A 121,833-nucleotide genomic window follows, 5' to 3' on the forward strand; every position below is an offset into this window, starting at 1 on the left:
ATTTGTACTTGAGTTACATTAGGCTAGACATAGTAATTGCTTTAAAAAAATACTTAAGTATTCCTAAGTACATGCTTTAAGAAAAAAGTATTGAAAAGTACAAATTACAAATGTCATAGAGCAGCCTCTTGGAGAATAACTTTCCCCATCATTATGTTTAACTTGTTCAGCTGTACACATTCATATTGAAATGTATTGTTATGCTTGTAACATGTAGATTCCCGGTCACACAGAAGGTACACATTCTGGTTTGACTGGAATCTGTGTAATATCTTTTTGTTTGTGTCACTCAGCACAGGAAGATGCCGTTATGGGGGAGCGGCCTGTTTAAGTAGTTGGGTAGTTGTGTGATTGGTGCCTGAAGATTGAGGGGTGCGGTGCCTGTTAATCCTGTTAGCTGATTGTTTAGAACACATGGAGCATCAGGTGGTTTGCTAGAATACTGTAGTTGGTTGATTGGTAATGGAAGGGTGGAGTTTTCACAGTATGTAAGGGAAACGACTGAGAAAGACTGTATAAGCTGCTATGGGGATAGGTTGACCTCCCCCCTTCATTTAAAATCTTCATATTTTTTCCTGAAAGCTTGGCTCCTTCCTCGTCCATTTGTGAAGTTTTTCACTGTTTTACTGACTTTGTGCCATTTCACACCCCGACTAATCCTTTTGCTATATTTAAATGTAGACATTTCCCCCCCACAATTAAAACATTCTAATCATTCAATCATTGTGACAATAGCAGGTCTACAAGCCCACAACGTATCATATTACGAAGCATTGTGGGTTTGTAGATCTGCTATTTTTTCCATATTTGAAATAGGGCTCGAGTGGTTCATTCATACCGTACTTTTTCCCTTCCTGGAAATGTAGAAGTCCAATATTTGTCTTTAAAGTGTAGTATCCAAACATACAAATACTCAAGCAAAGTAAAGCGTTTAAGTAGGCCTACAGTACTCAAGTAAACAGCTACTGTCCATCACTGAGTGTGTCCCAGCAGCTGTGGTGCCATGGCTGGGAGGATGACTTGGGATGGGAACAGTATCGATCCCTGGAAGCCCGGGTATTGACGAGGGGATGGATATCAGGAAGTGACCTTGGTAGAACCCAGACAGACGAGCACATGACCAGAGGCAGAGCTTTGTTTTCCTCTCATCAAGCACCTCCTGGCACCAAGCCTCCCTTCTGACATCAGACTCTGTGAACCACCGTTTCCCAAACAGTGGGTCACGGACCCATCTTTGGGACGCGGACCCATTTTTTATGGTTCGCGAGTAAATATCTCCTTTTTTCCCGTTTCTTACATTTAAAAAGGATATATATTTCAAAAAGATTTTTAAAAGTTTAACCCCCAAAGAAATCACAGCTTTTCATCAATTAAAAACAATTCCAACATTTTCCAAAAGTATTTCATAAATATAATGAAACAATACTGTACTTAAGTACTGTACTTAAGTACCAGTATTTTTTACTTTACTGGAGTATTTCCAATTTTCAATTATTTTACTTCTATTCCACTCCAATACAAGTATTTGAAAACTTTAGTTACTTTGTGGATTTAGATTATTGCTACACAACATACATTAACCACTTCAGCCCTATTTAAACTTGGGCTCTTTTCTAAAGATTTGTATACATTTTATACATTTGAAAACATGTGAAATGGGACATTATGAACTTTTACTTTTGGTACTTTAAGTATATTTTGATTCCAATACTTTTATACTTTTACTCAAGTAAATTGAACACTGAACTTTTACTTGTAACAAAGTATTTCTACATTGTGGTGTTGATACTGTTACTTAAGTAAAGAAAATGAGTAGGCTACTTCTTCCACCACTGGTGTGTACGCCCTAAAACAATGAGTGACAAACCTTTCACAACAAGCAATTCAAATATAATGTGTTGTTCCCTACAAAATATTGTCACCTGTCACTTGTGTATTGCGTTTCAGATGAGTATGAAAATAAGCTCTGTAGCAACAGATGCTTATGATATTAACACGTTTTGTTCAACAAGATAATCCTCACAAATCAACACTTTACGATTTTTGAACTACACAGGGAAATAACACATATAGCCTACAGCAGGGGTCTTCAAGGTTTTTCAGGTTTTGTTTGCTGTGAGAGATGAATCAGGGACCCCCATTATATATTGTATAAAATAAAATAAAAAATCATAGATTTCATAGATAACTTCATAGACTTGTTTGACAGCACTGTCATCAGTGTATGTTATAGATTCATGTTAATGTGGATTTTCAGACATTTAACCACTTAAACCGTCAACACTAAATAAAATTGACCTTTCACTCTGTACTTGGTCTGCTTTTCCCCCCTCTACACCTATACCTCTTTGCCAAAAATAGCCTATCTTTGTGAGTTTGTAGATCTGCTATTTTTGGCTAAAGTTCTCCTCAGAAAAGGGATGCTATAGGGTTCAAGTGTTTTTTTAAAAAGTCGTATCACACAAAGATTTGGCAGCCCCCCTGTAGTAACTCTGAGGACCCCCTGTTGAAGACTCCTGGCCTACAGTATTTTAAAAGCACTATAGCCCCCTCATTCATGGGTCACTAAACTAACATCCCACAGTGCCCTCCAGTGGCACTACATGATATTACATCGGTGGCAAGCAATGCGTTCAGTCAGCTTCCCTCATGCGTTGAGCCTTATTTTTAACTATGGTTGTAGCCTACTGCTTGCTGGGGGTTCGCCGCCATCCTTGGGGGGAAAACCCCAACATATAGCTAATGTTGACTCCTGTTGATAGGGCTTATATATATATATATCTGCAATTATTATTTATAGATCACTTTGGGTTTCAGACAGAAGCGGAAAGAGAGAGTTTGGGGTCAGGAAGTAGAATAGAGAGGAAAGGAAAGTCTATTTCATATTCAACTGTCACTATTAATTAAAAAGAAACTGGTTGAATAGAGATTATCTCCTGAAATAACTGGTAGGGAAGGGCTTTATTAACCTACAGTTACTGCTGTTAAAGCCAATTAGAAATCAATTGAACCAATTAATTTGGGTACAGCTGAGCAGTATCTAAATTAATTGGTTTATAGGGTGGGGATTAATTAATGGGGATGTCATCTGGCTGCTAATCACATAGGCAACATTTGTTCTCAATCAATTACTTGAATTAGCCTTTGATTATGTTCTTAATGAATTAGAATCAAATTGGCCCGAGGCCAGACTTACTTGCAAACCCCTGGTTTAAACGGCCTAGCTCCTAAATACATCTTTGGCCTGTTTACAAAGAACTCTCAGACCATCAGGCATTGGTCTCCTCACTATAGATAGGGTAACGTCTGAATCTGGTGCAGGTGCATAGATAAAGTATCAAAGTATGAGGTCAGAAGATCCTAAATTAATTTTCCATTCCGAAATCCTATTGATTTGTTTAAATCAATTTAGTAATGTAAATGTGTAAAAAAGAAATATATTTTTAGGTGTGCTTGTATTTCTTCCTCTTTGAATGAATTAGTACTTTTCCGGCATCAGTTTATGCTTGGTAACAATGTGAGTAAATGCCCAGAAAATTTGGGAACACATATTTGTTTCATTAAAATGGAATTTTTGGGAACATTTCTTCAACCAGGGGCATGGCTTTGACGTCAAAACTTCCTACTCTCTGGAACAGCCTTCCTGATGCCCTGCTGCAACTGTGTTATCTTTTAAAAGCAGGCAAGAGCCTGCCTGCTTGCCTGCCTGCATTTTTATTGTCAATGGGGTGGGTGTATATCTGTTAGTATAATGTTTGCATATTTCCATAGTTTTTTTTTACTGGACACAGGCACAGTAAAACATTGTGTTCATGGTATAGTTTACTGACATTAAGGAAACATTTAGTGTTATCTTTTAAAAGCAGGCAAGAGCCTGCCTGCTTGCCTGCCTGCATCTTTATTGTCAATGGGGTGGGTGTATATCAGTTAGTATAATGTTTGCATATTTCCGTTTATTTTTTTTACTGGACACAGGCACAGTAAAACATTGTGTTCATGGTATAGTTTACTGACATGAAGGAAACATTTACTATCAAACAGAATGACTAACACATCACTGTACAAATCATTTACTCATGACAAGACTGTCAGTGGTGGACAGTAACAAAGTACATTTACCTGTGCACTGTAATTAAGGAATGTCTACATTTAAATACAATAATGCATTGATATTAAAAAGAAAATCTACATGTAATTTGTACTTTTGAATTCTTAAATATGCAGACAGACTGCAATTTTCACATTTGACCAGGAGTATCTATACTTTGACTCAAGTACTGGGGTTGAGTACATTGTCCACCACTGGCTTGTGTGTGCGTGTGAGCATGTGTGTGTGAGTGTGTGTGCGCATTAGGCTGCTCTGGGGCTATAGTAAGGCAGCGCTCTGATGAAAGCATCTAGTCTGGAAGTAAACAGGTCACTCTGCAGAGGCTGTCCCAACACACACAGAGGATTCTTCACGATGTACTCGACATAGAGCTGAGAGAGACAGAGAGAGAGAGACCATTAACCAATGCTTTACTGTATGTACTCTACATAGATCGGTTCTATCCCCGCTCGGGTAGCAGATTGATCTCGGTGGCGTTTATATTTGAAGCGCTGTGTGTACTCACCCAATAATTAATTCCTGCGACTTAGAGTCACATATTGTCTTCTAGTTTCATATACATTAGAACGTTCTGGCAGAAAACGTGTGTTTAGTAAAATATCTCCACTTTTCTACGAGTTGCACACGGATAGCATTCAGGGCCCCTGATGGGGCCCGCAATTGTGTGCCCCATACGTTTGTGCTTAGACTGTTTCCAAAGGAAGTTTTCATGTTCAGTCCAGCAGTCATTTTGGGTCCGGGCAGAGAATGATGTCTGTGTGCAACACGTGGAAAAGTGGAGATATTTTTCTAAGCACATGTTTTCTGCCAGAACTTTCAAATGGATATGAAACTAGAGGACACTATCTGACTCCAGGACGCAACAATTAATTATTGGGCGAGTACACACGCAGTGGGATTTAAACCCCGCCGAGATCAGTCTGCTACCCGGGCGGGGATAGATAGGACCGGTCTATGGCTGTGTATTTGGAATACATGAGATGTATGTAATATCACAGACATTCTAGGGCTAGTACTCTACATAGGAGCAGAGAGAGACAGACAGAGAAAAATGATTAAGCAATGCATTGTAGTGTCTACATAGAGCTGAGAGACAGACAGACAGACAATCATTAACCAATGCTTTACTGTATGTGTAGTCTATATAGAGCTGAGAGAGACACAGAAAGACCTTTAACCAATACTTTACTGGCAAAACTATTCTATAAACTTTAGTTTAATTTAGGGGAACTCTGATAAAATACTTTGTGAATATGACCCCAGAAGTACATGCAGTACAATATCAAAAACACACACACACACACACACACACACACACACACACACACACACACACACACACAGACACACACACACACACACAGTGTTACCGTGCTGTATATGTGGTGTAGAGTCTCTCTGGCGTTGGGGACCGACAGGTCGGTGTTCATGATGAACTTCAGTCCTGTTGGAGTTTCATAATAATGAAGTTTATATCTACTGGTCTGAAACGACAAGAATCCATCCTTCCTACAAACAGACGGAGAGAGTTAAGGATAACACTGGAGTAAGACACAGAAAAACAGAGCTGTGTGTGTGCATGCGTGCGTGTGCGGGCGTGTGTGTGTGTGTTTGTGTTTTAACCACATTTTCAGACATTTCTTCCAGTGCAAATGTTAAAGGGCGATGTTGGTGAAACCTGTCATTCTATTGTGAAGAGGACAGGGGGAAATCTGATAGCACTTACAAGCACTGGAAGGTCTTTGAGAGAGAGCTCTACACACACATAACACTTTGAAAAGTGTTATTTCACATCTTAGCGCCTTCGAAACAAAAGATAGACAGGAGTTCAGTTTGGGCATTATTATTAAGTCGTGTGAAGGATACATATCCAGAGGAGACATCTTGTTGACGAAGGAGCGAATGGAAAACAGCATCCCATACATTAACTTAAACTCCTGATAGAGAAATAACATGAGAAAGTAGATATATTTTACCAACATTATCATTATGATACACACATTATCACTGTTATAATTATTATCATCATCATTCATATCATAACCATTAACATAATTATCATTTTGATCATGTAAGTGACCTCATCTTTTGAGATTCCTGCTTGTTTCTTGCGGTTCCATTCACTGTAGTAGAGACAGATCCCATTGCCATCAAATATATACAGGTTATGAACCGTCATCTAGAGTCAGACAGAAAGACACCAATAATAAATATATACAAAAACACAATTAATTCGTTAATCGCAATTAACTGAGTGACAATTAATCGTCATGTAAACATAAAATGGTGACAGAGCCCTGCGTCTTGTGATCCTAGGCTAGATTTACAATGGATCGCTGCGGCTGCTGCTGTTTGATCCTTTAACGTTGTCAGTCACTAATCATGTTTACAGTATTAAAAACATACATTTGTAAATGTATAATAAAAATAGGTAATTACAAAATACACGTGTATAATAACCTTTAAAAGCTTTATAACATGATTAGAATGCAAAACATCAATGTTTACCTTCCTCCACTTCCTGGTAACTTCAGGACCAAACGAGTGTCCAGTCACATGCCTGACAAGAAGGGGAAAAAAGGTAATATAGATAGGAGTCCAATGAGATGCCTGTAAACTTTCAGCTCGGTTTGGTTTGCTATGACTCACTGTAGTTTGTCAAAGCTGTTATGATTACGGTCCATGTTGATTTGGATGAATTGTTGTCCAATCACTCAGTGTACCACATAAATAAAGCATAGCGTAAAGTCAACGCATCTTCAGAGCTACGCCACTGTGCATGGTGATTTTCTGAGAAACACCACTAGATGGCGCTGCGGTAGCGCTGCTGCCACTTTGTAACGAAAACGCCAAAGGAATCCTCGAACAGAAAGACAGCATGTTAAACCCAGTGGTTCTCGACCTGTGGGTCGGGATCTCCAGGGGGGATGTAGATCAGCTATTTTCAAATGGACGAAATTGTTATAGGGTTGAAGTAATTCATGTCTGTTTTGTAATAATAATCCAAATCTACAAAGTAACTAGTAACTAACGTTTTCAAATGAGTGTAGTGGAGTAAAAGTAGCCTACAAGTAGCCTACAATATTTGAGATGTAGTGGAGTAGAAGTAAAAGTACTGAAAATTGGAAATAGGCCTACTCCAGTAAAGTAAAAAATACCTCAAAGTTTTACTGAAGTTCAGTACTACTTGAGTAAATGTACTTAATTACTTTACACCATAGACAACAAGACTAGTAGAAGGGTATAGTATAATATATACACACTGACACACCGTGTATATATATGCCTCAAGTCCACCATCATATATTAGTCTATAAACTTCTAAACATCTAAAGGAACTATTAAAGCATCCTCTGGGATAGTCAGCTGACTAGAAACCTTATTAATGAAGTCTGTAAATCTTTAATGTACGACAGTAGAGATTGTGCGAATGGTTTAATATAAACCTAAGCATCTCTCTGATAAGGGAGACATAAGGACTTAGTGCTGTACTTAGACAGTCTTGTGATTGCAAACACTTGTTATTTTTTAAATTGGAGTGCATAATATGCATAATATGATACGGATGGGTGTGCAGTGGTGTAAAGTAACTAGACAGACTGTCTAGTTACATAAATGTAATAGCATGTAATAAATGTATAAATGTAATAAAATGTAGACAGACTGTCCATGTCCAGACAGAAAGGTCCATTAACTCCATCAGGTGAACTCACCAACTAAGCTACAGTGGCTCCTCCGGAAACTAGTCCACATATTAGAATCACAATGTTAGATCAGTGGTTCTCAAACCTTTTCATGCTAAGGGCCGTGGACCCCCATCTGAAAATGTTTTGTACCAGGGACCTCCAGAAGAGAAGATTTTGTCTTAAACAAATGCAAAATTATTCAAACACAAAAATGTTCAAAAACGCGCTGTGAGCTTGTAGATCTACTATTTATGAATAGCCAACGTATAAAATATGGATAAAGGGGTTTTGCTTGGGACCCCATGGAACCCCCTCGAAGACCCCCTGGGGGTCTCCGGACCCCACTTTGAGAACCACTGTGTTAGATGACTAGGCTCTCACAGTAGGTATAAGCACTTTGCTCAGCTAAGCCAGCTCACATCTCAGATCAACTCCCATTTATCTGTTGTGACAGCTCTGAACTTATCATGGCCATTAAGGCAGTCAAAGTGCTTTGAAGGGAAAATGTCACAAAAAACTTGTGGTGTTTTTGTTGTTGTGTGATTTTAATGTGCTGTCCCATTTAAATGGAAAAACAAGTCATTAAATGCAAGACTAAATTCACTTTCATTTGTTGCAGGAAAATGCTAGTTTTGTGTTTTAATTCGGTGTTCAGAGTGTGTGGGAGCAGTAGACAAGTCTGACTTAACTACATTTTAACATTGAAATTACAGCCTTTCAAACATGTTAAATTTGATATATAAACAAGAGGATTGTTGACTTTGTGCACGTGTGTGTATGTGTGCACGTGTGTGTATGTGTGTGTGCGCGTGTTTGTGTGTGTGTGTGTGTGTGTGTGTGTGTGTGTGTGTGTGTGTGTGTGTGTGTGTGTGTGTGTGTGTGTGTGTGTGTGTGTGTGTGTGAGTGTGCATCTGTGCATCTGTTTACGTAGTTGCTCATTTAAATTTAGTGTGACTGCATTTGTTCATTCTGGGTTTTTATTTGAGAGAAAGTTATAAATAATATAGTGTGATGTTTTTGACACACAAAAATGCGGCAAGGAAGGGAATCAAGGATGTATATAGGGCAATGGTTCTCAAAGTGGGGTCCGGGGACCCCCAGGGGTCCTTGAGGGGATTCCAGAGGGTCCCCAGAAATATGAGTTAATATAACGTCAAATCAGTTTGACCACTGTAACCCTATTTTGTGCTTCAACTGTTCAGAAATAGCCAGTCTACAAGTTCACTATACGCCACAATGTGACGTGTTACAAACTGCTATTTTTGAAAAATGTGAGAACATATTGAAGATATAGGGGATGTACAAAGTCTGATACTGAATGGGAAAGGCCCTCTACACTGGGGCTCACTAAAAAACAAACAGCTCACAGTGCCCTCCAGTGACACTGCATGACATTACATCAGTGGCTAGCTTCCTCCTGGCAATCATATTTTGTAACTCCGCCTCCTATAGAACCGATTGGTGGTCACCAGGGTACTGGAGTGTCAAGGAGCCAATCATATGGTTCTGCCTCCTGTTAACAGGGCTTCTATTCTCAATGCCCTCTCTCACTTGCCTATTTGCAATTGTTATTTATAGTATCATGAGGTTGCAGACGGGAGCAAGAAAGAGGGGATGACAGAGACAGGAAGTAGAGGAGAGAATAGAAGAATAAGAGTAAAGAAAATTCTTAATTGCATTTGTCTATTCATACCTGTATCTGTCCCACGTTTCATGCCTACTGCGGTGCTGCTGCTATGACACCCAACGTTGATCCCCAACGGAGATAAATAGATATCTATATTAATAAGTGATGATTCAGGCATAGGGTGATAGAGGAGAGGGGTCAGTGAGTCATAGTATGTGCAGGGCAGAGAACATATTGATTCTCCAATTGCAAATTGAAGCTGTCAGACTGATGATTTTCTCATGAAAAAAATAAACTTGTTGGAGATTATAGGTTCAGAAAGGCCTGGGAGGGAAGGGCTATTATAGAAGTACCCAATTTAATTGGTTTATAGGGGGGGGGGGGGGGGTCATGCTAGGGACAAGAATCAAGATGATATTTAACAAAACTAAATGAACATTTTCTAAAAGAAAACATTATCCCAAAACAGGGAAACCCAGTGGGCAAGCAAGGTTTCTCTTGTGGTCACTGAATCACCACTTGTAATTTCTGAGTAGTCGGTAGATGATAGCTTGCATCACAGTCATGAATGACCCAACAACATTTAGCTGCTTGTACTTGTATAAGTTAGTGACACATAAAACCTTCTTGATTCCCTGATAAAGACTGAGGCCTATGTCTTCCCAATTGGTACTTTGGCTGGAGGAAATTCAGTTCAGACCACCCTAATCAAATCTGTGTCGACTTGCTACCCTAACCCCTGTGAATGCCACTGAATTCCAGTATTGTTAATTACTAACCTGACACTGAAGAACAGACACAGACATAACCAAAATGAAAGGTTCTACAATATCGGTTTCTCTGGCTGAGGTAATAGTCTAACCACTTAAGCTCTATTGAAAAATTGTAAAAAAATAGCTGGTTTGCAACGTGGCACAAAGCAACACATTCTGAGCTTGTTGATCAGACAGGTGTAATACACAATAAATCTTTTCAAGATTCATTACATTTTACAAACACCATTGGTTGACTTGATGGTTATTCTTTGTTATAGAGGGCAATTCTAATGTATTCAGGCTTATTAGCCAGGGATTCTTTTAAATTGCACAAATAAATGTATAGATAGATATACTACGCAAATATGTAGATACATTCTTGTCTTTTTGTTGATCTCTCTCTTCCCCTTGCCCCCTTCTTCTTCTTCCCTTTCTCTTTTATGGAAATAACAAAAACGATGGAGCTTGCATAAAAACAAATTTCACTACTGTTTTACACCTTTAAACCCGTGATGTGACAAAGTTGATTCTGATTCTGATGTATCCACTCGTGTTTTCATAAACAGGCTCTCCAAACTGTATTTTCTTTTTTTTAGGAATAATGTGAATGATGTAATACTGTATGTAGTATAGTATAGTATAGTATAGTATAGTATAGTATAGTATAGTATAGTATAGTATAGTATAGTATAGTATAGTATAGTATATGGTGCTCAGGTGGCGCAGTGGTAAAGTCCCTGCCCATCACCACGGAGATTGTGGGTTTGAATCCACCGTGGTGCATCCGGCTTTGTCGGGCGTCTTTGCAAACACAATTGGCCCATTCGGGAGAGGGATGCTGGTGATATTGGTCATTGCATGTACTCCTACGGGCTGGGGCAGCACCTGTCAGTGGGGAGTGTTGGGCGGGAGGAGTAGAACGAAGGCTCTACGTCCTCCCGGTGGGGGCTCCTCACTGGCAGGTGAATCAGTAGGATGTAAACAGCAGTGACAACACAGAAATGTGTGTGGGGAGGAATCAATTGGCACCACAACTAAATTGGGGAGAAAAATGGGCTAAAAAATAATTGGCTACTCTAAATTAAAAAATGTTTTTTTCAAATAAAGTATAGTATAATATTGTATAGTAGATATATATGTAGAACTTGATTGATCCCGCAAGGGAAATGGATACAGTGGATAAATGAGGAATTTACTGTAGGCTAGTATCCAGTACGTACAACAGTATGACTAATAAGATGTGGGGCTGATGTAGCCTATATATAGCCTCTCTCTGTCTGTCTCTCTCTCTCTCTGTGTCAGCCAGCTACACAATGGGCAGGGGCGGACTTAGGGATCTGGAGGCCCTAGGCGAACCCTAGTATGAGGCCCCTGGCTGTGCCTCAGACAGGCAACCACAGACCAATTTTTATCGCGAGTAATTACCCCTTTATTTATTGTTTCCTACATTTTGTTTTTAATTATTTCAAAAGATTTTCAAAAAAATCCCCAAAAATGCAAACATTTTCATGAGTTTCAAACAAACTCAAACGAAAGAATTCCATTAAAAGAAAAGTAGTGAAAATATCAGATTGTAGTGTCACAACACGTCACATCGCGATGTGTTGTGTAGATCGGCTATTTTCACTAGTTTGGGTCCTGGGGAGAGATACAATTTCTCTTTTCGGTCTCGAACTAAATAGTTTGGGAACCACTGTTCTGCCAGCATGGATACAAAGTTTTACCTTGGTTCTGTGACAGAAATAGCTGATGCTGACTGACTGCACTAGATTACTGTTGCAAGTGGTCTAACAACAGTATGCAACTGCTAGTGATGTACTAAAGTGGAAAAAGAACAATACAGGTCAATAATGGAAGCAAGCAAAAAAAAACTAAATACACAATTGATTGATTCATTGAATCCTTTATTACCATAGTCAGAAATGTAAACAGTAGGAGGTACAGTCAGACATTTAGGCTAAAAGGATAACATAAGAAAATACTGGGGACTTGTTTCCATTGTGGTCCTATCTACTGTATTGTATATAGATCTATTGTTTCTGTCTCCCTCCCTCTCTTGAATGGCTGTCTGGACTGCCTTGTATTCTAAAAAGGGAGAAAATAATAATGGTCAAAGAGGTCAATAATGGAAACACAATGGCATGACAAACTAAATCTATTGTAAAACATATATATCTTTTTTTTTAATACTTTTTCTTTCTCTCTCACCCTCTCTCTTGAATGGCTGTGAACTTGTTGTGTTTTTTTTTTTTTTTTTTTTTGTGTGCTTTTTGTCCTTTTTTGTTTTAAGTCTTAGGTGATTTGTGTGCTTGCCTGGGAGACATACTAAAATTTGATCTTGCGTGCTTTGGCCTCTGATATTGTGTACACACTCTCCATATCCAATGACGTTATGATGTCATGCTCAATGGAGAGAACACCGAGGGCAGACAACCTGTCCTGTGACATGGTTGATCTATTAAAGGTAAGTTTTAATGAGCTTCAAGGATGAAAAACTTCTCTCACCTGAAGCCACTGTCACAGGGAGAGTGAGAAGCAGCCTGGGGGAATGGATAAATATAGACAGTGAATCTAAAATATAATGAGTATAATGAGGAATATAAAATCTATCCACAGCAGAAAATATTTCCAGCAGTTTACCTTATCTTTAACATCACATGTTTACGGTGTAAAAGAGTGGGTGAAATATTTCTTGTATAGCCTACAAGCTACCCCACGAATTGCAGTGTTACATAAACTAGAGCACTACATGTTGTATACAATTGTGTTGCAGATTAAACTTTTTCATAGATTTCATGTTTGACAACATTATCATTGTGTAGTGTTGTGTTGGATTAATGTTAATGTGTATTTTCAGATAGTTAACCCCCCAAAAAAACATTTTAGCTGAAAATAGCCAATCCACAAGCTCACAACGACTAATGTTCCCCTCAGAATAGGGATGCTAGGGTTCAAGTGGTTAATGTAAAAAATAATCCTATGATATATCACACAAAAGATTGGCGGCCCCCCCATAGTAACTCTGAGGACCCCCAGGCCCCTAGGCCCGGTCCCGGACCCCCTGTTGAAGACCCCTGCACTATAGAGGTTAATCGTGTACTTGCGCATAGCCTACTGTCTCTCCACCGTACTGCGACCACCAGTCTATGACGTCAGTCACCTATGACGTATATCCATGATGATAGCAGGATAGATAGGTGAGCACAAAAGGAAGAGTGGGCAACTCAGTGTTATAAATTGGCTATTTTTTTCCCAAAATGTAAAAAAATACAATGACCATCTATGATGTATGAGTAGTATTTGGATAACGTTTCAGCCCGAGACCCCCCCCTCCTATATATAAACATGACATCCACATGCACCTTCCTTCCACCGAGTGGCTGATCTTCCACTGTATCACTAAGTGTTGCCAAGTTTTGCGAGAGAAACAAGCAACCACGTCTAGGAAAACAAGGCCAAAAGAAGCAACATGACATGAGCACTTTAAACCTATACATCCGTCGGCTACTTGAAAATAGTAGATCTACAAGCTTGTAGATCTGCTATTGCAATACATTCTTGCAATAAAATGTGGAGTATTTGGAATATTTTTTAAACATTCTAACTGTTAGAATGTTTAAATAATATTCCACATGTTTAAACATTCTAACTGTTAGAATGTTAAAAAAATATTCCAAATATTCCACATGTTGTTAGAAACACAAATGCTCCCTTGCACAAAACACCTTCATGAAAATATTTGAGAACCACTGGTTTAAAAAATAATTAAAACATTTGGAAGCAAGCCTAAGTAAGCAAGTACGTACACGTTAAAAACCAGGCAAAAAAAAAACCCTAACAATTTTTACAAGCATCTTAAAGTTGCTTGTAAGAATTGGTAGTTGCCAACTTTACAGAAAAAGAAGCCCAACGTTGCTTATAATAAGCCGACGTGGCAACGCTGCTCATTACCACTGTGTGACACGCGCTTTACGCACGAGAGAGAGAGAGGGGGTCGTCTCTCTGTGTTTACTTCCGGACTTGCATCCAGATCTCGTTCAGAGAGCAGCAGCAGCAGCAGCTCTAGTGGTGGGAGCAGCAGAGCAGCAGCTTATAGCCGGGACACGGATCCATGACAGAGGGCACCGAGGAGCCTGTCCAGCAGCCGCCGCATCCCGGGAGCAGTGAGCTCCAGTCGGCTTCCAACCACACTAGCAGCAGCAGCTCCGGACCGGTCCGGAGCGCCTCGCCGCAGAACAGGACGCCGCTGCTGAACGCTTCTTCCCCTTCAGGCTCAAAGTCACTCTGCTGGGGCTACTAGCTAACTGAACCCATCATCCATCCCCAGTGTGTGTGTGTGTGTGTGTGTGTGTGTGTGGTTGGTTGATCCGACACGGGCTAAAGGATCAAAACAAGGACACTTGACATTTTGATTTGACCACAGAGATCCCGTCAGAGAAGAGGGGAGAGACCCGGGGACCCACCGGCGGGAGGGAAGGAAGGAGGGGGGACAGGATCTGGGGATCAGGCGGGGAAGAAGCGAGGGTGGTGGCTGTGGATCGAGTCAGTGCATAGGGGTCGGGTCGCCTCCTCCACAGTTCCTCTTGGTGGATTCATCCCCTGCCAGCTACCGTTAGCTCCCAGCCAGCTTCAGACATCACCATGGATTGGCTAATGGGGTGAGTACTGCTGATGGACGGATGCTTGTGTCTGTCTGTCACCACCGGCCGCCGGTCGCCGTTCCGTTCTACTTCCCTGCATATTAGCTGCTGGTGTAGCCCGTTAGCGTAGCCTAGCTCTGTCTAGAACAAAGAGGACAAGGATGGGTCAGTGACGTCACCAACAACCGGGAAGCCTGTAGTTTCTCGCGTCCCTTGGCTGGCGAACGTTAACCGCATATTGGTAAGCGGAGTCCCTCAGGGCTCAATGCTAGTATATTTTCAGTTTTCGTTTTCCGTTATTGTGGGCAAAGTTTTCGCTCACAACGCGACGCAGCTTGTCTTGATGTGAGCTTGTCGAGCTGCTATTTTCGGCAAAAGCTTTCCCCACAATACCGATGCTGGGATTTAAGTGGTTAAGTAACAAATACAATATATTACAGAATATATATTTTATAAATATAATATAATAAATACAATCTAAAAGTAGTGCGTCTCCAAGCTTCAAACATATTTGTATTGCTTTTGGTTTTCAGTGGGCTCCCAATGAATCTTTGAAGCACTTCCGCTATACACGACGTCACAGATGCATCCTTTTGATTAGTTTATTCCTAGGTGTTTAGCTCTGCCGAGCTAGCTTAGCGGCAGCATAGCCTGGTGGTAACACAACAACGTTCTCGTTTTGCAACGGTATTGTAACTCAAGAAGTAACCCCACGTTAAACCGGCATGCATGGGTACATCTTTGGCCTGTTTGCTAACCGCACAGCGATGTCAGTCAGCGCCCAGATTAGATGAGGAATATTTATTTCAGTTTGTATTAGAATAGAAGCCACAACAACACAGCTCTGGGTAGTTTATTTATAGGAGTGCATTTACGCAGCAGAGTTGGCTAATGGTAGCTGCTGCTGGTTAATTTCCTTTGCAAGGTGCAGCACCTACCATTAAGCAACCATTCTAACCTTTCTCATCTGCTAGCCCGGCCAGCTGTCATGTCTGACACAGAGCAGAATACACACAGTGGTGGGGAAAGTACTTGCATGTTTTACTTAAGTAAAAGTACCTGCAATGTCCCATTTCACAAGTTTTCACATGCATACAATCATTTACAATGTATACCAATCTTTTGAAAATAGCAGATCTTACAAGCTCGAGCTTGTAGATCTGAGTAAATGTACTTAGTTACTTTACACCACTGAATACACAGTAGCTTTGCTTACTTAACGTCTGTTGTTGGTGTTACCAGCTGACATCGTATATTAGCCATTAGTTCCACACACACACAGTAGAATCCTAACTGAGAGACTTTACAAATGTAACCATTTGGGTCCATTTTGGTTACACTCTCAGAGTTCCAGATGGATATGTGAACACTGAGGATTTTAACTGTGCATGGCTGCCCTAGCAGAGGTGACGAGCTACTAAATTAAACATGATCACAGTCACACCGCATGTTTGGTGATTGCAGAGCCATTTTTTGCTAGCTATGGAAAGGGACGTTATCGCTTTGAATTGATGTGCCCTCTGGGAAGTCCTGCTAAAATGTGTGTGTACTGTAATGGTGGAATATTGTGCGAGGTGACAGTGACACCTCCCTGGAGATGGTGACACTGATCTGCTTTATGTGTGACTGCTCTTTTTAAATAGAAGAGAGAGAGGATCCTCCTCACTCCTCAGTGTACTGAATTGGGGTTTCTCAGGATGACAGCTTGAATATATATTCGAAACCTGCTTCTCTACACATCCCATTTTATTTCCCATTTTTACAAGGCTTAATTTGCAATGTAAATGTTATATGTATCCCAATCTCTACCGGTAGTTCTCTTGTCTGAGTTTAAGTTTGTTTTCTTTCGATACTGTTTACAATGCAAGTGAATGTGATTAATTGGTCAAAGTGTGGAGTCATATATTGAAGTTTTAAGCAACGGATATGCACATGTTTCTATGTGTGACCTGGTTTTCAAACGCAGCATCACCTCAGTCTGTTTTGACTTAACTCGGTGCAGCACCGCCACACAGGCCCAGATATCATTTCAGGGACTTTTAGTAGACGAGCAGAGCATTTTGTTATGTGGAGCGTCACAAAAGGATTTGAGTCACGTTTTGTAAGGTGTGCCGTTGTCAGGCCATTCACTCGGCTGAATGGTTATCTGGCGTTCTGTTGTGTGAGTGGAGCCCGGGCAGAGCCAAGGAAGGGTGGAGGCCTGTGTTTTGGGTGATTCTGTACAGTGTGACATTTTAGGCTGAGAGATAACAGTACAGGCCCTTTATAAACCACAGCCTAAACACCAGCCGGCAGGCCGGCGGCCACCAGCTTTGACTAATAGTTTTCCTTTTTGTTTGTTTGTTTTTCATCGCGTGTGGTTGTTGTTTTCCCTCCTCCTGACATTCCTCAGTGCCGTCACTTTGCTAATGAGTAGTTGCATTGACAGGTCTCATGTTCTTCCAGTTGTAAGTGTGATCTATGGGCCTGATAGTAACCTTCTCCTCTCTGTCTTTGTCTCTCAGCACAAATATCTTTTAAAATTATTATTATTTCTTTTTACCAGTTTTTAACAGTTGGTGCCGTCAGACGTAAACTGGTTTGGTCGGTGTGATATGATTATGACACAGGAATTTTAAGTGTAAGAGCAACAATCCGTTTGATGTTGTTGAGCTCAGAGAGTCAGTGGGAAGGAAGATTGAAAGAAGTGCTCATGATCACCTGTTCAACCTGGCATCTCTATTCTGGGCATGTCATTGTAGGCAAAATATATAAAAAAAATTGCAAAACATTTCTGGATTTTCAGAAATGGCAAAAAAAAAAAACAGATCTACAAGCTCACAACGTGGTGCGATACAACACATTGTGAGCTTGTAGATCAGATATTTTCAACATTGCACGACAAAGTATATGGGGCTTAACCACTTCCTTTTTCACTCAACACCAAATATCTCAGCCGAAAATAGTCCATTTACAAGCTCACACACATTGTGAGCTTAATGTCTGTTTTTGTGGATTCATTTCCTGGTTTTGTGGATTAATTACTATCACATACACACCGGTCACCGCACCCACTGCTGCTCCTGGCAGTCATTCCATGTTTATAGAAAGACAAAGGTCAAAGAGCAGAGTTAAACCCAGGCCATCCTATACCAATGTGCTGGTTGATTTTACTACTGTAGATGTAGTTACTATTAGACACAGACAGGTAGCCTACTATCCATCGGCTGAAGTGTCAACTTGTGGTTATGACTTAAAACCATCTTTTTAAATTTAAAATATAGTACTGATCGGTCACCAATCACTGATGTGTCTATTGTCTCCATTCAACTGTCAGGCCTTAAGAGAAATGACGTTTGTGTGTTCCTATTTTCTTTCACATTAAAGATGCACATTTGTGTGTGTGTGGGACGGTGTGTGTGTGTGTGTGTGTGTGTGTGTGTGTGTGCGCACGTGTGCCCTGAATGAATGCAAAGTGAGCAGGCGTGCGTCCAGCATGCGTCACTGATAGAGTGGTGCCCATGAATGCGTTAACCAAGCGTGTAATTACTCTGAACACAGACCCTGGGTGAAGGACGACACAGCCAGGGCTTGTGATGGAGAGAACAAGAGGTGGTGGCGGGATGGAAGGAGGGAGCGAGGGAGGTTGGAGGAAGACGAGATGACTGGAGGAAACCTGTCATCGGGGCCGGAGGGGGGTGCTGAAGGTGTGGGGGGCACGGCCGAGGAGTGGAGAGAAGGCAGGGAGCGGGGTCCCTCTCTAAAGGGACACGTAGTGCACAGGTGGTGACCATCCTCCTGAGAGCTGCGAGAAAACGGAAGGATGGAGAGAGAAGCTGGAACAGAGATTGGCTGATAATTATAAAGGGTCCTACAGGGAATCCAGTGGAAGGCCAGAGCTAAAGAGCAGCCCATGATGAGCACTATTCAAAGAAGCAAATGAGGGAGGTTTATGCAGCCTGAGACTCTGCTTGTTGTGGACGATGACATGCAGCTAGGGCAAAGCAGAACGTGCACTCTGTCTTCTGGGCTGCTCAGCTGACAAAAGTGCAGAGCTACTTGGATGTGATAGGGTCGTGTGTGTGTGTGTGTGTCATTAATAAGTAAATTAAGTCATCATGGTTAGTCGTGGTTGTGATACCTGCTCAGCGGCCTTGTGGTTAGAGTGTCCGCCCTGAGATTGGGAGGTCGGGGTTCAATCCCGGGCCGGGGTCATACCAAAGACTATAAAAGTGGGACCCAATGCCTCTCTGCTTGGCACCCAGCATCAAGGGTTGGATTGGGGTTAAGTCCCTGCGACATATTAGCATCATGTCCAGGGGATTTACTTGTACAGCATGGCTGGGGGGTGTACTTGCACATCAAGCCGCCTCACGCTACAGAAACAAGAGATAGGCTCCTGCTCCTGCCCTATGTGTGTGTCAAGTCATGATTAAATCCTGTTTTTCTGCACATCATATTTGTTACTTGTCTTAAGCCAGTGTGTGTTATTGTGAGGAGGATGAAGCCCATCAGTGTGCTTTTGTTCCCCCCCCCCCCCCCCCCCATCGAGCAGAAAGAATGTGTCCTTTCGCATCACAATGACCTCATCTGTCCGGTTCCGGAGTCAGACAGGACGTTACATCACAGGGGAGACGTGCAACGCCTAAATGTGTCTTTCCCTGCTGGGGAGGATGAGGGGGAAATGGGCAGGCTTGACAGATGTTTAATCCCCTCGCTTTGGACTGATTAATGCTGAGAGGAGAGATGGAGAGAGAGAATGAGAACTAGTAAGAGCAAAGTGGAGCAAGCTTCAGGCGGCCTGACCTGAGCACGCAGTTGTCAAATGTACAGTAATGTGCACTACGTCTGTCCTGCATCAGCCAGGATTTAATGGCAGATTATGGACAGAGTGTTATCGTGGCTGCGCTGCACTGGAGGAATGTAGGGTCGAATCGAAGGTCCCACTGGTGTATTAGATCAGTGGTTCTCAACCTGTGAGTCAGGGGGGGTCCCCACATGATTTGGGGGAGGGGTCCCTAGATGACAGTGAAGTGACAATTTAAGGACCTTTTTTAAGACCTTTTTAATACCATTAAAAAGGACTTTTTTTTATTACTGCATCAAAAGTCATCAACAAACTATACTATAAAAACTGGTCAAACATTGGCCAAATTGTCAAATAATATAACTTATATAAGAGAGTGGCCAAAATGTAGACAATAGTTGCGAGGCGTTGTGAGCTTGTAGAGCTGCTATTTTCACAATATTTATCTGTGGAACCGAGTCAAAATAAATTCCATGCCCCAACTCCTACAATTCCAAGGGCTTATCAGGGTAGTTTTATGATTATTTTGGGGGGGGGTCACCGCCTGAAAAGGTTGAGAGCCACTGTATTAGATGATGATTAGCTGCAGGTTGTTATCTCCTCTCCTTCGCGTTTGTAGAGGAGCTTTTTTTTTTGTTTTAAACGTTTCCTCTAATTGTATGGGTTCCCCTTCCTTCCTGTTTTGGTATGTGTAAATATGTGTGTGGAGAGAGAAGATGCCTTTCTCTTGGACCTCCTGTATGTTGTTCTGTTAGGGCTGGGTGATATGGACACAATCTGAAACCTAAAGTGTGTGCTTATAGATCTGCTATTGTCGCAATTGAACAATTTGAAAAGATTTTTAAAGTATCACCAGGAAAATGCCATATCAAGACATTACGAAATCCAAAATCCCAGACTAAATATAGTAGTCTCATATAACTATATCGATATAATATTGATGAATGCCCAGCCCTGGCTTAGATTGAGTAATATCTCTTATGGTTTTGACTCATGTCGTGGTTCCAAATGGGGATTTTGCACTTGGCAACCAAGTCCTCGTTCAAACCCTAGTGCATTATTTTCCATCTCCACCGCAGACACCAGGCAGCCACACACACACACACACACACACACACACACACACACACACACACACACACACACACACACACACACACACACACACACACACACACACACACACACACACACACACACACACACACACACACACACACACACACACACACGGTGTCAGCCCAGGTGACTGTTTCTGCTGCTCACGTCACAGATACAGCGCTGATAATAGACGGTGACAGACGGGCCGACATGTCGCAGCATTCACCTGCTCTAGAACAGAAACTGACTTGTCAGAACATCAGAGCCTGGTCTAGGGCGGTGTTTTGCTTCCTAGTCTGGTCTAATTCTAGATTTACCATCATTCGCACAGGCAGACAACACAGAGAGCGTTGTCCTACTGTAGACTTCACTTTAAGGTTATTAGGATTGATCTGAAGAGGCAGTAACTCTAGCCAGTTACCATAAGGTCCCTCTGTAAGTCTGTCTAAAGGACTCATTAACCAGCCTGCTACTGCAGCAGTGAAGAGCACTTCTGTTGGCTTATCCTCTATCAGATCTCACTGTAAGAACCACACTCTATTAAGAATCAATTTATTGTGTCTGGCGCTAAAGTTATTTTATGACTACACACCCAAAGGCGGGCCGAGCCAAGCTTGTAAGAGCATGCAAACCAGCCAAGCCTTTTAAGATGGGAACATTGTGTGGTTATCCAAAATGACCCTGTGCTGTGAATGGCACCTAGCCCAGTATCCAGGCGTGAGTTGATTCACCACAACACCTTGGACACATGCAAAAATGATTCCCTGGTCCATGTCAAATTGCTGTACAATGGTCGACTCACAATAGTGAAGATACCCCGTAGGCAGTGTGAGATATACAACTTGTGACACTCGGTAATAAGACCCTATCATTCGGTGAAGAAGGCACTTGTGTTTTTGGATACCGGGCTAAACAGCTGTTTATCAAACCATACACGCCAACGTTCAGTAAATCTGCGGCGACTGTCTGTCTTCTTTGGAATCTCTACTGTAGAGGCTCTGGGCCAGGTTTCCCTAAAGGATTAGGCTCGATGAGCATATTTGTGCATCAGTTTACAATGGCGCTACATGAACTCTGTGCCCTGATGCTGCAGGGAGACCAGGCCCTGGCTTGGGGGCTGCTGACGTCAGACCGTTGCCTCCCCCACCTCCCCACACATTGCTGTGTGAAGTCATGGTCTTGAACCGCTTCCAGAGCGGCGAGCAGTCTAGTTACTACTAGTTTACCAAGGATACACGGGGCATTTTCTCATTTCACTTGAACCTCTTGACCTCACTGTCTCTTGCTATGCTTTGCTCTTTCTGCACGCATCTTTGCATGTCGCCCCCTCTGTTTGTCTCTCCCGCCCTCTCGGAGGATGCTAATGTGTCGAGACGTTTGCACGCTTGGCTGCTGTCGGAGCCCGTCTGCTCGACCTTGTGGTGTGGACTGTTAATTTAACTCGTTTAGAGTATAGAAATGTACCCCTAAGAGTTAAATGAACACTCGGGATTTGACCGTGTTGGATTTTGCTGTCCGTTCTTATGCTCTTGATTAAAGCACTTAGGTCCTACAGAATATACTTCGATATATGACAAATAGTGAAAAAAGCAGACATACAAGCTCAAAACACAACACCCAAGATTTTGCTGTGCAGGGTCGAACAGCTCCAGTGATTATTTTTTTGTGAACGGAGTGTTGCATCATCTCTACATTGACCTACTGCTATTCTGTTTCTGTCCGCTGCTCCCATCAGCCGTTCGGTAGCGAACAGGAAGTGAAAATGAAGGTCAGGAAGTCTAGGGGACTGAGGAGGAAGAAGGGTTGTCAAGGAGGAGGGCCGGGGTTAGTCTAATTTTGGGAAGCGTTCGCAAATAAACAGCTTGTCAGACAGCCACCCACTCTGAGATTAGTCCCCTTCATTTAGCTGCTTGTTGTGGCTTTAGCTGTGAACAACATGACTATTCATCAGTGCCCATCAGTGTTCTTATTTTAGGATGAGAAGAAAATGAACATTGGTTTCTCAAGGCAGGCGTTACCATCACCTCGGAAGATCCTGGCAGACGGGCTAGAAGACGGTAACACAGCGTGCTGGAGAACAGAACGACATGGTCCCTAGCAGCATCACAAGCACAGTGTGACACTTTGAGAGATAATACCACTACAGCCAGTGTTGGACAGGAACAAAGTACATTTACTTGAGTACCAGTACAAGTTTTTAGTGCCTAAAACACTAGGAGAGATATAAAGCCTCCATTGAATGCCTCTTGAGGAGGTTGCCTAAATAGCCAGAAATACACACATCCATTACCCACACACTTATGTCATATCTGCCCTGTTTGTTTAGGCCAAACTGAAATGTCATTTGTATTCATATGTTCAATGCTAAAAAACACACAATTAAGGCGTGAATCGCAATTATTTGTGTGACAATTAACTAAATGTCATGATCATGGCAGACAGACAGTTCTTCTGCTGACACTCCTGAGTCCTGACTGAACACTGTTGTGAGCTTTGTGCCGTCTCTTGACATCTCGCTTTCTCGCACTCCCTGTCTTACTGAACTCCATAGCACTCTCCCTCCCTCTCTCTCTCTCTTATCTCTCTCTCTCTCTCTCTCTCTCTGTCTCTCTCTCTACGTTCTTGTCTTCCTCTTCTTTCAGGGCCAGGGAGAGGCCCAGAGATGAACGAACGTGATACCAGAATGACTCTGCAGTTTGCCTTTCACAGCATAATGCATTAGCGCAAAATTGGAGAATGAAAGTATAGGAAATGCCTGTGTGTTCAGTTTTTGCTGCCCATTTAAGGTAGAAAGAAAAAAAAATAAAGTTCTCTAACGATGTCTCTGCAACCTTTAGGACGCACAGAGTGATGATCCAGCACATACTGTGAGCGCGGTGCAACCAAACACTACTAGATCAGCCGAGTGTCAAACCCTCTCCTCCCAGTTAATTATTGAGCTTTAGCAAACTAGGCCCCTATACCATCCTGTAATGACACAGATATGCGTACAGTACTTGTAATAAATGTATGTGCTGCTAACCACTTTAAACCTGGTGTGTTCGTATTTTGGGCATGTTATTATAGGCAAATATCTTCAAAATTTTGTACAGTTTTACCCATTAAGACCGGGAATGCCTATACGTTGTCATACCTTTTAAAACCTGGAAAGCATCTGTGTCATTTTAATGTTGCTTTGTATGTATATAGCAACAAATTTTTTTTTATTGAAAAAAACTTAGGTTAGGATTTAGAAGGCGTTTTTAAAATCGGCCTCAGGGCTGAATGGGTTAAATACACATTTTCTAAAATAGCACACAATGTGTCATATCTTGATGTGTTGTGAGCTTGTAGATCATATTGTTTTGCAGATTTGCGATTTCCAATCCACTATTTAAGCTCTCAACCGTGTTACATTGCGATATGCTGTGAGAGTGTAGATCAGCTATTTATGCTATTTTCTTAATGTTGCCATTTTCGCTCACATCATGAGACGTGTCGTGAGCTTGTAAATCGGCTGCTTCCGCTTGACACGTCATACAAGCAAGTATGAAACTGGGCTGAAGTGGTTAAAGGCTGAGAAAAATATGCTGTTGGTTGAGTCTACTTTTTAGGATGTTTTGCTTGTTTGAACTGAAACATTGAGGTCAACTTGTGGCATGGCCTTGGGCCTCTGTACTGTGTGTGTGTTCCCCGTGTCTTTACTTGGCAGGGGGAGTGGAACTATGCTATGACTTGTGTTTACTCTTTTCGTAACGCTCTGGACAGCCCTGCCCACGAGGGCCCATGGCTGGCACTGCCAATGATGGAATGAGAAGGGAGGACTGACTGACTGAAACAGGGTGCCAACTGTGCCAACAAGTATTGCCAGATTTTGTGAGAGAAATAAGCAACCAGGTCTAGGGAAAACAAGCCCAAAATAAGCGACTAGGCCACACTGTAAACTGTATACATCGGCTATTTGAAAATAGCCGATCTACAAGCTCACAACGCTTCACAACATGTTGTCAGCTTGTAGATCTGCTATTTTCAAAGAATCTTGAAATAAAATGTTGAATATTTGGAAGATTTTTGAAACATTCTAACGACACAAATCTGGTACGGGGCTCTCTGGCGCAAAACATTTTCAGATGGGGGTTAGGGACAAATGCATATTAATTTGGGGGTCCATGACCACCGAGCAACTTTACAGAAGAAGAAGCCCAAAGTCGCTTATAATAAGCAGACATGGCAGCACTGGTGCCAACAGTCATATGACTGATCACTCTCATACTAACGCATGAATAAACATAAAACTGTGTATTCATGTCGCCTGTTTCAAAAAACGAGGACATTTTCTTAATTTCCCACACGGATTCTGTTTTAATTCATTGGGTCCTCCATAGACTTATCATCAGTCACAGGCCTGGAGGCAGCTACCGAGTTGTCAGAGATGATCATGTTCATGAGGTGCTGCTGGCTAAAGCTGACTGGAGATCAGCAAAAAAAGAAAAGAAAAAGAAGCTCAGCCCCCTGCAGCAAAACCGAGGTTGTTTTTTCCCCACCTATACACGCAGGGTCAAGTGATCTCTCATCTGTATGCACTATGCACTCATTTTATGGTTCATTGGCACACTGCTGAACCGTTCCAAACTTGTAGGCAACATTAAAGGAGTAGTTCATTCAAAAATGTCTTCTTTTCTATCAATTACACACCCCATGAAGCCTTGAATTCATGGCGATCTTTTTGATCTTTGATCTCCTAAGCCAATAATTTGATGACTCATTGAGTCTCCTATTGACCAGCCGTCCCGTAATCAAATTATTGGCTCTGGAATGCAGCAAAAACAAAAAAAATGTCCATGAATTCAAGGCTTCATGGGGTGTGTAATTGATAGAAAACAAGTTTTGTTTTGGGGGTGTACTACTCTAAGACTTTGTATTGTGTAGTGGGGGGTATTCAGCACCACCTTTCTTGGGAAAGAATAGCAAAGCATTTTGGTTCGGATGCACGGATGCCATTATTCATTCTAAAAAGTGTGAAATGCTCAGTGGCAGCGCCTAGTTGATTAAATGAACAAAAAAGCCCTTGGCTAGAAGAAACCATGCCTTTCCGTGATGATGTGACCATGACTTGTGACGTGTTTACTTTCAAAATGCCCTCCTATAAGCTTTGACGCTGACAATTTTATGTCAATGAAACGACAAGATTATTTTCACTGTCCAGAACTTGTCTGCAGCCTCATTGTCTGCAGTATACAGTCATGTACCATGGTATATATTTGTGTCCGTGTGTCCATGGTATATATTTGTGTCCGTGTGTCATTAATGTGCGGTGAGCTGGCCTGATGATGACGACTTGTGGTTGCATGTGAGCAAAGTGAATAGTGACATGTGCTTCCTGTTTTGCCTTCCTACGGGTTTCTCTGGATGTGGACAGCTGGACACACACACACACACACACACACACACACACACACACACACACACACACACACACACACACACACACACACACACACACAGTGCTATGTGATATGGTACATTGTCACTATTCGTTTATGTTGGTATTACGTCACAGGCGCTTGGCGTGTAAGCACGCATTTGTGTGTTGGGGGGGGGCTACTTGCTTGCACGTGTGCATGTCAAAGACTGCGGGTCAAACGTGTTCTTCTGCATCATCTCTGCGTGTTAATGTCTGCTTTGCGGGTTTCTTTTTTTTTTACCTCTTTGACCTTCAGAGATGGACTCGCTCATGGCGAAAGAAGGGGGAGAAGGAGAGAGAGAAACAGGATAGAGCTCCGGTGAAAAAGATGTAGAAATGGATATTGTTTAAAACCTTGGTTCTCAAAAAGTGCGGTCCGGGGACCCCCAGGGGTCCTTGGGGAGGGGGGGGGGGGGGTACCAGGGGGTCCACAGCAAAATGAGTTAAAAAAGCGTCACAATAATTTTTAACCATATTTCATACTTTGGCTATTCAAAAATAGCACATCTACAAACTCATGGCGTGTCACGATCTGCTATTTTTGAAAAATCTTTGAATATACCGTATATATTTTTTAAAAACATTTTTAACTCAAATCTTTGCTTCTGGTCGTCCCCCCTGGCACAAAAATATTTTCAGATGGGGGGTCCGCAGCCAAAATACATATAATTTTGATATGAACATGTTTGAGAACCACTGGTTTAAAAAAAGAAAATGCAGTATATGTGGAGGTGGTACAGCTGCACATTCTAAACAACCACAGAGAGAGATGGAAGAAGTGCAGAGCAGATAAAGTACCGTGGTGGAGCAACGGGAGAGCATAAAGCCTGGTGATGGAGAGGTGAAGAGTGGGGGAACGGAGGGAAGTGATCGTAGCACAGTGGAGATGGAGGGGGGAGAGAGAGAGAGAGAGAGAGAGAGAGAGAGAGAGTGAGATGAATGGGGTAGCGCCTGCGCGGGGTCAGAGAGCTAGATTGGAAACAGCAGAGGTCTGCTATATAGAGGACAGAGAGGGAGAGTTAACAGCAGGGGCATGGTGGCTGCCCGGCGACAGAGAGAGAAATGGAATCGCAGGGGAGACAGAACTGGGCTAAAGAATGATCGCAAATAATATCGTCGCTGTCGGGTGGAAACCTCGTATGTCCAATCCAGGGTTAATGAAAAGAAAAAAATAACTTGTGTTCCAATGGATCAATGTACTTGTTATTCAGTCGCAAGCTCTTGTTAGTACTTTTCCTTGGTTCAATATTTATAAACCCTTTTCAAAAAAACCTTTTTTTTCAAAAATAGCTGATCTACAAGCTCACAACAATTCGCATTGCGACATGTTGTGAGCTTGTAGATCGGATATTTTTGCTACTTTTGTGTATCTGAAAAAAAAACATTAAATACAGTATGAAGATACAAGTTTTCTGCCTGACAGCAATGATATAAAACAGCCTATGGACCCCTTCTCTGAGGTGCTGCCGTTTGCTACCTTAGCTTGCTGGCCACGCTTACACCATTAAATCAATTCTTGTCCAGTAGAGCAGAAGCCTGAACTAACTAATAACATCTAATAATTCAGTATTATTCTTTTTTTAAGAAGGCCGGGCAATATTGTTTCACTGTATTTGGTCAGGAACGATAGCATAACATTTGCTTGGGTTTTGGGTTGTGAACAGCTAAACCGGTGCAACGGTGGGGAGCTGCTAGCTTTGGTGTAGCTTGCTAGGTTTGTCCTTGATGGCTGAGTCTGTGTCGGTCTGAACTGTAATTGGATTAGAGCGCAGTGCATCGTAGCAGGCTGGGTACCACCAGGCAACGCACGCACGCACGCACGCACGCACGCACGCACACACACACACACACACACTGTTGGAAGCCAAGTTCAGTTCGTTACTGGAGGCAGTCAGAAACATGTCATCCCTGGTTCAAACTCCCCCTCTTACACTTTATTTACTTTTTTCCCCTCTCTGTTTTCCTCCCTGTATCCTTTCATTTTCACGGCTGTAGCCCGAGACTGCTTGAAGCCAGTTGTGTGTGTGTGTAGTTACGTGTATTACTGTACTTGTGAAGGCCAAAGGTCCACACAAGTATAGTTGAATTTGAGAAACGGACATTGTGAGGACAGGTTTCCTGGTCTACAGCTATTGGGCTCTAGTCTAGTGCATGGACGGACATTGAGTTTCCCTTTGACCTTCTCAAGCTGTGAACTTCCTGTTTAGCAGACGAGGACAGGAAGTCGATAACACAGTTCTGGATGTCATGCGTGTGTACAAACCAGGCGCCAAGCAACTTTGTACATTGAAACCATATAGGAAGTGACAGTTCATATGAATGGCTGCTAGTTTTGCTATTTCCCCCCTGCTGGCTGAAGAAGCAACTCTATTGAAGCGAATGGGTTTTTGGTCGGACTTTACGCTTGATTTTATTACTTTAATAAACATCGTCATAAATACTTTATGCTTTCAGACGCTAGATTAAGTCTTCTTTCAATTTCTATGATATGCGATAATTTGTTATAATTAATGATAAAAGTAGAGTATGTTGCTGTGGCTTCTACTGGTTCTACCGAGTGAAGACCCGCCCTTGCTGCGGTTGCAGCCAATAGCATTCGTTTCCGGTTTCCTTTAGGGACCGGAAGTTCAAAGATGGCGAATTTGAATATTCACTGAAAAAGTGGCTTCAAAAACGGTCTGCATAAACCAATGGGGCTCCTGTTTAGAGCCATATGAAATCCGTGTTAACGGAATCGCGGACGGAATCGCGGAAATGACCAATAAAAATGGAATTGGAATAAAACACGGAATATTGCAGAATTTGGAAAATTAAAAAAAATCGCGGTAAAATAATTTTTTTTACCGCAAATTTTTACAAATCCACGGGACACCACCATTTTGCATGGCCACATCCTACTTTATAAACAGTAAAATCCACGTAGAAATAGTCTTAGAAAGACGATAGAAACAATAATACATGGGCGACGCCATTTTGCGCATGCTCAGACCGAATTAGACGGAATTATTTTGGGAACATTTTTGCGTATAACACAACAAGGGCCATGTATGGACTGTTATATCTTGAACATTTATTCATTTCCACTTACCAGACACTTTTTTTATGGTAAAAATGAGCATAAAAAGCAAAATACAGAATTCAGAAATATTAAAATGGAAAAAACAGAATTTGGGAAAAAATAAAACGGAATTGGGAAAAAAATAAAACGGATTTCATATGGCTCTACTCCTGTTGTCCATATCGTTTTTCATGTTTTTTCTATGGTGGTGCAAACGGTAAAATACGCAGTGTTATTTCATCCATTTGTAAACTACTGAGAGTGTACAGATGTAGCCAAAGTAACATGTCAGATTTTACTGTGTACAGTATGTGTGTACAGTCAGGTCTATTTCTGAATGGATTCTTTCAACACAGCCATGACAACAATGGAGATCATTTACTTTTTTTCAAAAAAAGAAATAAATAATAGAAAAATGTTTCTAATTCAATTTGAAAAAATATTTGAGTCTGTCTGTCTCTGGGATTAATTGGTTGTCGAGTTGTGCCGTTACTGATGCTTTTACTGAAAGTCAGACTGGTCTGTTATCTTCCCATTGCTGTGAGTGACATTCTTTACCGCCGTCTGTCTATATCTTTACATCATCTGTCTGTCTCCCTGTCTAGCCTACTAACTAGCATCGAATGAACAGAATGCAGGAACAGAAAACTCTGTTGCTTGTCGTTGGGGATCGTTGGAGAGGTTCAACTTCAAACCAAGTTGAAATGAAAAGACGTGAAGGGAATTTTGATTCTGATCCGTAGACCTTTATTAATCCCGTGGGGGAAATTCAGTTTTCAGTTTCACCCAGTTGACGGCTGCTGCTCAGAAGGGGTGGGGCGCAATAAGTGTCTTGCTCAGGGACACTTGGACACATTGACATGAGTGGGCCGGCGGGCAAAGCGCTGACCTTCTGATTACCAGACGTCCTCTCTTCCCACTATAAGCTACAGCCTCCCCTAAGGGAAGAAGCACTGATGAGAAGTCCTAGAATAGTAGAAGGGAAGTGCAAAACGAAAGAGACCAGTTTAAAAAAAACGAGGGCAACCGAACTGATCGAAGATGAGAGTTTCCTCCCCGCTACTTTCAGTGGTTTTGGGTGTGTGTGTGTGTGTGTGTGTGTGTGTGTGTGTGTGTGTGTGTGTGTGTGTGTGTGTGTGTGTGTGTGTGTGTGTGTGTGTGTGTGTGTGTGTGTGTGTGTGTGTGTGTGTGTGTGTGTGTGTGTGTGTGTGTGTGTGTGTGTGTGTGTGTGTGTGTGTGTTTTGCACAGCGTACGTACGCGTTGCCCACAGACATCTGCATGCGGTCAGTGTAAGATGCTCGAGACCGGAGAGCATCAGAAAGATTAGAGAAAGAGGGAGAGAGACCGAGAGTGAAAGAACGAGGCCAGGCCTTAATAACTGACAGGCTGGGCGGCACCAGAAGCCATATGTTTCCATGCGTCTCCTCCCGTATGGCTCTGATCCGCCCATATGGCCTGTGCATCTCCTCAGCTTCCTGCCACCCTGTTAGCCAAGCCTACGGTGGGATGTAGACGGCATGTGTAGAGGGAGGGACGGAGGGAGGAAGAAGTCATGAAACAGGGGGGAAAAAACCCCCAAACATAACATGTGCCATCCATACATTCTGTCACAGCTCCATGAGGGTTTATTGTATTGATTGAATCGGTATCATAACATTGTCACATGACACGATTACAGGTGTAAAAGTATCGGTGACATTCTTTTCTGTGTGTGTGTGACTGTGTGTGTGTGCGCAAACTCTTAGCATTGCAGTTAAAGGAAGAGTTAGAAGAGACGAGAGAATAAAGAAGAAAGGAACACAGAAGAGGTCAAATAACAGGAATGCACAGTCAAATCAAATATACAGAGTCCATACATATGGGGCATGATTAAAACATTTTGATCAATAGATAGATGGCACTATGGAAGGCAGAAATGCTTCTTGTGCAAGTGACATATAAACATATCCAGCATATACAATTAGCAGCAGGTATATATGCATGGTTAAAGACTATGCACATGGTTAGATCTTTCTTTACACCAACATTTTGAACAAACATGGGAAAAGTCTCATTCTACTACTCTGCCACCAAAATGTGGAATGCCCTGACACCATCCATTAAAGGATGTGTAACACTGGTTTCTTTCAAAATTGGCCTGAAAAAACATCTATCAGGAGACCACAAGAGTAGAAGTAAATAAGGAGGTGTCATTCACTGCCGCCGTGTTTCCTTTTTCTACCTAGCACATAGAGTGTATTATCGTGCACATTTTTTATGCCATGTTGATGAATTGAATACATAGGACCACAATGGAAACGAGTCCCTAGGACTTTTCTGTGTAATCCTTTTAGCCTTAATGTCTGACTGTACCACGTGCTGTTTATATTTCTGACTAATAAAGTATTCAATCAATCAAGCATAAACATAGGGAAGTAGGGAGAGGGTGTTTTTGGGTGGTGGGGGGGCTTGTCAAGGTCGGACAGTTCTCAGAAGGAGTGAAGACCCTGAGGTGAAGTGAATGTACGTCGGGGGCAGGGCGGGTGGGAGGATCCGGGTCGTCGGATTTCCGCCGCCGTAGCAAGGGGTCACTGTGAGGAGCTGCTGACTACACCTTCTAAGGAGAGGGAGAGATGCAAGCTGAAGGCCAGGCTACAGTACACACACACACACACACACACACACACACACACACACACACACACACACACACACACACACACACACACACACACACACACACACACACACACACATTATGTGACCCCTATAAGGCCTCCCGAGGAAGTATGTGTATAAACACAGATAAGCTTGACTAACTAAGGACTTAAAGAGTATAGCTCACTCACTGCGGAGAGTGCTCTGTCATTGTGTTCCGCCTTTTACACACACACACACACACACACACACACACACACACACACACACACACACACACACACACACACACACACACACACACACGTGCGTCACACACGCACGCATGGCACGTCTGGCATGGTGTCTGTCATAACGCTGGCCTTTTTCAGATATGATGATGCCTCTCGCAGCACATTGCTGGATTGCTCTCAGCTCTCAGGGACCTGTTACGCACGGCCTTTAGAAAATCACTGGTGTTTTTTTCCGAGCTGGGCGACAGATGGCATGTTGCGATAAACGTTTAACCGCTTCTTCCACGGGAGTCAGTCAGGCACTCCGGGCAGGGCCTCGGCTAATAGTCTGGTGTCGGGAGGGGAGCTGTAGGTTAAAAGCAGGCTACGCACCGTAATGCCTGCCTGTTTATTGATGGGCATTAGACCTGCAATGGGAGCCACAGAGGTATACAGTGAAATCCTGTTAATGTATCCATTTGTTACCCTTGAGGGAGTACAAAATGTAACGAAATGGACCGTTACGGCATTGGTTCTCAAAGTGGGGTCCGTGGACCCCCAGGGGTCCTTTGGGGGTGGGGGGGTCTCCAGCAAAATGAGCTAATATAGCGTTGCAATCATTTTAACCATATTTTACAATTTGGCTTTTTAAAAATGACAGATATACTGTATAAGCTCATAGCACGGCACAAAGTGACACGCTAGAGAGCTTGTAGATCTGCTTATTTTTGAGAAATCATGAACATTTTTGCAAGTCTTTGAAACAAATTTTTTTTTTACTCAAATCTTTGCTTCTGGGCGTCCCTGGAACAAAATATTTTTGAGATGGGGTTCCGCAGCCAAATACATATCAATTTGGGGGTCCTTGACACGAAAAAGGTTTGAGAACCACTCCCTTACGGGTTCATTTGGTTAACATTTTGTACTCCCTCAGACTTAAATGAACCCCCGAGGGTTTCCCTGTAGCCGGCAGCCTCGTGCCGCCGGGAGCTCGATCACCGGGTGCGGTGGCAGGAGTCATATATCAGGACCGGAGGGGAGTGAAGCGAAGCCTGGGCCCGCTGTAGATTACAGTTTGAGAGGAGAGTGTGGGGCTGATTTATCACCGGCTGTTAGCTGGTTAAATGAGGCTAGGTGAGCAAGCCAGCTCGGGGAGGAGAGATGGAAGAGATTAGCCTACATAAAGAGCAGTATAGAGGGGAAGATCTATGCGGTGTGAGGGTGTCCAAAGCACAGCCAGCTCCTGACCTGTTGCCGTTCACTCACTGTCTGTTGCTTGTTGCTGCCTCTTCCTCTCCTGGCCTTGGCTTCTCTCAGCTCTACCGGTTGGGCATTTCTGTTGGAAAATGTGTTATTATTATTTATTATGTGTACTATTAAATCGGTGTCCCACCACAGGGAACCTCATATGTTTTAACAAGTACATTTTTCAGATGTATTTAACCCATTCAATCCGGGAACGCGTGTCATTTTGAGATTTCTTTGGCAATATTGAAAAATCGTGAACGTTTGTGCAAATCTTTACAAATGTTTTCTAAATCCTAGCAGTTTTCTGAAAAACTTGTGTTGCTATAATAACAAAAAAAAGATTTGCACAAATGTTCAACATTTTTCAAAAATAGCATTCTACTATTTTTGAACCATGCAATGCAGCATGTAATAATTTGTTGTCAAATTGAAACTGTGGGCCATTGACACATAAGGATTAGCCCAGAGTCACATGTAGAAATAGTCTCTGGACTTTGCTATATTATGCATGAAGGTATGAGCTCTGAGATTGTGATGCATGGATATTATCCGTTCCAGTAAGCTGCCTTCTTCCTCAATCAGAGAACTATATTGTTAGCCTGGGACCAGACGAATCTGCAAGTGCAAAAAAAAAATGCACTCTGCGATTTGGGTCTGGCACCGCTCCATAGAGAATCCATTTCCTCTCCCAGAAGACGTGGGGCACCAATCAGGGCCCAGTATTCGAATATGGGCGACTGTAATTGGTAGTTGGTTGTAGGTCTAACCAATTGCGTCGAGGGCTATTGTTTTGATCCCGCCCCTTGGGAAACAAAACGTCCTCATGGAAGCACCAGACTCATATCCACGCAGTGATATAGTCTAGCTACGCCAGGCTACTATATCGTCTGTCGGGTAAAACCTTTTTTTGGTGTCCACAAAACTGGTACTTATCAAATCAAATTTGATAAGTTCAAATACAATTCAAATGGATTCAAATAAAAAAATAGCAAAAGTAGCAGATTGACAAGCTCGATTGTAGATCTGCTACTTTTGATGCTTTTGTGTGAGGCTGTAGTAGTATGATCAAGTAGGGCATTAATTTACGAAAAAACACAAAGTTCAAATATTGAGATAAGAGGTTTCTGCCCTACAGCGGCGATTTGTTAATTTAGTTTCTATGGTGTGCGTGTGTGTGTGTGAGAGAGAGAGCGAGAGACAGGGAGATGATTCCCCACATCCGTTTCCTCCGATAGCGTGAGGAAACGATAGGTGAGGAGGCCTGGTGATCTCATGAGTTTCTCAGGAACAGAGTAGAGAGACGATTTACAGTCTAGACCACTCATCTCATGATGAGTGGGGATTTAATGTATGGCAGGAAATGACTCATTCATCATGGTAAAAAAAAAGACATTAACATCACATTAATTAATAGTCTATGAAGTGGGCAGCCCTTAAATCAAATTAGCCTGACGAGGTCCTGTCTGCTCATCACCACCTATTTAGTTTTATTGACGTAACACAGTGTTCTCTCAGTCTCAGGTCACAGTTAGGCCTGTCACAATTATTACACGATCGTCTAATCGCAATTATTTGAAATAATCGTCAGAAAAATGGGCATACATTTAAAAAAAATGCGTAAATTTGCTAATTCCACTATTTCTTTTAAAAACATTTTTGAAAGTATACAATTATTAATAAAGTCTATTTTGGTCATAATACATGATTTATTTTGATTATTGATCCTGGTCATTGTCAGTCATTTATTTGTAGATTTAAATTATTTGTCATACCTGCCCTGTGTAATTCTCGTTTACAAAGCCTAAAAGCCAAACAGAAATGTAATTTAGATGTATATGTTCCCGGTGTTCAACGCCAAAAACGATTAAACCCGTTATTTGCATGACAATTTATTGTCAACTGAAATGTAGTGATTGTGACAGCCCTAGTCACAGCCGGGTCCTAGATGTCCACTCTGCAGGTCATATTAGCCAGGTCCTCCTAGAAGCACCGACAGCTATCGGTTTTATACAATATGTAGTTGTGGGTCCCTGCTTCATCTCTCTCTCCGCTAAGGGGTCCTTGGCCTGAAAGAAAGTTGAAGATCCCTGACATTCGCCATTCACTCCCTTCCTACTGACTCGTCTGTCAGCTTAATTTTAGAAACGTGATGATAGTCGTGCACGTAACACAGTCTAAATGTAGTTATGGCTGTTCATGATTAGGTGGGTCTGTCTCACTCTCTACACAGTGGGGTCATGGCAGGTTGTAGACTAGCCTGCCCAGGCTGAGTGTATTACTATACTTGTGAGGACCAAATGTCCCCACAAGTATAGTACAATATGAGAAATAGACATTGTGTGGACCACTTTCCTGGACCTCACAATAAAAATGGTTGGTAAAAAAACGGTTTATAAAAAAAATGTTTTAGAAAAAGATTCAGTTTAGGATTGGGATTAAGACATTTTAGACGTTTAGGAGTTGGAATAGAGTTAAACAGGATTCAAACTTAGTTGTGTGCCAGTGTCGTGCACCAAAGAATAGCAGATCTACAAGCTCCCAACGCGCCGCAGCGCAATGTGTTGGGAGCTTGTAGATCTGCTATTTTTCGGCGTTAGACTTGTGGTAAAAAATGTTCAAAAAACATACATACAAAATTGCGTTAATAGAATCACTGTCTTGAAAATGTCATGTCCACACAAGTATAGTAATACAAACCTCTGTGTGTGTGTGTGTGTGTGTGTGTGTGTGTGTGTATGTGTGTGTGTGTGTGTGTGTGTGTGTGTTTGGCATATGAACCTGTGCTTGTCTGCATGTGCGTGCGCCCCGCCCTGTACAGTAACCCGCTCTGCTTTCCTCCTCATTGTGTTCTCATTGTTTTGCATCTGAAGGCTCGGACAGCAGAGTCTAGAGCATGGGTCTTCAATGTTTTTCAGGCCAAGAACCCCCTAGCTGAGAGAGAGAGAGATGAAGCAGGGACCCCCTCTATATTGTATAAAATTGTGTTTCAGATTAAACTTTTTTTTGTACTTGGTCTGCACTTTTTTTTCCCTCTACAACTCTTTGCCAAAAATAGCCGATCTTCAAGCTCACAACGCCTCGCAGTGCGAGGCGTTGTGAGCTTGTAGATCTGCAATTTTTGGCTGAAGTTCTCTTCAGAAAAGGGATGCTAGGGTTCAGGTGGTTCATGATAAAAAAAAAACATCCTATCACACAAAGATTTGGCGGCCCCCTTGTAGTAACTCTGAGGACCCCCTGTTGAAGACCCCCTGATCTAGAGCATAGAGAGCAATGGCAGGAAGTCTCACAGACCGAAAAGGAACACACACACACACACACACACACACACACACACACACACACACACACACACACACACACACAGGAAGTGCTTGTGCTTCTGCTCACGTTACAGAATGCACGTCTGTCACTGCGCTGTGCTTAATCATCGTGTCAATGGTGTACGCTCGGCTCTTAACCGTCTCGCCCCGTCTGTCACTCGGTCCTGCCTCGCTGTGTCACTCTCCTTTTTGGTATCTGTGAACTGCAGCTTTCTCTCTCGAACCGATGCCCCCCGGCGTCACAAATGTGACGTGATGTGAAGCTTGAAGGCTCAAAAACGTGTGTCAGTCGCCCTGAGAGGAAGGGGCCGCGCTGACGGCCGTGAGCAACGACCTGCATGTATGGACGGTTATGAACTCTTGAGATTGTGATGCATGGATATCCGTTCAGTAAGCTGCCCTACTTCCTCAGAGAAGTGGAAATCTCATATGTCCGAAACTGTTACTTTTCAGGATGAAAATTTCAAAAACGGCAAAAGTAGCAGATCTACAAGCTCGAAACACGTCGCTTCGCGCCGCGTTTCGAGCTTGTAGATCTGCTACTTTTGTCGTTTTATTGTGTGAAGCTGTAGTATGATCAAGTAGGGCGTTAATTTATGAAAAAACACAAAAAGTTAAAAAAAGAATATGGAGATTTCTGCCCCGACAGCAACGCACAGAATTTCACTCCAACTATCTCTGTCTCTTGTGCACGGAATGCATGCGTTGCACTTATGCCTGCATCATGCACACATAGTATTGGCGTAGTGGACTAATTGGAGCTGGACAGAGACCCGCAGCTGTACGACCGACCGTCCTGTACACTGCCATACTTTACAGTTGTTAATTAGACACGGCGGCTGCGAGGGAAAATCAATGTTTCTCACTGTCCAGCGCCGTGCACACACACACACACACACACACACACACACACACACACACACACTCACACCATTAGGCTTGACTTGCACCGTTAGCCAACAAATATAAATTATTCATTTTGTGTTGAGGCTCGGTGCAGAAACGTAAGGCTTCTTCCAGCCGGCCTCTGAGCTACAGTAGAATGAGAACGCTTGTTCTTCATGCAGTTCTCTCATGAGCTTCTTTTTATCCCAGAGCCTCTTAATGACACATTAGTTTCTCCATTAATGTCCTCCTCTCTCTGACTCGATCTGAGCTGCTGGCCTTGCCACTCAGTGCTCTGGCTAGCCTGCAACTATCTCAGTATCATCATGTCTTTTATAGCAGTGGTTTCTCAAACTTTTTCATGTCAAGGACCCCCAAAATTGATATGTATTTGGCCGCGGACCCCCATCTGAAAATGTTTTGTGACAGGGAAGAGAAAATAGTATTCATGTTAAAACAATTAAAAATTATTCAAAATTGTAAAAAAAACAAAAAACGATGTGCCGCGTTTCGAGTTTGTAGATCTGCTACTTTTGATGCTTTCGTATGACGCTGTAGTACGATCGAGTAGGGCATTAATTTACTGAAAAGCTCAAATATGGAGATAAGAGGTTTCCCGCCCGACAGCGACGATTTAATACTTACGGACAGGCCTAGTCTTCCATTGCAGTGGGGCTTGTTACTGAAGCCAGTGTGTTGGAGCCATCCAGCCAGCCAGTTTAGGAAGTATCTGTAAGGTGAACAGCTGTGAGCAGAAAGGTGGTAAGGAGGTCAGTGGAGCGTACAGCTCAGGCCTCTGCAGTCAGTATACAGAGGCCAACGTGCACTCACACACACACACACACACACACACACACACACACACACACACACACACACACACACACACACACACACACACACACACACACACACACACACACACACACATGACGTGCAAGGGTGCACAGCAGCACAGCAGCTTTTACATAATCCTGCGGGCGAGCAGGCAGCTGTGGCGGCCTGTCCACAACTCTGCTTTGTGTCGGCGTGTGCGTGAGTGACAGCGTCTGGCTGAAGGGCAGGGTACTGTTACCAGGCAGACAGTGCAGGGATTAGCCATACCTGGCCGACCGTGGCCTTCTTTAGCACGGCATGGCTCAGCTCAGCTCAGCTCAGGGCAGTGAGGAAGAATTGTACATTATACTATATTGTTATTATGGTTGTTTATATCTAACCTTTTGTATTTTACCATCACTTATATAATACATTATGATCTGACGTCATGATATTTGGTAGCCTGTAGGAGCCAAGATGTCTCTGCTATGCCTGATAGCTACTGTTTTGGTTACAGCCTGTCTTGTTATGGTTCAGCTTGTCCTTGTAGCACCTAGTATAACTATGGTCTGATCCCTGTGCTCGTTGGCAGTGTTATTGTACTTCTCCCCATGATATCATGTACAGTAAAGCATAACGACTCCTATCGCCTCATCATCAATTACTGATTTATCCAGTAATTCAAAAATAGCAGTTAGTCGGACCATGCGGGCCATGCTCTAGGGCTGCAACTATTGAATATTTTCCTAGCCATTATTGTATATTTTGATTAATCTGATGATTGAAAAATGCTTTTTATTTACATTTTTTTAATACATAAACGATTCAATGCAAAACATTCTAATAAAAATGTCTAATAGACTAAATTGATCAGTGAGTGTGATTAACCACTTAAGCCCTATTCTATATTTTTATATTAAAGGAGGAGTTCACCCAAAAAATGACTTATTTTCTATCAATTGCACACCCCATGAAGCCTTGAATTCATGGATTTATTTTTGTTTTTGTGGCATTCCTAAGCCAAAAATTTGATGACCGTGTGTGTATCCGGTAGGAGACACAAACAATCTACTGTGTCTCCTACCGGATACATTAGCCGGTAGGAGACGGGAATCAAATTATTGGCTTACGAATGCCACAAAAACAAAAATAAATCCATGGATTCAAGGCTTCATGGGGTGTGCAATTGATAGAAAATAAGTCATTTTATGGGTGAACTACTCCTTTAAAACATTTAGGAAATAGGCAAAATCTCCAAGCTCTAACCGTTAACCACTCACATGCATTGCGTGAGCTTGCAGATCTGCTATCTTTTGCTATTTTCCCTAATGTATAAAAAAAATAATGAAAATCGATACTTTTATTAAAATTGATTAGTTTGAATAAACATGTTGTGCCCCTACAGCTCAGATCAGAGCGGGCGGCATATTCGGGCCACATGTCATGGTGCCACCGCTCCATGCCTGCCTTTGCCTCCCTCCTGTGATGTTGTCACACACAAGCCCTTGTTGGGGGAGATTTGAATACATTAAAAAGGAATTCGTCACACTGCGTGCTACATTTTCATATCTTCTGGATTTAAGTCATACGCGGCGTGCCGCTGTCACGCTACAGCCCCGGTTTTAGATAATAGTATGGCCTGGTCCAGGCCACACAGAGGATGTGTCCTGTACTGTACTAAGCTGTTTGGTTGGGTTGGGGGGGCTTTGCATGAGCATTTGTTTATCTGCATCTTTGCATTTAAGTGGTGGGTATCATCGCAGAACTCCCAGCATGCTTAGGGTCACAGTATGGTGTGGATATTATGCAATTCCTAACAGAAATATTCCAATTTGTTACGAGATACTGAAATTCAGTCGATCAAACTTCATTGCCACATCACTTATATTGATAGAGCACACCTCTCTGCCAGTGTTGCCAAGTCTACTTATTATAAGCGACTTTGGGCTTGTTTTCATAGATCTGGTTGCTCTCATGAAAATCTGGCAAGACTGCTCTCTGCCTGTCCTTGGTCATTCCGGTTGAACCAGCCCGCCGGGCCCTGGTGTGTGTGTGTCCTCTCTGTTCTCTGTCTGCGTGTGTGTGTGTGTGTGTGTGTGTGTGTGTGTGTGTGTGTGTGTGTGTGTGCCGCCGTCTTTCACATCACACTGAACAGCCCACGGCTACAGAACCTCTGCTGTTAACCACCATGCATATTATTAAGCTAGCATTACTGTTCCTTTTATTATTTTTGTTATTTTTTTAAGTTGCACAGTTGATAGTAAATTAACGAGGCTGAGGTTTAGTTTTGAGAAGTTTAGAGGGAACAAATGCCGTACACCCGGCTGGGTCATCATCAGACTGGTTTGGGGTTAATGGTGTTGAAGAGGAGGGCATGTGTATATCGCTGCTTTGGGGCGGAAACCTCTTATCTCCATATTTTTGCTTTTTTCCTCCAGTAAATTAACACCCTACTTTACTACAGTGTCAACCAAAAGCATCAAAAGTAGCAGATCCACAAGCTCGAAACACGGCGCGAAGCGACGTGTTTCGAGCTTGTGGATCTGCTACTTTTGATGCTTTTGCTATTGTAGACATTTCTACAATTGCTATTGTAGAATTTGAATCCTGAAACAGTTTGGACATAATGAGGTTTCCACCCGACAGACAAGAGGAAGAGTTGATGACACACCGATGACACAGCTTTGTACACAACTTGGATGTAGTGTCTGTTGATGCCACAAGAGGGCAGCAGAGATGTTTAGTTAGCCTCTTGGCTGTCCTGTCCAGCATGCAGAAAACTGCTGCACACACATGCAGGGGAGGTGGGAAGAAATGCTTCACTTGTTAGTTGTTGGGTGACTTTGGTGAAACCTATTGATTTCTCCTCTTATAAAGGTCATATGTCAACAATATAATTTCAAGAGAGCGGGTGATCATGTGTACTAAGTCATTGTGTGTGTGTGTGTGTGTGTGTGTGTGTGTGTGTGTGTGTGTGTGTGTGTGTGTGAGAGTCCTACAGACAGAGGGAGAGAACAAGGTGAGAGAGAAGGGGAGAGCGAGAGAGGGGGAGAGAGAAATCCATTGAGCGTGAAATCAGAACTCACCATTGCATAATCATGGCTCGCAGGGCCTTCCCATGGTGCACTGGGCTCTGTGGGCCCTTTCCAGCCCGGTGTCATATGACCAGCTCAAGCGGCTGCAGCATCGAATCGGTCATTAAACCAGTCATTAAACCAGGAGTGCCATTCCACTACCAGTCATTAGACCAGAAGTTCCAGTTCACTACCACCAGTCATCATGGATTAAAGTTCTCATTCGCCTGTAATTTTCTTTTAAATAATCAGAGTCAAGGCACGGCAGTTTTATTTGTATGGCACATTTCAACACCAAGGCAATTCAAAGTGCTTTATGCAGAACATCAAGCATCAAGGAAGCACAATTATACAATAAAAATAACAGATGCAGTTACAGTGCAGAAGAGAAAGAAAAAAAATAAAGAAAAGTACCTCAAAGGCAGCGGCAGTCTTTAGTTGCGTTTTAATCAAGACTTTGATAAAGCCTCTCTAGGTTTATTGTTGTTTGAAATTGAAATTATTTTTTTTCGTGCGTGCTCCATCATTTTGTAGTTTTCCGTGAGAAGGTAGAGGATGAAGATAAAGTAAGAGCAGCAGATATAAGGAAAAACAAAAAAACACAGGATAGAGACAGGTTAAATTATCAAGATGTCTACATAATACTGAGTATATTGTCTCTGTTTGGTGGAAACCTCATATGTCCAAAACTGTTTCATAAAAAAATAGCAGATGTATCAGATCTACAAGCTCAAAACGCATCGCTTTGCGCCGTGTTTCGAGCTTTTGGATCTGATACTTTTGTGTGACGCTGTAGTATGATCAAGTAGGGCGTTAATTTACGAAAAAACACAAAGTTAAAACATGGAGATAAGAGGTTCCTGCCCCTACGAGCTGTAGTAGCAGGTACATGTATGTACAGCGTGTTTAGAACATTGGCATCATATTCAGGTGTGTACATGTCCTTTGAAACATGAAGCATCAGTGTGAACATAATACATAACATGAGGCGAGGTTAAAAGGACCCATAACAAAGGAAAACCCCAGATGTGCTGAGGACCATGTGTGTTTTTGTCTACATTAATGCATGCTTTCAGCACTCACACACACACACACACACACACACACACACACACACACACACACACACACACACAGTATTTTGTAAGCAGACTAGCTCATCGGTGCAACCAATAAAGAATAATACAATCAAATATTTTTATAAACGTTCACATGCTTTTATCTAACATGGAGATAGAGCCTGTAGCAGGATTTTTTGGGCACGCTCTGCTATGAGCAAACTTCAACTTGCTATGGTAAAAAGCAATGTGCGTTAAGACCCGTTTATCGGTTAAAGGTTCAAATCATGTCCGCACCTGTCTGAACTGTCAGCTGTCACCTTGCACGCATTCACAGTAAATGGAGTGTATGCACTGTAAAATCCTGTTAATTTAACTATGTGTGTGTGTGTGTGTGCACGTGCGTGTGTGCGCATGCTCATAGACTCATACCACCAATACCAGACATTTCTGAGACATCAACATAGCTCTCCTCTTCTACTTTTTGTTTTTCTTCGTTCTTTCCTCTCTCCGCATCCTTTCATTATTACGGGGCGCAGCCCTCCGTCCACATGCCAGTAATACCAGAGCACATACCAGTCGACAGGACATCAAGTGGCTGTCCGTGGCTCGACCCGCAGGGCCCCAGGTCCCTGCTGCGCTCTCCCTCCCTCCATCCCTCCTTAACCTGCTGGTTCTCCTTAATCAGTTGTCTTCTTCACCTCCAGCACTCAGAGGGCCCTATCTTGCCTTATCCCTTATCTTATTAGGCATTTTTTATTATTTTGAAGCATTTTAAAATAGTGAAAATATCTGCTCTACTAGATCACAATGTGTCAATGTAGATTTTTGTAGCTATTTTTGCTATTTTAAAATGTTTTCAAAATAATAATTATAAGATTAGGCATAAAGGATAAGACAAGATGGGGGCCAGAGAGAAGAGAGAGAAGGGGGGGGGGGGGATCTTACATTGCTTTGTTGATTGTGGTACTTTATCTTTGGTGAACAGTAGGGGGCCCCACAGAATAGTTTTCTGCTAAGCCATACTGTCCCCAGCAGTCTTTTGGCTCTGGCTTTACTGTGGTACACTGTAGAATCTCTGATTGTGTATTTGTGTGCGTCCAGACCGATCTTACACTTGAGTTAACTTTCCTTTTTCTTTTCTTTGGTACTTTTTAGAGGCCCGTGAAAGACACAGAACAATTTCATCTGCTTGACCAAATTACCAGTATTATTTTCGTTCTTGTTTGTCCAAATTCCTGGCCTCCGTGCGGAACATTCTAGGAACGGCGTGTGTGTGAGGCATGATCGCCTTTGCTGCAGTGGCTTGGGTTCCATTTCATTTCCTTCACGTCTCGCCTGGAGTTTTTCAAATCAAACTGGGAAGAAGCTGTGGGAGGAAGATGATAATGCTTTTTTTATATGATATTGCAATCATACCCAGGCATAACATTGTCATACGGGACCGCCGCCGCGAGCGCTTGAGAAAATATTAACTTTGGTTGAAAAACCGGCCCATTATTCCACAGGCATTCCCGTGGGTTCATATGCAATGAAAAGTCAGAGAATGAAGTGGCAGACGGTTATTGCAGTGGGAATCTGTCGTGGCGCTGTCCCACTTTCGTCTGGATGATGAATGGCGTAACTTACAGTGCACACACACAGTGCACACACACACCTAGGGACATTTTACATGACGATTAATTGTCACTCAAATAATTGCGATGAACGATTTTTTGTTGAACATTGTAACATAATATGAATACAAATGACGTTGTTTTTGAACACTGTAACATAATATGAATACAAATTACATTTCTGTTTGGCTTTTTGGGTCTGAAGTTGCACAGGGCAGATATGGCAAATAACCTAAATATACAAAGAAATGTCTGACATATTTAATAACTTTACACTTTCAAAAGATCTACTAGCTCACAGCACGTCGCGGTGCGTTGTGAGCTTGTAGATCATCTATTTCCACTATTTTAGCAAATGTTTCAACAAAAGAAATCTTCATGGAAACTATTATGACGATTATGAAAATAATTGCGATTATGTAATAATTGTGACAGGTCTACACTCACCAGGACCAGAAACGGAGACCGAAAGACAGGCCCTGACTGACTGACTGGCAAGCAGGTGGGGGAAGAGGATTGGCAACCATTTAATTTAAACACCAAAAGACACATGCAGAGACACAGATCCACGCAGGGCAGCTATTAAAGACACATGCAGAGACACAGATCCACACAGGGCAGATATTAAAGACACATGCAGAGACAGAGATCCACACAGGGCAGATATTAAAGGCACATGCAGAGACAGAGATCCACACGGGGCAGATATTAAAGGTGAGCTATGTCTTGCTGTCTTGACTGTATAGACCAGGCTGTATGTTACAGACAGACAAGCCGACAGCTGGCGTCTGCCTGCCTGGCTGTTCTATAGGCCCTTTCATACTGCACCCCCCCCTGGTCAGGCCCCAGCTCACATACACTGCTTTAACTGTGTTTAGAGTGTGTGTGTGTGTGTGTGTGTGTGTGTTGACTGTGTATGAGTGTGTGTGAGAGAGAAACTCAAGGTTCATACTGTGCTTGGGTCTGCAGCCAGTGGGTTGTTTCATAATAGATGGCTCTTATTTTTGGCTGTGTGTGTGTGTGTGTGACGTGTGTGTGTGTGTGGTTTGTGTGTGCGCCCACTGTCATCATCTCCCCTGTGCTGCTGAACATGACCTGGCGCAGTGATATGGTCTCTCCTCCTACTAATGCTGCCCCCTTTCCCGCTCACAGTCACACTGTGTGTGTGTGTGTGTGTGTGTGTGTGTGTGTGTGTGTGTGTGTGTGTGTGCGCGCGCGCATTCATCTGCGTGCATGTTAAACGCTCGCACGTGTGTGATCTGTGTGCACCGCAGGCGGTCAAACTTAACTTGGCTCTTTGTAGCGTATTCCTGGAAAGCCTGTGCTGGACAGGAGGGGCCATAGTTTTACCCCACAACACTGCAGTCAACCAGAGCTGTTTTCTGGGAAGCCTCTTTCTCTCCATCTCTCTCTCTCTCTCTCCATCTTTGTTTGTTTGTCTGTTTCTTTGTTTGTTTCTTTCTGTCTTTCGCTCTTTCTCTAGCTCTCTCCCCCATAAGGCTCCCCCAGCTTCAGTATGGGGAAGAAGGAGGGATAACGGGCTTATTCGGTAAAGGAAAAGAAGAGAATAGCTCTGCAAAGGATTTTTTCAACGTCCAAATTGTAGCAGTGGATGAGGAGTTGGAGGGGGGGGGGGGGGGGGGGGGGGTGAGCAGGACTATACAGATTAAGATAAAGTACTTTTTTACTGAGGACTGTATGCCATAAGTGCCCCCCTTCCACACACACACACACACACACACACACACACACACACACACACACACACACACACACACACACACACACACACACACACACACACACACACGTTAAATTCACTACCATTCTTACACAACATAAAAAGCAGAGTCCAGAGTGTTAATTTAAGAGAAAGGCATAATTTTTTTACTCTGAGTTAAATCGACACTCCGGTCTTTGCAGTGTACACCAGGAAGGAGGTAAAGAGAGAGGGAGAGAGAGAGAGAGGGGAAGAGAGAACCAGATGGACATATCAAGGGGACAAATGATGCAACCCTGGTAACGCCTGGAAAGACATGAATGGGAAACGAGGGCTTGCGCAAGCAAGGAACAGAGCTTGAATTAAGCCTCATTCATACACCGTACAACGGCAGGGTGTCGCCTCGTTAGCTTGAAAGTCAGTTCTTGTCGGCAAGCGACAACCGGTCCAGTATGAATGATGCTTTTGCCTGACAACGGCAGGCAAAAGGACTAATGACCGTCACCGTAAAGAGCAATGACAACAACGAGCAGGGCCGCTGGAGGGTGGAGAAGGTGATGAATACATGCAAGGAGGAGAAATGCTTTGTAACTTCGAAGAGGTAGGGAGGGCAGGGGTTAGGAGGGAGGAGGAGGAGGGAGGGGTTGTTTTCAACTGCAGCGCAATAAAGCATCAGCTAATTGTCCCTGTGGTTTGCAGCGCTCCTTTACCCTCCCCTCCCTGCCTGCCTTTCGCTCGCCCAAGGGTGTTTCTTCATTTCCTGCCGTGGCGTATCCGTATACTGTATAATATCTCCCTGCCGTTTTTCTTGTATTTTTCTTGTCTCACTGCGACCCGCCCGACGCCATCCCCGGGCCGTCACAACCCCCTGGACTGTACTGTACCTCCCCTTTGTATCCCCCTCCTCTCTCCTCCTCCTCCCTTCCTCCTCCTCTTCTTCCAGCGGTCGTTGCGTAACTATGCAGTGAGTTGTCTGCCAGCAAGCAGCAGCAGAGCGATTGATTGATCAGCAGTTTTGTTTGCCAGTCTGCTCTTTACGGTATAATAAATGACCCTCACTCCGAAGAGTGCAGGTCCATTTGGTTCCATTCGTACACTCTTTCGGAGTTAAAATAACACCATGGGTTTTACTGTGCACTGAAACTGAGTGCTTCTGTTGGGAAAGAGAGACACACACACACACACACACACACACACACACACACACACACACACACACACACACACACACACACACACACACACACACACACACACACACACACACACACACACACACACACACACACACACACACAGAGAGAGAGAGAAATGCACTAATGTAACTGCAAGCACACATTGCAGTCCATGATGTAATGCTAACCCGCAGAGCCCTTTACTTGTCTTCATTCATCATTTTATGGTCTTCACATCAGCACACAGATCCCCCCTCAATGCACCAGCTTATGGCTGATTGATTTATAGTGCCTCACGACACTACCGAGGAACATGCTGTACCCATACAGATTGGTCACTTACTGAACATTAGCTGATATTTCAAATGGAAATTGGTTGTTTACGGGAAGTGACGCACGGTCTTACTATCAGGAATCAAGGCTTATTTGTCACCACTCAGACAGGTACAAGAAGCCAAATGCTATTTTGTGAGGTCCTCAAAGTACTATGCTACAACCACATACAATGACAATATTCATAATAATAAAAAGAAAATCTAAAAAAGCTCATAAGAAGAAGCCTTTCAGCAGTATCCAAAATGATAATCTCTCTCTCTCTACTCTCTCTACTCTCTCTCTGTCTGTCTGTCTCTGTGTGTCCTGGCCTGTTGCTTGACGAAATCTCTCTCCCTCCCCTCCCTCAGGTGATGTCTAATATGACGAGACCGTTTAGCCTGCAAGCCAAATGTATTGACAAAAAACGTGACCTTTGACTAACCCCACCCTTGTTCGGCCTTAATAGTCCGTAGTCACTGTACACACACACACACACACACACACACACACACACACACACACACACACACACACACACACACACACACACACACACACACACACACACACACTCTGGTAAGGGAAAGGAAAGGAGAGATCCCCAGCCGGCAGGTGATACAAGCTGCCTTCCCTAAAGGGACACAATGCACATCTAGACACTAACCGGGGCGATAAAGATCTCTATCTGTCATTGTAAAGTCATTCCAGTGTCACTTCAGTGTCAGCTCCGAGTCACCTCAAGTTAGTCTGGCTGGCTGACTGTCTGCCTTCCATGCATTTTAACATTCCCATAATAAGCTGCTGCTATGTTCACAGAGGACGGTTGAAATGTCACATAGCATGTGTAGCTGTTGCCAAAGATTCCTTTGTGAAATGCATTTAAAAAATAATTTCACCTACTCTTTTTGTTTTTATACCTGGTGTAAACTTATCGTTAGCTGCAGTTTATTAGATCAGTGGTGACTTAATATAGCATAAAAATGTCAGTTTAACCACTTTAACTCTGTATACATCGGTTATTTGAAAAAAGCAGATCAACAAGCTCACTCCAATCTATTTAAAATATATTTATATATATATCATGACCATTTTTGAATATGTTATAAGCATTTCAACAGCGCCAGTCTTGGTATGTATGGGGGTCCACTCCCTGCCACAATGCATTTTCAGATGGAGGTCCGTGGCCAAATACACATCGGCTCTGTCAGGTGGAAACTACTTTTCAGGATTCAAATTCAAAAACGTCAAAAGTAGCAGATCTACAAGCTCAAAACAAGCTTGTAGATCTGCTACTTTTGATGCTTTTGTGTGACGCTGTTACATGATCAAGTAGGGCATTATTAATGAATTCACAATAAAACACAAAAAGTTAGAACATGGAGATAAGAGGTTTTTGCCCGACAGCAACGATATTCAATTTTGGGGTCCTTAACAAAGTTTGAGAACCAGTAGATACATAAACACAGACATGCAATACTACTTGGAAATACCGCTCTGGATTTAAATGGCTGTTATGGATCCTATTCTTGGCTTTCAAATCCGTTTCACCCTTCATGCTGTGACAAGTGTTGGGGTAATGGCGTCTGTTCTGGTTCTCTGTTTACATCCTACGGAGGGAATATAGCCCCGCAGATAGAAAAACGCTCTTGAAACACAAGAGCCATGATTGGTCCCTCTGGGTCCAGGCTGTGGAAAAAGACCAGGCGGTCAGGATTCCATATGAATAATATTTCATAAATGTACTGCCTGGCGGCTGATGATCTATATTCTATAGCCTATAGTTTGCTTTCATCAATTTGTCAAGCTCTTGGGTTGCTGTTCCTGGAACTTGTACAGTTGTAGCTAATGTTACTTATGACATATTTCAGTTTTTATTGGTGTGGACTGGAGTGAACTTCAGTTCAGTGGTGCACAGTAAAAGATCCTCATGTTACTTTATCCATTTGTTGAGTTAAGTTAAAGCTACGTTCCGTAATGTTGTTATGTTTCATGTCCTACGTGTGATTTGAACCCCAGTTCCCTGCACGGTAGACCAAATTTCTACCACACTCCCAGAGACCCAGACACAATCCCTGCTTGGTTAGGTGAGGTATTACACTTATTTAGGAGCTTCGGGCAGCAGTACTTGTCAACCGGTATGTTGTGTCTGTTGGGTGGAAACCTCATATGTCCAAAACTGTTACTTTTCAGCATTCAGATTAAAAAATATCCAAAATAGCAGATCGACAAGCTCAAAACGCATCGCTTCGCACCGCGTTTTGAGCTTGTAGATCTGCTATTTTGGATATTTTTATGATCAAATAGGTCGTTAATTTACAAAAAATAATAATATATATATATATTATTTGGTTAAAATATGGTGATTCTGCCCGACAGCAACAATGTGTTCCTTCAGTCCTACCTGACACCAGGCCAGGCTCTATAGTTTCCCTCCAACCACTGCAGATGTTATTATAGTTATTATATTGCATTACATACTCTACCATACAGATGGGTTAAAATAACGTTTTATTAATCGAATGTGGAATATTGGAAAAGCTTTAACAATGTGTGTGTGTGTGTGTGTGTGTGTGTGTGTGTGTGTGTGTGCGCGTGTGTGTGTCTGTCAGTCAGACAGTGTCACAAAGAGAGAGACAGACGCTTCTGTTGCATTGTCTGGAAGTTCCGTCACCACTGTACTGTAAAACGTACAGCGATCGCTTAATTAATTTAATTAACTTTGTCGCTTGGAAACGTTTTTTTTTTTTTTTTTTTTTTGCATCATCGAGTCGGAAACAACCCGAATGACTCTCACTCACTATAGTGATGTGAAAAGAACAACCCTCCCTGCCCCACGGAAGCTGTAGAACCGGAGAGAGGAGGGAAGAGGGGGGGCGGAGGTCTGGAAAACACAGCGATAGAGAGAGAGAGAAGAAAGCATAAAAGAGAAGAAAAGCTCTGCAAGTCAAGGCTGCTCTAGACTAGTCCAGTGTTCGGGTTATATTATTGTTCATCGTGTGACTCTGCAGTAGCAGCAGCCAGCCAGCCGGTCTACTCCATTAGCATACACACACACACGCTGCTTTTCTGCTGTCTTCTGGGTCGTTACACGAACCTGCGGAAAACAAATCAATTCTGGATTTCTTTATCCGTTTACTGTCGTCCGCGATGAGGTTCAAACGGAACGGCTCCTATACGTTAAATAGGTAAGAGAACAAGAAAGGTGCTTCTATTAAAGCGAACCACGCGGTAACTTCACGCATAATCTCTGCAGGGAACGTTTAGTAGGCTATGTCAACACCTTTTGTTTTATGTTAAAACAACTCGTGACCGAGTGACGCTTTGCAATGATGATGATGCCCGAGTATCGATGTGATTTTAGTTTTGTTTCTACATTCATGTGGCGCTGCTTTTCAATCAGAAATCAGTAGAATTTGAAATATTTTTATTTAGAAAAAAAAACTCCTGCTGTGGTATAATGCGGCTGTTGTTGTGAAGAAGTGACACTCGTGGTTGAACAGATGAGCTACTGTCACGGTTGCTTCATTCATGGTGATTCCACCATTGTAGTGTCCACGTGTAGGTCAGGGTAAACCTGTCCATCTTGCTATGGGAGGGAGGGGGGGGGCTCTCTTTTGTTTTCTCTCTTCAGTGTTTGCTGTCTTCCATTGACAGGAGAAAGAAAACTAGCTCTCCATCCCTCAGGATCCATTGCAAGAGCCCCCCCCCCCTCACATCACCGCCACAGAAAAAGGATCCATCCCCCCTAGTAACTTCTGCTGTGTGTGTGTGTGTGTGTGTGTGTGTGTGAGTGTGTGTGAGAGAGAGACAGAGAGCGAGGTTATAAGTTTGTTCCCCCTAGCCCACTTTGTGATGACATGACCTCAACAGGCTGTATTCACCTCCCAGGCATTTATAGAGCGGATCACGAGTGTTTCCCACTGATTCCACTGTTTGTGTCATTATGCCATCTCTCTCTCTCTCTCTGAGTCACAAGTTTAATGAAAAGGGCTTTCTTTGTCTCCCTCTTCCTCCCCTTATATTATCAAACCCCAGCTGCACCACAAGTTTGAATGCTTCTGCCATCCAGCTCAGCTCAGAGAGAGTGCGACTGTTAAGCACCGGATTTCTTTTGTAATTATTCATCTGGATATTTTTGATGAAGTGTCTTTTGTTCTAGTGGGCACATGTGCATACTTGATCATTTGATGAAAGTGACTGTTGATGTAACTGCAGTTTCCCTTCCTTCTTTTCTCCTCTGGCTTGGCGCTTTCTCCCTCAGAATTGTTATCAGGCACAGGCCCCCTTCCGCTGTGTGTGTGTGTGTGTGTGTGTGTGCGTGCGTGCGCACGCACACACACACACACACACACACACACACACACACACACACACACACACACACACACACACACACACACACACACACACACACACACACACACACACACACACACACACACACACACACACACAGAGCACATCCTGACTCTTGTGCTGAAACACAAAGGGACCCAATGAATGAATGCTGATTGCACACCCACTCCATCACACAGGCACAAACATGAGAGCATTGTTATGACTATGCACTCCCTCTTGTGTATATTCAATTAAGACGTGTGTGTGTGTGTGTGTGTGTGTGGCTATGCGTGTGCAAAACGGAAGCACAGGAGCTTCCGATTAAGTCTTCTTTGTTTCTCAGTTTTGCATGAGCGCTGCTGACCTCGCGTTCCGTTGACGCTCCTCTGCCAGTGAGCAGAGGAGCTCACTGGCAGACCCCCCCCCCCATCATCTAGGTATAGGAGTAGGGACAATGAAAAGTGAAGGTGGAGCCTCGGTGGTGACAGACAGGAGGAAGGTGGCGCTTAAGAGAAAGGGGAGAAGAAAGGATGATGTCATTGTTAGCTAAAATAAACTGCTGTGCTGCTGCTGCAAGCTCCCCCCGTCCCGTCTCATCTTTCAGAAACGGGGAAGTGATCCAGTACTGCACTGTACTGTACAGTCATCATGTCCCCCTGTGGTGATGCCTGAGGCAGTTATAGATTCTAGAACGGTTAGTTCTCAAACCTTTTTGCGCCAAGGACCACCCAAATTGATATGTATTTGGCCGTGGACCCCCTATCTGAAAATGTTTTGTGCCAGGGACCCCCAGAAGAGAAGATGTATCTAAAAAGAAAAGTTTTCAACATTTTTGATATTTTTCAAAAATAGCAGATGTACAGTGCTGTGAACTTGTATATCTGCTACTTTTGAATATCCAATGGATAAAGTGGTTAAAATGATTGTGATACATTGACTACTTTTTGCTGGGGACCCCCTGGAACCCCCTCAGTCTCTCCAGACCCCCCCTGGTACTGCTGGTTTTCCATTCTAGGATGTGGAAATGTAGCACTACAGGGGTCCTAGAGGACTGGGGGTTGTTGTAAACCACTGGTATAGAGTCAGCTTATAGGTCACATCTGTCTTAAGGTCATATCTGGGGCGGCAGCTGCTTGGGAAATGGAAGGTTCCCAGTTTGATTCCAGGCTCCCCGAGAGTTGGTGCCGAAGTTTCCTTTAGGCAAGACACTAGATTGGTAAGACACTGATTGCACCCGATGAGCTGGTGGGTGCCTTGCATGGTTTTCTCTGCCGTGTGTGTGTGTGTGTGTGTGTGTGTGTGTGTGTGTGTGTGTGTGTGTGTGTGTGTGTGTGTGTGTGTGTGTGTGTGTGTGTGTGTGTGTGTGTGTGTGTGTGTGTGTGTGTGTGTGTGTGTGTGTGTGTGTGTGTGTGTGTGTGTGTGTGAATAGGTGAATGTAATGCACATTATAAAGCGCTTTGGATATAGGCGCTATATAAATGCACAATTTCTCTTGTGCTCTGACATCTAACCCTCATTGTCAAAGACGCTTCGCTTAGATATGTTGGCAACAGAATATAAGGAACCAATCCACTGCCCCTGTCATGATGACATAATACCAGATGTTTTTCTATCCAAAATGTGGACACTGTTTTAACAGTGGTTTTCAAATGTGTTGTACAGAAATGGGCAAAACAAAATATCAAGGCACACCTGTGTTTATAGCAAAAATAGCAGATATACATGTATTAAAATAAAACAATACTAATTAAAATCTTTATAATGGCATGCCCAAAATAGGGACGCCAGGTTGAAAATGGTTAATATATATATCATTTTAGAATTTGGCTTTGTACAGTGGAGAATAAATGTGCACAAATGACTGATATAGTGAATTAAATATATATTACAGTAATAATGTGTGGTTGTCACAAAAATGTCCCCAAATTGTTTAGGCCCACTAGCGGCAGGGCTCTTAGAGTGGTAAGGTCGGTCCATCAACTTCAAAGACTACTGGCAGGATTGTGATGGAATTTGGATGGAATTTGCAGCATGACCTGTAGGTGTAGCTATTTTCTCCTCAACTCTTTGACTCAATTTTAGATGCCACAGCTTTGTCTTGCTGTGAGAGTGGAGTTTGTGTGCGTGTGTGTGTGTGTGTGTGTGTGTGCGCAGCTGAAGTGGCTGTCTTCTCACGGTCAGTTAATCGTGAGTTGTTGTCTAGTGGAACACTCAGCTGTCTGTAGCCTTGGAACACACACACACACACACACACACACACACACACACACACACACACACACACACACACACACACACACACACACACACACACACACACACACACACACACACACACACACACACACACACACACAGAGAGAGGCACCTGACATCTTTGCTTGCAGGAATCATTGGAAAGAGGATGCGCACGGCCACCGCATGATCAGAGAACATTTGAGAGCAAACAAAAAGGGTTTCATTTCATCTCGCTAGATGTTGAGACAGTGGGTGGCTACTAGCGAGCGGAAGGAAGGATACAGGGAGGTCATACGTGATGAGGTCTATAATTCACTGTGTGCCCTTCACCTTGTTAGCACGCGCAGCAACCAAACGCGCTCTGCAGCGATTGGCACGCATCCTGGGGGTGTGTTGCAGCGCTAGCCAGTAGCCACTCCCATACCTCTGCGTCATTTGTGTGAATGAATAATAGTCAAATGGCTGCGTGTGTGTGTGTATGTGTGTGTCTAAGAGTGTTTTTGTTGTCAGCGTGTATGCTTTTGGTACCACCTAAGTTAACGATGAGCCAGTGTGTTTAACAGCTCACCTAGTGCCTCTCTATCTTGTACTGAGCAAAGGCATTTTTGCAGCCCACGAATAGAGGCTGCCAGGCTACTGCATTGAGTAACTTTTTGCTAAAGATTACACAGGCGTGTGTGTGTTCCCGTGTTTGTGCATTACAGACTACAGAGGACAGATGGGTGGGGACGATGTTTAAACCTTGTTTGGGATGTATACAGATGGCAGAGATTTCTACCACCAGGGAATGTTTCCTCTCACTCTCTCTCTCTCCCCCTCGCTCTCATTCTCTCTATCTCTACCCATCTCTCTGTCCCCTGCAATCCTGCCCGTACCTCCCAGCAGTCAGCACTTTGTTTATGGGAGTCTGTTTGCCAAGCTAATCTTCCCGCCTTTCAAGTGGAAGCCAGCGAGGGAGCGAGGGCAGGCGCAGAGAGAGAGAGAGAGAGAGAGCGAGCTAGAGGGAGAGAAGAGAAGCGAGGCAGGCAGTCGCAGTAGTTAGAAGAGGAGAGGAGAGCACGCACTCAGAACGGACTCTTGTTTTGTGAATGATCTTTTTCTCTTTTTCTGCTCACTCTGGAAGACTGTTTCCCTGTGTGGGAGAGTGTGTTTACTGCACAGCACTGTGAGCACGTGCACGGTTTTCCACGTGACCCACGATAAGTCAAAGGGACGCCAGCCACTGGTGTGCGGCCGGGCAAACGCTCCACACGTGCGCATCTGATTGCAGAAGGTGTTATGCTGGGGCTGGAAGCAGCAGCAGCAGCAGCAGCTCTATTACACCTGTAGGCGAGTGTGTGTGACAGAGAGAGCAGAAGGGAGCTGGGCCCTGACCCATCAGTACCCCGGCTCTGTCTCTACAGTCAGCTGGATGGGGGTTCTGGTGTGCTGTGATTGCTTCTTTTACAGGTACAGTGACGCATATATACATCACTCTCTCTCACACTCTCTTTCCCCTATTATGTTTATCTCCGTTCTTCTGTTGTTGTTTATTGCCATTGTTGCCATCGTTGTTGACTCGCGATTTTCCACCACCTCCTCCATCCCAACAATCTCATCCCATGTTGTCGCACACTTAAAGTTCTGGGTCTTTCTTTCTCTACTTCCATCCCTCTCCTCCCACCTTCCCCTCCCCTCCATCCTCATTTGAGCCAATTTCGTAGTTCTCGCTTCTGTTATTGTGCTGAGATATTTAAGGACAGTGCTGCATTAGAAGGCAGAGATTTTGCTGTAGTCAGATGCACAGGGTTGTGTATACAGGTTTTTTTTGCACGAGGGGGGGGGGGCAAGGCAAGCTTAGGGCAGAGGGATGGAAATGGCACGCAGCCATCCCCTCTACGTCAGAGCAAAGAGGAGGATTCATGAGTTGCTGTGTTACAGGGTTTAGCCGGTCGTAGGTTGCAGGAGAACGTTGATTTGAGCCTAAAATCCGAGCAGAACCTTTCCTCTGTTGCCCCGTGCCCCCAAGCTCTGCGTCTGTGTTTGTTTGGACACAGTGTTCCTTCCCAAGGGGGGAGGAGGGGGTTTGCGGATGGACTTTGCACTTTCGTCTAGTTACAATGACCCCTCTAGGATAAGTACAGGAACAGTCAAATTTGTGGACATTTTTATATATTTGGCACCAAACCATTTTGGCAGAGAAAAACCTACACTTGCCTTTGGGCAACTGTTGACGGACTTGGCACCATCTATTGGTCATTACTGCCATTGATGAAGTATTTAACTTTGTAATAGTTCACTGCAGTTAAACCAGATGAGAGCCTGGGTTGGGTTGGTTGGGATAGGTTATTGATTCCTGCCCTGTTCTTATAGCTGGCTGTTGTGCTTAGGATGGGTGGATGACTTGAGTTAGCCTTGCCCCTGGCAGTCTGGACTGGAAGGGATCTGGTTCCCCTCTCTTGTGGTTTGGGGTTAGCCAGCACGGGTCTGCCTTCACTGCAGTATAAAGTCTATATATAACCTTGTAGGTCCCAGAGGAGCGTTTTGATGGTGAGGGCTAAATTCAAGCTATAATAGAGGCATACAAGCACGCACGCACCCACACACGCACATCTGCATTGGATTAGGCCATCAGATGTCGCAGTGATTCGGGACTTTGTTTACGCATCCTTGCTCTTCTGAACATGGATAACAGTGTGCATCTTGTGTCTGTGTGTGTGTTTGCTGTGCACATGTGCCATACTGTTAAGTCTGTGCACACATGTCTGTGTGTGTGTGTGTGTGTGTGTGTGTGTGTGTGTGTGTGTGTGTGTGTGTGTGTGTGTGTGTGTGTGTGTGTGTGTGTGTGTGTGTGTGTGTGTGTGTGTGTGTGTGTGTGTGTGTGTGTGTGTGTGTGTGTGTGTGTAGGCCACATGCAGAAGTCTTGTGAAGTCAGGCTAGTGCCAGGAGCAGTTCTGTTTTTTCCAAGCTCCACTCGAGCAATTATCACCAGGCCAGGGGTGGGACTTGGCGGGCAGCGCTGACGTGTCATTGGGCCATTGAGAGAAAACAGCCTATCGGTTCTATTTTTGGCACTTCCTCTCGCTCCACTTTTCCCGCAGCCAGTAACGCGGCCCAGAGGCAACGTCGTCCACCTTTTTTGATTGATGTGTGGTTTGCGTGAGTCGCACGCACACTGCCTAGACAGGTCCTCATTGATCTTATATACAAGTTCCACCAGGCCTGAGTAGTCGCCTGTAGCTCCCTGGGTGTTTCAACAGTACCTATTGTGCAGTTACTGACTGCCTGTGGAGGTTTAGTCAGACCATGTCAGCTCCGACCCTGATCACATCGCTCAGAGGGGAGTGATCGAAGTCTTTTCAACATTGTGACATGAAGTGGGACGAGTTGAAATGGGCCTCGGTACATTAGGCACTGGCCCTGTATTATGTATGGAGCTTCATGACACGCTTGGATTAGGAGGTGGTGGATTAGCAGGAGGAGGTGGTGTTGGGAGTCAAAATGAGGATTAGGTGGAGGTGGTGTCAGAGTCAAACTGAGGCTCATTTGGATTAGGAGGAGGCGGTGTTGTTGGATTAGGAGGAGGTGGTCACTTGTTCAAGTATCAAGTGTTGATATTGTAGCCGGGTGACGCCACTCTAAGTGATGTCAACATTTGGTCCACAAACATGCTATTTGATGTCTTCTTCCTCTGGCCTTCTTTAATTACACATACAGTCAACAGAACACTTTAAATATCTTCACATCTCATTCCATATTCCAATCATATTGGAGAATTAAAAATATTGCCCAGCCCTAGCCGATATCGTATCATGTGTCATCATATAATATGATATAAGAAATGACACCGTGGGGTGTAATATGCCCCTCCTCTCTGGCTCACTGTCTTATCGGCCCACAAATTAACCACTTTAACCTGGCCTCCTTAACTTTGGACATAGGTGAACATTTTCGTAAGTTTCGCGATGCAATGTATTGTGAGGTTGTAGATCTGCAATTTTTGAAAATGTTTTGACCTGCCAGCTGAGGTTCCCATCCATTGTGCATTTTTCCTCTACAAAGAGGTCAAAAGTACAATCTGTGGCCATTTCTTCTCTCCCAAGTTCCTCTCCAGAAACAATTGCTGTGTACAAGACAAAAAAACAAAAACAATTTTCCTATTGTTTGTTGGTTCCGGAACTACATGCCGCTGCTGCTGTTGTTGACTTCCTTGCGGAAAGACAAATATGAATATATTTATGTGTTTTTGTCTACAGTTGGTTACATGGGGAAGTTTCTTGCATGCTGTGCAACAATAGCTCTTCCGAGTACATCGTTGCATTACAAAAGTGTGTGTGTGTGTGTAACAGAAGAGTTAGTGCTGGCCATACCTCAGTTTGCCATGTGTCTCTCGTTAGGCTATCTTTGGCAGACCTGATGTGTTCCACAAAGTTCAGACCAACGGCTCAACAAGGACACCATTCTGCTCCCAAGTCCCACAACCACTCGTAGCCCGGTATTCCATACCTAGTTCTCCTGTCAGCCTGTCACTCATATTGGCCTGAATTGGATCGAGCTAAAATGCCTGTGGCTTTTCTTCGAGGAACGTCTTTAACTACGCGGTTTGTACTCTAGCCAAGGGGATGACTCGCGAATAAAGAGAACTTATTTCTGGTTTATATAGTTTCTATTAAAAAGCTCACTGGATAAATTAGTCAGATGGGACTCTGTTCCATGTTGCCACTGCTCTGTGCCATATAGCTGTACTGTATTATAATGGCAGAGGGAAGCACGCACTGCAAACTCTCTAACTGCACAATCAGACCTTAACCAGATCAGTCCTTTAATTCTTAACTGGAGATTTGATGGTCTGTTGAAATCGTTTTTGGTTAAACTGTCTCAATGGAAAAGTAGGGAGACCACCTCCAACCACTGCAGACATGCTATTTATACTGTATTAACATTATCATACAGATTGGTTGAAATGATATTTCATGCATTATAATAAGTCTATAATTTTGGATTATAATTGTTTAATTGTAGTATGTCAAGCTCTCCAGTGGTCAGCATACTGTATTTTTCTGTACTGAGATATAAAAACATACCTTTCATTAAGGTAAGGTCAACCAAAAAGTACCAAACACAATAAACCCCACCCCGTATTAGAATTACAAAAAACATTTAGGGACCATAGCCCACCTTTCGGATATAGAGACATTTTTCTTTTCGCAATATCACTTGTTACATCTTTTTACATCCCGGACTACTAATGCTATTGCGAATATAATATAATGGTTCATATTTTATTATTGAGCCAATCAGTTTTGCACTTGAGATCTGTGCTTTTCTTAAGCCTAAATTCACAAAATTAATATTTGTGACGCTGTTGTTGTTTTGTTTGTGTTTAAGACAGTTTCACATGTCTTGTATCCTCTGTGGTGGGTCAACCGCCAGCCTTAAACCCATGTGCAGTGTGGGTCTGAGGTCGACCCAGTTGAATGGGGGCATGCATGACGTTCTATTGGCTTCAGAGTAGACCATGTGGCTACAAATAGACACTCCCTCCCTGTCTGTCTGCCTGTATTTCTGGCTGTGACTGGACTGTGCGGATTGGATTTGGACGATGGGTCATAAGCGGTTACGGTAGAGGTCTTCAACTGTCCATGACCTGTCTGACTTAGACCTTTCCTTTGTGCTTCGAGAATCTATACTCGCCTCGGTTCAACTATTCTGATAATCAGGCTTTGAATGAGCCAGAAATGATTAGCTCCACCTTAACACTTTAATTTTCAAGCTTGCAGCCTTAACCACTTGATGCAAGACGTCAATCTGCTATTTCGGTGTACCAGGAAACAGCAGACAGAACAGAACACTTGCAACTTAGGCCTGTTTTTTACTAAAACTAGTGGGTTTAATGTGGGTTCTTATGTGGATTGATTGACTGAATACTTTATTAGTCAGAAATGTAAACGGCACATGGTACAATAAGACATTAACGCTAAGAGGATAACACAAAAAAGTCCTGGGGACTTGTTTCCTTTGTGGTCCTGTAAACTGTCAGGATATAAATGAGCTGCAGGATTCTGCCGTTTCATTGCCGTGTAACCTATTACCACAGATAACCAAGTAACTTTGTCCTGGGAGAAGAAGGCCTCTGAATTTCTCACCGGTACTTGGTCTCCTGTAAAGGTTGATTTACATACTTGGTTGCAAATCGGCGTTGCGCCTCGAATATAGAAGATCTAAAAGCTCACGAGAGCATGTATATCGGCTATTTTTGGTGTGCGTGACTAAGTATAACTCAGGTTTTAAGGAGGAAGACACGTGCTACACTGAACTGTCCTCTGTTTCCACCTGTCCCCATGTCACTGTAGACTTCACACGCCAGTTACATAATGTCAGCTCTGTGTGTGTGTGTGTGTGTGTGTGTGTGCACGCGCACGTTGAGGGAGCTGCTGCTCGCTCAGGAAACGGAGAAAGAGAAGGCCTTGCAGTAACCTTACCTCCACATTTAGCTCTGCAGAGTCAGCACTCGCACACGCGTACACGTGCGTGTGCATGACTGTGCACATGCACACACACGAGTGAAAGTGTGTGCTACTGCTGCTGACGCATCTCGATGCAGCATCGTCCCCACCTACTGTCTCAAGGAGAAAGCACAGCAAGTCATTTCATCATAGGACACGGAGACGGGAGAGTCTGCCATGTGCCCTTTTTGTCAGATTGACTGTATTGTTTAGCCCTCTACTGATATTTCAGATGAATTATGAGCAGGGTAGAAGGGCAGAGAGTGTGTCTGTGTGGCGCAGCACTATATGGGTCCATTAGTCACAGATAAATGAATTTTGAACCACTAAGCCATTGCGATTTGCAAGTGGAAGACAGATTTCAACCCTTAGGCTCACCCCCCATGATGTGTTCAGCCGCGGTTTATACTGAACCCACTATCACAGCAGTGGGCCTACCTACAGGCTAGATCCAGGCCTAAAGGAGGTGTAAAGGTGACATGGAAAGTGTTTTGTGGTGAAGTGTTGGGTTTAGCTGCAGCAGAGCAGGCTGCAGTAGCCCACATCTTCTCCACAGTGCCTCTGGGAACAAGAGGCCCAATTCAGGGGAGGCAGGAAGTGCCTGGGCGCCTTACTTCCTGTTTATGGAGTTTGTCTCCGAGCGAGGGTAACCACGGGAGGGGTGGGCTGGTAAAGTGGCGCAGTCTAAAAAGAGACAGAAAGGGTGGTGGTGGTTAGTAGGTAAGTCCTCCCTCAGACTCGCGCTCTCTCTCTCTCTCTCTGCTTTTTCTGAAATTACGCCTCTGAGAGCGGGAGAGACAGACAGACAGAGGGTATATAAGTTAACACTTAAGCCATTTCCAAAATGGTGATATACAAGCTCACAACAAGCGATCTACAAGCTCACAGACGCGTTGTGAGCTTGTACATCTAGTATTTCTGCTATTATATATTTTTTTGGGGGGGGGGCAAAGGGATGCCAGGTTTAAAGTGATTAATAAACATATGGTTAGGTTACAGACAAGAAAACACGTATATATAACAGGTGTCACATATCACCTGTAGATGGACGGCCATGGATTGAGATGCACTCAATATTGATCTGAATCGGATTAATCTGCACAAATTCAAAATGTTCAGAGTTGCGGAAAATATGCATTGAATAACTGAATTTCAGTTAAAAGGCTCTCTCTCTCTCTCCATCTACTGTATCTGTGGATCACATACACACACTTACCCGCATAGCTGTGTAATTGCCTCTGTGCTGCAGTGCTGTTGGCAGCAGTGCCCTCTCATTTGTTTCAATTATCTACCATCTTATGTCGCCGTTGTACCAAGGATGGAGAGGAGACAGGAGAGTGAGACCTAACAAAAGGGAAGTTTTTAAGTAGTTGGTGGTTTGTGTCTTTCTTTGTGTCTGTCTTAAGGGCACGTTAGCTCCCCCTCCCCCAGATTGACGTCTTCAGGTGGTCCATGCGTCATAACAGTACAGACACCAATCCCCCTTTAACTCGAGGCTATATTAAGTCAGGCTGCTGGACGGACACGTTTGCCAAGAGGCAGAGGGGGGAGTACCGCCGTAGTGCTGACACTAGCATGTTTCGAGGTGACATGCATAACGTTCCTTGTTATGTCTGTTCACAGTGCTAGAGGGCTGTGTGCCAAAAACAATACTGTACTTCACAAGCCCTAAATGCGTCCTTTGTGTTATTTGTGTCAGCAGACTGTGCTGTACTAGGAAAGGATACTTTTACTTCAGAGAGAGACTAGAATAAGCTGGTTAGGTCGGTGTTTTGCATGGAAGACAGATGTTTGTTGTGCAGTTGTTTGCCCCCCTTCAGGCACAGCAGTGATGTCACTAAATAAGCTCATGCGTGGTCCCAGGTGAGAGACAGTTTTCCTCTGCTCCTCCACAGCCCAGCCAACAGTCTTATGTACACCTGATCACCCTAAAGCCAGGGTGTGTGTGTGTGTACAGCTTGCAACTATAGCTATATATTTAAAGATTATTCTGTCGAATAATCGAGAAGCTGTACACTCTACAGACTGCTACAGACTGACGTTGAGAACCATTGCTGTAGGATGACGAAGGGAAGGAGACGAGAGGTATCACTGTTCCTGGGTCAACTGAGGACCTTGCACTGGTGGGGGGGAGGGGAGGGGGGCTTTTGATCGCTGTGCTTGTGACGGCAGGGCATCTATTGATCTGTCCTCCCCCGCCCCGTCCTTTTCAGTCAATCTCATTCTCATTTTCCCATCCTGACTGTGAAGGCAGCTGCTATCCGCCCACTTCCTCGTTCGCCTCCTCTCATTGACGAGCCATCTGCGGATGCCAGTGTTTTTGTGTGTGTTTGCGGGGATGCGTACAGAGAGTGAACATTTCCACTCACACAACGTAATGAGATTTGTGCCGAGGTGTTTTTGTGTGTCCGTCCCATTGAGCGTTTCTGTGCCCTTGCGACTCTGTATGTGTGTGTGTGTGTGTGTGTGTGCGCGCGCGCGCGTGCACATGTCTCTTGTTTGTCAGTGGGAAGGCAGACTGTGCCAGTCCTCAGTGAAGGGCAGGGCTCCACTGTGGTTTTAACTGTCATCCCAACAATGACCTCAACGAGGGAAATATGTGGCTTTGTCCAGGAATCCATCACTTCTTCTTTCTCTATTTCTTTCGCTCCTTCCTTTTCTTTCTCTCTCTCTCTCTCTCTCTCTCTCTCTCTCTCTCTCTCTCTCGCTTTCTCTTAATTCTTAATTTTTCCCTCATGCTTTGACTCTGTTTCTTTAACTTTCCCCTAGTTCTTTCTCTTGCTTTCTTTCTCTCACTGGCTTTCTTTCTCTCTTTCTTTCTCGTCTTTGCCTGCCCTTTCCTGTCCTCTGTTAATCCTTTACTGTTTGTTATGTGGCCATAACACTGAGATGTGTGATCATGATGATATTGCTGTGTCTCGCACAACCCAACAATGCTGTCATCATGTTATGTCTTAAACCTCTCTCTCTCGCTCACTCACTCACTCACTCACTCACTCAAACTCTTGCATTGTTTTATTCTCCCCATCAGCCCTCTTTTTTTGGTTGAAGGGCCCTCATTTAAGTCTTGAAATGAAAACTAGATTTTGTATGTACAACATAACCTTTATGACTCACACATTGAGGTCGTAGACCTCTTCTGCAAGTAAGACCTGGCCGAGATGAGGCCAAAGCAATATAAATGCAACAAATACAATTATTAAACGAAAATGTGAAACAAATGCATAACCAACCCAGTTTTTTCCCGTTCAGCAGACGGCCTTTAGTGGAGTTGTCACTGGTGTGGCGGGGGGTTGGTGGCAGGATAACCGCGAATGTCATAGCTGTTGTTATTCAGCTGGTGTTGTTGGGTGGCAATGAGCCAGGCATACCATGTTGTTGTTGTTGCTGTCATGGATGGATGATGTAGGTGAGCTGGTGGCAGTGGTTACATAATGCTCGACACCTCCTCCTCCCTTCTCGGCGTGTCCCCTGTCGCATCCATCCCTCCACAGTCCTCTCTGGAGACTGAGTGTTGGGTTGGAAGGAGGCCTGGATGTGTGGCGTAGACGGATGCCTGTTCTTTGGGTCTGGTCCCGACTTTGGAGAGTCCTAGACCATCTTGTTACAGAAATTTGACAAATGTTTTAGTAAAATCTTGAAATTGATTTATAGGCTGCATATTAACCGATATCGGTGGTAAGGCTCTAGTGTTGTGAGGTAATAACGCCCCACAAACACACACACACACACACACACACACAAACACTGTATACCACTAAGCCTCTTAGTTAAAATATACGTGTACTGTACGCAGAGCCATGCAAGGGTGCACACACACACTGACTACATGCCTAACTTGAAAGCGCATATGATATCATAAGCTCCAGCCTCTATAGGAAGGGCTCATTTGTTGGTTGTTTCCATGGACCTGGTTGTGTGCTGTTATGTCTGGGCCTCTCCATCGGTCGTACACTTCATTGAACTCCTTCCACCAGCGCTGGGGTGTGATGGCTTCCTGCGCCTCGGTGCAACGCCCTGCTTTAATCGACCTCGGACAATGGGCCAGAGTTTCCTCTTGCTATCAGATAACCACCAGATCTCGTCTCGTCATCAGGGATGTGAAATATTTATTTATTTATTTCCCTGTCTTCGGTCCAGCTCTTGTTCGTGTTCCTGTGTTCCCTGCTTTGTAACCCAGAGATGCACAAACTTGACCCAGAAATATTTGACCAAACCCCCTGTGGTATTATTCATGGTATTTAATTGTCAATTGTTTGGCTGCAGAAAACACGTTAAAAATGAACGGGCAATCACAAGTTATATCAAATAAAGTTCCTAGATGTAATGTTGTTCAAAGCTTCAATGGTTTGTAGGAGACAGAGGTGCTCGGAGATGTCAGGTCGGAAACAGGAGTGGAAAATGCAGTTGCAAAAGAAATATTGGCAAGAGATTCAAAGTGATGAGCCAAAACATGAGTGTTTTCATACCCTCAGGAACATGTGACCTAAAGCAAGGTCTTCTTCAAGCAAACTGTTTTTGAAGGCATGCCAAACCCCGGTCTTGAAAGTACATAAACAAATGAATTGACCACATACCAGTAAGCAACTTATGATTAACTATAATCATTATTTAACATTTTTGTTGTTCCTTCTGTGCCCTTATAATCACATCCCTGAGTCATCAGGACCCATTCAGTGGAAGAACAGGATGATAAAGGCCCAGTCTTTTGAATTGAATGAAACTGAATTTAATTACAGTTTTTAATCAAGTGAGATAGTGGTGGTGGTCAGTGGCCTTATTGATAGGTTTGTTTGTTGGTTTTTTTCTTTTAATGGTTTTTACATGCTGCTCGGGAGCTGTGCGTGGGAGCTGGCTGATCTCTCTGAAAATGTCCTTGTTCTTTGTGTTGTGACCGTGTGGCTGTTTTGATAAGCACAGCAGCACAGTCTGAGCTGGCAGTGTGAAGCGAATTAAACCCAGTTCTGAAATACACAATGTTCTGTCACGATGACTCCAGGAATATATATTCTATAGAGAAAAACGCAGACATTCATTCTTCTTTATGAGAATGTGTCTCAACTCGTGTTCTAATTGCTGTACTTATTTTAAAAGCCTGCATCCCTAAACGTATTAGACAAGTAATTTGAAATGAACACCTGAACTGGTGTGTGAACTCAACATATGACATTGAAAGGAGGCCAACATTCTCCAAGGTTTCCCTTGTCCTTTTTTAGATTAAACTCATACCTTCGCCAGCAGCGTGATGGTTTCTGCGTCAACACAGAAGGTCGAAGGATTTAAATAACAGCTCTGAACAAAACGGCATCTGAGCCCAATAATCGAAAGCTCAAAGCAACAGCCGAACATCATTCAAAAAGCCATATGTGGTGAAAACCTCGAAAGCAGATATCGTTTATCATACTTCTTCAATGAGGTGTTCAGAAAAAAACATCAGGCAGCCAAAGAATGTAATAAGCGGGGGGGAATGTCTTGTATTAACACACAAGCCACTACCGTTTGTTTGTAGGGTTTAGACGTGGTCAATTACATGTAGTTGATGTGAAAGCGAGCTGAGACCTGGTTAAATAATGAACACAAACACCTGTGTTGCTGTCAGTCACTCCTGTTGCATTCTGTACAAGCTCACAACGCACCTCTTTGTGCCGTGCTGCGAGCTTGTACGTCTACTTTTGAAAATCTTTCAAAAACGTCAAATGTTTTGATACATTTAAAAAAAAATCTTCTCTTCTGGGGGTCCCTGGCACAAAACCTGTTCATATTGGGGGTCCGCGGCCAACTACACATCAATTTGGGGGTCCTTGTTCACAGGCTTCACATGAAAAGGTTTGAGAACCAACTAGTCTGGTGGGTCCAGGAAACGGAGACCTTTCCCCTGAGAAAGGGGGGGCGCCTCCCCGACCGCTAGTCCTTTTCTTCTCTCCCATTTGTTTTGGTTACATGAAAAGAGAATGTTGACCCCCAACGCGGCTTATGTAATATTCCAGGAAACAGACGTTCAAGTGTGTGAAGAGCACACTACATAGCCTAGATTTCACAGCCTGGCTTGTTTGAGAGGGCAATTTGTCTTGATCGCGTCAGCGGGCTCTTAAAATGATTAGCGTTCTTTTGCGAACACGCTTGTTTGTTCACATAAGATTCAACATGTGTCTGTCAGATAGGCGTGCAGAAATAGCTGGCATTCATTACATTTATGTCCTGCCTGTCTTATGCAAAGCCTTTCTCCCAGACTGCTGGTTTTTATTATGTAACATGTACTACTAAGCACAAGCACACTAGGGATGCACATTCTAAGCAATATCTTCTGACCCGTCAACCACATTAACAATCAGTTAATCAATTATACAGTCATTCATATGAAACTGAAAATGGCTTTTATGGCTGCAATGTATGGATTTTTAGCCACATTATCTCTGCAATAAACACATTGCAAAACACTCATTAACTTTACAAATTGACCCAGGAAGGCTGTTTAAAAGCCAAGTGCAATTAGCTTTTGTAAACTGGTTCTCAACATCCCTGAGGGGGTTTCAAGGGGTCCCCAGCTAATTGATTTGATAGTTAGGAACCAAATGGATCCTTATGGGTCTATAACTCGGGAGTGTATTGTACACATTTGTACACTCCTAGAGTTAAAATGAACACTTGAGGATTGGGGTCCCAGAGAATAAAAAAATAAAACATGTTTTGAACCTGACTGGGCCTTATGAGTGGCGTTTAGGCATACATGTTCCCCCTGTATCCACACCAAAAGACATCCATATAAAAGAGTATGTGTAATATGTATACTCAGCCAGTGCCCTGGAGCAAGGCACTGTCGATAGAGCTGTAACTGGTCTCTGCTCACTGCTCCTTATAGTCCCGATGCAAAGGATACATTTCTCTGCAGGAATCAGCAAAGTATAACTTAAGAACAACACCATGAGCAATCACGTGAAGAGGCTGAACATATAGAGAATTGCAATTTAGAAAATAGAATTTGAGAATTTGGCACATAAACACTACACTACACTGGAGTGATTAATCTGTCTACTAATCATTTACATCCCTAACATACACACACATCTGCTTAACAGACACACATCTGCTTTCGCAAGAATGAGAAGCATTGTCTTTTCAACAACAACCCCATCAATCAGGAAGTTGTGCCCATTGTGACTGCCTACCAATTACACAGGTCTTCATGTTTAAGGAACATTCTGTTCATTTCTGTGTCCACTTGTGTGCGTTTTGTGTGTGTGAGTGATCGAGAGAGCCTGGGAACTGCCTTAGGTTGCATGCATTCACATTCCCTTTACTAGGGAATCTGTGACTAAATGCCCTCATTTGGGAGTTAATGAGCTGTTTCAGTGCAAGCATGCAAAGCTATGGAAGAGGGGACAAAAAGCGACCCCAAAGTTTCCCTGAATTCCCCTCTACACCGCTTTACCTCTGCATCACTTGCTTCTGAGACGACTAGTCCATAACTCTACTCTGTCCAGAAGAATAGAAAACGAGGTTTAGTCTTGGAAGCATTTCATACACTGGTTAGCTTGACTGGACTGTTGCCTAGCTTTTTCTCAGAATTGTCTGTTACCACTTAGTTTCTGAACTACAGTTCAGTGAGTCTCTGCGTGTCAACACTTCCACCTTCCAAAGATTGAGGTGTTGGCTAGCCACTCTCATCCTTTTCCCCCAGCACTAACTTGGATACTTGACGGCCAAGCTAGACCCCAGTCGGCCATCAGCCCACAACGGCAGGGGTCACAGACACGGGGGTCGGCAGTGATCACATCTCCCGACGGAGCGCTGTCACCGCTCCGAAGGCTCGTCGCCTCATTTGCAGAAATTGGATTAGTTCCCTGTGTGGAAAATGCTGCGGCCACCCCACATCTCTTCTCCTACTGAACTGTACTCGAATCAGCTCTATGCATAACTGTAGTCCCCAGTTTTCTGAAGGTGGCGTGGCGTACCCATTTCCTGTTCCAGTTCATTTTCCCATAGCTTCGTTTGATTGGATCGGCGACAGGTTTGAACCAGAAACACCTGACACTTGCGTGTCTTTCTGATGGCTAAGCACTGATGATCTTTTTGTTTTTATCAGGCTCCTGACCTCTTCTGGGTTCTGAGGTCCGACTGCAGCCGAAAATATGCACACACTACCAAGCAGCGGACTACCTCCTAGCGCTCGGAACCCACGCTGTTTTAAGCCGACCATCTGCTTTGTGTATTTGAAGCTTAAGACAAACCTGGCAGTCTGGGTTGGCACTGCCCTCTGTGTTTTTGTTGGGGGGTGGTGGTGTTGGTTGTCCCCCCTCTCTCTCTACTCAGGATCATGAACGGAGCTCTGTTCACCCCCGATCCCATCATACTCCGCCCTACATACACACACTCACGTCTTGTGCAAACATGGGCGCCACCCCAACCCTTTTCCCGACATACTTCCTCTGAGCGCCCTCCCTCTCTCCATCCATCCTTCCATCCTTTTCCATGACATGGTCTCTTTCTCCTCCGAGTCTATACCACCTCTCTCTCTCTCTCTCTCTCTCTCTCTCTCCATCTCTCCCCACCTCTCTCTCCCTGCCTCCCTTGCACAGTCTGCCTCTTTGTCCTCCTGCACACAGGAAAATAAAGGTACCAGAAAATAAACCATTTATAACCACTTAAACCATATATACTTCATCAAACTGTGTCTCCCAGGCTTCTGTACTTCGCTCTCTACTCCAAATCTCTTTGTCGGAAATAGCCGATCTACAAGCTTTTGTAGATCGTCTATTTTCTGCAAATGTTCAAAAGAAATTTGACAAATCTTTTCCTCTAGAACCAATTAAGGAACATGAAGAACCATTCACAAAATAAAATGGTTCTTTGTAGGTGATGGTTCTACGTGGAACCATATAGCCTTTTAAAGAACCATTTTAAGAACTGCAATTTCTCGGTGTGAGCAATCTTAAGTAGTGAGTGGTGGGTTGGCTGTACTGCGTTGGTCGGCCACATCCTCAAAGATCCTGTCTCCGTCCACCTCTCCTCAGCCGTCCCCTCGTCCAGACGACCAACACCCACGTTTCTGTCTCTCCTGGAAAACGGAATCTCGACAGGCCCTCGTTGGGTGATTTCTTTTTTCCTTTTTTTTTTTGCAGGCTCATGTGTGCGTTGTGACACTTGAAAGGGTCCTTGTCTCGCTTCCTGTCTCCTTGTTCTTAATGTGTTCCGTTCTTTAGCGTAGTGGAAAGTACCTCATTAGTTTGAACCGTTTTCAAAGGATGCAGGAGTCTATAGCGTCAGCATGGTAGCGATGCAGTATCAAGTTTCAGGAAATATACGCACACACACATCTGAGTATCCACACCCTTATTATAAACCCTGAAATGGAAAAGTAGAATGGAAATTTAGTCTAAGGTTCATACAATGTCTACACTGATGGACCATGCTTTTCCATGGGTGGGAACTATACTTTATAGCATCACCTCCTTTTTTGACAGTTTTCATTCATTATGTCTCGAAATAGAAAGCATCAATGATGTTCTAATCATCCTAATCTCCGATCTGAAGTCAGTCATCGTTAATCATCGTTAACCTTTGGCCGTAAATGAAGACATTTCTCTGTACCAATAAACCTAATGCCAGACCTGTCAAGGTTGATGTTGCAGTGTCTCACAGTTGGCCTGTAGGTGGTGGGATTGCTCACACATTAGTTTTGCCCTGACTGTGTGTGTGCATTTGTACTCCAAACAAGGAATGTTTCTCTCACACATGTCAGGCACGGCAGCCAAACCACATTAGCTCTCATATGTTTAACATATTGGTACGCACCGCCATGTTATTTTGAAACTGTAATCTGTGTTTTATATTTTTTGTTTGATTCAGAAATGTTCAGAATTTTATCTGGACTTGGCAGCATATACAGTTTGGGAAAGTTAGAAGTGTGTGTGTGTGTGTGTGTGTGTGTGTGTGTGTGTGTGTGTGTGTGTGTGTGTGTGTGTGTGTGTGTGTGTGTGTGTGTGTGTGTGTGTGTGTGTGTGTGTGTGTGTGTGTGTGTGTGTGCGCTTGTGCACGTGTACATTTTGTGCATCCTCCCCCCACCCTCCCCACCTCATGCCAAGGTTACTAGTCCCTATTATATTTTTCCCAGGAAAAGAACATTCTTTCCCTTCTAGTTTTACGAGTAGAGTTCTAGGAAGATGCTTTGCCCTAAGGACATGTGGTTGTCCCTACTAAGGTTGGGCTGATATAATGTTCAAAATTGATTATTATGGCAAGAGAAAACATCTAAAACATTGATATCGAATCACTGTACAAGTACATTAGCATAACTACTTCAAAATAAGCCTACAAAGTGAAGAAAGCCCTCTTGACAATTGAATTTGGAATTCTGGAGGACAACATTGGCTACATTTGTACATTCTCAGAGTTAAATTAACACAGGACTTTACTGTGTATGTATGACGTACGTCCATACTCTCTGTGAGAGAACAGCTTGTCCCCAAGGCCGCCTTCCCTAGCCTTGCAACAGGCCTCTATGGTTGTGGGATGATAATGATCTTAGGCCCTGACACTGACGGAAGGTGTCAAACTCTTCTTATCTCCCACCATTAGCGTCAAGAGTCAGGCTGTCGAGCCAGAGGGACGAGTCCATCACACACCTGACCAGCGGCCGTTCACAGGGGCTTTTGGGGTCATAAGTTATAACCTCTCCTTTTATTGTAGGCCGTGCCTGGAGACGTCGCATTCTGGCCATGCCACTGACACCTGGACTTTTAAGAAGCACAAACCTAACCTGTTTGTTTCGCACAACTTGACTGACGCTGCTAACCCCATAACCTTCACTGTCCCAGGCCAGTATTTAAATAGCTGACCTTGCACCTTAACCCTAGGCAGTGGCAGACAAAGTACCTAACCCCAGCCAGTACTTGAGTCAAAGTATAGATACTCCTGGGCAGATTACTCTAAGTGAAAGTTGCTCTAATAAATGTACACTTGAGGTAAAGGTACTTAAGTATTCAAAAGTACAAATTACAAAGTGTTTCATTTTTGATATAAATGCATTGCTATAGTAAAATCTAAGATTTTCCTTAAACAAAAAACATCAATACTGAAAATATCTAAATTGCAGATCTGCAAATTTCACTATACTAGAATTGAAATAAGGCAAGTAGTTTTTCATTTCCCCCTTCCTAGAAATGTAGTGGAATAAAAAAAGAAGTACAATGTTTGTCTTTGAAATGTAGTGGAGTGAAAGTCATAAGTATCCGGTGTTTAGCTGCCTCGGTAGGTGAGTTATGGGGACGGTGGTGATGGACTCTCTCCCCTGCTTAGGAATGCTGGGAGGCGAAGTTGACGGTGCATCCAGGGCATGCTGTGACAACCTCCCCGGTTCATCCCTCTCTTGTGTTTTACACTCCTTCCCTCTCATCTTCCCAGTTTCACTATCATGCTTAACGTTGTAAAACTGTTCTATTATGCATCCGCACGCCACCCTGCTCTTTTGTGACTCTACTCTACTCCTCTTCACCCCTCCATCTCTGAACTCAGTGGCTGTCAAACCACTTCACCTCATGTCAGCGACCCCCAAATATATATATATTTTGCAGAGGACTCCCATCTGAAAATGGACCCCTGGGGGTCCCCAGACCCAACGTTGAGAACCAGTGTCTACATTCATCTTTTTTTCCCCACTACCTCCTTCCTCCTCTTTGTCCTTCTCCCATATAATTGTCAACCACCCCCCCCCCCTCTTCCGGCCAGCTCTCTCTCCCTATATGACGGCTGTTTAAGGCCCAGCAGTAGCCATGATGATGGTGATATATAAACCTTTGACGTGAGGTCTGGTGTTTCTCATCTCCCATCTCTCTCGTTCTAAAGCACTCTCTTCCTCCTCCTCCATCGGTCATAAAACAGTCAGAGCGCCGCTTCTCGTCTTTCAAACATCCTCCGCTCATCTCAAACATCCTCCCTGAGTCCTCGTGTACTTCCTTTTGCAAAACCCGAGCTCCCGTGTCAACTAGAGAGCATGCAGGAACATTTTAGAATCCAAGCTAACCAGACTCATAATTGGATTATGAATACGTTGGCAATTAGTCAGTCAAGTTATTTTTCTCTTTTGTGACATTACTGCTGTTAAATGTGGCATGGAAGAATGTCATACTCTGTGTTTTAGGGTTGGCCCCAAAGCCAATTATTAGTGTTCAGGCCGAGTCACATGTTACTTGATGAGGAAAATAGTTGGCTGTAATGGAGAAATGTTTCCATTATTATTATAAGTTTCATTTGTTAATGTTCGCTGCTTCTCCGTCTTTAAATGCAGCATCCTTTGCGGTCCGTGCTAAATCCCCCTCGATAGTATGACGTTCAGTTAATCCAAGGTCAGTTATTCCACCTCTGTATTCCTTCGACTGAATCTGCCAACCACTCTTGGATATATCCTGAACATTACACCCATTCTCGCGTTCCCAGTCTTTGCCTAATTCTAACTCGGGTTTCTATTTACTCCTCAGTGTTCAGATCCGGTCTAGATCTAGCATCTGGCAAACACACATACAGTACATGCACACAGCACACTGATCGTATCCGTGTCCTCTCAAAACCCGATGGTTAATAAATAGTAGAGCAAGTGGCCTCGTGAGCCAGAGTAAACAAATAAATAAATAAATAACCAAACGCAAACCCTTGGACATTCGGGGTCAGCCATAATTTGCGTTTGCTGCATAGAGTGCAGGTTTTCAAGACGTACAAACCAAATCAAACCTTAAAACATTCGTTCTCAAAGTGGGGTCCGGGGTCCTTGAGGGGGGTTCCAGGGGGTCCCCAGCAAAAGCAGTTAATGTAGCATCATAACCATTTTGACCACTTTATCCATTTATACGTTGGCTATTCAAAATGAGCAGATCTACGTGCTAGTACATCTGCTATTTTTGAAAATATTTGTTTGGAAACATTTGAATAATGTTGCATTTTTTTTTTTTACATTAATCTTCTCTTCTGGGGGTCCCTGGCACAAAACATTTTCAGATTGGGGTCCGCGGCCAAATACATATCAATTTGGGGGTCCTTGGCACACAAAAGTTTGAGAACTACTGCCTTAAAAGATACAATCTTAGAATCTTGTATTTCTGAACTCCTTTATTTCTGAACTCCTTTTTGTCTCAACATTGTTGATCCAGACTATGCACCGTGCAGGCTAGGATGGCATGTCTGTGCTTGCAGCCCTGCCCCTACTGGAATGCTGAGCATTAGGGAGAGGGATGGAGAGATGCAGCCAGGAAGAAAAAGAAAAAAGAGCAAGAGAGAGAGGTTATCCCCCATAAGGCCTCCAGTAAGAAAAGGAGAATGTTGGAGAAAGATTTAGAAAAGCAGGAACTGCTGTTTTTTTTTTTTAACTGAATGAATTTCACTCAACAATAGACTAACATATGACTATACTAATCACAACTGCAGCCAGTGCTTGAAAAGATTATTCGAGTTAACTAGAACTAGTTTTATAAAAATCTTTTACTGAAATAAAAACCAAAACTAGACCAACTGAAACTATTGTGTGCACCTAAAAAACGAAGTAAAATAACCTTACATTTACAGAAAATGTATTCTTGGTTTTAGTTTTTGATAATTTGATCAAATGTGTCAGCACAATGTGTCATACAAATTCATGTAGACTTCCCATCCCAAAAAAACAAGTTTTTTTTTATGAACAATAAAAACTAAGCTGAAACTAGCAAACTTACTCATGAATCTAACTGAAATTAAACTGAACTGAAAACTAAAAATGAAAATCAAAGCAAAATACAAAACTATAATAACCTTGGTCCCGCCGTGTCTGTTAGCCAAGCCACAGTGAGGTGTGAGAGCCTTTGAGGGCACAGTGTCAAATAATTTAAGCAAACACGGTTGGCCAAGATCGTCATGTCAATGCAGAGGCAGACTCCCACTGACTTGCTACTTTTGCGCTGTTTGCCAACCCCTATTCTTGTCCTGATTTTGTTTGCATAACCACGCGCAGGCATGCGAGCACACACATACACAGAGTACCTATAGGTTTTGTACAACAGACCATACATAGTCAACATTTGTGCGATGCACGCACAGAGAGAGTGTAGTCTTGTTTGGGAGGTGCAGGTTGGTGTTGCACTGCAGGTCGCAGGGTTCAGTGCTTGGAGTGTCTCCTAGCCTTGCTGACCTTTTATCTGGGCCTATAGAAATCCCCCTCCCCAGGCACTAAGACCCTCAGCCTGCACTGTTTGCACTGACTAAGGCCTTACCTAAACACACTCCACACATGGCTTCAAACACACATTCAGAGGCACCCAGAGCGCTGGGTCACCAACTGAAAGTTCCGCAGGCCCCAGAGAGTAACTTGGAACCACGCCGGTTCTCTCGCGTGGTTGGTTGGCCGACCTGTCCGTGACGAGACGCTCGCGCGTCATTGGCCGGGCGTCCTTCTTTTTTTCCGGGCAAGGGGCGGGGACTGAGCTGTTGCCAGGACCCGAGGCGCATCTGCTGCTATGGTCGTGACTCATCTGTTGCTGGCAGAGCTCACTGTTTTCTTTGTCTGAAATAGGTGGAATGTCCGCTGACTTTCAGACCCAACCTGTTTGGCCAGCCAGCCAGCCAGCCATCCAGCGATCAGGAGTAAGCTAGAGTGGACTTAGGGCCCCTGGCCAACATGCCTCGTTCAGGAGGAAGCACCGCGTCAGGGAGTCACAGTGGGGGATTTTTACATGGGATGTCACTGCTGTAGTTCAGTCAACTGCTCAGTGTCACATCTTCTCATTGCAGCGGATGGATGAAAACCTGTTTTAGTTCCTTTGAGTTTTACATGCCAATTTGATTGTTTGTCTTTCAGGCGGAGGAGCCCTCCTCACCTGGTGGTTGTGACGTGGGGGAACAGAAGGATTGGAATTGCTGGCATTTTTCCAATTGCATTCTCTATTTTTGTCACAATGCTGCTATCTCATGGTCAGATCGCAGTTAGTGATGGTCGACTGCACTTGTCTTGTGACTTAACTGATTAATGCGTAAACCGCCATCACCTCATCGGTTAGTCATCAACACCCACCCCGCTCTGACATCACTGTATTACATAAAACCCTAGAATTTCCCGTACTCCTCCTCCCTCTTTTAACGAGCAATTCATAAAAATAAATTGAATCTGGGTTGTATGTCTGTATCTGTCATCCCCAGGGGTGGTTGCCTTTGATGGGGTTTGACACTCAATACTGTTACCAACTCCATTGTCTCAGTCTGAAGTCTACTTCTTCGATATCCAGGCCTAGATATATGATTGCAGCAAATTTGATCTTAGATTGTCCATATCAGGACACTTTTTATCTTTGTGTTTCTACAAAGCATCCCCGTTTTTAGATCGGGCCTAAAGCTACCGATTGGCCTCCACTCTTTGAAAAGTCTCCCATTCCAGAGAAAGGATTATGTAAGTGACATATATTCTCCCTTCTGTTTCATTCACTGTGAATAGACTTGTCATTTCACTAGAATCTGGATCATTGATTCAATGTTACGTAAATGTACTTTGGGATATGTAAGCGATAGCCTGCGTTCACCATAGTTTTGTATGCTGCTTTGTTCACCATAGTTTGTATGCTGCTTTTGTTTTGTGTGTCTGTGTGTATGAGAAGTACCTGTGGCAGTGTGGTGTGTGGTACAGTATGTGTGTGACAATGTTCTGTGCTGGTCTTGGAGACCGCATCTGGTTACTGGTTACTGTAGTCAGCCGATGAGTGATGCCATCTCGGTACGACGTCACAAGGTGAAGAAGAAAGACTAGACTTCTGTCCGCGAGACAGTGGAATGCACGCCCGTTGGCCTCCACCCACCTCGAGTGTTACGTAAGGCAGTGTACTGTATAGTTAATACAGCATCACAATCATTTGAACCCGTTTTATTTTTAAACGTTGGCTATTCAGAAATAGCAGATATACAAGCTCACCGCTCATCACTTCGTGCCACGCTGCGAGCTTGTACATCTGCTATTATAACATTTTTTTAAAGAATCTTGAAAGGGTTTGAAAAATGTTCAATAACTTTTAGTTTGTTTTAACACAAATCTTCTCTTCTGGGGGTCCCTGGCACAAAACGTTTTTCAGATGGGGGTCCGCGGGCCAAATACATATAAATGTGTGGGTTTACCAGTGCTGTAAAGATGGGCTTCACCATGTTCACTGGCGGCACCGCAACGCCAGCAGCCCCAATGTGGCTGCGACCGCATATGGAGAACAAGTACTGTAAAGTTATTAGTTCCCTGCTGTTTGACTTTGAAGCCCGATTCATTAAGGCCTCTCTCAGTGACGGCCCTCAAGCTGAGCGACGAGGCACCAGACCGGGCCATGCCCCAGTGATCATGAATGGGCTGCCTTCTATTTTAGGGTGACCGCACTGATCTAATAGTTGAAGGCAAATTGATGGAAAGTTCTCCGTGCATGGATTTCCATTACAGTAATTGCTTTCACTTCAGTGGTCACCTCAAGTAACGAGGGGTGTGTGTGTGTGTGTTTGGGCTTGACGCCATTTAGGCCTGCTCACCCATGACCCTAGGCTCACTCATTCGTTCACCTCCTCCCTTTTTTCCCCTCATCCTTCTACAAACCTCTCTGCCCCCACCTCTGTTGCATTCATGGCCTCACTCGCTGATTCACTCGTTTGTGCATACACCCATGTGTGCACGGCACACGCATATGCATACGCACATGCACACGCACATACCCACCCTCCCTCCTCCCCTCTCACCCCGCTGCACTGTTCTCTGTATTCTGTATGGGGCCAGGCAGGCTGATGCTATATTTAGCTCCAGGGTAGAAAAGTATCTGCCCTGTTCTGTTCTCTCCCCCCACTTCTCTAGCTCCTAACCATCACCACCATCACCATCACCGCAGCAGCAGCAGCAGCAGCAGCAGCAGCAGCAGCCACTCAGAGCTTCTGGAGCAAAGAGTTCCATCCCCAACCCTTAAGTTACACCCTCGCCCTCCCTCTCCCCTCTGAAAGGGCAGTCTGCAGGGGCCAGACGGTGAGGCGTTTGCCCCTAGTGTGCAGTAGTTGGGAAGGGAGAAGCAGAGCCTTGCAGTTTGAGCGTGACTGTGTAGAGGACCCCTTATCGGACCCCCTCGTGTCTCTGATACTTTTCAGATAGATTCACTTCGGCCTGCACAAATAGGGGCTTATTTACACAAACAAGCAGCAGCTCAGAACGAAGGCCCAGTGGTCCACCCTAGGCATGCTTCACCAGGCACAACCACCCGCCCACAGTACGCACACACTGACAGACACACACACACACACACACATACACACGCTCTATCACATGCACATGGGACCACAGTTTTCACATAACCCTCTCTATCTCTGTTTAGTTTTTTATCTCTTTTAAATTACTTGTACCCACACAGACACACAACAACACCGAAGTGTGTGGGGCTTCAGAGATCCCGTAGATTAGCGTGTCTTTGTGTGTGTCCATGCTACAGCAGACGGCTGGTATTTCTCACATCTGCAGCTGCACTGCACTGGCCCCACAGGTCCCATCTGTGAAGAGCCAGAGAGAGAGAGAGAGAGAGAGAGAGAGAGAGAAGAAAGACCAGGGGACATAGGGAGACAATGAAAAGAAGCAAGCTAAAAAAAGAATGGGAGGGGGGGAAAGTGTGAAGGAAGAGAGAATGAGAGAGGAAGTTTGAAGGAGAGTAATTAGAGGGCAAGAGAATGATAGGGCTCCTTAACACTGGTCATAATCTTCTCAGCCTCTCTAGACCCTCTGTGCTTTATTTGTTCAGTTCCTCCCTTCTGTTTTGTTTTTGCGTTCAAGTTTCGGTGTCTTAACAGTGAACCTTCCCGATTTGTATCCTATTCATGTTCTGTGTTTCTTAGATTTCTCTGTGTGGTCCTGTGTATTAAAATCTGGCCCCAGGATTTGGATGACAAAATGTTGCTGATTTATTCATACATAATATATCAACTCTGTTGGGTGGAAACCTCATCTGTCCAAAACTGTTAACTTTTCAGGATTCAAATTAACAAAAATTATAAAAGTAGATCTGCTACTTTTGATACTTTTTGTGTGACGCTGTAGTATGATCAAGTAGGGCATTCATTTACGAAAAAATACAAACGGTTAGAATATAGAGTTGGGAGGTTTCTGCCCGACAGCAACGATCTGAATCTTGGGACTGTTTTGTCTCTCGGGGCAGGAATTGTCCCAATCCTCACCTGCTTCTCTTTACCGGCAACAACAAGTTGGAACATGTCCTTAACCTCTGCCAGCATGTCATATTTAAGACTTCAGGTGACGCTGGAAGTCAACACCTTGGCACCCACGTTTCAAAACAGTTACAAACAAGGGGCTCAAGGCACCACCACACTTGTAAATCTGTCATGTTTAATCTTTATACGCATAGATGATTTCCTTTACAATTCATTATTAATTCACCTTAACACATTAACCGAGGCGTCGCAGTACAGTATGTCATGAGCAAAAAATGGCGTACAAAAAAAAGCACTAGCACTGAACGAAATGGTACTGAACCACTTAAATCCTAGTGTCCCTATTGGTGGGCATGTCATAATCTGCAAACATTTTGTGAAAATTGGCAAACATTCAGTGAAAATAGCCAATCTACAAGCTCACACACACACACACACACACACAAGAGATTTAGTGTAGAGGGAAAATAGGGAGGGGGCTAAGGATAGAACCCCAGGGAGGGCAACCTCGGTCAAGTATTATGAGGTTATCTATTTCTCTTTTGCTCTAAAAAAAATCCCCAACACATGTTTAATTACGTGTGACTTGTATGTCAGGTTATTGATTGATTGATTTAATTACTCTATTAACAAGATTATTAACAGGACAGGCAGGACAGTCAAAAGTTATGCTAAAAGGAAAACACAATAAAAGCCCCCAGGGGTTTGTTTCCATTGTGGTCCATTGTACTCTTTATCTATAGGTAGTAAGTTTTAAGAGCAGCATTGGTGGAAAGTAAGTAAGTACTTTACTCAAATACTGTACTTAAGTTCAATTTTGAGGTATTTTTACATTACTGTAGGATTTTCAATCATTACTTTTTACTCCGCTACAATTATTTGAAAACGTTACTTTGTAGATTTGAATTATTATTATAAAACATAATTAACCACTTCATCTATTTAAACTTTCATATTTAAACTTTGGCTATTTGAAAATAGCCAAGAATAGCCGATCTACAAGCTCACTATGTGCTTGTAGATTGGCTATTTATTTTCAAAAGCTAGACGAGACATTCTGCATAATGTATATTGTGATGCCAATACTTGAGTACTTTTACTCAAAGTCAATTTTGATCACCGGAACTTTTACTTGTAACAGAGTGTTATACATTGCAGTATTGCTACTTTTACTTAAGTAAAGAAATGTAGTACTTTTTCCACCACTGAGTAGTAGTAGACCACCTGTTGTTACAGTGCAACAACTACATACATTACACAGCCAGGAACACGTTCACATGAGACTACTGTGACGTGCGCTGTCTTTTTTCCCCCTCTTCCATCTGGAACGTCTCCTCTCCCTTTGATTGGCTGGAGGTCGAGAAAGGGGAGGACACTTATCAAAAGCCTTAAAGTGTTTTCCTCTTTCCCACTAGCTGTAGGTACAGTAGTACAGTGAGAGTGTCTCACATAGAGCAGACAGTCCTCCTCCTGAGCTTTTAAGTCGATTCACACATCGATCCCGGTTCTAGAAGAAGTGGGAAATCGTACCGAAAAGAAAAGAAAACAGCCTGCCTGCATGTTTTAAAGCAATGGTGGGAGATTACTGCGCTCTGTCACCAGGAGATAAAAAGGACATGCACTCACAGAGAAACTCCAAAAACGGACTAAGTTGCAAAATGGTGCTTCAAGCGGTGGGCAAAGTTCTAAGGTAAAAAAAAAAAAAAAAAACTGTTAATCTGTCAGATGTTTTTTGTGTGAGTCCATGTGGATCAATGCAGCTTTGCAACAGCGCCATGCTCGTATGTATGGAACTTCCCATGGCATTAATAGTAAGAGTTGACTGTCAAAAACTTGACTTCTCAACATTAACTGCATCAGGTTAAACCAGGGGTCTTCAACAGGGTGTCCAGGACTCCTAGGGGGTCCTCAGAGTTGCTACAGGGGGTCCGCCAAATCTTTGTGTGATAGGATTTTTTTATTTTACCTTAACCACCTGAACCCCTGGCATCCATTTTCTAAGGAGAACTTTAGCCAAAAATAGCCGATCTACAAGCTCACAACGCCTCGCGCTGCAAGGCGTTGTGAGCTTGTAGATCGGCTATTTTTTGGCACAGAGGTTTGGTGTAGAGCGAAAAAAGAGCAGACCAACACAATTTTATACAATATAGAGGGGGTCCCTGCTTCATCTCTCTCTCATCTAGGGGGTCCTTGGCCTGAAAACGTTGAAGACCCCTGGGTTAAACTATATCAACGCATGTTTTTCTTGTTGTGTTGTTTCTACTGTGGTTGTAGTAGGTTTTGGAGTCCTCGTTCTTGTTGCTGTCTTTCGAAACGTGTTGTAACTTGTGTGTTTAAAGCGAAACTTGTCCCGTGTTGTATCGTCTCGTGTCTTTTCATGTGGAGATAGATTGTTTTATTTGATTGAATCCTGACCGTTTCGATCTATGACTGATTAGCCGGGACGTCGTTTTAAGAATGATGAAAGGGTTGCTTCTACCGCAATTATATGATCTGGATTGTGTATTGGAGCGTCTAGTTCCGGCGTTTACTTTACAGCCAGTGAGTTCGGTTCGGCTGGTCTGTGAAAATAACTCGATCTACAAGCTAACGACGCGTTGCCGTGCTTGTAGATCGAGTTATTTTCGACGGAGCGACACTGTCATACGACGGGAGTATGGCTGTCTTTTAAAGCGATGGTTCCCAAACTTTTTAGCTTGAGACCCAAAAGAGCAATGTGAAGTCTTCTCGGGACCCAAACTAGTGAAAATAGCCTGCAGATCGGCTATTTTCATTACTTTTTTGGATTTGTTTTATAATTTATGGAATTTCTTTGATTGTTTTTTTTATGTATGACATTCTTTAGAAAAACATTTTTATTTTAATGAAAAAAAAAAAAAGTTTTGAAATAATAATAAAAACAACAGCAAACAAAAAATAAAGGGATATTTATTTAATTGTGACCCATAAAAATGTGTCCGCGACCCACAAATGGGTCCCGACCCACGGTTTGGGAAACAGTGCTTTAAAGCCACTCATCATCAGGCAAACGGATCTCCCCAGCAAGAATGAACTGAGGGCAATGTGATCCGTCTTCTCTTCTCCTGTGAATCATTTATTTAAGATTCCAAGTTCTGTTTAAATCTAAGCAAGCACAAACCTAACGCATAACTTCCATAGGGAGTTATTTAATACACACAAATCATCAATATTGCAACAGTTCTTGGTGGACAGTCATGTTAAAGGTTTACATTATGCTTCTTAAAGGAGGAAACCAATTAGTCAAGTGCTCCCTGATTATTATCCTAACAATTAAGTAACAATTGTGCATATTTAAAAACAAAAACATGCATAATTGTTACCTACTTAGTACTTACAGCTTTTTTTGTGTGAATACAACTTAATAATCTGTATGGTAGACCAGTGGTTCTCAGAGTGGGATCCGGGGACCCCCAGGGGTCCTTGAGGAGGGGGTTCCAGGGGGTCCCCAGCCAAATCAGTTAAAATGGCATCAAAATCAGTTTAATCACTTTAACCCATACATCAGCTAATTAGAAAATAGCCAATCTACAAGCTCACAACTCACAGCGATATGACCCATAAACTTGTAGATCTATATGTCAAACAATCTAGGGAAAATGAGAAACGTATCGCACAAAATATTTTTGAAACATTTAACACAAATCTATGGGGTCCCTGACACAACATATTTTCTAATGGAGGGGGTGGGGGGAGGCTGTGGCCAATACAGATTTGGAGGTCCTTGACATGAAAAAGTTTTGAGAACCACCGTTGAGAATTTCAACAAAGCGTAACACAACTGCACTGGTTGTATTTGGTCTCCCTGCTCTTATATGGTGGACCCCCAGGGGTCCTTGAGGGGGGTTCCAGGGGTTCCCCAGCCAAAGTAGTTAACAATATTTAACCACTTTATCCGCTGTGAGCTTTTGATTTTTTTTTTTGAAAAAATATTTTAAACATTTTTTGTCCCTGGCACAAAACATTTTCAGATGGGGGGGTCTGTGGCCAAATAACATCAATTTGGGGGTTCCTTGGCATGAAAAAGTTTGATAACCACTGAATGTCAAAATGCAATCCCCCCACCTGAGGAAGGCGGTGCACTCCATGAGCTCAGCTCAGTGGTAGATATTTCGGCACTTGCACGCACGGTGACCCTGTTCGGGTAGGACAAGGCTTCACGAAAGTATGTGTTGCTTTCTCAGCCGTCATGGATCCGCAAATGAAAGACAGCAGACATAAGACTCAGAAGAATGCATGACCCACATAGAAGAATTAAATAGTGTAAATAGACTTGGAACAGGATTCCCATACATACATACAGCATTAATAACCCCATGGGGGGGGGGGGGAAGAAACATTGCAAAATCAAGGCGAGTGGGGGTGAATGGCATGCATACTGCATGCTCATGCTCTCTAGCCCTGTGTGGAAAAATGGGCCGATGACCTCTGTCATGTTTACATCTGTGTACTGTACTCGCCTTGCATGTGTCATGTGAGAGGGGAGACATGCAGTCATTATGAGTGTGTTCCTTCAGGGGACACAGACATCCCAGTTAAATGCATTTGTGGAAGGATCTGGTGGTGGTGACAGGTGTCTTCATGTCAAACCGGCAGCCCACAGGGCATATGCCTTGTTGTCTAGGCCCCCACACACAGAATAGCAAATAGTTTGAATATGTCCACCATTTTAGGATCTCTAAACAGAATGCTGCATGCAAGCAGTGGAATGTGTCGGGGGGGGGGGGGGGGGGGGTGTGTGTGTGTGTGTGTGTTTGTGTGGTACAGTGGTAAGGTCTATCGTAATATCTCCTTAACAAGTAATGACAGGCCCTACTGTACGCCGCTCCTATCCAGGGACACTTAATTGCTTTCTTTAACCTCCTCTCAGAAATACCACACCGATGGTAATCAGCTGACTTTCTTAGAAGGGCCCACCTTCAATTTATTATTTACCTTTTATAGCCGCCAATGAAAAAATAGGGAGTTTCCAGAAATTCAACATGTGAAAGGGGGGGGGGGGGGGTGGGGTTGAACAAAAGAGGGACTCTATCAAAGTTAACAAGGACACATAGTTTGAGTTTTACAGGGGGAGGAGACTAGACCTGTTTATGACTTAACAGTTACCTTGTTTCCTCCTTCAACGGATGGTTAAATGCCCTTGATTTGGAAGCCGGTCTGAAGATAGGGTTCATTGATAGTTAAAAAGAATGGTTGGTGATAAAGATCTGTGGGATTTGTGGCATCGTGTATTGGCTGTTTTTTGTTTCCAACCCCTATATTAGTTGACTGGGGTCCCCCAGGGCTCTATACTGTTGGGGGGGCTTGTAGAGTTGTGGGCTTGTAGATCTGCAATTTTCGCCAAATGGCCGTCCCAGAATAGGGATGCTAGGGTTCATGTGGTTAATGGTCTCTCACAGTTTTCTGACAGTACCTGTTGATTGAATCATGCTTGTTCCCATGTTTTGGATGCAATAATCACCTGATTGGATTGATCACAAGGAGTGTGGCAGGAAAAAAAGAAAAGACCTCTATCAACTCTCCAGTCATATCAGCAATGTCTTATCTTGTCAGATCAATGTTCAATCTAGCCATCAGATTAAGGGTGCAGGCTACAGTATATCACTCAACAAGGTACTCAACCTGGGGCGCTCCACATAATCTCATTTTACCCACCCACGTGTGTTGTGATGCTGACGAGGCTCCATTACAAGGTCGGTATGGGGGGTCTTGTGTACTTTACAGAAAACCATTCATCACTGGAGGACATGAATCATTATGGGAGAGGAGGGGGTCACAGCTGTACTGGTCTGGGGTCGGTACAGACAGTATATAAATTGGAGCTGGGTGTGCTGGTTATGTCTGTAGTCTGTACTTGAATAATTGAGTTACAACCACTACTGCCACTTATGGTGATGTTCCTGATTGACAGCTGACCCCTTTTGTTGCTTGCCTATGTCCTTGTCCAGTTCTTTACTTAAAATGGAATATTATGTATGCTTTTGTGTGTACACACACACACACACACACACACACACACACACACACACACACACACACACACATAGTGAATGCTCTCTTAAAACTCATGTGTAACTTTACACAGAGCAGCTATTCTGTGTAGACCTCAGCATTGCGAAGCTTGAGCCGCTGGGCTGGTCTGTCCTTAACGCGGACTCTTTTTAGCCCCGTAATGGCTGTCGTGGTTTGGCTCGGCCTGGCTTGGCTCAGGATGCCTGTGCTCCTCAGTCTGTGGTTTTTCAGGGAAAAGGGCCATTGAGAGTCTATTCAGTTTGAGTCTTGAAATAGATCAGGAGGCCTGGTTGGGAGCTCTCTTTACAAAATGACAGAGTTCTCCCTCTCTCTTTCAAGTCCAGTGTTATCAGAGGCTAAAGCACGATTTATGCTGTCCTCGTATGACAGAGCCTAAATTGGGCTATCATAACCCAGTGATATTGTGTTGCTATTGATGTTTTGTCACAGTATGCCTGAGATGGACCTGGAGCAAAGTTCATTAAGCATATCAGAACCTCCTGGCATTCGATTGATTCCTTATCCAACCACTCCATCGTTCGTCTGAATACCCTCCTAGATATAGTTTTGCACTTATCTAGTTTGTTTTCTTAGAAGTGCTTAGGATACTATGGATAGTATAGTTCGTTTTGCCAGTGACTTCGTGACGTACTTAAAGGTCCCAAAAATCTGAAGAAAAGGTGAAGAATTACATCTATAAGCTAACGTAGATGCCGTGCAGTCACAGTGGTTATCTTTACTGCTATCATTTCTCAACTGATTTAAGCATGCACACGTTCAAGCCATGAGCTATTTTTAGCACCATACTAATAGCCGTCTGTTGATGTGGTGTGGAGAGAGAGGTGCATTCAGCACCTTTTTCACACTTTTCAACCGACTTACAGTCTGTAGTAGTCTGGAACAAAAGTTTGGTTTGTTGAGTTCTTTACAAGGGGCAGAGAGGGACATGGAGCATATTTTTACTACTTGGATTGCTCCCTTCACTTACCGGAAAGATTACCCCAAGAATGGCACTGTTCTGGAGAAATAGATCCACCCACAACTCCCCTGAGAGAGAATTTTAAATGACTGACTGGCTGGTTAGGCTGTTAAGGGACAGATTTGGGATCATCTTGCCCTCTGCACATAATTCCTCTTGTCATTAGGAAACTCAAAAGCAAACTCCTCTTTTCAGTAGAGTGAGGAACTTTGCCTTCTGCATGAAGCAGAGAGAAGGCTGGAAGCCATCTTCTTTGTCTTGTTTAACAGTATGGCATGAATGTGAATGCAGTTCACCCTCGCAAATTGTATTAACTACGTCCATATGCCAACAGTTAGATTCCTACGCAATACAGCAGGCCAATTTAAGTAACAGTTGTGCAATATTCGGCTTGGCAGGAACCAAAGGCTGAAGGGGGAAAAGTATTCACTGTGTGGGTTACATGGGTTAAGTTGGAGGGGGGGGGGGCTTAGATACGTTGAATACATTTAGATTGCCTTACGTTACGCACTTACAAAAACATGAAAACGGTGGCCTCTGGTTTCTAGGCTTATAAAGTTGCAGCATGTGCGTTGTACGTCAATGTCGATCGAATCAGCGTTTTTCGAACTGAGCTGAATGACCGTGCTTATGTCTTTGGCACATTCAGCAGTCAACAAAATAGTCCTACGTTTTCCTGCTTTGAACTATTGTTCGACAGGGCATTTTGGTAGCAAATTGTAGCACTTTTAGCCGAAGCACTTAAGCTAATTCCCCCGGCATAGTTCTATAATGTGGTCCCGAGTGATTCTCTGTATTAATTGGAACCAGGTTGCCGGTTAATGAGACAGGCTCTGGGTGTACCTGCCAGAGGCCTGGTTGTCTTTAGAGAGAGGGGTTTATTTTAGAGCGGTGTGTATTCAGCAGTCGGCTAACGCACAGAAGCCCCCCAACTAGTGTTAAGTGCAGCAACGGCGAGCCAAGCGATGTGCGCACCAGTCGCTCAACAGACGTGGACATTGTGAGCGTTTTTTGTGTATGTGTGCACAGACAGGTTTTACTGGACGCGCGACACGTGCTTGCACAAACATACACTAGACGGGGCTAATTTCTGCAGGGTTTTCTCGGGGTCCTCGTGGTGGAATCAGGCTGGTAACGCAGCTGTTGGGTCCAGCTGGTCAGGCCATGAAAAGGGAGAGGGGGGATATAGTCAGCTGTGTGCGTGTGTCCATGCATGTGTGTATATGTGTGTGTGTGTGACAGTCTTTGAGGAGAAGTTGGAGTTAGTGTCAGTGAAAGGTAACGTTTGGGGGGGGGGGGGGTCTGAAAAAAGAGAGTAGCTACAGACAGGAACCAACAGCTGTTGGGTCGGTCTCTGCTCAACACTGACCCCAATGTCACCCTGGTATACAACTTCCCTATTGTTTTTGGTCGAGATAAACACCATCAAATCAGTCACCCATTGCACAGCATTACAACTAAACAGATAGAAATGCAGTTTCTATTTCGTTAGAATTTGTGGGCCCTGCAGGGCCTGCAGAGTACATTCCATTTTGTAATACTGTATATCTAACTCACTTTGACAAAGCTTTCATACACAAAGATGTTGTCATGGATCTTCTCGTCGACTCCCATTTCTTCCCTGGATTCTCTCTGGGTGTATATCACGGATGGGTTCCCACTGGTGCCAGGCTGACTGTGGCAGTCCCCCAGCCCCAGAGACGTGCCCAGCCCTGGCCTTAGTTCCCCTCCAGTCTTGCCTTCTGGCCTGCCCTGATCTGGCGTGGTCTGGTGTGTGCAGGAGTCATCTACTGCCTTTTATGGCAACAACTTTGCCTGAGAGAACTTTACCAAGAACGTGTGTGTGTGTGCACGCACGCGCATTGGGCAGACGGACTATGTGCGCATGAGGGGAGGGGTGCTGGCATAGAGGAAGTTTTCTTTATCCTAAAATAAACTAATGGCTCCAGAATTTCACCTCCCTGTACCACACAAATGTTCAAAAGGAGGGAGGAGGAGGCGTTTGTATGGAAAATGACGAAATTACAGAGAGAGAGACAGGAAATGGCTCAGTGAAACAGAATGTTTTCAAAAGGAAAGGGGGGGAGAGACGAAAACGAGCCGTCTTGAAACTTTTCACAGGAGTGGAATGGATTCTGTGAGGGGCTTATAGCCGAGAGGCCTTTGAACAGTTAGTGTGAGCTGATGGTATCTGTGGAAGAAACTCTTTTTCCCCGAGTAAGCTCTTTCACATGACGGAACATGTAGCTCACGGCATGAAAGCCACATGGACCACATGGATGATGTGCCTCTGTTCTGCTCCTTGTGAGAGGCGAGGGGGAGGAAGCAGCCTGCCGGAGATGATAAAAGGCATGGCGTAGAAAATGATAAGACGAAAGTCTGATAAACAGATAGCATATTTAAAAAGAAGAGGAACGGTTATTTTTTTTCAGACCAATATTGCGATAGCGATTCGGGTCACGACACTCTTTTTAAGTCAATCTTTACTAGTTCCATTTATTTTGTTTATTTTTACTGAAAATAATCGATCGTAAGACGAATAGCAAAAATAGCCAGTCTTCAAAATGACAAACTGTTGTGAGCATGTAGATCGGTTAAGTATAAAGGGTTTACGTGGTTAAAAGAGATACACGTGAGAGTGGAGGCAGGGGGAGGAGAAGGGGCATGGTGGTGAGATGAAAGGGAGAGGACAGGGATGGGAGTACGGGGGGCTTCCTCCACACAATGGTCTATTTGGACAGGTGAGCCTACACTACAGCCACGAGAAGGAGGGAACCAAAAGACATCGAGAATCTAGTAGTGGTGAAGAAATGTCTGCAATGCTTGAGGGAAAGGACTCGGGTCACAGGGAAACAGACAGAGATCAGACATGTAAAGTAGAGGAGAAACAGAAAGTAGCCTGTCATTAATAATTAGCCAACAGCGTGCTGTGTGTGTAGTGTAGGGTTGGGATCCGGAACCGGATCCAACATTGAGGAACCGGCATCGGTTCATCACATTTGGAACCGTTTCCAGAACCGATTTATCACACTGTCAGATAATTTAATTTCAAGGACCACCATAACTCTGAGAGTTACAGACCTTTTTAAGGGTCCATTTGGAACCCCCTCAAGTAACCCTGAGGGTCCCTGTAGTACCTCCCTTTAAGAACCAGTGAGGTATATAGGATTATATAGGAATCGTTAAAGGGAACCGTTAAGGAATCGTAAAAATCCTAAAGGATCCCAATCCTAGTGTAGTGTCGTTGGCTCCACTGCTCTGGTTCTGCTGGCTAATAAGCCAGCATCATGCCACGGTCAATCATTCCCCAGCAAACGTGTACAGTATGTGTGTGCACAGTCTGTCTGTGCACGTGTGTGTGCGTGAGAGCCTGGTACGACAGTGAAAGTGAAGTGTAAAGCTGTAGGCTTGGGTGATATCCAATTTTTTTTTAATTGAATCTCACACTGGTAGTAAATATCACCATGAGCCTATAAATGCAATTTAGAAAAGCCATGTGGGTGCTCTTGGACAGTAGAGGATGTATCGCGAGGTGTTGGTAATAAATGGCTGGCACTGAGAGTTCTGCAGGCATGGTGTGTCAATCTGGGAGACCAGGTTGATGTCTGAAAGTGGAATGAAAACGGGGCTTTTGAACACTGCATAGTATACCAGCTATGGGGCCTCACGCTCCACACTCATGTCATGTTTTGTATGTGTTGATTAGTTCCCATGGTTATCAGCTGGGGTTCCTTCACCCCGTTCCCCCCCACACTTCACTACCCTTCACTCTTACCTAAATCTCCAATGTGTCTTTTTCTTTGGCTGTATGTATCGTGGACTTGTCTCTCTCTCTCCCCCCTCTCTCTCTCTCTCTCTCTCGGTTTCTCTCTCCTTCCGTTTCTGATTCGCTCTCTCTGTTTCTCTCTGTCCTTGCAGAACATAGGCCAGCATCCAATAGCGGGAATTCTGGGAATCGGTTGAACGGGGAGAGTGTCTCTTTGAAAGGGGGAAAGGCAAGAGCCAAGAACACATGGCTGGATCATTGTTTTTAGACACAGGGTTTGTTGGAAATAGAAAAGATTGCAGGAGAGCGAGAGAGAGGGAGGAGGGCAGCGGAGCGCGGCGGAAATGAAGGTCAACAACAGCGCAATAAATTCAAGGGGAAGCAAAGTAGAATTGTCCCTGTCCTCAAGCAAACCCAAACAACAGTAGCACAGCCCCGTAGACTTTCAGAGAGTCCAGAGGTAAAGGGAAGAGAGGACTTCAGTCATTACAGAACGAGAAAAGCCTTGGGAGTGGAATGCAGATCATGCTGTTTATATTCTTCTCTAGTTCCCTTTTAATGCCCGGAATAGAGATACTTCAATATCAACTTCAAGTCGGGGGCCCACTTAAGAATGATTTATAGGTGAGCGCCGATGTCGTGCACTGAAAATGTCAGATCTGCAAGCTTAACGCGCCACAGCACAACGCGTGGTGAACTTTACAGATCTGACATTTTCGGTGCACGACACCCACGCGCTATTAAGTGTAACTTGGGCTTCATCCTCCAAGTTATGGAGAAAGGCAGACTGTTTTGAGGGCAGATCCGCGCAAGTAAGTCTATGTTTAGCCATGCGGCTGAACAGAACAAAGCCGGCTGTGTCAGCTCTTTTTTATTTGTCTCACTGGTGTATCAAGCCTTTTGACCTTTGACCCCAGATAAGCCTGCGTCAGTGCAGGGGCGGGGGTGGGGGGACACAAGAGGTTATGGCCCTGGAAGTGTAGGGCGAGTGTGATGTGACATACGCATGCTAAAACTAGCAGTGGAAGTACAAGGCGCTCGGGACGATCGTCTGTGCGGTAGTTCTCGGCGTAACGATGGGTCAGAGGTCAGCCTTGTGGCGCGGCTACAGCCACATGAGGCTGTCTGTATGGGAGCGCTGGGCTGGCTGCTATGAATGCCATGTCTCTGTTGGCTCATACTAATGACAGCATGAACTGAACTGTTGGCGTGTGTGTAGTAACGATGCTAACACTTGTACCATTTGAAAGGTTCCCAGCCTCATTTGACAGCCATGCACTAGCACACAGACACCAAAGGTTCCAGAGGGCTTGCAGATCTCTGGAATGAATCCATGATCTGCATCTTAACAACAGTTTGCCATGGCCTTGGTTGAATTTTCCATTTTCAATACATGATTTGTGGACAGTTCAACACTGCACCCGTGCCCACACTACCTAACCTTAACCGTTCCGTTCTCCTTTGTGTCTTGCAGGAAGTCGAAGACGAAGCCCAATGGGAAGAAGCCGCCGGCAGAAGAGAAGAAGCAGTACCTAGAGACGGAGTTCACGAAAATCCGCGTGGTGGACTTTGACCTCAAGGAGCTGGTGGTCCTCCCCAGAGAGATAGACCTCAACGAATGGCTCGCCAGCAACAGTGAGTAGTCTGCGCTGTCCGGCGGTAGAGTAGCTCTAAAAAGGCTCCTAAGAATAACAAACGGAAGTTGTCAGGAAGAATTGTATACACCATAAAATCCTTTGTTAAATTAACGCAGATGAGGTTTACCAGAGCCATATAAGAAAAACTACACTTTATCCTGTCTAAGTAAAGGTATTTCAGCTGTAACTTACCGTAACTGACTTCTCTTCGGTTTACACTAGACCCTAAACGTTTCCAAACATGAGATACACGAGATGCTCAAGTGTAATGGCCTCTGGGATTTGGAATGCGCCGTTTCGGACATTTCTTTTTTTTTCTGTTTTGTTCACCTGGGTATGCCCTTGTCATCTGGAGACTGTTCCATTGATATTGGAGCTGTTGAATCTGACACAGCCAAGTCCTTAACATGTTGCAGCCCTGCTACAGGCCATAGCCTGTTCTCAATAATAATACCATGCGCTGCATGTTTTCTCTTTTACCACAATCGTTTTACAGCCAAATCCAGTCCCTGTTGCGCAACGCAGTATTTCAACTCGTACTGAAGATGATCAGTATCAGCATGATCATCTCCTCAAGAGTTTTAACCACTAAAGCCCTATATAGTACGACGAATAGCAAAAATAGCCAATCTGCAAGCTACTGTAACAACTTGTAGATCTGCTGTTTAAAAAGTGCAGTTCTTTTCCTTTTTTGGGGGGGACAAAACAAAGGACAATACAGTACACTATAAGATACACACAGATAACAAAAGCATAACATGAAAACAATTATTTATCTATTTTAATCTTTTTATTTGGCCAAAAAAGGGACACCAGAATCAAAGTAGTTACGACTTTGCACTGTGCTGACTTAGCTGAAGTGGGCAAGGATCATGAGATTCTTTATTTTGGCGATCTTCCCTTGTTTTGGTTGCATTCCCAGATCAGCCAGGTGCTTAGTGGGGCGAGGTGAAGAAACGAAATCCAAAGACTGAGCGTTCCTTTCCCTTCCCTTTTTAGCTGATAAAACACTTCTGTAAAAACAGACTGGGCATGTTTTGTGCCCACGAATGGTTTTGTTGTTCCAGACTGAAAAGAGTAAATGTGCACAAAACTTACATACACAAAACTCATGTTTTAACCACATTAACCCCGGTGTCTTTATTTTGGGAAATTATTTTCTACATTAAATATATATATATATTTTTTGGTACATTTCCAAAAATTGCAGAAGCTCATGACACGTCACATCCGCTTTGTGAGCTTTTGGATTGGCCATTCTTCGCTATTTATCATGCATATTATAGCGCTTAAGTGGTTAAACACAAACATGTTCTGTTTTCAAGAACTTAATATGCACTTCCTTTTTATAAGACAAACACAAATCCCACCATCTGCCAGTTTGCATGCGAATTGTTGCGTGTATGACATTAATAAGTGATTACATGATAAATAGTTATTGTACTCTACTCTTTAATTTGGGCCTAATGAGTCCTTTTAGCATGTAACCGAGTGTGACGAGGTTCCCTTGAGGCAGAAATACCTGTTTCAGATTTAGGCAACGGAGCCAAAAACTCCAAACACATGCCAAAGATGCAGCCACCTCCCATTGTGTTCTTTTCATCTGGGACACAGTCATTGTCATGTGCTGCATTTGATGGATTATTGTTTGTGACAGTCACTTTCCACGGATTATAGTGATAGATAACATAACAGACATGCGTTACGGCATGTCCTCATCTTATCTTCCATAGGAGAACATAGCCTGACACTTTCAGATTACTAATATGTCTGTCTGCCTTCAATATTAATAACCATGGCAGTATTTTTATTGCTTTTATTACTAGGGACTCTTAATCACCTAAACCCCAGCATCCATATACCGGGAAAACTCGCAGAAAATAGCTGATCTGCTGGCTCACAAATGCGCCCGCGACACGCTTGTGAGCTAGTCGATCAGCAAAGATATTTAATATAGAGCAAAAAACAGAAAAGTTACTAGTACAGAGCCCTGTGGGACTCCGCTCAACAACGTACTATGGGGTTTAAGTGGTTAAGATTTCCTGGGATCCAAACAGTATTGACAATGTCCTAATCGTCCCATTTGTTGATGAAGCAATCCTAATTAAATTACTCTGTGTGTGTGTGCGTGTGTGTGTGCGCGCGTGTCTCTCTTTGTGTGAACCACAGCGACAACATTCTTCAACCTTATCAACCTGCAGTACAGCACCATCTCAGAGTTCTGCACTGGGGACACCTGTCAAGCCATGACGGCCTGCAACACGTGAGTACAACCGCTCCAGCTGTTGGTTTATTCAGCAGCTTCCCGCCGAGTCGGCGAGTCCCATTGGTTTATTCATCGGAAATCTTAGCGTCCCATTGGTTAATTCATCAGAAGTCTACCGTCCCATTGGTTAATTCAACAGAAGTCTTATCGTCCCATTGGTTAATTTATCTAGGAATGCCTGAATCCCTTGCATAATGCTATGGTTTGGAGGCGGTCATAACCTCTGGGATGTTCCCACTTCCTTTAAACCATTCAGTCCTTTTGTTTGAGCTCACTAGGTCATTGCTAATGTTGGAATCCCCAGTACGCTCATTGCATTCTCAAACTGCTTGCAGTGGCATGCTATACACATTCATGGATACATTTCATGTGCTGCATTCCCTCGGCCGCTGCGTCTGACTTTTATCTGGCGTCTGCTGGCGATGCCACTGAATTCAGGACATGCAGTTCCTAGATCGAGTGCCGTGATCAGAGACGAGGCTGAATGTTAAACAACACAGCCATTTTGTTCCTGTGTGCACCTGGGAGGGAGGGAGGGAGGCCTGGGGGCGTTGGTGCAAAGGCACATACATAACTATTACACAAAGTCACCAGACAGGGTCTTAAAATGTCACTGCTGCCTGTGATGTTTATAGAGGAATGCTGTGGCTGTCCCACTGTGGGAGGCCGTCCTTGTCCTCTGAGGTGCTTAATTGCTGGTGATGTCTCCCCGTAGAGTAAAGCAGGGCATACCCCCTACGGTAGTAAAAGGGCTGTTAAGGACAGTCATAACATGAAGTCCTATTCAGGCCATGTTAACAGAGAGGAGGTGGCCCCACTGTAAGTATTTATACAACTTATTTTGAGTATTTATCCAACTAGTTTACCCTGTCGGGGTGCGCTGCCTCCTTTATGTGTGATTCCTTGTCTTCGGGAAAGAGGCCCTCTTCCCCCGTGTATACTTAAGGCTGGAAGAACCAGATTACCCACACTGCAACTCATGTCCTCTCTGCTCTTCGCATGTTGCACGTAAACACGCAAACACACTTGCACACGTCACAAATAAACAGTCAAAACAGGACTGTGACACGTGACGGCTGCGACGAACAATAGAGCGATCATTGAGCAGCAGTTGTGAGAGATTTGCTGTCACTGACAAAGCATGTCACGAGTTCATCTTTTAGTCATGACTGTATTTCTTCCTACCCATGTCACCTTAAGCTACTGTTATTAGCACACACGCCCTGAGAAATAACCTACCTTTCTGGCGTGTGAAATGACAACAGTGGCAGAAGTTTTCTTTTGTGCAAGTTCTTTTTTTTGTTGTTTTAAATGGGCTGTGGAAATGAAAAGTGGACAGCCCAAATTGAAAGGACTTCTAGAATTACTCAGAATCTACGTCTTCATAAGGCGCACTACTGCTGTACCCAATCATTACGATGTGTGGAGTAGGGCTGTCACTATTTCCTTTTTTGTGTGTGATTATTCTGTCAAAGAATTCTGTCTAATCATTTAAGTCCTATTTTATACTCATTTTGTCATTGTGAGCTTGTAGATCACCTATTTTCGGTTAAAAGAAATGTTTTAACCTAAAACAATTTGTTCTGATCGATTAAACTGATTAGTTCGATTAACTGTTGCACCCGTAGTGTGTAGTAAGACATTATAAGAGTGAGCTCAAACCATTCATAATGGTCACGGGCAGCAGTCTTTCTTCCACAGTGTGTGCCATGGTGTGCCACAGGAGCGCGCCACCCCGCCCTTTCCTGTATGTACGGGGCCTGGCATCCATCCTGGGCTGGTGTAGGCGGCGTCAGTGCCCCTCTGCCCTAAGGCAGAGCTCAGCACTATTTTTGGAAAGAAAAGTTTCCATGAAGCTATGAGAGGGAACAGGACCATTTGTTAGTTATTTAGACCCGTTTTGAGTGGGTGGATGGGTGTGTTGAGGGAGAGACACATGATGATTATACGCTTATGCCATAATGTAAGGAAGTCATCGTGCACGACGGGAACAACCCATATGACCTTCGTTGCATGTCTGTGCTTTTTTGGGGTTATTTTTTTTTTGCCGTGTACACAAGTGAAGCGGGGAAGACCGATTTTGTGCTTCAGTCAGTGTTTCTCCCACGCAATCCCGACAGGAGCGGAGCGCCCTGGCCCCTGGTCCTGTGGTCAGCCCCCCCCCCCCCCCTCGTGCAGGGTCAGTTATGTGGACTCTTTACATTCCTCAGGATTTGTAATGTCTGCTTCCCAAGACCCTAACACCACTTTTCCACCAGCCCTGGCCTGGCCTGGTCTGGGCTGGGCTGGGCTGACTAGTGACAATGGCCACTTATCCTTTTGCATTAGGGGTGATGCAAAGAATCGAACTAATCGATTATTAAAGAAATCATTGATTTTAATCAAATTGATTTTCAAATACACCAAAAGTAACTACAAGCTCACGCGTCACAAGCTTTTTGCTATTTTTGGGCCTGTCAACTGTCATCTGTCAGCTGTTTCACCTCATTGAGCCCCAACCTGAATGAGTCTGGTTTCAGCCTAGAATCTGGATCGGATACCCTTCCCACTTTTGTAACTCAGTCGGCTTCCAGGCTTCATTAGTTGGCTAATAGCCGCCCTGCTCCTATCTCTGAGGTGTCTGCTGACTTGCTAGCGTGACTGCCGTTGTGTTTGTTTGTTGACTCCCGGCTTGACCTTTCGCTAACTATGATTCTTCTGTCGCCCGGGCCCTGAGGGGTTTCGGCCTTCGGTTACGCCGCTCAGCTTATCTGGGTCACCCTCCCCGGAAATGTTTGACCAGCGGAGGGACCGGGCCAAGCGACAGGGGGATCGGTGTCGCGTTACTCCTGAGACTGCAGGGAATTTGGCCCGATCAGGAAATGAAAGCCCCGGGGCAGCGGGTTCACTAAGTCCACTGGAATGAAAATATGCAAACATGATGGCTTATGTTTGGATGTGTGGTTCGATCCAGGACACCAGGGGGCAGGCTCGAGATGATGAGGAGGCCATGTCCTTATACAGACACCAGTCATTCAGAAAGAGAGCAGGAAGGAATCTGGGTTTGTCCAGAGTGGTGAAACAGTCTGGATGTGGGCAGTGTGTCATCAGACACCTCTGTCTTGTCCTAACGGGTGCTGTAAATGAATCAGCCGTTTCTGAGTTTCAGGAAATGCTCTTCTTGATATGTAACCTGCTTTACCCCCGACCGACCGTGAACTTCTTTGGAAAAACATTCACTCAACATTGAATCAAAAATGAGCCCAGTTCGTAGTTGTGAAATATCCTTACTCACCGTCACTTCCGACACGGATCATGTTGTAAAAATGTGCATGTGACATTTTCATGATGGAAATAATAACCTCTATTCTAATGGATCCAATGTTGTTACTTACTCACTGTCACAAGCTCTTGTTAATTGGTTAAATATTTATAAATCACACTTAACCACTTTGAACCTGATGTCCCTATTTTTGGCATCTCATTGTTGGCAAAAACGTTCAATATTTCCCCCCAATTTTTCCAAAGTAGCAAAAATATATTTGCTACTTTTGTGCAACACTGTCATATGACAATATATAAAATAGGGCATTAATTTATGGAAAAACATATCGTCTCTATCGGGTGGAAACCTCATATGTCCAAAACTGTTACTTTTCAGGATTCAAATTAAAAAATGGCAAAAGTAGCAGATCTGCAAGCTCAAGGCGCATCGCTTCGCGACTTTTTTTAAGCTTTCAGATCGGCTCCTTCAAGTAGCAAATCAAGTAGGGCGTTAATTAACGAAAAAACACAATGTTAGAATATGGAGATAAGAGGATTCTACCCCGACAGCGACTATAAATAGATTAAATATGGACATACAAGTTTCCTGTTCAACGGCAATTATATGTTGTGAAATGTGCAGCATGTGACATTATGTAACATTTCCCCTTCATTGTTTGTCTCTGCAGAATATACTACTGGTATGATGAGAGGGGGAAAAAGACGAAGTGCACTGCTCCTCAATACGTCGACTTTGTCATGAGTCTTTGTCAAAAACTGGTCACAGACGACGACATCTTCCCTACAAAATACGGTAATTCGTTTTCCTTACCATTAAACCTTGTACTATTTACTGTGTGTTGGACATTACTTTCGCATGTATAAAATACAGTCTTTAAATCTTGAATCTAAACTATACAGATGTTTACAATGTGATGGTGCTGCAGTGCCCTCTGCTGGTGCACTTGTTGAACAGCAGGGCAGTGTAGCTCAGTAGTCAGCTGACTTATACCAATGTTTTTCTTACAATTGGTAATCGACAGGCCAGGTATTTGACTTCAATAAAGCCTGGTTTACACGTAGTAATGTGACACGATGCACAAGGAAGTATTCAGGCAGAATAGTTCTAAGGTCACAGACCTTCATCAGGATGATGAAGGTCAACATTGATTAAAGGTAGGGTAATGTTTTGGTTAAAACATGTTTTTTTAAAGTTAAAGCTGTATATTCTGATAATAATCATTGCTATAGAGTGTTTATTCAGTAACAGAGGTGTCCTCGTCTCTCAAGCTCTTTAATAAATAGAAAATACAATTTCAGTTGGGTTGGGTCAGTTGGGTTGCTATCAGCCTATCAGGACAGCGTACCCATTTATCAACTTAAATTACTTAAATTGTATAGTGTTCCAATTTTATCTGCTCATTTCTTTGTGTCATCACTTCCAATTTCACTTATTAATCCTACATCCTGTATGAGTTATCTCTCCTGATTGGATCAAATTGGTATCTCGAGCTGCAAATAAATGTTTTGTTTACTGAAGAGCTGGAGAGACAGGGAAACTTCTGTTACTGAACAAACACTTGATAGCAATAAGTATTATCAGAACATAGAGCTATTTAACACTTATTTTAACACAAATGATATCACTTACCCTATCTTTAATCAGTGTTCAGGCGCATACAGGCATCATATAGGCTCTAATGCAGCATGTCAGCGAGTCGCTGGTTCAATTCCCGAGCGTTAATCTACGAAAAAAGTTAAAACATGGAGATAAGAGGTTTGTGCACAGCGATGATATCTAAACCCGGTCTTGTGTCCTCTTTCCCTTCCAGGCAAGGAGTTCCCCAACTCGTTCGAGTCCTTGGTAAAGAAGATCTGCCGGTACCTGTTCCACGTGCTGGCTCACCTCTACTGGGCGCACTTTAAAGAGACGGTGGCTCTGGACCTGCAGGGTCACCTGAACACTCTGTACGCACATTTCATTGTTTTCGTAAGGGAATTCAACCTGGTCGACCCCAAGGAGACCTGTATCATGGACGACCTGTCCGAAATCCTCTGCGCCCCCGTCCCGCCGCAGCCCCCCGTCCCCTCCTCCGCCGCCCCGGCCCCCTCAGACCCCTCTCCCTCTTCACAAAACCATGTGACAGAGAGATGAGCAGGGGCCGCGGTGAGACCACCAGCCCCGGGGGGTGATAGAAGATTAAGATAGATGGAGAGAGGAAAACACAGCCTGGCCCCCCCCTTTCCTAGGCACCAACGGCGCCAGCAGGACTTAGAGACCTTCCACTACCCTTATATTTCGCTACGACACCAACCAGCCAGACGGACGGAAGGAGAGGGGGGGGAGGGTTTTATCGAGGGGGTGGGGTGGCGGGGAGGGGTTTGTCACGCCAGCAGGAATTGGCGTGAGCGTTTCCTCCCAAGGGGCAAATCCCTCCCATCTTCTCTGCAATTTAAACTAGGAACAAAAATGTATGTTTTTTTTTTTTTGTTGATGTTGGAGTTTTATTTAGTTTCATTTATTTAATTTTTTTTGCTCGGTGGAGGACAGTGTGACCATTTGCCCATCCCCCCCCCCCCCCCCCCCCCCCTCGTCCTCTGCTTGTCATACAGTGTAGGATGGGGGCTTTGCTTTGCTTAAACATACTATTGTACAGTGTTGTTAAAACGTGTGGAGAAAAAGGCATCTCTGTTAATCCTACAGCCTCTACGCTACCCCCCCCCCCCCTAGTGGCGGGGGAGTCCAGACTGTAGGGTGGATGGCCACTACGCTGGCCAGTAGGGAGCCATGTTACTGCCTGGTGGGGCGATACTAGCCAATCACTGTTTTAGGTTGAGTTTCTGGGGAATGTTTAAAAGCGCTTCCTACTCAGGACCTGAAAGAATATTGTCACTGCTGCCAGAGAGAAGATGATTCTCTCTCTCTCTCTCTCTCTTTAATTCTCTCTCTCTCTCTCTCCCTTTCGCTCTGTCCCTCGTTCTCCCCTCTCCACAAGACCGCTCTCATTCATTCCTCCATATTACAGATGTTTGATCTTGTATAACTGTAGTCACATAATCATCCGCTGTATCCCGTTCCTAACAATCCTCATAGAAACCTACATGTAGGGTGGGGGGGGGGGGGGGTGTCGGTAAAGACATAGCGTGGCAAATGCCACACAAAAATTGAGAGACGGAGAAGAAGATGTAAAGATTGTATATTAGATATTTAATCTGATCAGAGGGAACCGCTATTAACGAGACTGAAGCCTATATCTGGCCCTACTAGGGAGGTTGGCGGACACCTCTTCCCCAGACGTCAGAGCTTGTTTGCTGGGTTACAGCGTGGCAGAAGCCCCCCCTTCCCCTCCCCTCACTCCAGTAGCACAGGAGAAGGACAAAGACATTTCTCAATGTCTGCAGGCCCACAGCGAGGAGGTGGTGACAGGTGGGGAGAATGTGGTTTTCTTTGGAGGGGGGTATTTTTTTTCTGCCCTGCTGTTTGCGTATTGCTGAAGTTCAGTGGTGGACAAAGTACTCAACCCCCCCAGTACTTGAGTCAAAGTATAATTACTCCTGTTCAAATATTGCTCCACTACAGGTGAAAGTTGCTCTTGTCAGATTTGGACTTGTGTTAAAGTACTGGAGTACTTGCTTTAAAAAGTAAAAAAAATATCAATAATAGTGAAGATGGCATATCTACAAGCTCACAACGCATGGCAATGCGTTGTGAGGTTGTAGATCAGTTATTTTCACGATATTTGAAATATGGCTTAAGTGGTTCATTCATAATGTACTTTTTTCATTCCTAGAAATGTAGTGGAGTCAAATAAAAATTTAGTGGAGTGAAAAAAATACAATACCCAAGTAAAGTTCTGATACTCAAAAAGTTTACTTAAGTACAGTACTCAAATAAATGTACTTTGTTACTGTCCACAACTGCTGAAGGCAAGAAATGACATCAATATTCCCAGCACAACATTTTTATATTTTTTTGTTTTTTTTTATTTGTCCCTTTGAAATTTTCTTTCTTTTTTTTTAAATTATCAAAGAGGAAATTAGTTCATAAATATCATTACACATGTATAGAAAATGCACAATGTCTGCTTGGACTTCACTGTACAAAGAATCGCAAGCGGGTTCCGTCAGACATAGCCTCTGTATCGAAAGGAGGATTGGGTTTATGATTCTCCTTTTTATTTTATTTATTTTAATTTTGTTTTTTTTTGTTTGCAGGGTTCTTCAGTTCTGGCTTTCATTTTTATGTATTTTAATTATTAACTAAGTTAAAAGCAATTTAATATTTTAAGCTCTGCGGATTATAATCTAATAAAAGACAGAAATGCCACTCCGTCTCTGTGTCTTTTAGTAAAAATAAAATGACAAACCTCGAATAGACAAAATAGACAGAAATCTATTTTTCAGTTCAGTCTAATCGGGAAAATAAAATGCCCAGAGATATTTAGAAATGTAGAAAAATAAATAACTTATCTTTTGTTTATGTAAAAATAATAATACTTACTTAATACTGTGTGTGTGTGTGTGTGTGTGTGTGTATATACAATTAAGCCAATGTTTCAAAATAGTCAGTCTCTGCCCTTCCCATCTATTTTCTATGAATAACACTAGTGACCCCTTGAGGCCATACTGCTCCTTACACCCAGTCCAGAGTATTGACAACAACAGTGACAATGATATTTATAGGTGAACAAAATGTATGTTTCCAGAATGTCAGGTTTGTGGTACATGAAGAAATCACACCCATCATCAGTTTGGTGTTGCATACCATTGACAGGCCTCTTATTTATAGGGGAGCCAGTTTACATCAGACAACTTGGCAGTTGTTTATATTACCAGCAGTGTGTGTGTCTTTTTTTCCTTGTACTTGTAATGTCAAACATGGACCTCTAGCACATCAATGTCCCAAACATCTAATTTATAAAAGCCACTAAGTTATTATTTAACCCATAATTGGTAAAGGAACATGTTAGTATGTTTAATGGTTTATGCCATCCATAATCCGACAGGCCACCACAGCTTAGTTCATGGATAGGAATCACTGCACGGTTTAGAAGTCAGCTAGCTATTAGCTGAAAATGTGGTACTGCAGGAATTGCGTTCAATTTGTTTAACATGTGCTTTTTAAAAAATGCTTTACAAGGACGTACAGGAAGATGAGACCATTAACGAAGTGAAGCAGCAGCCCATGACAATCTTTGCCGTTCACACACAATGTGACCTTTCTGTTCACCTGCAGACATTAGGTTAGGTTCTAGAAGTGTTGAATGAGCTGCCCCCCTGTTGCACCTGTCTTTGCCCCAAACATTATGCCACATCACCAGTATAGTATGTAAAACATGGCAAATCTGCTCATTGTTTGTGTAGCTCTGTGTTCAAAGACTGCCCTTTATCATTCATTCTACAGCCACTTCCATCACATTCCTTACAGGAAACATAATGACAGAATGTTTAGAATATTATGAGGACAGACATTTGACGGAACATTGTTCTACAACACCAACTGATTATTCTACTTGGTAGCTTCGTGCAGTGACTGAACTTTTGCACTATTTATTGAAGTTATTTTCTGGGGACAGATTTACAACCACTGTATCTCACCATAGTAAGCACCATAGATGACAGGTAAGCTCCATAGAAAGCCCAATATAGAAGACAGGGAAGCCCCATAGTAAGCACCATTGTAAAAGCACCATAGATGACAGGTAAGAGGTAAGCATCATAGAAGACAGTTAAGCACCATAGTAAGCACCATAGATGACCGGTAAGCATCATAGAAGACCGTTAGGCACCATAGTAAGCACTATAGATGACAGGGAAGCCCTATAGCAAGCACCATAGATGACGGGTAAGCATCATAGAAGACAGGTAAGCACCATAGAAGACAGCAGAGCCTTATACTAGAGTGTTGCGCCACGGAGGGGGCTGAAACAGCGTCGGTCACGTGGTTCATGTAAACTGGAAATGGTTACAAACGCCCATAGGCTCCAATGCATTCCGTATACTTACGGTTTAGGGCTTTGTCACTATTCTCCAATAGGCTGTGTAGAAGACCTGGCCCGACGAAGTGGACGAGGTGACGTAACTCTCCTTGAATGGCTCTGGAAGACAGGCAAGCACCATAAAAGACATGTAAGCACCATAGAAGACAGGTAAGCACCATAAAAGACATGTAAGCACCATAATAAGCACCATAGAAGACAGGTAAGCACCATAAAAGACATGTAAGCACCATAATAAGCAACATAGAAGACAGGTAAGCACTATAGTAAGCACCATAGAAGACGGGTAAGCACCATGGTAAGCACCATAGAAGACGGGTAAAGGAAAAAAGATATGAGAATATAATGATATTCCTTTACAGAAGAACAGAGATCAACCATTTAGTTTAGACATTTTTGGATTATTCAAGTTGTATTAACTTTAACAGTTCCAGGACAAATATTGTACTTTTCTGGTAGAATGTCCCTTGTATGATTAGGGGATTAATAAAGCTATCGATCAAACAATCAACAATATGACTATATAAATTTGAGTAACTCGCCCGGATTCCGGAAAATGTAGCTGGTTTTACAGGTGTTTTGTCATCAATGTGTGTCAAGTGATGAAGAGCATTCCTGAATCCTGCGTCTTGGGAAGGATGTATGTGCAACTACCACAAGATGGTGCTGTTTGTACACTGCTTGGACTGAACCATGTTACTGTAGTGTAGTCACCAGTGCCATGTCGTTGGAACGGCTCTTATTACATGCATGTTTGCCACGCACGTCCATGAATGGTGTCAACATAAGAAACATGAAGCAACGTCCACGCAAAAAGTGCTAGAAATAGAATACAATAAATCAATACGCTTCTAATAACCGTAATTATTGCCAGAGCATAAAGCCAGAGTTTCTCTTCTGTTTTCCTAAAGTTTCTGACAGGTACTTCACTAAAGTAGTGTTTCTCAACGGGGGTGGGGCGTTCAGAGAACATTGGAAGATGCTAGAAGCAATATGTCTGACAGGGCGGCATTCAGTTGCTCTTGAGGGGAATTTGCATTCATTTCACTTTATTTGCTCATACAAACACACAAATTATTTCATGTCCTTCAGAATACACAAATGCCAAAAATACGATTGTCCTGTTTTAAGTGGGAACAGATATGCTTTGCTGTCGGGCAGAACCCAGCTACATTTTCTTTTAATACTTTATTGCAGGTTCGTACATTACATTTCATTTTATTGATTTCATTATCTTGCAAGTTCTCTTTACTTATTTAATTCATCCTGCATCAACCCAGCTCCATTTTGACGCTTTTGCATTTTTTTCCCATAAATCGTCTGTGTGTTGGTAAAAAACAAAAAAAACAAATGAAAAGTATTAAAAAGCGCTTCTGACACACACACACACACAGTCACAGACACAGACACACACAGTCACAGACACACACAGTCACAGACACACACACACACACACACACACACACACACACACACACACACACACACACACACACACACACACACACACACACACACACACACACACACACACACACACACACACACACACACACAGAGAGAGAGAGAGTTTAGACTCTTCTTTCTTTCTTCCTCTCTTAGAAAGGTTTGATAATATTTTGGATTTCCCATCTCTGGCCGGTACATTCCTGGACCACCAGTCTGCTGTCTGTGATCTCCAAACATCTCTTTGTCTTTATATTCTTAATTTCTTTACCCTAAAAAGAGAGAAGCAGAAAAGCAATGATTGAAGTCTTCTCTCTCCTGAATGAATAGTAATTAGATACAAGGAAAGTACATAGTAATCAAATATATTTCCTAAAAAAAATCCATATGACATTGATTGTAAGCACTACATAAGTGCTTAGTAAGTATATGGGAACCTACTAGGAAAGTAGATGGTAGTAAAATATAGTTATTATAGGAAAATATTCTATATCCTCAGAAATGGATAGTAATAAGTAATTAATACACGAAAAGCTATTATGGAAATGTATGAAATTAGAAGGTGATAGTTTTTTTTAGGAAAGTGCACATAAGTAATGCATAGTAGGCTAAGTACTAGTAAAGAAATGGAAACCTACTACATGACTAGGTGGCAAAAATACACTATTTATTACTATCCATTTCTTACTTTCGTATTAAGTATAGTTACTAGGAATGTACCAGGAAAGTGGATCTACTTCCCTGGTACAAACATGGAACGGTTTACTGGAATAGTTCTGGTTGACATTAAAGAAACCACTTCAGCCATATATACTTTGTTGGATGACAAATAGTGAAGAATATGGGGATGAGTTTTTGGTAGATTTTCACTTATAATAACACGCTCAAAATAGAGACGCAAGGTTGAATGTGGTTAACATTGTGTTGTTGACAAGTGCAGTACCTGAGTGAAACTCCAGAAACGGCTCATCCCCTTCTCTGTAGCCTGTTTACATTCGTAAAGGCCAGGGATGTGAGTTGCTAAGCCCTCATCAACCAGACACCTGTTCTCATTGTACTTGTGGGACTTGATTGCGCCAATGTATAGCTCGCCACTCCCACGGTAATATGTGTACTGAAGAGAAAAAAACATCAGAAGATATGCCAACAGAAACAGGCACACAACAAGGTTTGTGCTTAGATCTGAAGCCTAATGCTTATTTAGTTGTCACACAAAATAGACAATCTACAAGTAACCTCATGTCACCTTTCCACCACGGAGAAAAGTCTGGTATTCGTTCTAAAACTAGCCGTGTGATCCGGTTTAGGGAAAAAGGGGGGGAAAAGAATCGTGGTTCAGGTTGACGTCACATTATTTTTGTTCCCTACATAATGCAAATCAATTAGTCTCGCTAGTCGTGCTACGAGTTAGAATAAAAGATGCACGTACCAAACGATTATTATACCAAAAGAAACGAAACAATTATACCAAACTATAGGGGAATAATTTTGGAGGTACACAGCGCCAGTGGTTCCGGCCGTTGGTTCTGGCCACCTGATGACGTAAAGTTATTTCCGCTCCGACCGGATCAGAAACCCGAAAATGGTATTGATCCCAGGCTAATCTACAAGTATATACCAAGCAGCAGGGGCAGAGCTAGTGTACTCGACATGATCAGGGGCTTAGCCCCAGAGGTTTGTGGATGTGAAAAATTGTTGCATTGATTGTTTTTTTTGGGTGGTCCAATGCCCACGGCGCAGATCGTTTGGGGTGGGTATACTTACAGTAGTTCATAATTAGATGCAGAAAATAGTGTGACTACAAGGTCACACAGCAACATGTTAGAAGCTTCTAGATCTGTTATTGTTGGCGTGCAACATTTTCAGGAGGCCACAATTCCATGTGTAAATGATACTCACCTGAGGTGCATAGTAATGGCAGCCGTATGCAATGGGTATATGCCCTGGTACAGGCCCTTGATCGATGCACATGTTGGCATTCATGTTCTTCATCTTTGTTTCCCACAAATCAAGAACAGAAACAGACACATGCATTAGTACAGTATGTACAGGAGGAGGTGCATCTCCATTCATTCATCGGGCCAATTAGCAATGGCAGACCATGTAAACGAAGGGACACTTTCGGAAGTCATTATTTTCCGGGTTTTATCTCCTCGTGAGATGGAGACAAAATGGGGAACAAGGTTAGTGAATGCACAGTATGGTGTGCATTAAGTATTTAGCACCACCCACCACCGCAGGTAAACTTACTCCACCGTAGGCCACAAGGTCATCCCAGGAGTCCAGTTTTGGATACACGTTCTCCAGGTACCACTTGAAAGGCTTACATTTCAGCCTCTTTCGGAGCTCCTTCCTCTCGGAAACGTCTCCAATGTCTATCCCATGACCCTTGTTTTGGGGAGTGGAGGGTGGGGGTCAGAATTCTCGTTTACTGTATACTGTGTGATAGTGTAGGGCTTCTCAAAGTGAAGTCCTTGAGGGCCACTTGTAATCGTAGCTTATCCACAAGCTAACGACGCAAGATGTTTTGAGCTTGTTGATCGGCTATTTTTGCTATTTTCTAAGATTTGTGGAAAAAGTTAAACCGTTTGCCTATTAGGGCCGGCAGGTTGAAAGTGGTATGAACAGAAAACTGAGAATTTGCCTTTGTATTGTGAAATGAGTGTGTACTGATCCAGTATAATCAATTACAAAACATAATTTATATATTTTTGTATAGTTTTATATGTAATAATAAATGTGTGGTTGTCACAAAATCCAAAGGCAGGGTTCCAAATGGACCTTTAAGGGTCTGTAACTGTACACAATGGGCCCACGTATACACCCTCAGTGCTGAATTAACAGTGAGGATTTTACATTATTAATTAGGATCCCAGAAATAGCGAATTGTATCAAATGGGGGTGTGTGGACAATAGAATATCAAACTGGGGGTTCTTGAAAGGTAAGGAACCACTGTCCTACATTACCTCAAAGGGCAGGTTCCAGGCCAAATTGACGTTGTGTTTGTATTCGTCCATCCACACCTCTGCTACCCTCAGGGCGTTCCTCCTCATCGCCTTACCCAAGTCTGGCATATAGGGCTTGTGGGCCCTCTCAATGTGGGCAATCTTGGAACATGGAACGACCTCAACACTCCCTCCACACGTCCACACCTGTAATAATGTCTATTACTAACTTGATATAATTCAGCAGAATTAGTTCAGTTCAGATCAATATATGTAAAAGAGAATGTTACTATTACTTAACCAGAGAAAGGCAAGCTAATGTCTGTTTAAGTGGAACGCTATGCTTAGCCTACTTTAGCTCAGTTCCTGACTGTCACTGGGATCAAAGTAGAAGCTTCTCTCAAAATTAGGGAAATACACCGTTGACCTCCACCTCCATTATGCTAGTATTAAAACCTCAGCTGAAGTATTAAAACCTCAGCTTTGGAGAATGTCTACTTCCATAATGTTAAGAGGAGCTTCAACAGTCCTGTCCCCTCCCCTGTCTGACCGGGTAAGATGGGAAAGAGTACATTTCCCTTAAAACAGAACCACCCCTTTGAACGCTGATGATTCCCAATGACAGGTGTAAAAAAAAAAAAAAAAAGAGATAAATAACTAAATGTAAGCGTTTGATTAGATGAACACAGAAACAAGCAAAAACTCTCATGTGCTGTATTGTTGTAGTTGACTCACTCGGATTCCTAGCTCAACATTTTCCCCACCATATACTTCCATTCCTCCATCAAGAGTCCCGATTTCTCCAAGAAACTTCCTGTCTGCAGCCAGAATCCCCATGACCGAAGGACTCCTGGAGAAAGAGATAGATATAGACAGATGTTATCGTTGCTGTCAGGCAGAAACCTCTTATCTTATATAGATTCATAGCCCCATTTAGAACCTCTCCCTCCGCTATGTAGCTCCGAGATGAGGTCCTACGCGGCCCGGTGCCGATTGAGCGAAAAATGTCCTCACATTTTCCACTTTACATGTTTCTTACCCCTTTCTGCACATCGTATCCAAAAAGTAAGGGTTTTCTGAAATGCTCTCAGATGTTTGAAATTTTAACCTACAATAAAATCTATCCAACGAGTTGAAAAAAGCAAAAAAAGTGTAAAGTGGAAAATGTGCGGATAATTTTCACTCAAACGGCACCGACAAACGAGGAACCTCATCTCGGAGCTATACAGCGGAGGGAGAGGTTCCGATTGGAGCTAATAGATCCACAAACTCAAAACGCGGCGCAAAGCGATGCGTTTCGAGCTTGTCGATCTACTACTTTTGCTATTTTTGAATTTGAATCCTGAAAAGTAACAGTTTTGGACATAATAGGTTTCCACCCGACAGAGACGTTATGTTACGTTATGTTGCTAAACTGCGTCTGACATGTCAACCAAAACATTTGATACGGAAGAGTGATCATAATGCTTAAATTAGGCTATATGCTGTCTGAATCGTACGGTGGCGTTGCGTCCCGAAGATCTACAAGCTGTGAGTTTGTAGAGTAGCTATTTTTAGCGAGCGACACCATCTTACGACAAAGTATAAATCAGGCTTCAGTGTCCAGACTTAAGGTGCGTTCCCACAGAAAGACAAAATATTTGTCCTAGCGGTTCAATTACAAAGTCAATGCAAAGACGCCCCTCGAACGACTCGAACAAGGTGAACGGGGCGCTTCTCAATTCAAAACGTTCTGATATGCAACATTTTTCATAATTAACAAAATTGATAAATCTGATTAAGCACTTAATCCTGTATTATACTTCGTTGTACATAATGGTGGCCTACAAAAAATGATTAATCGTAATTGAGGCAAAACTTTTAAGTAATAGTGATATTGATTTGAATTGAAGTCATATCGCCCAGCCCTAACTTCAACTTACTTGCCAGGCACTGAGGCATCGTTGAGCTTGTACCACTCAGGCCAAAAGCTCTCATACATGCACCACAAGGCCCAGTCGAAGGCATGGGCAGAGGCAAAGTAATTCACCACAGCCAGGTCATCGTAGTTGACCTTATCAAACACTGGAGACACCACCACCGTTCTGTCCGCTTTGATCTGTGTCAGGAGAGGTTCCGCCCTAGAGGAACAGAGAACAAACACCCAATATTCTCAAGAAGCAAAAGGATCAGTTGTGTAACTATTTACTCAAGCACTGTAGGCTACTTGAAGATCTCGTCGTGCAGGGCAGAAAGAGAAAGAGAGGCATTGCTGAGGCACGTTCATGTTACTGCATTGCCTATTTCTCACCTCAATTTTTTTCAAATACATATTTTAGTGTGTTAAATTGATTAATTTATGTTTAAAACTAGTAATAATAATGCACCATCCGGCAGTCATCTTGAGTTAGATAAAGAGCCACCCTAGAGTGTCTCCCTAATTAAAATCAGGCGTGTGTAGAGGAACATGAGCGATGGGAATGTGGCGCCTGCATTTGTCTTTGCATCGGGGAGCACAAAGATTATAAGTATTATAAGTTTAGTTATTTTTCGGCAAGTTGTTCAATCATAAAACTTGACATTTCAAAAACAACAAAATGTAGCCAACACCATCAAATTCAACATCTGTCTAATTTCAAGCACATAAGACCATGTCTATTAACAACAGACGCAGCCAAACTCTTCATGCATGCTATGATTTTCTCACACATCACTTACTGCTTCACAACCTGACAACCTATAGAGTCACTTTACAAACAGACATTAAAAACACTTGACCAAAAACCCAATCGTTACCACCATATGGTTAAAAAGGAACTGCCGTTTATTTATTCACATTAAGCAAGACAGACAAACAAAAACATTTTTAATGAAAGAAAGAAAGACATTCTGACATGTATTCATGTATTTATTTATATATATATTGTGCTACCATAGAGAGGCGCTAATGGGGAATGACATGCAGAATGAAATCATGATTCATAATTATTCATAAAGACCATAGATAAAGACTTGTTGATGTAATCATGCAAAACATTTGTGTTTGGCAGGAAGTAAGACTTTTAGGGACTTTTGACATAGAAATACACAATTGTTTTGTTTTTGTTGTCAATTTGTATGCCATCTATTGTTGGGTATATCCTCATTATGTCCAAGGATATGCTCTAAAAGTGGGGGAAACTACTTTTTAATTTAATTCCATTGGCACTTGTGTAAAATATGTAGATACTTTTACTTCACTTGAGTATTTAAAAAAAAAGAGTAGAGAATACTCTATCTCAGAGGCAAATATTTTACTTTTTACTCCACTACTATTATATCACAGATTTTAACATTTTTAGGAATGGTCAGGCTTAGTTGGTAGCAAATCTAGCAAAGAAAGAGTTTCTGTGAGATAATTCCAGCACTGTCTACTGTGTTTATACCCTTTCTAATTCTGACCACTTTCAACCGGTGTCCATATTTTGGTCATTTCACACTGGCAAAATGAAAAAATAAATAAATAAATCTGATTCATAGTTTTCCAAAATAGTGAAAACAAGAAATCCGCTTGTAGATCTGATATTTTTTGCCACTTTTGCATTAATTACAAAATATGGAGTTAATTTATGGGGGGAAAATAACAGAAAAAGATTAAGCATGGAGATACAAAGTTTCCTACCACATCTCATGGACTTCGATGTGAGCATCCAGGATAGCCACCACGTCAGCAGTAGCAGCCCTCCATCCAGAGATCCTGGACTGGGCCAACCCCAGCTGCTCACCGTGCGTCACTCTCACAATACGAAGCCCTGGGTTCTGGCCCTGAATGGACTTAACGTATATGTCAAGATCCCCCTTAAGGTCCTCTGATTTTAAAAGGAAAAAGAGACAGGGAGATATGAATGGACCTGCATTCATCATGGAGCATATAGTTGCTGTTTACCATCCCTGCTAACTTTAATCATTTAATATTAAACCTAAGTGAATAAGCTGATTATGTATGTGTATTGTTACATGTAGATTCAGAAGCTGTATGGGAAAGGACTCATGTCTATACTCTGCACCAGTTATGTGGAATGGGTTACCTGGAAGCCAATCAGCTCCATTGTTAACTGAAATCCTCCATAAAGAGCTGACTGAATAGAAGCCGGACCTAACCATCAAATGTTTCTTTATTTGTTGCTATTTTAGTTGTCTAGTAGTCTACATTGAAAATTATATGATTTAATTTTTCTGCATGTGTCTGCCCCTTTCAGACTTAACCACTCTGTATAACTCGGACCCGCGATTGGCCATGTTCGGCGAAGATATTTAGTATAGAGAAAAAACAGGATAAATATAATATTAAATAACACTCCGGTCAACAGAGAATAAGGTGTTGATTTTCAGATTGGGCATTCATCAATTATGTGTTTTAATTTCCAACATTCACAGATCAGACACTCCAATCATAGATAGAGTTGGGTCTCAACAACTCCACAGTGAAGTCTGTTGAGGTTTTGACCCAGGCATTCCATGGTAGGAGAAATGGTTGAAGGAGAGTTGATGAACTTCTTCAGCATCCATGTTTAAGTGGACCATTCCTTATCCCAGAAATGGAGGGATTGTGGTGACTGGTGAGGTGTCTAAAGAAATGTCTGTCTTTGAAGCTTTGGTGGTCCGCATAGTGCGTGTGAGTGTGTGCGTGTGCGTGTGTGTTAAACTGTAATTAAAAATGAACGTGTCACCACCCTGTTCTTATCATACCAACCATTGGAGCTGTTATCATCCACCAGAATGATTTCTCTCAGCAGGTGTTTGGGTGTTCGGTCAATGATGCTGCGCATGGCTCTCTTGATGATAGACAGGGCCTCGTTCAAGTAGATCAACACCACAGCGATACTTGGAAGGTCCTTTGGGTACTTCTTTTCTTTACACCTATTCAATTAGAACAAAATGTATTCATAAGAAAATATTTCTAAATTGATTATAGCTTTATCTGTTAAACTTATTGTGGAGTGTAAGCTATTTTGCCTTGGAGATTTAGAAAAAAGTTGTATTTGTATTGTCTAATAATTGCCATTGTTATTCCTTCTACATTTTGTGTTTGTCTCGTGTTTTCTCTACTGGTTCTCTCTCTGCCTGTCAGTCCTGATGTGTGAAGACTGACATTAATGTGTTCCCACCCATTGTTCAAAGAAACTTTCTGCTTATCCATTCTGATCCTGGTCTGGCAGCTTAATATTATTTACCTGGGATTAAGGGTATATGGAAGAACTCGATCTAAAGGTAGGCGGTCACTGAGAAAGACATTGTAACCATATTTCTCAAACAGAGCTTGTGCCTCTTTCTGATCGTCTTCAGATAGATTATCCCCCCAGTTCTTGAACAAGGCAGACTTGGGGAACAGTTTCTTCTTCGTCTTCAGTTCCTCCTTTTGGGGCTCCTGATCAGGTTGTTCTGCCTTTGCTGGCTTCTGGTCAGCTTTTTCTGCCTGCACTGGCTGCTTTTTCACCAGTGATGCCTTCATCGCATCTATGACCCCTCTCTGATTCTCGCGGTCTTCTGCAAGCATTTTTTGCATGGCATCCTGTTTTTGTTCCAAGATTTTAATCAAATTGTCTGTCAACACAAGGGAGACAAAATGAGATACATCAAGAATTGAGAAGTAGGGAGAAATTAAATTAAATTTGACATACCTAATCAAATGTTTGTAATTTTGTTTTACAAAAAATGTTTTGTTCCAAAATGTGCTTACTCAGCTGATGTGGAATCAGTTGTAATGGACTTGCATAGGCATTATGTATTTTAGGAAACACCCAGATTAATAGCCAGATTAAGACATTTTTGGTGCGTCATTTGCTGAATGGGTGTAATGTCAGGCACATGCACACATAGACATGAAAGGTGGCTCGAGCCCCTGCCCTTTTACCCGTCGGTAAAAAAGTGCCCTCTCCAGACTAAAAAAAAGAAAGAAAGAAAAACGGGTGACAATGGCCAGAACTCAAATGGAGAAAAAAAAGAGAAAAGAAAACAGAACACATCCCTAAGGTGCAGCAGTAGATGAACAGAGCTCACATGACATGCTCTCATTCAGCCTCACCGTCTTCTATTGGAGAGGATGTAATCTCACCACTCAAACAGAGAGCGTCTCCTTTCAAACCCCAATGGTTCTATTGAGCCCCCCGCCCACAGGAGTGGCCCAATTCTCTCACAACTTGCTACAAAAATCGCTCATGCAAAACTATAATCTCCTACCTTTCATTTTCCACCTTCACATGTGTCTCCTTCTCTAATAATCAAAAAGTGCTATATATTTCATCTCGCAATTTACTTCCGGATGGTTCGTTTTGCACCTTTTTTGCCACATCGGTCACGGGAAAGAAATAAGCGCTGCCGTGGTCTATGGAAACGAGCCCAAAAGTGCACCCAAATAAGCCCAAAATCGCTTATACAAACAGTCAGACCTGGCAACGCAGCCTACGCCAATCATGTGTGAGAGATCTACAAGCTATGGGACAGAGACGCCATGTGCCATACACCGTATCTTAGCAACAACAACAGCGCTCACTCTCATTGGTCCTGTCATGCCAGGAGCAGTTTCCAGACAATGGCATCGCAGAGAGAGTTTGCTGTAGCCATCAGAGTCAGTCGTAGTGGAGCTGCTAAGAGAAAAATCGTTCACTTTGTGATGCAAGCATGAAATTTGGTACATTTACTCTTCAAACCCCACTCTTTTCAAAAATACCGCTGGCCACGCAAAATTCCAAAATGGCAGCCCACAAATCCAAGATGTCTGTCCAAAAGTTAGGTTTTTCCTTTATAACTCGAAATGTATTGATTTTAAGCACCATAAATGTATTAAAGTTGAATATAAATTTGGGCATTGCGGATATTTTGGTACCAAGTACATGTCTGCATCTATTACGGTTCTTGAGATACAGCATATAGGTACTTTTACAGACTCAGGAGAGTAAGAAATGTGTAACATTGATTGTTAATAAGTGAATATGGTGATATTTGGTGTTATTTTCATAACCTGTTATTTTCAGTATGGTTATAACATACAATTCTAAATCCAAGATGGTGTCCAAGATGGCTGCCGTTAACTTGAAGTAATCATATCTTAGCAACTATGATTCTTTTGGCGTGCATACGTTTTTTGGTCTATGAATCCAATGGGGCCATTGCAGTACAGAATTTAGACGTTGATAAAAGTGGATATTTTGGTACCTAGTGCATGTCTATATTATTGCGGTTCTTGAGATACAGCTTATAGGTTATGTTACGGAATCGGGAGAGCATAAAAAAGAGGTTTGAGTTACACCTCACAGTTGCAACTGCACAGAGCTGTACACATGAGACCCAGTTTATAGCACTTGCACCTGCCACGACAGCCACATTTACAGCCACATTTGGTAAGCTGTTCGCACGTCTTGGCTATTGGAGAGTTGGCTGTCCAGAAGACCTGCCATTCCTCACCAACCTTCTGCCATCCCCAGTCTACAGGGTCCTCTGCTCCTGGCTGACACTGGGTTGCCTGGGCCCACACACAACCAGCCTGGTAGGCAGCACGCCTGGTGTGTTGGAGCAAAGCTGCTCTGGTTGGTGGGATTGACTCATAAGGCCTCTGCTTTCTGGCAAACATGTCAAACCTGGCCTCATCCACAGTAGCAGCTGTGCTGGATCTGTCATACATTAGGATGACAAACCTCTCCAGAATCTGTAGGTCACAATCCCCCACTGCTACCCAGTTTGGAGAATACAGACGAGACCTCTGGGCATATGTCCCATGTCTGCCAAGCAGTTTTCTTGCCTTTGTTGCGGAAGGCTGACACAGTGTCACATCCTGTAAAGGCATGAAAGAATAGCATGCCTTTGACCTTTTCCTGGCCAACAAAATGAAATAGGTCATGCACACTGATCCAGCGCAGGCTCTGACCTTGTCCAAATGCAACCCACATCTGCTGTAGTCCAGCCTCTTGAAGAGCAGCGAAGACACTTAGTGCTAAGATGAGAACATCTGTGTCATTTGCCTTGATCAGGATGGATTGGCTACCATGTTCTGCAGCATATTTGGCGTGCACAAAGATGCAGCTATCAGCTTCCTCATGAGAGCATTCATCCAATCCATCAAGACCAGTTTCATGTGTGCTGAGGACAGCAGGTCCCTTTGTGGCAATCACAATATTTGGATCGAACATTTGTGCAACCTTGTCGGCAAGAAAGTGATACAACTCTGTCTTGTTGTCATTGTGCCTCAGGAAGTTATGTCAGTTAGATGGCATAGTGTTCTTATTTGTCACCTTTCGTCTTCCTCCATGGCCACGTTTGGACCTGGTTTCAGCTTTAAGACTTGATGGGCTGTACACATCAAAGACCAGATGTGTCATTGTGTACTTGCTGCTGTACATATATATCACTGGTAGGAAGTCAAGAGCTGCATAGTCCTCAAATGTCTTGGATCTTTTTGGTGGCAGGACATGGACCAAAGCTGACCCATCTACAATGAGAACATCTGCCTCAGGTTCTTTGTCAACTGGTGGGACATAAGTCTCAAGGATAGAGGTCAGCTTCCACCCTTGCTCAACGCAGCAGGAAAGGACTGGTTCTCATGCTGAAAGAACTCCTGCAGGTCACACTCTCGGCTCTGACAGGAGATGAAAAGCTTTGAGAACAGCTGACAGTCCTCCTTGAGAAGCTTCTGCTTTGAGGGTTCAGCAGAAGAGTAATCCTCTCTGAAGAAGTCAGCTTTGTTTTTCTTGATTGGCTCATAGAAGAAGGATGGATTGTCTTCCAGTGCCTTACAACTAGGTTCAGTTATTATCGGTTAACCTACACCTAGCCCGATCATTCATCCAATGCCATTTAAGTCCCTTGTGATCTGTACACCATCCGGGTAACTTAAGCCCTGTTACCCTTGGCTCGGCTCTCCCGCGCTGGCACACCCTGTCGATTCAGGTGCGGCTATCTAACTATATCTACTAACTACCAACTATGGTAACTAGCTAATGGATATGGGGCAGTCAGACAGCATTTGGGACACTAAACTAAACTATACTACAACTACAAGGCTAATAAAACATTAGTATATCTAGATCAGCCGACACTGAACCCCATGCTGAGTTACACAGCAGTGATGTGTGCCCTGGTTGTGTGCTGACATTCACTCTATTGCATTTGTAAGATTTTATCAATGTCTAAATTCTGTACTGCAATGGCCCCATTTGAACGCATAGACCAAAAACATGTGCACGCCAAAAAGAAAGTTTCATAGTTGTTAAGAGTTGTTAAGTTGTTTTAGTTTTTGATTTAGAATTTTATGTTACAGCCCTACTGAAAACAGGTTATGAAAATAACATTTTTATTTTGCCATATTCACTTAACAACAATCAGTGTTACAAGCAACAAATGTATTGCTCTCCCGAGTCTGTAAAAGTACCTATATGCTGTATCTGAAGAACCGTAATAGATACAGACATGTACTTGGTACCAAAATATCCGCAATGCCCACATTTATATTCACCTTTAATACATTTATGGTGCTTAAAATCAATACATTTCGAGTTATAAAGGAAAAACCTAACTTTTGGACGGACATCTTGGATTTGTGGGCCGCCATCTTGGAATTTTGCGTGGCTAGCGGTATTTTTGAAAAGAGTGGGGTTTGAAGAGTAAATGTACCAAATGTCATGCTTGCATCACAAAGTGAACGATTCTTGCTATATTCTGCTGTTAGCAGCTGCACTATCGCAGCAACGACGGACAGGGAGCTGTTATAGCTGGCATGTAGCTAACGCTAACGTCGCTGTCATGCCTGCAGCGGCCTTGCAATCACTTTGTCAACAATGCACATTCGTGTGGCGAATGTTATTATTGCTGCTCAGTCAGTCCATTGCAGATGGTGTATGTTGTGGGCTTCTGGAGAACAGTGTAGCTCCACACTAACTCCAGTAACTAACGTAATGGCAGGACCGCCCCGTGCAACGCACGTTTAGGCTGCATTATGGCACTGTAGTAATTTCAGGTAATTTCGGTCCGATTAGGGCACTGGTTATCAACCTTTTCAGCCCCCCCCCAAATAATCATATTTGAACTGGGGACCCCCCCATTTTCTTTGACTCCGTTCCACAAGTCAATATTGTGAAAATAGCAGATCTACAAGCTCTCACGTTGAGAGGCGTTGTACGCTTGTAGATCGGCTATTTTCAACATGTTTGCCTCTTTCTTATATTATTTGCCAATGTGGCCAATGTTTTAGAGTACAGTTTGTTGACTACTTTTGTTGCATACATGGTCTTTTCCTTTACTTTCGTTTTTTTATTGTCTCCGCCAGGCCGAAAGGCATGGCGCAAGAGTATGTTTTACCCCCTGTCCGTCCGTCTGTGGATAGCTAATCTCTCGCATCGTTGGCTTGATCGCAGCGAAACTGTGCACACACACTCCCTGGATGCCAATTCAGAACCTCTGCCCCATTTCTTTCACATGGCCCAGTGTTATAGTGCCACCAGGAGGCCGCTTTTTGCAAAACACATTTTTTCACAGTACTCCTACATATTTTGTCCAAACATCACGCAAATCGGTACACAGCATCTCCATAGTCCTTTAAAAAAAAGGCTCTTTCAGATTTTTCATATTCCATCCTGATTGGCTAAAAATGCCTTCCAAAGTCTGCAGGACTGCTCCGTTTGGACCAAAATGCCTCACATTATGACATTATGAACACAGCATGCACTTTCCGTGCACCTTCGCACCCACATTCCCACTATGCCTAGGAAGAAATTTCACTTCAGATTTTTCGAATCAGCCTCATGGTGGTGCTATAACAGCCCGATTTGTGTTTTCACCTATAACTGCACCAATCTGTGTAAAACTTTGTATGTGCACTCTCTAGAGGTCAAGGAAAAACCTTTGCCCTGCTTTTTTCACATCTATCTTTTATAGCGCCACCAGGAGGCCCACTTATGTAAAACATATTTCTTTACATTACTCCTTCCCATTTCATCTAAATGTCACGCAAATCCGTACACATGATCTCTATAGTCATGTGATCAAGACGGATCTGTTTACTTTTTCATATTCCATCCCCATTGGCTAAGATTCTCATCTAAAGTTTGCAGGAGTGGCCCGTTTAGAACAAAATGCCGCAAATCATGAATGCAGCGTCCGATTGCGGTCAACTTCGCACGCACATTCACACTATGTTGAGGAACAACTGCTACCATTTTAACATTGGCCTGTGGGGGGTCCCCACCGACAGGTTGAGAACCACTGTATTAGGGGAGAGTCAGTGAGAGCTGGATAAACGAGGTAACATGTGTCAAAAGGGGTTTGTACAGCTGGGAGAGGAGATACTGTGATGTTTGTTGTGTGAAGCAGCTTAATGTCAGAGTGTTTGTGTTGGAGCGCCTCAGTGCGGCTGCAGAGTTCATGTGCAACCTCTTCCAGAGAGAGATAGAGACACTAGAAACTCTGCTGGAGAAAAAAACAACACTGCTGGGCATTGACTTTCATATGGACATTGATCTACACACTGCAGGTATGTCTGTTACACACACAACATCAAACTACACACTACAGGAATGATGCAGCGTTTGCATTCCAGCCAGCATGCCAGCGTAGTTCCCATATGGTTTCAAGGTGGGCTAAACCATATGGACCCCATGTCAGCAATGTCAGCGGGATCCACTTCAGTCCCAACTGGGATGCCCTTGTGGGACATACGTGTGTTCTACCTGGGCCTTAGGTGGGCCCCACCTAGGCAATTCTATGTGGGGCCGAGGTGGGTCTTAACTGCGATGCCCATGCGGGCTATAAGTAGCTTCTACCTGGCCCTTAGGTGAGCCCCAACTAGCCACGTTTATGTGGGACCAAGGCGCCTCCTAACTGGGTTTGCCCATGCAGGCTTTAACTCGGTTCTACCTGGGCCCTAGGTGTACCCTAACCAACCAGAGTGCAGTGCCCATCACTCCAAATGTTGTGACGTCAGGGCTCTCAATACTGCACATTGGTGGAGGAGGAGGGGCCGCAGGGCAACCGCACACATCGCTCAACCAATGGTAGCCCACGGATGTTTCCTCTGCTCTGGAGATTTACAATCTGCCCCTCTATGCCACATATCATAATCGCGCTACAGGGTCTTCACTGACCGAGCCACGGCCGCACTGGCCCTCATGACGCTACGCCACTTATATGCGCTGCCAAGTGGCCGCGGGCGCTACGTGGGCGTGGCCACGGGCTAGACGCTCGCCCCCGCGTAGCGGGGGCGAGCTTCTAGTTAACACAACTAGAGTCAACACCAAAGAGTTCATCCACAAACTGGCGGGGTTGAGTAGTGTTGAAATATGAGAGAAAATCAACAAACATCTTGGCATGATTTTGAATAATAGATCACCTAAGGTGACAGTAGCGTCCTGTATAGGCTACCCTGCCACTCCTATATGCAAACAGAACATGAAAGGTCTGGGCTTTTATCCCTAGACTGGCCTTTATAGACAGACCTTTTATCTCAGTCATTCATTTTGATCATCAGTTCTGTTGGTTACAGACAGTGTAGTGTAAATCTGGCATGAACCATGCCATATACTTAGAAAGTCATGGAATTACACACACACACACACACACACACACACACACACACACACACACACACACACACACACACACACACACACACACACACACACACACACACACACACACACACACACACACACACACACACACACACACACACCAGGATCTGTTCCGGTTACAAGTAATTGAAAATAACTTTGTACTTGACATTTAATTTGATTTGATTAACTTTATTTTGAACTTGCAGGTAGTAAGTAAACAAAAACATTTAAAATGCGATCATTGATCATCCCCAACGTTCAAAAAGGAGTAGGAAGAAGCAAAGCTTATTTACTCCTACCCCCTTCTTATTTAACATTCATAATCCATATAAACATATAAATCCTATGATATCTGTATACATATACTCCCATACTCTATCTATATATATCTTATCTCAATATCTACTGCAATACACATAGCTCTATACATAACCCATATATACCCATACCCACATATACCCATACCCACTTGCTGTGAATTAATTTGGCGTCACCTAGACAGTACACTCCTAATCTGATCACGACATTTAAAATAATAATAATAATAATACGTTAATTAATGAATACAATCAACCCACCCCTTCCTCCACTCTATAACATCTTGATGTCCTTTTTATACATCCTCTTTAATTGTACAATATTAGTGCTTTGTTTGAGTTCCAAATCCAGACCATTCCATAAATTGACCCCACAGATTGTGATACACTGACTCTTCCTAATGGTGTGTACAAGAAGTTCCTTTAGGTTATAAGCTCCCCTCTTAAATTATAGCCCCCCTCTCTGTCGGAAAACATATTCTGTATATTCCCCGGTAGTACATTATTTCTTGCTTTAAACATAATTTGAGCTGTTTTGAATTTTACCATGTCTATGAATTTCAATGCCTTTAACAGTAAAAAAAAAAAAAAAAGAGAGAGTTTGTGTGTTCCTAATATCCTACATTGTTCACAATCCTTACTGCCCTCTTTTGCAGTATGACCAATGGTTGTAAGTTACTTTTGTAGGTATTACCCCAAATCTCCACACAATAATTCAGATACGGCAAAACCAGTGAACAATACAGAATGTACAATGCCCTTTGATTTAGAATGAATCTTGTTTTTCCCAGTATAGAAACGCTTCTTGCCAGCTTAGCTCTTATATATGAAATATATATGGGTTTCCAGCTGATTTTGTGTTCTAGTATCACACCAAGAAATGTAATTCTTTATGTTATCAATCATCACAGTTGTTTGTGTGTCGATTTCCTTATTTCCAAAAAACATCATCTTTGTTTTATTCAAATTTAATGACAGCTTGTTTTTGTCAAACCACCGTTTCAATTTGTTCATTTCTGATGTGATCACCTTAAAAGCAGCTGCAGATTTTTAAAACTCATATAAAATAATTTGTGATATTGGTAAAATCCAAATATTATCAAAGTATTCCGCTGCACCCCTGGACTGGCGTCACGGCACCCACTTTGAGAAACCCTGCTTTAGTGTTTAAAATTCCACCTACTAAGACTTAAAGGGATAGTTCACCCCCAAAATGACATTTTTTCTATCAATTACACACCCCATGGAGATTTTTTGGTTTTTGTCGCATTCCTAAGCCAATAATTTGATGACCGGCGGCGGCTCTGGTAGGAGACTCACAGTGTCAGCTTTGAGTCTCCTACTGGAGACATTAGCATCTTTCCGCCGGTCATACAATTATTGGATAGGAATGCGACAAAAACAAAAAAATCGTCATGAATTCAAGGCTTAATGGGGTGTGTAATTGATAGAAAATACGATTTTTGGGGGGTGAACTATCCCTTTAAGCAATCGTACACTCATTTTATAAGCGAGCATACTATTACTATTATCCATATTAATTTATTCATGTCATACATTGAGATGGATAAATGATTGCTCAACTCACGAAGGCTGTTGATGTTTGGCTCCAAATCTGCAATTCTTGGTACCAAAGGTGCTTTGTCCTTCTCATATTCATTTGTTTTTAATGGGTTGTATCCATTCATAAAAGACATGTAGCTGGCCAGTAGAATTGCTCCCAGCAACAACAGGAGAGGACGCTTTATCCACACAGCTCTCATTGTCACTGCCAAGGACACTGTCCTCATGAAACAAGGATCATGTACCCAGATGAACTCACTGAAGAAGTTAGCCCTGCCCTGTCTGCTGTGTGTGTGTGTGTGTGTGTGTGTGTGTGTGTGTGTGTGTGTGTGTGTGTGTGTGTGTGTGTGTGTGTGTGTGTGTGTGTGTGTGTGTGTGTGTGTGTGTGTGTGTGTGTGTGTGTATAAATATATATATAAAAATATATATATATAGCAATACAGCTGAACATGTAGGTAGCCCCCCAATAAATGTGCCAAAATCCCCAATATGCTTCTGTAATCTCTCTTGTTTTGAGTGACCTGCCAGTTACTCAGGTGCCAGTCACAGGTGTGTGACTGCCACG

General features: G+C 43.3%; 3 protein-coding genes across 6 annotated transcripts; 1 reads left to right on the forward strand and 2 right to left on the reverse strand.

Moving 5' to 3' along the window:
- Positions 1-3,849: 3,849 nt before the first annotated feature.
- On the reverse strand, positions 3,850-6,663 carry trappc1 (trafficking protein particle complex subunit 1). Its single transcript, XM_084060478.1, has 5 exons — positions 6,617-6,663; positions 6,189-6,287; positions 5,975-6,045; positions 5,479-5,617; positions 3,850-4,479 (listed from the first exon to the last, which is right to left on the reverse strand). Exons 2-5 carry the CDS (start codon positions 6,285-6,287, stop codon positions 4,351-4,353), a joined length of 438 nt encoding a protein of 145 aa, XP_083916604.1. The 5' UTR covers positions 6,617-6,663; the 3' UTR covers positions 3,850-4,350.
- A 7,559-nt stretch (positions 6,664-14,222) lies between these two features.
- Positions 14,223-100,767, forward strand: mob2a (MOB kinase activator 2a). 4 transcript variants are annotated; one of them, XM_084060327.1, is made up of 5 exons: positions 14,223-14,834; positions 90,769-90,929; positions 93,101-93,194; positions 97,130-97,254; positions 98,273-100,767. In XM_084060327.1, the coding sequence occupies exons 1-5, from the start codon at positions 14,818-14,820 to the stop codon at positions 98,593-98,595; spliced, it is 720 nt and encodes a 239-aa protein (XP_083916453.1). In that variant the 5' UTR covers positions 14,223-14,817; the 3' UTR covers positions 98,596-100,767. The 4 variants fall into 4 exon arrangements, with proteins under 4 accessions (XP_083916453.1, XP_083916452.1, XP_083916451.1 ...); XM_084060326.1 differs by lacking the exon at positions 14,223-14,834 and adding an exon at positions 50,279-50,466; XM_084060325.1 differs by lacking the exon at positions 14,223-14,834 and adding an exon at positions 54,839-55,306.
- A 2,715-nt stretch (positions 100,768-103,482) lies between these two features.
- On the reverse strand, positions 103,483-121,567 carry LOC311048073 (putative polypeptide N-acetylgalactosaminyltransferase 8). The gene is made up of 11 exons (XM_084061099.1): positions 121,294-121,567; positions 112,024-112,393; positions 111,543-111,709; positions 110,472-110,658; positions 108,754-108,951; positions 107,567-107,681; positions 106,853-107,038; positions 106,136-106,273; positions 105,785-105,877; positions 104,829-104,999; positions 103,483-104,157 (listed from the first exon to the last, which is right to left on the reverse strand). Exons 1-11 carry the CDS (start codon positions 121,493-121,495, stop codon positions 104,038-104,040), a joined length of 1,947 nt encoding a protein of 648 aa, XP_083917225.1. The 5' UTR covers positions 121,496-121,567; the 3' UTR covers positions 103,483-104,037.
- Positions 121,568-121,833: the final 266 nt, after the last annotated feature.

This window comes from Gymnoscopelus microlampas (assembly GCF_963454915.1).
Source record: "Gymnoscopelus microlampas genome assembly, chromosome: 6".
Lineage (NCBI taxonomy): Eukaryota > Metazoa > Chordata > Actinopteri > Myctophiformes > Myctophidae > Gymnoscopelus > Gymnoscopelus microlampas.

What these genes read in the sequence shown, in the direction of transcription:
- trappc1 (XM_084060478.1), bottom strand. Translation starts at nt 6,287, where the DNA reads ATGACGGTTCATAACCTGTATATATTTGATGGCAATGGGATCTGTCTC. An exon ending in CAGGAATCTCAAAAGATGAG is followed by an intron (nt 6,046 to 6,188) that starts GTCACTTACATG and finishes TTTCTCTATCAG; the next exon opens with GAGTTTAAGTTAATGTATGG. An exon ending in TACACCACATATACAGCACG is followed by an intron (nt 4,480 to 5,478) that starts GTAACACTGTGT and finishes TGTCTCTCTCAG; the next exon opens with CTCTATGTCGAGTACATCGT.
- mob2a (XM_084060324.1), top strand. Translation starts at nt 80,091, where the DNA reads ATGGTGGGAGATTACTGCGCTCTGTCACCAGGAGATAAAAAGGACATG. An exon ending in GCGGTGGGCAAAGTTCTAAG is followed by an intron (nt 80,210 to 90,768) that starts GTAAAAAAAAAA and finishes TGTGTCTTGCAG; the next exon opens with GAAGTCGAAGACGAAGCCCA. An exon ending in CATCTTCCCTACAAAATACG is followed by an intron (nt 97,255 to 98,272) that starts GTAATTCGTTTT and finishes TTTCCCTTCCAG; the next exon opens with GCAAGGAGTTCCCCAACTCG.
- LOC311048073 (XM_084061099.1), bottom strand. Translation starts at nt 121,495, where the DNA reads ATGAGGACAGTGTCCTTGGCAGTGACAATGAGAGCTGTGTGGATAAAG. An exon ending in GCCAAACATCAACAGCCTTC is followed by an intron (nt 112,394 to 121,293) that starts GTGAGTTGAGCA and finishes TTGTGTTGACAG; the next exon opens with ACAATTTGATTAAAATCTTG. An exon ending in CCATATACCCTTAATCCCAG is followed by an intron (nt 111,710 to 112,023) that starts GTAAATAATATT and finishes CTAATTGAATAG; the next exon opens with GTGTAAAGAAAAGAAGTACC.